The sequence below is a fragment of the Prinia subflava genome, chromosome 10, assembly GCF_021018805.1.
Source record: "Prinia subflava isolate CZ2003 ecotype Zambia chromosome 10, Cam_Psub_1.2, whole genome shotgun sequence".
Classification (NCBI taxonomy): domain Eukaryota; kingdom Metazoa; phylum Chordata; class Aves; order Passeriformes; family Cisticolidae; genus Prinia; species Prinia subflava.
This window is the reverse complement of record NC_086256.1, coordinates 21,348,455-21,492,633: the sequence shown is the minus strand read 5'-3', so window position 1 is coordinate 21,492,633 and position 144,179 is coordinate 21,348,455. Positions and strand designations below refer to the sequence as shown.

At 39.7% G+C, this 144,179-nt stretch overlaps 1 long non-coding RNA gene across 1 annotated transcript; it reads right to left on the bottom strand.

Moving 5' to 3' along the window:
• Positions 1-77,831: 77,831 nt before the first annotated feature.
• Positions 77,832-141,778, bottom strand: LOC134555311 (uncharacterized). Its single transcript, XR_010081400.1, has 4 exons — positions 141,629-141,778; positions 124,106-124,249; positions 101,048-101,131; positions 77,832-77,959 (listed from the first exon to the last, which is right to left on the bottom strand). It is a non-coding gene; the product is annotated as an uncharacterized LOC134555311 (long non-coding RNA).
• Between the last annotated feature and the right edge of the window lie 2,401 nt (positions 141,779-144,179).

Here is a 144,179-nt window from a genome sequence, read left to right as displayed (position 1 = left end):
CCTTAATTTAAAATTGTAAGTGTCCCAGAAAGGAAAATCTAAAGCAGGGCTGTTTCCAGCAAGCCTGGATCCCCTTACACTATTCCTTAGATAGGTCTTTTACTTCAAAATGAATGTTAACTTCTCCACCAAATCTTGATCAAAGAATTTTTACATCCTCCCTGAGTGATAAATAAGGGAGCAAACATGTGTCAATCAGGAATTTAGTTTTTATGGTGAGCTTTAGGGGATATTGGGCAGGGGTTTCACAGTAATACCTGCCATAAGCCAAGGGTGAGGTTGAAGGACAGACATGTTCAGTTTCCCCCAAGGCTCGGACTGTCACCGACAGTGGCTGGCCCACAGCATGGCAAGCAAGAGGAGCAGCAGCAATCACACACTTCAAACTCCTCCTGCAGGCCTTGATAACTGAGTCTCTCCTGCAGGAACACACACCAGCAGCAGTCTTTGTGTACATGACCATGCCTTATGTGAAATTATGGGATGCATGGCTGAAATCTTGCACGTGCATAAGAACCTGTGGCTGGCTGTCCTTTGCCTCTCCTGCCAGTCTCATCTCTGTGTAAGAAGTGGGTGAGGATCTCTAGAGACTGGCACAAGAGGGCATAGGAATTTACTGATTTCAGTGGCAAATGAAGTCAGTTACATGAACTCCTTTATGGAAGCTGTTATGTACATATCCATTGCTGTGTTTTAGTTCTTCCACTTGTGCTTCTAAACATAAGTCTGAAAAATATGAAGTGTATTATTGAGAACAAGATGCTGGAAATCACAGTAGTTTATGCCAGTATTAGTACACTAGAGATGTATTGCAGAAAGTGTATAAAAACATTCAAAGAAGTGACAGACTTTGATATTAAGTAATTCATCTTCTTCCCTTGGAGCCACAGACAATTGACACATTCATTTCAGACATTTTAATAAGAGCATTAGTGAAACTGGTTTCTCAGCAAACCAACTTGCTGTGATCTCTCCTTTTCCATTAAATATACTGTATTTCTTCACTTAACCATCTTTATACAGAGAAATACCTTGTAGTATAACAATTACGTTATGGTAACAAATACCTCTGAGCACAGTGGCCTTTAGGAGCTAGAACTAAAAAAACCCCACTAATTTAACAACCTAATCTATCTCCTGTTGCTTTGCCGTGAGCAGTAGGGGTGCAGATCTATGATATGGTTTAGCAATGCTCCCAGAACTCCTGTGAGCCCCCAGTTTTGCCTCTGGAGTCCCCAGCTGTGTGACAGTCCTCTCTTCACATCCCACTGGACTTTGATATATATTTGCATTTTATCCTCTATAAAGAGAGAAACCTGCAGGAGTTCTAATAGATACCTTGAGAAGTGTGGAGCGGGGTTGTGAGCACTGATAAATTCGTGGTCTGAAGGGCACACTGTCCCCAAACCTGGGGGCACCCACGACTGTGTTGCTCAAGAGACTGTCACCCATTCAAGCAAGAAGTATTATGGCAGTGAGCAGAGCAAAAGAATAAGAGGATGGAGAGCATATTCCAGTGTAATTATAATAATTTATAAGTCGGGGTTGTTCTCCTGTTAAAATCTCAAAAGCAGAATATTTTTACTTTCTTATAAATTATTCACAGTCATTTGCTTTGCTTCATGACAAGCAACTTCTTTTCTTCAGACAAGATTTTCAACCTGAAAGAATGAAAGTGTTGACCCAGTTATGCCTAACAAACAAAACGTGAAAAGAACTAAAATTAGAAATGGATAAAATAATCTTAGTAGGAGCAAGAAATAATGTTGTTTTTTGCCCTTCCTGTTCCATCTGAATTTAAAATTGGTAATGTTATTTCACCAGGGGAAAAAAAAAAAAAAAGGAAACTAGACTTCAAATTAAACTGCTCAGAAAGGATGACGTTACACTTATGGAAATGCTGTACATTATTTAAAAAAATGTTTCAGAAATGGCCTAAAACACAATTTAGTCCCTTTCCAGATCTGCAAAAAGTTCCTGATGCCTTTCCAGACTCTCATGTCCCATCTCAGCCTCTCTCCTGCAGACTGAGACCCTTGTAATACATGGTGTGAATTCCTGATATGGGATTGAGGGCAATGTGCTGGAATTGAAAAGGTGTATACCATGTGATATTTAAGGGGTTACAAATGCTTTCATGACATCATTCTCCAGACTGGAGTAGTAGATCTAGGACTGGATCTACTGACTCCCAGATTCAGGAAAATCCTGAAAAGGAAAAATTAAGAGGGCTTCATGGAAAACCTGTGCCCCTTTTAACCTGGTATACTCAGTGCTAATGCATGGGATGTTATTAATATATTGATTGCATATTCCATTAAAAGAGTCTGAAACAGTTAAAGTAGGTCAAAAAATTACTTACCTTTTAAGACGTAGAGATCAAGACATTAAAAATTATGAGACTTTCTTAAAATTCCTAAAGCCACAGTTAAAATGTTTAATGGGTAACAGTATTTTGTAAAAAAACCTGACACTTAAAATTCCCACTAGGGTCAAGGATTTTGGTTTTATTATCTGAAGTGCTTCAGAAACTGGCAGTAAATAACACTCAATTAAACAGATTAAATAGGAAAATGTTTGTTTACATTATTCTATAAAGGAAAGAATCCCACAAGTTTTGTAACGTGAACTATGCTTGCTCTTCGAAGGAGTTAACAGAAGCAGAGTGCCAAGCAGTTTCTTGTCTACTCACTGGCGACAGCTATGATCATGTTCAAGATAAGAGAGGGGTTGTATATATTTAAATGACTTGCAGCCCTAGCTTGTACATTTTAAAGTGGTCAAATGCATCTATGTTTCATTTTTCCTCATCCACTCTTCACAGCATTTGAAATCTGTATTAGATTAGAACTCAGGTCCCAGCATGTTTGGACCACTGTGGAAAGACAACTTAAGATGGGAGTTTATTCTTCTCACTGTGAGATAGAGAAATGAAGCATATCTCCTTATGCATGTACATTTCCTTCTTGGCTAAATATTTTGCTGATTTTGTCCTATTTATAGTAATTTTCAGGGTTTCAGTAACATCCAGTTAAAATATCCAGGAAAATCTTTTCTGAATTGGGAACTGTGGATTATTAGAGGTCTTGCTGCTTGCAATTTAAAAGAATACATTGGAAAAACTATGAAGTGATCAGTACTTTGTGTGTACCTTATTTACTTTGGATATCAGACCTAAACTTGGCTCTATTTATGAATACTTTCTTAGGTGTTTAGAAAAGTAGTTGCTGGACAGCAGGGAACCATTTCACTTGCAGCTGTTTATTTAGTATTTATCATTTTAACAGTTCAGGAAAAAGAACATTTTCCAACCTCATTTTTTACAAGAATTTCCACTCGCTACAAGCTATCAACACCTTCACCGAGTCAGAAATATAAATCTGGCCTCATTCTCCTTACCTTATAATTTATAATGATGTTTTGGTAGCTGGTAATTTCAGCATGTGCAGTGGAGTCAGTCAAGGGACTCATGTACACCATTAGTAATGTACATAGTGGCTCTGAAAACGATTATAACATCAGGATTCTCAACTGTATTTTGAAAACATAATTTTCTGTGTAAAGAACCTCAAACTTTCAAAGAGAGAAAGAAAACCAGCTGCATGGCAGGCAGTGATAAGCTCTACTGAAAATCAGGCTGTGCTAATATAGGCTTGTAAGCCTTTTTATCTGCATTTTAAACCTTAGGAAATTTCCTCCAAAAGAGGAAGGCATAAATATTTCTTAATTTAAATGGCTGCTACTTGATATCCTGATGAAGAAGAAATTAAAAGGTTTTGGTTTGGACTTTTGTTTAAGTTGGGTTTTAATTTCTTTTATTTCTTCCAGTCCTTGACTGCTGTGTCTACACTTGCTCAGATGTTGTGCTTTTCCTGTGAGAAACCTACACAGGTCTCCTGACTGTAGGAGATTACTACTGCTTACAGAACAACATCACAGATGCAGTGAAGATAAGTGGATTTGTGATGGAATGATCCTCCTTCTTCCATATTCTCCTTCTAGCAAATGAAGGAGAGGCTTTCTGGATAAAATTAAAGTGGGAGGAGGGAGAGATGAAACAATTTTCAAAAAACTGATCCAAGCTAGGGCAAAGTGTCCCATCAATGTCACCAAATAATATGTAAATTCCCGAATTATTACATCCTTGCCAAAGAATGTAATTTTTTCACCTTCTTCGGTTGCCTTACTTAGATTTACAGTGAATATTTGTATAATTCATGCCCTGTTGATAAGGGAAAAGGTTGCCATTGATTGCAGTCATAGGAGATTGGAACTTTTGATCCCTTTTAAAGAAAAACTACTGCTGTGGTGTAATGCAGTATCTGAACAGATCAGATGGGTAAAAAAGGCACTGCCATGGTAGGTAAGACTCAATCCAAGTGACTATCAGGGTGGCACAAGTAGCTGACCAAAGCTTTGGAAACTCACCACTAGTTCATATTTGGGAGACTTCTACATTTACTGCTGCATTTTACTTGTTAGGGCCACAAGTGTCCTTTCAGGGGTCTGTGACTCCAGCATATCAAAAATTCTTCACAGACATGGGCATGGATTTAAACAACTTGCTGATTCAAGGTTATGATCAAAGTTTTCTAACTGAAAAAAAATATTGCTTCTTCTATGGCATGTAGTCAGAGATGCATTTAATCTCACCTTGACTGATGTGTGCCATCCCTGGCACGTAAAGGAAATGCTTACATACTTATAGCTACCTTTATTTTAGAGACATGGCTGTGGCACTTGCTGCACTAATCCCCCAGGATATTTATTTATAAAAAAATTACTTCCAGAGCCTTTTAGTGCATTGACCTTGTTTCAGGGTTTAGCTGTGAGGAGGGAGAGCTGAGTTTTTTTCTTAAGCACTGCAGGGGATTTCTGTCAGCTTGCTTTAACACTTCCCTTCAGAATCTTGCCAGGCTTTCAGGCTAAAGAATTTTCAGATGTAGCTAGCCATCATCACAAAGGTCTTTGCATATTCCCTGTTATTTTATGAATCTAAAATTCAATTGTTTTTCAAGCAAAGACCAAACAACAGCATGCAAATATAAAGCTATCAGATCAGAATCCTAAATGCATGTAAAAAAGTAACCTGTAATGTATCAGATCTGTATGATACAGTGACCACTGCATGGCTTCATGCATTTTATCCATCATCTGTCCAAAGATTTGGAAAGGAGTTGTACCTCTACAGACTAGGACAAGGAAGAAAGTGAGATGTTACACTGTTGAATTTGCTTTCAAAAACTAGAGTTTTCTTAAGTAGCACAACATAAATTTTAGAAATTATGAAAATATTTTTCTGCTCTGCAGCTGTGATAGTCTTAGCCATGTTCACCCTACCCAACCATGACCCAAGTGGGTTAGCACTACAACTGCTCTGAGCTACACCTTTTGCTGTTTCTTTGAGTGTTTCCATGTACAAACTGACAGATCTATGGGAAATGCATACAGGCAATCCCTGAACCTCGTTCTCTGACTATAGAGAATGTATCTACCAATGTATCTATGGCATGGGTAGGGGGTATTTCAGTGGGGATTACCAAATTTGAGGCTCTTTCATTCCCCCAAAATAATTGCTTACATCGAGGCCATGAGGAAGTCCCTCACATATTCCCAGATAATAACCATGCTACAGCAGTGATTCGGGATTAATGTTAAGGAAAGCCTACTGATACAGCAACATCCTGCCTCACCTTATGGTGTAACAGGTACAACTGTGTCAGCTGTGCTGTTCCTGCCTGACCCTTGAACTCCATCTCTCCCCTCCCTGTCACTGCTCCTCAGTTTCACACAGGGCTGCCACATCCAGAGAGGGGATATACAGCCCTGGCCACAGATGGGGCTTAGGCAGGGCTCAGCTTCGTGGCATTTCTGTGCTAATCCCTGAAGCCTCTGCATGTACCCCTGCAGCAATGCACTTACACAGACCAGTGCCACTGCTAACCCTGCCTGGCCAGACAGAGGCTTAGATGTCCAGGGTTAAATACCAAGAAGATTTCAGTGGCAGCTAACTAGATGTAGGCAGGTGAAAATGTACAGCACTGCAAAATCCAATTCCATTTCCTCTTGCTTTTATTAGTGCCTCAAAGAAGGGCTGGGTTATTCTAACTGCAGTGTAAGGTCTAACTAAAAAAAGAGACATTTGGAGAAAGCCTCCCTTACCTATATTTTTCAGGAAAAGTAAGCAATTACATCATTCTTAGCAGAGAATGGAAAGAAAGCAATAAAAATCACAGCTGTTCAGTGGTAACTAGAAAAGAACAGTCAGACTCAGCTTGCTATCTCTATTCACAGAGAATAACTTAGGAGAGAAAAGATCATGACCCTGCTATGTGCATATTCTAAGGACAATATTGCTGGTAAAGTTCTAGGCTTGTCTCTTAAAATGGATGATTGCTAACTGTGTTAACAAGACTCAATTTTATCACTCTGTGTCTAGATGCAATGTGGTGTTATGTGCCATTTCAGGCACTCATTCCATCTCAAAGTGGACTTTATCAGGATTGCTATCGTACCCCAAACTGTGCTTTCGTTAAAAGAATTACTGTTCTTGTCATCAGCTTGGTGAGAACAGCACCAGGAAACAAACTACCTTTAAATGAAGAGATGAATTCTATTGGTCACAAAGCTGGTGAAAGATTAGTCAAACCTATGGCAGATAGGCTGTTTGGAAATGGGAGTTAGTGCCCTTGCTGGAGCTCCACAATGCTGCCTGGCATCTCTGATGATGCACTGGCATCGTGTTTGCTGTGAGATCGTATGAACATCATTCAACCTCTCTACACCTCAGTTTCTTCATCAGTAAAATTATGACAGTTGTTTTCTACTGAAGTTTCTAAGTGATAGACTTAATTGTCAACACACTGCAAAACACGTAGAGATCTCAAATTAAAACGTAGTTCAAAAGTGCAAAGTGTTATTGTTATTAGAAGTCCATTACAGCTCTGTTTTTTTTGTCCAAACTGGTACTTTGGTACGTGCAGCTAGACAGCTTCTAATGTTATCTTGATTCACAAAGCACTTTTTGTGTGAGGGTTGACTCACAGTAAAATGCCAGTTAGAATTTTTTCCTCAGGAACTCACTGGAGCTTGGCTTACAAAATCTGAAAATTAAATCAACCAAAATAGGTCAAACACAAAACTATATGTCCTTATGTGTCCTCTTGTCCTCTTTTAGCAGTAGAGAAGATAGTTGTTGGTTTTTTCTGTAAAATTTGGGCTTGTTGTGTTTCTTAGTTGGCTACATTAACTGTATCACAGTTACATTTTGAATACCTGCTCATGCAAGTTTTCATTCCCTATTAAATATAGTTTAAAATGATAGGTTCATCTGTTTGTCATCCAGAAAAAACGTGCTGGCTACACAAGCAGCTGATGCTACTGAGCATGACAAAAGAGTGGATCATTTTGTTGCAGCTTGTTGGTAGCCATCACTACAGAGATATTTTCAAACCTTAAAAAAGGAACAAAGCATCTGAAATATAATCAAATGTTAATATAAACCACAGTTTTGCATTTACTTTCCCCCTGTAGCTAATTCTTTAGGAATTTATTCCTATTCACATAATCCTTTAAGTTAATATGTTTATTCTGTACCTAGTTTACAGTTTCTGTTCACTCCTGTGTCAAGTACGTGAAGGTGCTGCTTAAATTAGTATTTCAATATTATACATTCCTGAATTGGTTGTTCAGGGCAGTTAAAATGCAGCAAATAAATTTGTTAATATTTGAGGTGAGAAAGGAGGTGAAAAGGGAAAACATCTATACCAGTCCAGCTTTCTTGTTATAACATATTATAATTTATTTAAACTCAATCAATACTTAATCTGGAGTTTAAATTCTGCTAAAGATCTGTGGCATTGCTAAAAGCAGCTGGTGCCAGGGAATAAAATTTTCTTCAGGCTGTGATTCTGATGAATTTATAATGCGCTCTAAGGGTGATGCATTGACCTAAATTCACAAAAGCTCTGCCATTGCTATTTATTATTATGAAAGGTATCCTACCCGCAGTTTTGTTCTTTCAAATGTTGTGTGGATACATAGAAAAGATGACAGGTTGCAGTGAGGATGGCTGGAGAGGAAGGAGCTGCATCCCTGGCACACACTGGCTGCCCAGGCTGGCAGCCCTGGGGTTTGGAGGGCACATCCCTGGCAAGGGGTGGGGAGGCACAGGGCAGCTGGAGCCCCCTGCCACCCTTGCTTCACCAGAGGAAGCACCCAGCACTCTCTCCAAGGCTTTGTCTGTGCAGCCTGTAACCACAGACAGGGTGGTGCCTCACTGTAATTCCAGGATTTGATGCAGGAATAATTTCAGCACTGTAAAAACCCAGCAAATGTTTGAAGCCAGCAGTGAGAGCAGACTTCCTGAGAGGTGTGTGTGTTTGTGGTGATCACTTGGATTTGTTTTGTTGGCAACATGAGTGATGTTGTTAAGGCAAGAAGAGGACAGTTTTGTTGAAAATTTCTTCTCCTGTTTTATTTTGATATGTTTTTCTCCTGTAGCCTTACAGGGGATATGGAGCTAGATCCAGGGTTGGTTTTCTGTTCACAGTTCTTTAGAATCCCTCAGGTCCAACCATCACAGGACAGTCCCTAAGAGCAACTCACATTGAAGTTCCTGGGAACTGCACACACTGATCTCTTGTAATGATCAGGCCCCTTAACTTTTTCCTTTGCATTTGGCAAGCTTTTCCTCTGCATCATCCAAGGGCTTTTCATAGTAAGCGGTGCCTTCCCAGTGACCAGCATCCTTATCCAAGCCCTCTTTGTTACCTTGGGAGTCTGCAGTCATGTTTGTCTATTTTTGTGAAATGCCATGTGTTTTAGCAGATTCATAAACATGGGAAACTTGTGGGTTTTTAAAAGCAGAGTGAATAAGGGAAATAAATCATAAATGTGGCTGACAGTCCTCCCCCCTTCTTTCATGATGTGATATGGATGCCTCTTTTGTAAAAACCATGAGAGCATAATTATATTTCTTTATTGGTACTTGACCACCTCTCAGTTGTTGCTTTTCCAGGCAGAATGTCCCAGGAGGACTCTCAGCTCTGCACTGTTTATCCCCTGTGCTCTCCTGCCTCCTTTCGGGGCACAATATCAGACACTGTCTTCAGCATGTCTGTTCTCATTGTATTTTGTGCCCACCTCTCCCCATATTGCTGCTGTAGTCAAATTCCTGCTGTGATTTATGCCAGAATAACTGTGGGATAGAATAAATCCACAGACTTTAAAGGCATTAGCCTGCTTTTACTGCAGCAGAACCGACAGCTGTACCTAGCACTGCGACCTTATCCCACCCCCGTGAGGCAGCATCCCAAGCCGTGCTGCTTGGGAAGAGCAGAGCTGTGTGCTCTCCGAGCTCTGCTCCTCGGGGCCAGCCCAGAGGATGGGAACAGCAGGCAAACACAGCCTCTCAGCTGGAGCAACTGCTTGTTTCAGCCCTAGCCTTTACTTAAAATGTGACGCTATTAAACAGAAGCACAAAGTCTTGGAGTTCAAACTCATACCTAAGTAGCTTGGAGAGCTGCGTTCATGGATCAAAATGTGCATTGCAGTCTAGCAGCAAGAAAGTCTGGATTTCCACTTCAGTTTGTTTTCTTCTCATGGTCAAAGAGGGTACTCCAAGACCCAAATGCAAGGGTGCAGAAATACTTACCTGCTGTAAAGATTATTTATAGCGGTCTCAGACCTCCCCTCTCCCCAGAATAACAGTCTGATCCACACCACAGCTTTGAACTCTGTCAAGCACAGCTCCAGATCACGGGGGATCATTGGCAAAGTGATACCCTCAAATTGTGTTCTGCCTGGCAGAGTAATAAATTGGGAACATCTGCACTTAAAAGTCTGGAAGAAATAATTTAAATAGAGAAAGGCAACTGGAACTTCCAACAAAGGACTAAAGTTGTATCCTACTCCTTTCATGATGGTTAGACCAACCAAATCTTCTGAATTTTAATGATTTCTTATGTAATTTTTTCTATAATTTTATTAAAATTTATGATCTATCTTGCTTTCTTGTATAAGGATAAAAAATTATAACCTTCACATTTATGGTTAATGTCCTTGGCATTTCTGTTGCAGCCAGGGGAAAAGTGGGCTGAAGCTAGTTCTTGTACATGTCTAGTGAAAAGCATATTCCTTGCACCACAGCATGCCAGCTGATGGCTATGACAGATGAGTAAGATAAAATTGGAGTATAGGTTGAGAGAGACAAAGTGCCAAAAAACAAGTGTGTTCATAGTTTTTAGCTAATCAAGAGTAGCAGTGGTGCTTTGCTTACTTGCCTAATCATGATTAGGTGCCAGTTTTCTGTTCTTGTAACAGAAGAGGTAAATTTCAAGCCTGTGATTTGAAGGAAGCTGAAGGGAGTGACAGTGTTTTCATAAATTCAGAAAGTTTTACCAGGCCGGCCTACAGACCAATTTCTGTCTGTAGTTCACCAGAGTGTACAGTAATGGTTTTTTTTCTTCCCACAGTGCCATGAAAAAACCTTTGGCTTCAGTTCATGTGTGAAACCTTTTGCACAACAAAAGTGGTTTCTTGTGGCCAGTAAGACTAAATGTTCTAAGCATTCCAGGAAGCGTATAAATGGATTTTTACCCTTCCTAGGTTTATGGAGCCTTATTTCTCTCTTTTTTCTCTCATTCTTTTTTCCCCCATTTATGCTCTATTCATCTAAGCAAACTCCAGGCAGAGGACAGTGTTTGAAAATCCTGACTATCATTTTCCATTTTTCTTGGGTTTTCCTTAGTTATATTTTCTGAAAAGAAGTTGTTTCAGTAAATGCAACCTAGTAAATTATCTTAAATTACTTCTTACAGTCCAGGCTAGTATTATAACATGAAAATTGTTACTTGGAGTCTCCCACGCCCCCGGCTGCTGCAGACCTGTGTCTCCAGGCTGGGGAGAAGCTGAGCACAGTTCTTCCCCAGCAGAGTCTGCAGGCCAGCCCACAATGTGGAAAGCAGAGTTTACAAAAAGGAGATTTCTCATCCTTCTTTCACAATCCTGCCAGATTCTGTTGTAGTGATGGTCAAAACCAACTCAAATGGTGATTTTATACCGATGGGTAGGCATATGTCTATGTGGAAACCAGATGAGAAACTGTTCAAGCCAAAAACATTAAATTTCAGCCAATCTAAGGATACTAGAAAACAGCCATCCCACTTCTTTGATCTATGATATTGGACTCTCAGCGTGAGTTAATAAGACATACATGTTGGGCACTGGCATTTTCTCCTGTTGAACAAGGGTAAACATTGCATTTGTCTCTGTAAAAATATACTTCAATAGCTGGGAAAAAAAAAAAAGTGGAGATTCATTATTTTTCCAGTTGTAGAAGACATTTAGCAGCTGTGTTTATACTGGCAGACAATTTGGATATTAGGTGGCAGGACAGAGAACTGCAGATGCACAATATTGTGCAGACATTGTGCACTTACAGTCCATTTCCAGGGAAACATGTTATTTTATATTTCCCTTGGTGTCATTAATCACATTTCATGATGTATCTCACTATTTCAACTCATTCCCCTAGATTCATTCTTTTTTGGCTTGTTTGTTTGGTAGTTATTGATCTCTATTTCAAGAAATTCCATCTCAACTACAGACAATTAAGTTCCTTTTGCTCCAAGAAAGAAAATTAGCATGGCCTTATACTGATTACCAAGACTACCTGTAACAATTGGCATGTCTACCACATCAGAAAGATATCTAGATATCAGAAAGATATAAAGATATCTGCTTTTGATCAGAAAAAAATCATACTGTTCTTTGGTATTTAGAAACTAAACTCATTTCCTGAAAGAAAAAATTTCTCATCTTGACCTACAAAGGGAAACAGCTGCTCTTTTCTCTCCTCTTGAAGTTCTCTAATCCCTTAACAGGTTTTGTTTTGGTTTTACAGGTGAATCCCCTAAACTGTAGCAATGATGGCCCATCTGCTGGGAGGAATATGCTGATACAAACAGTGAGGAATCCCCTGTTAGAGGGCTGAGAGCCTAAGGAACCTCAGTGTATGGGATGTAACCCCAAGCTTTCTTTTGGCATTAGCTCTACATTTAAATAATGACATTAAGGCTTCCTGAATAAATTTGGCTTCTAAGTGCTGCTGTGGGTGCCCTTTGAGCCCCCTCACCCTGGAAGGGTCACCTGGTGTCATTGTGCTGCTCCTGCAGCTCCCTCACCCACAGGCATGTCCTGATGCACTGTCTGGGGACAGACCACGTATCTGCTTCCTGTATGGTTGTCTGGGTGTGCTGGAGAGAAGTTAAAAAGGAAAAAGAGCTTGTGCCAAACTTCTGATCTTCTTCGTCTGCAGAACTAGCTGTGCAGGGGCTCTGGCCTGGGAGGTGGGAACAAAAGACCTGCCAGGCACACTTTGTCCTGGCTGAGTCTGGGTGTCATGATAGGTAAGATTTTTCCTCTTGGGAAACAGAGAAAAGGAGTTCTACTGACCTCTAAAGAGAAACAAACCCAAAGAAATCACTAGACAGAGAATTAATGAATTATCCAAGATGGTATGATCAGCAGATTGCTTGAAGAAACCACAAGCCCTGCCCAGTGCTTCTTCTCGTGACTGGTTCAGAATGCTAAATATAACCTGGCACTATTTTTCTTAGGGATAAATGAAAAGCAGACAAAAAATGAGGTCTGTTTATGCTATATGGCTTAGCCACGCCTAGGGAAATGCAACTTGGTTTTAGCCTTTTTGTTTTAGAGGGTATCTGTGAGGAGGCTCTGCCCACCACAGCAAAAGTAGCAAACTAATATATAAGCACTGTCGTCATGTTGCGTGAGTTGTGTGGAAAGAGATGGCCCCAGGCACCAGAGGAAAAGACAGGGTGGATTTTAGGCTGTGCTCAGCAATCTTCAGAATACTGAAATCTCAAAAAGAGCTTTACTTCCAGGAAGGTCATGGAGTTTGGATTTGGGAGGAGAGGACTGGTGATCACATTTTTATTTCTAGAAACCAGTAACGTTTATTTTATATATTCTCAAAGAGTAAGTGGTTTGCAAAAGTACATTGGAAGCTGGTGGCAGAACTGGAAAATTAATACAGCTCTGGGGAACCTGATTCAAGTGCCTTAGTCAAAAAGTCTTTGTATGCAAAGAAAATAAAATGTCACTATCATTCATGCTCCTGTGGACCCTATGATTTTGCCTTCTCTAAAATGGTTGCCCTTTCCTGTGACCTTTTCCATGTCCCTCTCTCTCTCCAACATTCAGATGCAGTTTTTCTTAAGTGATAATGGTTATGCAATTGATGCTTAACACAACCAATTAGAAGCTGTCTCTGAGCAAACAACACAGGCAGAAGACTGGAACGATGATCATTTACCAACCTACTCCCCACATACACAGTATGAGGTTAGCTGTATACAGTATAATTTAGTGGTGTTAAATAACCTCTAAATGTCTGGTCCAAGCCTGCATAAAACAAATTAATGAAATATCCATTAAAAGATCTATCAATATGTATTGCAATTCCCACTCCTTTCAAATATGTTGATCCCATTTTTTTCCCTTAATTCCTGGTTTCTTTCCATGTGTTCATCTGGAAAGCACCTACATTTCTACCGCAAATAACTCAAGAGCCCAAATCAAGACCAGGTTTCTATCAATTCCACTCCCCTGGTATAAACAGGCTCCTCCAGTTTCTTGCTCCACTTTTACATTCTACCAAGTAGTTGCTGTTGCTGAGCCATCATTGTCACACAGCTGAGCACTACAGAGGAGGCTCAGGGAAAGGAAAGAGCTGTGGCTTGCCCTGATTGGCTCAATGTTCCTTTTAGCTCTTATCATAGCATTTTTTGCTCTCTTCATGTGCACTCCCCTGTCCTCCAAGGCTTTGCGGTGCTCTCCCCTCAACAGGATCTAGGCCTGAGTCCCTTGCTGGTGCCTCTGCTGACTCCAGTCCCTGCTCCTGTCCCCTGGATTGCCCTCCCTCGCAGAGCCAGACCTGCTCCTGATAACAGCAAGTCAAAAAGATGCAGCAGGCTGAACATGTGTTGTAGCAGTGCCATGTGAAGTCACCTTCTCAGCTGCCACTTGTGCAGGTCTCTTCCCTTTCAGAGCTGCACTCCTGCAGATAGTTCAGGCACCAATGCCTCACAGAAACAGAGTAAATTAAATCTCTTACAAAAGATTTAACAAGGGCCCAACTGACCGACCACTGAACACCACACCTGCAATCATTTAAATTTTAGCATTTCTAGGCGTGTGTTTTATTTTTCCTTTTAAAATAAACCTAGGAAGTGGCTAGGTTAATGCATACGACCTTAGCCTAAAGGATAAACAGCCAAGCCAATAAATATAATGTGCAGGCTCCTGCCTATTCCTGTCTATACAGGCAATCATCTATAGCACCTGTATCCTCTCTTGAAGAGGTTTTATGACCAACACATTAAAGTGCAGAGAAACAGAAATGCTTTTTGAGTAAAATGTATTCAAGTTAATTTTCCCCTAGGAAGTGAAGTATTTAATTGCTGATTGTCTGCTCATGACAATCACATTTTTCTTTTTAAATGTGGAATTGAAATATTGCATTTGTCTTGCAGTTTAAATTTTAATTAACATAAAGCTTAGCCTGAATACAAGGGACTTTCTGTGTTTCAGGTACTGAGGAGGAGGGAAGGTGCAAGGAAAGCTGTTTCAGTATCCCTGTCCAGACCAGCTACTCACATCTTCTGGTTGCCAAGAGTCTCCAAGAGGATGCTGTGGCAGTGGTGCCAAGAGGAGTTAAGGCTCGTGAAACAGGTTGGTACCCTTTACACTGCAGCAACTGCATGGACCTAGCCAGCCTACAGAGAGCATCTGAGCAGAGCAAAGAGTCAGAGCAAGTGTCTAGTCTGGCCCCTCAGCTATTGATTTCTATTTACTGTCATTTAGTCAGATAGAAAAGAACCTCAAATTCCAGCTCTGAGCCACTTCAGGGTCTATGTAAGCAGCAGAAAGATCAGAAACATTTGCATTTCCATCCCTGTTTCAAGCAAATACAGCTTATTAAGAGAGGGCAAGGAAGACACAAGGATATAGCTCTGGTCTATTTTACTTGAAGTGATCAGACCTGGAATGGTGAGAAGGAAATCCAAACCCCATTCCAACCCCCACAGCCTCCAAGACACAAATATTTTCTTTTTGCATGATTCTCTTAGAACAACATAGCTCCCAGTGGACTCTGTGCTATGGCTTGGTATGCCTAAAAGGCATACAAGGAAAAATGTGGATTTTGCACTTAATCCAAGTGCATCTTCTGACAGGCACTATTCTAGCTGTGAGATGTGAAATGAATTCTATGTGTTCATTACTTCATAATAGAGTGTAAATATGCTCTTTGATATTTTTCATTCATAGTTCAAAAAATGACAGTGGTGCTATATTTTGGAATTGCAGTGTTTATCACTCAGATCTGTTATTGTTACAGCCATGAGTATACACTTCTGTATATGTGTATTGATGTATATTTAACCCCACTAAAGCAAGATGGCAGAACCAGACCCTCTTTATATACAAAAGGCATTGCCAAGTGTGGTATTTGCTCTAATTGGCTTCTGAGGATGTGCCTCAATAGTCTCCAATTGCAGGTTACATACAATATCTGTATTATTTTAGTGAAACATACAGAAACTGATAGGAAATGTCATTCTGTAGTTTAGAGGAAGTCTGCTCAGTTTAACAGAGGATGATTGAATCTGATAAAAGCAGAATTCTGAACACTCCAGTGATCCAAAAGTAAGGAAAACAGGGAGCTGCACAGTGTGGTCTTTTAACTAAGTACACTTTGCCTTGCTCTTGTGGGAATCGCCTCTGACAGCACGGCCATGGAGGGAGAGAGGCAGCAGGAGGTGGCAGAGCTGGGCAATGGAAAGGGAGCTGTGGTTAAGGCAGTGGCTTTGGAGACCATCTGACTGGATTTCTTTTCTGTCCCTACCTAAGACAGTCATTTAGGAGATGTCTGTGGCACAGTGTCAGTCTGCATTTAGTTTGGCTGCTAAAAGCGGCCCACTTCTGCACTCACGAGGAGCAGAAGTGGGCAGTTCCTCCCACTGGCCCTGCACTGTCTGTGAGTGGCAGGAATGAGGAGGAATGGTGTCTCTGCACTGCACTGTCTGTGAGTGGCAGAAATGGTGTCTCTGCACTGCACTGTCTGTCTGTGAGTGGCAGGAATGATGAGGAATGGTGTCTCTGCACTATCTGTCTGTGAGTGGCAGGAATGGTGTCTCTGCACTGCACTGTCTGTCTGTGAGTGGCAGGAATGAGGAGGAATGGTGTCTCTGCACTGCACTGTCTGTCTGTGAGTGGCAGGAATGAGGAGGAATGGTGTCTCTGCACTGCACTGTCTGTCTGTGAATGGCAGGAATGAGGAGGAATGGTGTCTCTGCACTGCACTGTCTGTCTGTGAATGGCAGGAATGAGGAGGAATGGTGTCTCTGCACTGCACTGTCTGTCTGTGAGTGGCAGGAATGATGAGGAATGGTGTCTCTGCACTGTCTGTCTGTGAGTGGCAGGAATGAGGAGGAATGGTGTCTCTGCACTGCACTGTCTGTGAGTGGCAGGAATGATGAGGAATGGTGTCTCTGCACTGCACTGTCTGTCTGTGAGTGGCAGGAATGATGAGGAATGGTGTCTCTGCACTGCACTGTCTGTCTGTGAGTGGCAGGAATGATGAGGAATGGTGTCTCTGCACTGCACTGTCTGTCTGTGAGTGGCAGGAATGATGAGGAATGGTGTCTCTGCACTGCACTGTCTGTGAGTGGCAGGAATGATGAGGAATGGTGTCTCTGCACTGCACTGTCTGTCTGTGAGTGGCAGGAATGATGAGGAATGGTGTCTCTGCACTGCACTGTCTGTGAGTGGCAGGAATGGTGTCCCTGCACTGCACTGTCTGTCTGTGAGTGGCAGGAATGATGAGGAATGGTGTCTCTCTCCCTGACCCTGCTCAGTGTGTGCCACCCCAGTCTCAGTGTGTTGATACCAGCAGCAGGCCAGGCTTGCAGGTCCTGTGCTTCTTTGGCTGCTCTCAGCAGCAATTGCTTTTCCTCCAGAAACTGCTTTGGAATCACCAGGATTTCGTTCCCAGAGGAAGTGGGTTTTTGTTTTGCTGTGAGGTTGACTTCTGCTCTCCTATGGAGTCAGTGTGTAGCTGATCTACCAATTAATTTCATGCCTGACTGCAAAGTTTCTTGTAACTTTTACAATCCCTTTAATCACCGTGACCAGATCCTTGTTTATGCTGTAACCCTGTAAGAGGAAACAGCACCCAGCCTCAGCTTTCCTGCTATCTAGTCAGAAGGGATAGAGACAGAGACTTGTCTTGAATAATACATAAAAACCAATTTAATATTAATTCTGTTATAATATTGAATTCCAGAAGCATATATGGAAGCAAATATTAATCCATTAGATTCTTTGTAATTATTTGAACTATTTTTATTAGGCATATTAAAACTATAAAGTATTCAGCTTTAAATTTACAACAGCTATTCTTAAAAATTAATGTTACTGTATTATTAAAGTTACAATCATGCATTCAAAACTGAATTATTTTCACCTACTTCCCCTACAAATTTCTTTAGCAGCATGTAGGAAACTAGGTGGAAAAGAGTTAAATATTTTTGTATCAGGTCAGCTACCCCAACTAAAAGTATCTAATCACGTGAGGAAATGGGTCTTTTCAGACTTCAGTTATCTTTTCACCTAGTCTTGAAGTGATGCAACATCTGAATGTGGTTGCTCTGAAAACTGAGGAAACTAAAAAAAAAAAAAAAGGACATGTCTAAACATGCCCAACGCAAATATTGTCAATGGAATGCAAACGCTAGTAAAATATGTGTTGGGCTTTTTTCCCTTTTCTTTCTACTTTTGCTCATGTAGTGAGAGGAAAAAATGTCTTCAGATGTAGGAAAACCTGTGAAAGAAAAAAAAATCACCACATTTTCCCTTTAAGATTTTGGCAGATAAATTTACAATTTACACTTAAAGACGTAAGAAAGGACTTTTCATCTTTTCAAGCTGTGAAGTCCTGTCCTCAGTGTTGGTGCTTATGACATTTATTTCTCTAAGTACTGAATGGTGTTTGCAGAAAGGAAACTAAGACAGATAGCAGGAAGCAAGAAGAACCATGGCTCTAGGGTTTACTGTTCAAAGCCCTCACCTACACAGGGGAAAGAGAGGAGAAAAATGTTGTATACTGGTCTCTCTTTCAGAGAATATCTATGCCTTCCACCACAAATATCACTAGATTAAAACTAGGGGTTAACTACGTGGTGTGATTATTTGGTTCTTATTTTGTTTTGATGCAGTGGGTTTATTTCATTGTTTGCTGCATCACAATGACATTCATGTGACAGTATTCAGATTGCAAAATATTTTGTTGTTTTAAAGTGACTTTATAAACTGCTTTGCACATGCCTCAGCCAGTTTTACCTTTCTTTCCTACACCAGATGTACTTGGATCAGAATCAGATACTGCTGCTGTTCAATGTTGGTGTTCAGCTAATCATTTGTCTTTGGGGTTTGGGGTTGGCTTTTTTTTTTTTTTTTTTTCTTTTGTGTTTGGTCAAGAATCAAGGCCATTAGCATTTCACACTAGCACTCTGGTATTATTTCTTCCATGTTGATGATACACAGGCATAAATGAGAATGACTGTATTTTCTAGTTTGAATTTTGGCCCATTCTTTTTGATTTAGAAGCTTTTTTTCATTACATTAAAACCTTTAGTTTGGAAAACATTAATGGTATTTCCCCATTAAGACATTGCTCAGTTGAAGTAACATGGTTTAATAACTTCTCTAGCCGGATCAAACAGGCAAGCCCCAGCTCTGCTGATGATGATTAAGGGTGGGAGTCATGCTGTGAAAGAGTGACTAAGTGCTGTTATTGAGATCTGACAATTTTCCTGGAAGATGGATTTGATAACTCTATAACAAGCATATTTCAGTGAAATGACCCAATTTTAGAAGATCAGTGTATTTTCCTAAATTCAGTAAGCCTTTATAAAAATCTCACATCTACAAATCTGTAGGAGTTCTCTGAAAGGAATTCTAAAAAGGGAAACTGTAATACCTACCTGGCAGTCTCAGGGAACTGTGGTACAGAGGGGCATCCTGGAGGAGCTCTGTCATTTTATGTTCTGGGTCTGTGAAGGTGGGTAAGATTAGTTGATGCTGAATGCAGTAGGAAATCACAGTAAAAAAAGGATCCTGGGAGTTCAGCACTTGACAACATTCCTCTTTGAAAAGGGAATGCCTAACAAATCCTCAAGCTGGTCTTACTCTTGTAAGTAATTAATATGGCCATTATAATAATGGTTTCTATGAGCTGGGAGAACTAGCTCACCTGAACAAACTAATTACACAATACTTTGCAATTCTTATGCTGATACAGATTAATAGTTAGTCATAACAAGGATACAGGTTGTAACAATAATATAAATGAGAGTAGCAATACAACTGAATGGTGGATATCCATAGGCCTTTTGAATATGGAAGAAAACAGAAGTCTTTTTAATAGCTCTGAGGTATCTTAAATAGTTTTAAATGCTTGTAGTTTCAGGCATAAGAATGCTTTGCCTGAAACAAGTAGTTTGGAATTCCCTCTTTTGTAGCTAACCAAGAGGAGGCTCAGTTTCAGTCTTGTGTACCAAGAGGATTCAGCTCCTCCTTTATCCCTTTCCTCCCACTCTGGGATCCTTTCCACATTTGTAATGGGACTTTTATCAATAAATCAGGTTTCTCTTCAATATGACAAACTCTGGCAGGGCTAGCTGGTGGCCCAAATCTTGAATCCAGTATGTAAGATGCTTCCACTGACTCTGCATTTGTTCTAGGAGGAAGGCAGGAACAGTTGTTCAGGGACTGAAGGATCCCAGGCTATGTCTTAGGAAGGAGGAGGGGAGGCTTCATGCCCATCCCTGGCCCTGCAGAACCCTGAGCTGCTGCTGCTGATGTGTCTGTGTCAGTCAGGAGGGGAAGGCATGAACAGGGACACAATTACACCAGATCTGTGGCTGTCACTCTCAGGAGAGCAGTCAGGAAATTGCCCTCAGTCCCAGCTGGCTCCTGAGTGGAGTTCTTTCTTGTGGCTGCTGAGTGAAGACCACCCAAACTCACTGCTAATGAGTGTCCCAATCAAATCCCTATTTTTTTTATCTTTTAAATCAACCAACCAACCAACAACAATAAAAAACAGCCAAACAAACAAAGAACAAACAGATCCCCTCCCCCCCCAACAAAAACCCCAACCCCTAAGTAAATAAAAGATATATCCTGAGGTTGCTCCAACAGCATTTTCATCTTTTTTTCTGGCTAATAAAGTCATCACCTAATTGATTATTCCAGCAGTGGGCCAAATTCTGTGCTGGTATAAATGGGTGCAGCCCTGTTAGGAGTAGCTCCTACTTAACTAAGTCCTACTGGCCTTTAAAAAATGATTCAGAAGTTGAAAGGAAAAAACTTGTTTATTGCCTTGGCCTCAGGTTAACAGAGCAACCAAAAATTCATAATGGAACCTAATAAACAAAGAATGTCATGTTTTTCCTCCGAGCTAACACAGGTGAATTAATGCTTTCCGTCCTTTTTAATCCCCCCACAATTTTTCCCAACCAATATAATTTTTATATATTTTCATTTCACTTTTCATAATGTTTCATTTATCTAAGAATGTTCTTTCCAGTGGCATTTGTATTATTCTCGCTCTAGACAGTCATATATTTGAAGATTTGTTCTGTAGCAGGACAGGGTTTTTTTCAGTCTGACATTTGAAAATGTGGTGCTAGAAAGTTGTGATTTCTGAACTTTTTCATTTTGCTGCTAAGAACTGCATACAGTTCCAGAGATGTCTGTGGTGCTTAGGTACTGGAATTTCATCATCCTAGGTTCTGCCTGCTAGTCCACATTTCCAAGTGGCAAAATAACTCCCTGAATGAAACACAGCATTCAGTGGAATCCAAGTTTCTCCTCATCAGGCTTTCAGGAAATCCTCATATGGCCATTTCAGTTTCTCCCTGTGATTTGTTTCATTACGCATGTGTGGTTGACTCATCAGTCCTTCTGATCTGAACCATGCTCTTTAATGTGTGCTTTTGTACCTGTGTGCTGGGTTTGGCTGGGATAGAGTTAATTTTCCTCCCAGAGGACAAGCGGCTGTGTGGTGCTTTGCTGCCTTCTGGGGTTAAACCACCACACGCAGAAATATTTTTACAGCTCTAAATATGTCTGGAAAATGCAGAAGACAGTAGCTGTGGAAAAATAATTTTAGGAGATCCAAGAAAATTTTCAAGAATCTAGACAGCTGCCTTTGCATTTTATTTTTCTGAAATTCTTAGTCTTTGGATTAGGAATTTTATGCTGTTTTCAGAGTATCTCTTTGGGTTAAACAGTGTGTGTAATGGTGACAGAATCATTGCCAGATTTAAAAATAACCCTAGCAGCAACAGCAAAATGCTGTCCCTTGCAATTTGTCTCCCTGCACCAACATTCCTTCTATATTTTCAGTTTCTATCATTCACAATTAAATAGCTATAAATTGAATTTTATGAGAACTTAAAGTGCTTCAGAATTCACCAAAACCCATGTGTTGTATATCACATACACAGCTTGCTGGAGTAAGGAGAGAAATTACCCAGAAGTAAGTTATGTGGAAGCTTTCCACAGTCTCCTTATGTGACCTTGTACAAGGGCACGAATGTTTGAGGTCAGAGGGAACATAAATACTCATTTCTACATGACTCATTCCAAATACACTGCTAGACAAATTTTAAAATAATTCTAGCTAACCAGCACTGAAAACATTTTGGACATCGATCATTAATGTGCTACATGTTGGTTTGGCAAAACAGTGTTTCCCATCTTTTCACACTAGAAAACAAAATAAAAGCTTTGCTCAGACTACCCTCTGCAGAGCACACAGCAGTGGAGTTTAATGCCTCAGTTATTGTCAGTGATAAGAGAATCCAGAGGCAGCATCACTACAGTGTGCTTGTCCACAGCTTACAGAAATAAAACAAAGATAGACTGATAGTTATTTTTCAACATATTTCAAGACCCTGTTGATGAAGGAGTGGATATGCATTTCAGGAAATGTCCCTAATCTGCTGCTACTGTACTGCTTCTAGAGTCAGCACAGTGTGTGGAAGCACAGGTCCTGCGAGATACACTACTGTGATTCCATATGCTCCTTGTAATTCCCTTTTTCCTGGTCACAGTCAGTGCCCTGGACAGGGATTTACCAGCCCACCCATGGCTTTGTTCTCAGCTGCTACCAAGAGAGTTCCGCTGACACTTCACCAGGACTCTGTCCCTGACTGGACATAAATACATATTCATTAAATGACAAATACTTTGAAAAACTAAATTGTAACATCTTGTGACTCATGTCTTAGGTTTTCCTCCTATTAAAAAGTTAAAAAAAAAAAAAAGTGCTGTCAATAACATATATCATAAGCATTTGCTCTATTTTCTCTGTCCCTAATAGGTCTGTGTACAGCAGCAGCAGGTTTCTCATGAAATTTCATGTAAATAAAAAGGAAGGGTTTAAATCACCCTTCAACAAACATATTTTCAGGAAAAAAAGGAGAATATTCAGACACTTCCAGACACCGGTCAGATTTAGGGTAAAATGCAACTCTAGGTTTGGGATGTAAAGAGAAAGATATAGAACAAACATTACAGGTTCTGATTCCTGATAAAGGTTTTTTCTTCCAAGCAGGGACTTATGTTTTACGAATTTATTCAAATATCAACTCTGATAAAGCCATTAAGACTTGGATGTTGGCTCCAAAATCTTTCCCTATCAGATACTCAGTCCTCAGACTGCATTGGGGCAAAAGTTTTCCATTTGGGAAACAGCGCCAATCCCAAGGATGCTGCTGATTTTCCTGATGGATACACATCAGGTGGGAAACACTGTTTTCTAATAATGAATTGTTTCAAATATAATAGGCCCAAGTAATAATTAAAAATGGTAACTTTTTTTTTGAAGAAAATGTCAAAAACATAAACCTGTTTTCTCCACCACACAGTGCTTTCCTCGGAGACTACCTGATCCTGGGGGATTCTAAGTCCCACCACGTGAAAAGGAGTAGGAAGTTTCTCGGATATTTCTGCCTTTCCTGTTTTCTTTGGCTCTTGAGCTGTACAGTTTTTAGGGCATGCCAGACTGCCTTCACAGGAGATACTTGTGCAAAAAGGATCAGAGAAAACATTTAATATTTTCATTAAAGATTTGACACCCTTGACTATTTCAAGGAACTGGATTGTTCAGCTAGGTTCTTTATGTACTGGGGAAGTGGAAGGCTGTTTCTTTCCCACCAAAATTAATTACTCCATGGTTAATTCTCAGATCCCACAGTAAGATGACCTTTTTCCAGAGAGACCATAAATCAAACACTGACTTACTCCCTTTCTGCTTTGTGAGATTCCTGTCCTCTGTTTGGACCAAGAAAGAAACACCACGGAAGTATAAGTGTTAATTCTTGCTTCAGGATCGTGCTTAGCACCAATTACCAGAGTAGCATCACAGCTTCTCCAACCAAGTAAATGCAGTTTTCATATCGAGGAAAAACATCGCAATAAATATCCACTGACTTTAATCTTCCATTGGAAGATCCTGCAAGGCTTTCCACCCTGCAGAAACTCACACCAAGGAAAGTTCCAGTGTCTTTTTATTGATGATCACAGTCATTTCCAGAGTTTTGGAATAAAGATGACTGTCATTAGGAAATTGGGTCAAACTGCAGAAAAGCCTGTTTGGATGTTTGCAGCACTGGTTTTTTAGTCCTGGTTAAGGACTAATTTCAGTGCAGGGTTCAGTGCCCTTTCAAAGAAGTTGGAGCTGAGAGTATTTTGCAACTGAAATGAAGATTCCCGTGACTGGCGTGATTTCTTCCCTACTTGCACTTTGCTTATGAGAATGGGCCACCTTAATGTTTATTGTGATAGCATTTTAAGTGAGGTTTTGGACTACATTTATAGTCACATATATTTTTTAGCCTAAATATTAAAACTACAGCTTGCTCCAAAATCTGGTTGATCATGTGATTTTCTTGCGATATAAGCTAAAAAAACTCCAAAATTTTAGAGGCCGAGTCTGGCTGCCTAATTTTTATTTTCTTTGAAACATTACTTAATTTTCTGAGGTTCACTCTCTTTGTTTCCAGAGATTCATATTGTATTTCTAGGCATGGGAAAACTACTCCACCTGTGTTCTTCTAGAGGCAGAGAAAAGATTTGTTTTAGAATCAGTACCACAAGTATGCAGTAAAAAGAAGGAAGGTTGAATTTTTACATAATGCATAGAAGGTATTATTCCTCCAAACAATTAAAGACATTACATCAGTTGAAATGGGGTCAAGTAGAATCCTCACTGTTATCCTCTACCTCTACCTAAATTTGCTGCAGGTTTCGTAGCTGTGTTCCTGCACTGTGTCCCTTTTGTAAAGGTTCTGTTTTAGCAGTTTTACTGAGGGAGGAACAGATTTTGCAGAAGTGGATTCTTTCCATTTTCAGCTCAAAAATGATTCTTGGAAATCTTATAGAGGCCTCCATTGCTTTAGAGACTCTTTATACAAAAGTCTGAATTCTTGCTTTTCTTTGAGATGAGAACTGTACCTATAATGGGACAACATAAAACTAATGTGGGGTTTTTTTAATGTTTGCAAACATTTTTTCCCTTATTTCCTGTGAGAAACTTGCCCAAGTCATTTTTGAAACAAGTAATAATTTGTTGGTTACATTTTGTAATGGGGTATCCCTGTGTAATTTCTCTTTTATAATTAAACAAGTACGCATATCTTTCAGCTGGACATTAGAAAATTATTTTGATATATTCAAAATTTGCTCATAATTATTGGGACAGTAAGAGTTCCTGCAGAAAAGATCCTAAACAACTTGGCTCATAACATCAACCCTTTTACTATCATGAAGAGTTGTAAGAGATGTTATAATAAATAATTGGGGCAATTAACACTTTTCTCAGGACAATACTTTTATTTTGACATCCTATGGTCCAAGTTATATCCAAAATCTATTGTTGAAGAAGGGCTACAGGGAGGTCTCCTTCCTCATTTTCAAGGGTACATTTTTTGGTATGTTTAATTATTTAGAGATTGAAACACCTAAGTTGTAGACCTAAGCATTTTAGATCTCTGCCTATATCTCTGTAATAAGAAATGACATTACAAAGGAATGAAAAATGTACTGAGTTAAAAATATATTCAATGTAAATGGAAACTTCTTTCTGACTGGGTCTATTTTCTGTTGACAGCAAAATGACCTTTGCTTCATATGTTTATCTGCCTCATTTTCCCTTCTCTTAATACTCAAAGATTTCAAAACACAATCAATTTAATTTTCTGTAATTTAATTTTAAATAATATATAAATAGATTTATGTTTAACTTGTAAAATGGACTTATAATATTGGCAGCGAAAATCAAGAAGCTGACTGATGGAAAGAAAAAAACTTCTTCCCTTCCTTGTTTTGTCCTAGTTCCTTCCTTCCTCTGCCAACAATCACAATTCTTTCTTCAAAGGGAACACAGTTAGCCAAAGCCTGATTTTCAGTTTTTCTTTTGCACTGAGTATATTCAGCAGGGCAACTCCAGAGCCTTGTTTGCTAGGCTCCAATGACACGTGCCAGTATGGTTCCTTAAATTACACCTCCAATAGTCTAAGTAAAAGAGAAAACATTAAACAAAAAAGTCTTTTTCCTGACATTTTAAAGTACAAATATCAAAATATTTACCTCCTCTTAGGCCAAACACAAGGACAGTGTGGCCCAAATGTACAGGAACCATGGCACAGGGTGAGGTGAACAAACTCATACATGCCTGGGAAGGGTCAGACTTCTGGCCCTGAGCTCTGCCTTGGGATACAGAGTGGATCTCCCTTCTGGTGGCTGCCAAACAGCCAAATGGCCACAAATTCCCAGGTAACAGGGTGATGTATTCCACTGAAATACGGCAGGACTGAGATGTCTAAATGGCAATCAAGGGTCACGTTCCGAATTTTCCTCTTCCCCTTAGAGATGGGTTCCCACAGGCACGGATGTGGTCCCTGTGGACACCTCCCACAGGCACAAAGCACCAAGGGGTTTTTAGGAGTGGGGCAGTGGAATGTTTTCTCTGGGGCAGTGTTGCTACATCACAGCCCTTTGTATTGCATGGCTTTTGCTGTTGATTAAAATCAGCCCTGCTCCCTATTCCCAGAGCTGCTGGGCTCTTAATTCCAGACATCACCTTTGACTCCGTGTTGCCAACTACATTAAGTCAAAAAGAAAGGTGAGGAGTATCTGTAGTATTTGCAAATGTGAATAAGTTATTGTAACAATATTTTTCTCCCTGCACATGACTTTTATTTGTTACATTTTATTAATTTCTGCTTTTTGATTACAGATTCATAAGGCAGTCAAATAATCACTGTTAAAATACGTGCACAAAGTTCTCCTCAGTCAAAATATTTTTTTCTCTCCAAACTTTTTTCTTTTTCATTTCATAGAGTAAATCTTTTATTCTGCTGCTTTTTTCCACAAGGAGTATAAGAAGAAAACAACTAAATTGTGAGTTATGTTAGCTAAGAAATGTCTTCCTTTTTTGTTTTTCATACCAACAGAAACCTGTGACTGCCAATTTGGATCATAGGGGGAAAGGAAGTTGGAATTCTACTGGAAGTATGGAATGGCACATCCTAAAAATAGAAGTGAAACAGGTATGCCTGTCAGCTGGTCATGGTTTTACCCATTCCCTTGCCTGAATGAAATGATCTGGCAATGCTACTGTTCAAGAGATATTTAGAGAAAGACAAAGCAGAGAAGGAAAAAACCCAGGAGAAATGTATGGGATGAGCAGGAGGAAGTAAATGGAAATGCTGATTTTTACATTTTCTAGTTCTGACTCTGTTTGCACCCAAAAGTGGACAACTTGCCAGGAAAATATGATTGCTAGCTCTAATCATTCAAATATTTGTGAGGAATGCTGATTATATAACCACCCTAAGAGTCTGAAAGAGCACATTTCTTTGAACTGTGCAGCTGAGATGGGCTGGTTAAACAATAATAGTAATTAATATAATTTGCTAAAAAAAAAAGGACATTCATCCACCAGTGTATTTTACATTAGCAAAGGAAAATTTGCAATATCCTACAATCACAGGACACTAAATAAACAGTAAACAACTGTATTCCAGTTTTTACAAGCTGGAAAGTCAAAGCAGAAAAATGTGAAGCTGGCCACACTTTGAAGGCAGTTCCAGGAAAAAAAAATCAGGATCACTATGTTATTTTTGTCTTGTGGTAACACTCAGAAGTTCTTTTTCTGAGGGAGCACCCCTATCAAGAATACATCAGAAATATGTGTAACTTCACATGATGCACAGAATAAGTAAATAGTTCTGAGCCCACTTAAATAAACATCTTTGAAAATTTTAGTCTGAGGTCAGCTAATGGTAGGAAGCTATTTTTCCTCTCAATCTTTCTTTATTTTATTCCCATCTAACAGGATACTATAGCTTATGACATATGGTCCCTTAAATTAGGCACTCCAAACCTCGTTCGTTCATCCCAGTGTGTGGAGCCAAATTGTCTATTAATAGGAAAAGCCTTGCCCTGGAAAAATGTGTATGCACCAGTCTCTGCATGGGGGAAATGAAAGAGATGCTACAACAGGGAATAAAATTAATCTAATATGTATTATGGAAAGAACCACTCTAATGTAATACTGCCAAACAGAGTGGAGAAGTGCTGTTAAATCTTTATGTCTCAGAGGTGTGGTGCATTCAGCAACTTGATGTCTGTGTTATCCAGCATCCTGAGTTTCCAGAGTCGTCTCCAAGGTGTAATGGACATCCTCTCCTCTGCTACCAGAGAGGAATAAAGAGAGACCACCAGCTAAGATGTTATGTAATTGCCATGGATATGAGCACTGAATGACCTCAGGTGCTGTGCTTAAATGAAAAGGTTTAGTCAAATCCAAAAAGAGTTGCATGTGAAAGGATTTGTTACTATGTTTTTTTTCTCTTATAAAATAGAAATTCAAAGGAATGCTACAATGAAAATGCTGACACAAAACAATGTTATTAGAAATATCCAGTAAAATTCCTACCTTCTCATGCAACATGCTGAGTGTAAGTTTAAAAAAATCATTAAAAATAATTGTCTTATGGAAGTGAGTTATAGAACTTAGTGATTATTACTATGTAAGAATTAATATATATGTTTGTAATCACCGAGCTCTCTTGATGATTTCAATAGCCATTCCTCTGCTTTTGAAAAATGCATTTTTGCAGCGTGCTTCTATACATGATAGCACTGCAGAGATCATGCCTAGCCCATCACTTTGGCTGTCAAATGTAACACTCCTTTTCTATCAGATATAAGCAGCTTGTCTTCACCTTCAAAGCCTGCACCTCATCCTACCTCTCATCTCTCATGCAGGATCAAGAAATCACTTCCTTCACTGATTAGCCCATGGTGCCAGCCTCCTTCATTGACTTCTTAGATTTTCAGTCACTCAGTTTGAAGCTTTATCCCATGCCATTCCTTACATTTGGAAAGTGCTCCTTCAGACATCTGTAAAGCTACCTCCTTATCTTCCTTCTAATCCTGTCTGTGAGGTTCCCCTGCCATTATGCCTTCAAAAGAAGTTTCAGACTTTGGACTGAATTTGCCTAGTTATAATGAGCTGTTGCCAAAAAAAAAAAAAGGATTTCTGGATCAACTTCAAATGGAGCACTCCCAAAGATCTGAGGGTTGGTATTTCCTACTCAGATGCTGCCCTGTCAATTCTGCATGGTTACTGGTACCTCATTTTTCAGAGGATGTTGCCTTGTTGTTGTTGGGCAGAAATATATTTCCATTTGAAAACATAGGATGAACATAAGTGATCTGTCTGGGTTGTAGGAGCAACACGTCTGAAACAAGGGGATAATCTAGAGGGTGCCTTGGCCTTTTCCTTCAAATGGCAAGTGTTTAAGATACTATTTCTACTGAGTAAATGAAGTCTTCCTGCCCCTAGACACAGACATAGAAAATTGTGCTGTACTTACGTGGAAAGACTGATGGGACATTCTTAGTTTTGGTGACCAGTTTGGGGGAAGTTGGGGGCAGATTATTGCCTCTGGCTTGTTCAAATTTCTGTTGTGGAAAGAAAGAGTGGCCACAGGAAGCAGTGTATTGCACTGGGTTGCCATCTCAGGTGAGAGGATTTTGCTTTGAAGCAATTACATTGCAGCCTGTGGCCTTGAACACACATTTGCACAGTGTGTTGTGTTTGTATTCCCATCTCTGGCAGCAGTGACTCAGGACCAAATCACCCCTTTACAGGAATTACCTACTAAGGACACTCCACAACATATCTCTGTCATCCCTCACTCCAGATGGTGCCTCCAAATCCCTTCTAAAGGCTGTTGTGCAAACCAGCATGGAAGTAAGCTCTGTTGGTTTTGATCTAAGCATCTCTAATTACCGTGGAGATTTTGTTTCAGGATGCTGGAAAGGTGTCTGCCTCCTCCTCTCCCTCTCCTGTCCCTCCTGGCACTCAGCCACTGGAGCACCCCCATGGCTCCTGAAGAAGCAGGAGGCAGCAGTTTCCCCAAAATCAGCAATTCAGGTTTTCTTGATCCTCCTTTCCCCAAGGTTTTCATCCATCAGCGTTTCCAACTGCTGCAGGACCAGCAGGCTCCTCCTCTACTCTGCAGACACCCAGAGACACCTGGAGAGCCTTCCCTCACTGCAGAGCAGTTGGGCTCCCACTTCAGCCTGGCTAAAACCCTCTGAAAAATACTGTGATGTTCAAGTGATTAGACTGTCTTCCAGAGAAGCAGGGACTAGATCCAATTTGAAAATCTTTAACATATGGGATAACCATTTTAAAATCACCCTTTTCGATTGCCTTTCCGTAATTTTTCAGGAGTGGATCTGCACTTCTAGAAAGTCAGGCACCAATGGCCTGTAGATAGCAAGTCACAGTCTTGGTCAGAATTTCAGTCTGAAAACACCCACAGAGTTGTGCAAATTTCTCAGAAACTGAAATCACTTCCAGACTGAGCTTTTTAAACTAAGTTTCAGCATAAAACTGTATTTTTGTAGCCAAACTATAAACCTCTGAAAATAAGAGTTTATGTGGAAAGGCTGAAGCTTTACTTATAGCACTGCTAATGTCCATGGCACTCCATGATTTGATGCTGAAGGCTATTAATCCCAAAGAAAACTTCCTTGGAAGAAGTTGAACTTTAGAGGTCAATGAGATCTCAGAGGAAGCTGGACTGAAAACTAAGAAAAGCTGATTTTGCCATGTAAATCAATTGTTACTGTTTCCTGTGTGAGAAAAAATTTAATGCAAAGATTAAGGATTTATGAACAGGAAAAGGGAGAACCTCTAAAGGTCTTGTAAGAAGTGATTAATAACATTGGGGTTTTTTAGATAATGCTATTTTAAAACCATGTTCAAAAGCCATGCTGATAGTTTCAGCGAAGGATAAACTGTGTTCACTCATGTGCCCTGGTTTAATACTTGTGGTCAGTGTTAAGTTGTCATACTGTAATTGCAAACAGTGTTTTGTAAGAATTGACCCTCACCTTTCAGCAGAATTAAGACACTTAACAGACAATACACAAGAAGCCTAGAAGATCTGAAGAATTTTTTGAACTGTATTTTGAAGTAAAAATACTTCTGGCAGATCTATTTTGAGGGGAGCAGCAAAAGCATGAGGCTGCATTAGGCAGAAGTCTTCCAGTGCAGCGTGAGAAGCTCACTCCTGAGTTACTACCAGAGACAGCCAGAACCCCAAATGCCATTAAACCCATGTGACTTAATTCCCTAGGAAGCCATCACATTACGGTTCCCCAAGTGGTCAGGACTGACACAGGGCTTGAGTGGCTTCCTGTCACTGGGACTGAAGAATGCTTGAAAACAAAGCAATAAATCCTCTCCTTTGCTACAGACAAGTAAATGAGAGAAACTCTTTTGGGAAGCTGAAAGCAAAACATAGCAAGGAAGACTATTTTGTGTGTTGGCTAAAGGTTTTTGGGTAGGCTTCAGGTTCCTTATCAATCTAGGTAACAGGATCCTACTTTGTCTCTTATCAACTGAAGAAATGTTAAGTTTTTTTGAGCAGTTACAACAGACAAATTTATCCATCAATTAAAGTAATAGTGATTGAGTTATTTTGAAATTTGTCTGCTTCTATTGAATTCATGCAAGTAAATTACTAGCAATTGAAGCTATGTGTGTGGGTGGGCTTTCAATCACTAATTAATCACAGCCAGCAATTAGTATGTCTTATTTAATGTATTTTCTTAATTGAATTTTCTTATTGTTGTTCTGATTATTCCAGAAAAATCAAAAGTTGAAAAAAAATACAAACTGTTTCTATGTGGAAAACAACAAATCCTCCTTAAATGGAAGCATGAACAAATCAGCATTTCTGCAAGGTTGTACAGGGGCACTGTTCAGTCTCATGGGATGTTCTACTCAGCATTCCCAAAGGCACATGTTGCAAAGGTTGTCCCACACCAAGTGGTACCCAGGGCAGAGGAAGCAGATCTGGTCCTTCTCTCCTCCATGAAACGTGGATGGGGCAATAACCGAGTAAAATGAACTGTGACTACTGAGCAGGAAGATGTCATATCATCCCCAAGATATTAATCCTGAAAGGGATTGGTAAATATTCTGGAGATGTCTCAGTAACAGTATGTTGACTGCTATAGAGCTTTTCAAAGATCTCTTTTGTTTTGCTAACTCTGTTGTACACCCAGGGCTAGTATGAATTTAGTGTTTGGATGCCATAGTGTGCTCAGTGACTCAGACTGGCTTCTGTACTAATTCTTCCCAAGCAACAATTTCATAGCTTTCTTTTTCTGTGCCACAAAACTGTCCATTTTCTGACATTCCTTTGTATTTTAGTACATAACATCACTGAGGGTACATATTTTTCAGCAGCCTATGATGACAGTGCTCAGGCAACTCAGCAAAAAACAGAAAGCAAAATCAGAAATAAGGACTTGAAAACATAGCTGGACATACCCAGAGATGGGTGTATCTAAGAGCCAGAGAAGAAATGTGACACATGCAGATGAAAAACAGTTTAATCTGTTCCTCTGAAAGTGTTTGACTTGTACTTTGTGACTTGCTAGTATTTTCTACAAAACATTCCTTTAAAAGAGTTTTAGAAAAAAATATTGATGCTTAATAAGCGAGTTCACAATAATCATGTGACTAAAATTTCATATAGAAGGTGCAGGAAACATCCAACCCCATAAAGACAGAGGTGATTTACTGATCCAAATTAGTGCTTGAGTAGTCATGTCATGAAGAGATGAAGATTTCTGAGACTACATTTAATCTTTTATTCATCAGGAATGTTTTGGGTCAGCTGATTTGTTTTTACTTAAACAGGAGACTTTCTGGGAAGATAATAAATGAATTTGAATTAAAATTTTAAAAATTAACTCTTGTTTTACAGAAGAAATACAACAGATTCTGTCAGCAGCCTTCTCTACAGAAAGATGGACTTCTGTCTCATAGCTGTTAAAAAGAGAAAAATTATGATTAATCTCATCAGTTCTCAACACTAAAATAATACTAATGTCTAATACTCTTTTCCAGTGATAATTTTTTTAATGGCAAAAGCAGGATCTTTTGGCATTTTCTGTTTGCAATCAAAATCTCAGTGGTAGTCTTTATGGAGACCTTTGCACTAGAGAAGAAATACTAAAAATAATTAAAACTGATATTGCCACATAAGAGAATACAAATGTTTAATAAGAACCCATTTGAAAATGTTTATTGTGATTTTTTTCTCCCCTCAGAGTAAATCAATAGCATAATACCCAGCTGCATTATAATATTGGCAAGCAGGGCCATGAATTTCAACTGCAAACCCTAAACACTGAATGTGCTGTGCTTTTTAAAGAAACCCCCTTTTGTATGAGATATGTAATACCCTTTTGTCCTGGAGCAGTTTGCATAATAATAGTTTTCTTTACTTATTCATTGTCATGTGATGGAGCTGCAAAGTGAGCTACACAGCAACAGCATAAAAGACAATTTTCCATTTTTCTCTAATTTTCCAGAGATTTTCTTGTCTTTTAAATGTAAATACTTTTAACTATCTTTGGAAAAGATATCTAATTATTAGCATTTCAGACCTAATTGTTACTTTTCTTAATATCTACCAAACTATTTGTGCTTTTCTTTTTCATAAGAAACAGAAACATTATTTCCTTTGCACTCACTCCTGAAGAGCCTCATGCATACAGGGAAAATTTGGCATGTGATCAACTGGTGTAAATCAGCATAACTCTATTCAAAAATACCTCACTCAAGACTTCAACAGTAGAACTACTTGATCAGAAAAGTCAAGAAAAATTTATGTTATTAACTGCATAATTTCCATCAGAGTTGTGCATGTGTTAGACTGTGCCACTGAGATGAAAGGTAATACCTGGCTGAAGAGTCATCTTAAAAAATTAGATATCTAGGATACAGCTGAGACTAAGCATAAAATAAAATTTTAGGCATTTTCTGATGAGATTTCCTATGTAAATTTTTTTTAAGGTTCCTCTTGGGCTCTTCAATGTGTTCTAGTCTGAGTAGTAAATAAGGAGTACAAAGAAGATACAATTACATTGAAGTGAAGCTCAGTCTTGGTCACAGTGAAATCTAGGAGGAGGACTAAAGGCAGGGGAAATTCCTCAGCTAATCTACAACAAACTAACCATTATTCTAACTGCTGCTGTCAGAAAACTTTTCCTTTGAAATCAGCAGAATTACATCCAAGTTACTCTAGCTGTGATTTTGGCCATAAAATTCCACGTAGGTTTGAGACTCTGGCCTGTAACCACTGCAAAGGGACCATTTCCAGGCAATCCCTCCAAAGCAACAAAAGAAGCAATGCTCTTACCCATTATCTCAAATTCAGAGTGCAGTGAGGGTTCATAATCTTACTAGAAAACATTTAGAGATTTGCAAATTGAAAAAGGTCAAAACCAACTGGGTTAGATTATTTTGGAGACATTCACAAGGTGAATAAACATATAACAACACTTCTGATGGGCAGATCTGGTCACTGCAAAGAATACCCAGGTAGAAAATAAAGGCTCTAGAGCTCCAGTAGATCTTTTTATAGCTCTACAGGTTAAAATAAGAGATTATTAGACACAGACATCCTTCAAAACTTAGATGAATAAATCAGCATATCCCCTGTGAAGAAACCATATATTCCTGTTTTATAAAATATCTGTCTTTGCCAAACAGCACAAGAAGAAATGTTCCCCGCTCCAACCAGTAGAAATTAATACCAGAGACAGAAATCCTATCAGTGGAGCCATGGAGGAAGACACACACTCCAGGTAAGACAGTATTATAATGATTTTATGTACTGTAAATCTTTTAATCTGGACTCTCACAATTGAGCCACGGGGTTCTGTCCTCTGAGCAATAAGAGTTGCTTTATATCAGTTGGATACCACCTACTCTTAATGCACTGCAGGCTGAACAACGTGCCTCACACCCTGTCTTAGTGAAAGTGAAATATATTAGCTTAGATCATTCTCTTTGCCTAGGGAACCTGAAAAAAAGCATTTCAGGAGGAAAAAGTTCAGTGGAGCTTTCTGAAATATTTTACTGGAAAGGTACAGCCCATCCTTTACTTATTATGTCATTACAAGGCACTCTGAGTTTTTTTGGGAGTAAGTTCTTGTGACTCATAGTCATCATATACCTGTCCTTGGGATCCAGCTCTTTTATCCAATTTTCTTGTTCCACTCCCCACATTTCTGGGGTTCTGTGATTTTTTTCTGCTTCCTAACAGATGCAGCAAGAACCTTATGTGCTCACCACTTTCTTTTTAAATTTCTTACAAGTGTTGAAGTTTTTGTTCACAGAACACTGAATGAGAATTAAATTTTTCTGTTAAAAAAATACCACAACTTTTCAAATATGTCACTTTTATGTGACTATTTTAAAGTGATGCAGATGGCAAAAAATTGGAGGAATCAGCCATGGGATTTGTTTGATTTTCTGAAACAATTGTTGCTTAGTTTATGAGGTAATGAAGTCTCTACTAAAAGCAGTACATTCACCTTTTTTCTATTAATAATCCTCCTTCAGATGATTTGGCAAATCCATCCAGGTGTGCATGCCTTTTTCTGATACTTTGATACAAGTAATTTTTATTATGTGGGAAGTATAAGTCCATTCCTGGCAAGCATAATTCAGTTAGATCCTGCTACTGTGCACTTGGACTTGGAAAAACAAATCTTCCTAGTGCTGGTTGCAGTGGGTAGTGTTGCAAGGAAATGGCAGACCAGGACAAATTTACTTCTCTTCTTTTTCTGTGACAACTCAATAAGAATGCACTTTCAAACAAACTAAGCTTTTTCGATATTTTGTAGCATCTGTGTATGAACAATCACCCCAAATAGTCTTCTGGTGATCCAGTCACTGAGAAAATCTCCCAAACAACCAAGAGCAAAGTCTAAATTAATTTAAAAGCTTACGCTATGTTCTTTGGTTGCATGTGCTTTAAAACAAAAGGTTTATTCTCACATATTGGCATGTCTTTATTGGCACCATTTATTTACTTTTTACAGGAGTGAGAGCATGACTACTTTTATGCCAGCACATTTGATTGTGTGTGACAGATTTTACACTTACAGGGATCTATTGTTGCTTATGAGGAAAAGTAAAATTCCTGTAGAGTGTTTAGTTAACTCTCTGTTGAAGTTAAACAAGACATATCTTTGGAAATCTCTTAAAGGATTATTTCTAATGGCACTATCGGGACCCTTCCTTTGCTTATAAAAATATATGTGAATTTATAAAGGACAAAGATACAATTATCCTAAGATAGCTTCAGGAAAAACCATCATACCTCTTTCAGAGGAGGGGCACAGATTTGGACAGCAGTGTATGTCACTGTTCCATGGGCAGGCTGGCTTTTATTTTCAGTGTGAGACTATTCTCCTGCCTCTTTTGATGGTCAAAATTAATTCCCTTTAAATCAAGATATTGTATTTCCTAAGTGGAATTAGTCCTTATTCCTATGAGTATCAGACAAAGAGTATTCTTAGCCAGGATTTTAATATTGCCAGTGATGAAAATCTGAATGTTTGAAGTCTTTCAGAATTCTTAGATCTTTGAGAGACAGACTTGCAAAGTCTGTCCCAATTTATTCCAAGAAATTGCAAACTCAGTCTCATTGTAACAAAAGAAATTATATTCATGGGCCTTTTTTTCTTTCCTAGACCAAGAGTTCTGTCCTCTACATTCCCACTAAAACTTTTCAGCAAAGTCCTTATAGAGCTGAATAAACCTTGTTAAAACTTAATTACATGTTGTATTAAAAACACATCTGGAAATTACATTTCTCACGTGTTTAATTATTAACAGTCATTTCTCTTGACTCCCCAATGAGCTGCTTGTGAAGATGGAAGGACTCTCAGACAGGCAGAACTGAAGGTTGTGCTGAAGAGGATCTTGAAAAGATCCTTAGTTCTCCCAGCATCTTTATGTGTTAAGCCTGGGGTCTGGCTGTCCTTCCTTACACGTGGTCTCATGAATTACTGTACCAGCACCTCCCCTGACAGTGAAGCACTCCCTCAGCAGACGTGAGCTTATTGTCTGGGTCCTGTTGCTAGGAAAAGCAGCTGATCAGGGGCCAGCGTGGCAGCCGGATGATGTAATACACGCTTGATAAAGCTCTTATCAGAGCCTCGCACACTCTCAGGAATGCTCACGATTCAGCTGGATTTATCAACACGAAAAAAGCCCCATTCTTTCTTCATTTCACTCACCTGTTGGAAGCTGGCCCCACAGAGCTGAGTATTAAAGCTTGAAACCATCAGTGTCACCTCCTGCTGCTCCTGCCCATCACAGTGGCCGAGGATGCAGCGAAGGAAGCGCCGTGTCAGGAGTGTTTTCCCTCTGTGGCTGCTGTGCTGATGTGAGCAGGGCAGAGCGCTCTGAGCTGCTCCTCTGCAGCCCTGCACTCCTCTGCAGCCCTGCACCCCTCTGCAGGCCTGCACCCCTCTGCAGCCCTGCACCCCTCTGCAGGCCTCTGGTGCTCCCTGCAGTGAACCATCTCCCCCAGGCACAAACAGAGGGGAAAGGCCAGCAGAACTGAACCGGGGACAAGTCTCGGGCATAATATTCAACTGCAATCTTCCCTCCCCAAGCTTTCAGTAGGGGACCACATTCAGGGTTTAGGAGGGTGATTTTATTTAGTCACCACATACTTTTGATTAATGTTACTCAAGAATATGAAATTAAATGCAATCCCTTACTTTTTATAAAGATTCCCATGTTAATTATTATTAAGCAAATCATGTAATTTCCTTGAATTTCTTATGCAGCAAACAGTCAAAAGGGACTACTTCCTTAACAAAAAACACTCTTTAACAAAAATGACATTCTTTTCTCTGTATTGCCAAGAAAGATGACCAGAGGAAAGCCTTTAATCTTGGAGAAATATTCTAAGAAAAGTGTTTGCTAGATACATTAGTGGCTTGCTGATCTGTGATTTAGCATCGCTGCTCCTTTTTGCAGCTGCTGTGTAAAATGCAGATTAGCTCTCAGATACCTTTCAGGAAGGATTTGATGGATGGCCCCGGGTTGCCCCAGCAGCCCCTACACCCTTAAATTGAGTGATTACTGAAGCAAAGGGGTGGCACCACCTTAGCCAACACCTTGGCACGTTCTATATACCCTGGCATTTTCTGGCCTTTCAAGTGGTTTTTCAAAGCCTTGGCCACTGGGGTGCAACTCAAAACACCCTGTTATGTGCATCCCTCTGAGGTGGAGGGAGCACTGAGGGATAGCGCTGTACAGCATAGGAGTGATTACATGCTTTCAAAATTTGGCTAGAATGATACTGTGATAAGTCATTTTGTAAGGATGTAAATGATGTGAAAAGGAGAAGGTGATGTGCTGATTACCCTCAAGTAAGTGAAGCTTTCCTGTATGCAAGAAGTTCTTCAAAGGCATTCTGGTCAGCTTTCCAAAATCGACTCTTAAATAGATTGTAACAACTGCCAGTGTAAGGTTTATAACTTCAAAGGCTCTGGGCATATTTGCCATTCAAAGTTTTGTGTCCTCATCATTGGTTTACTGAATCACCAGTCTGCTGCTAATAGAATAATTATAGGCCTGATGCTTTTTTTTTTTTTTTTTTTTTTTTTTTTTTTTTTTTTTTTTTTTGGTGGAGGGCTGAGGCAGGGAAGGGAGAGAGGGAGAGGAGGGTTGTTTGGTTTTATTGTTTTATCAAATTCATCTGTCTCTGTTGTGAAGAGTTGGCTGGAACAACCAAGAACTGTGGAATATTTGGGTTTACTAATAGCTTCATCAAAAAGTACCACCGTGGTATCGATTTTATCAGGGACAATTTTGTAACTTGGAAGATCCTTTGTAACCTTAGGAAGGTTCACAGAGCACAGCAGGGGACAGGGCAGAGGAAATCAAGTAGAAAGTGCAGATGCACACAGTACACTCAGGGAGGCTATAGCAGCTGGGCATTGCATTCTGCTGATTTGCAAAGAAACCAGTTTATGTATCAGCTTAAAGATAACTTGGTCATCTGTCACAGGACATCTGCTTCCTGCAAACTGCCTCTGTCCTTTCTTTTCACTTACAGTTGTGACCATTGAACTACTGTGGTTTAATTATGCAAAACTGGGGTCCAAGATTCAAGATATTGCTCAGGTTGTTCTGCAATAAATTCTTCTGATTCAGCAGTGGCAGCAGGAGGGAGCCCATGGATGCCAAACTAACCCCATCTCTGGAGCCAGTTGGGTCATCACATGAAAACAGGATTCTTGCTTCTGGATCACTCAGACAGCTCTATTGTCCAGGTGATTTTTTGGATATGTGACTGTTCTAGTTGTCTTTGATTTCCCATTTATACTTCTTGCTAATTTCTTCATGGCTTGCAGAAGGCATTAATGTCTTCTCTAGCCCTGCAGTCCCCACTCACATAAAAGCTTCACCACAGTATGCCCTTTTATACCTTAGTCATTCTTGCTTACTGCTCTACAAAGGGCATAGCTGATCCTGGGAAATCTTTTTCTCGGGCATGCTGATGTATTGTGCTTAATGTATTATCAACAATGACAGAGCTGCCTCGGGCAACTCCAGCAACACATAAAGCATAGAGGGTTTTATACAACAGTTCTTTTGAAAACAAGTGTATATCCCACACACAAAACTTTCTCCCTTTGGCTTCCTGCAGGTCGAAGCAGCAGTGGATGCTACATGGAAAGACAAGCCAAGGAGACCTTGCTCAGGTAAATCAAACCTGAAAGTTGTGGTAACTCTGCTGGAGTTTATCTGTGCTGTCCATTCGTGTAACACTGCCGGAGCTTCACGCAGCACGTACAGAAAGCAAGTTCTAGAAAGGGCAGCCCTGCCCTCATTCCCAGGGCGGTGCTGCACGGTGCACTCCTGATACTGCATTTGCATGAGAAAGCAAGAGAGCCCTGTTGAAAGGCTGCACGTGCTAATTAGTTTGGGGAAATAGAAGGAGGCATTTCAGAAAAACTTCACATTCCTTGCACACAGTGCGGGTCATCTTGCATTTGCATGTGTGCTCCTCTTGCAAGATGTCTCAAGTCTGAGAGACAGGGATGCTGTCCCAAACAGATTTTAAAATTGTTTTTCTTTCCAAAAAGTCCAGAGTGAGTGTTTTTCTTGACAAACTGTTGACAGTTCTGTAATTCTGGACATTAGGAGTGCTAGCATAAATCCCATACATGTGTTTCTAAATTAAGAGTCCAAAATAACCTCATTTAGACTCATAACCTGTTCACAATGTAAAGAATTATTCAGGATTCAGAAAGAAACCAATCTTTCAGTGAGTTTCACTTAATTTAGAAGCTTGTAATTAATAGGAATTTTTAATCTGTTTGAAATCTCTTTTCAAATGAGTTCTAGCTATAACTGATCCTTCTGACTAGCTGGGTATAGTTGGAGTGCCAACAGCTAGAAATACAAATGCACAGTGCTCTTCTGTCCTCACAAGAAACTTGAAATCTGTACTCTGGAACTCAGCCAGAAATGTTCTTGCATGCCTTCTCTCCTGACCTCAGCTGTCACAGTGGCCCCCAGCACCACACAGGGAAGCATCCTGGTTTTCCATCAGACTCCATTTTGATATATCAGGAAGATGAAGAATACAGTTTTTGAAACATATGCAGTGTTGCATGTGTTTTGTCAGTATTTCTGCTACACAATGTGTACACATCACCATCTAGGAAACTGGTACAGACATTTTTTGGAGATAAGGGAAAGGGTAAGGTTTATGAATTACATATTTTTCAAAAAGTGACCATGCAGAATGCTGCTCAAATTGCTCACAGGGCTGAGAGAGATATTTGGTAGGCCACTGTTGCATGGCAGAAGCGTTCCTCCCACATCCTGGACAAAGTTTATATTTAGAAAATTGTCCAGTGAAAATGAATCTGCAGCTGACAATTTAATCCATTTATTTTTTTTCTACAACGCCTGTCCTTCCTTTTCCCACTACCATGGTGAACAGAGGCAAACTCAGGCACTGCAGTGGGAGAGAGCAGAGTTTAATAGGACAGAAAATATGCCACCAGTCACATATTTTCTCCTCCTTGTTTCATCAGTGAGGGCTGTCCCTCTTTTTCTATTTCTTTTACCCCTGAGCTCAGAAGTCAGTACGAGCAGCAGCAGGCCTTCACAAATGTGCTAAGGAGGAACCTCTTGGGTCAGCTTCTCAACATGCTGCATCTTTTGCTGACAAATCAGTGTCAGGGCCAGAACTTAATGAAGTCTTTAGAGAAAAATTTTCAGCAAACCTGGGCATCTCAAAGATGTGGACCTGCAGTAAAACCAGAGTAACACAATTTATCTACCTTTTTTACTTGTCATTTGAAAGGCTGGACATTCAGCTTTGCAGCAAACTGTAAAATCACCTTTCTAGGTGCACCTGCTTTATTATTTTTCAGGTTTCCTTACATTCCAAGAAAAGAGCCCAAGACACTAGCTTGGAGTAATTTGAAGTTTATCTCCTACTGATACCCTCAAGCTTGAAAGCTTCTTGAGCATCTCTGTTACACCCCTCAAGAAAATTACCTGAACAGAGCTCTTCAAACATGGTATGTCTGTGATTCCATTTCTCTCTGCACTGTGGAGCTGGACTCATGTCACAGGTCGGTGCCACACTTTTTCCAGAAGGACAGTAACAAAGTTTGCTCCTGTCTGTTGAAGAAACTGAGGAGACACCATGTCTTCCCAAAGAACTTCATTTCCAGTGCTGGACTGATGTTTCTGTCACCACAGAGGGCTTCCAATGCTTGGTGGGACCTTTTATGGGATTGGCTCATGTACTACAGAACAGTTTTGCTTCCCTCATTCAGATGTAGGCAGGACAAGCAAATGGGCAGCACCTTACCAGGCTGTGGAAGATGGGGACAATAGCTGCAGAAATAGGGCTGTCTAAGTAAGTTCCTTTTCCTGAGCATTATGAATTTGGAGGGAAAATATCAACAATGTCCTGATTCTGGAAATATCAACATAACTTGCTAAATTTGTTTGGTTTTTTTTCCACTGAAAAATACATGGGCAGAAACAGTTTTCTTAATTCTAGGAGCCAAGGGACTTTTCTCCATTGAAAACAGATAAGGTTTTCAAATGAATTGGTAGCACTCATCTCTTAGCAGAAAAACACCCACTTACTAAAAACCACAGGCCCATTGGCCATCTCAGTCCACTGACCAGGAACTGAATGCACAACTAAAATCAGTAATGTGCTGTCTGATAGAATAATAGATAGATAGATAGATAGATAGATAGATAGATAGATAGATAGATAGATAGATAGATAGATAGATAGATAGATAGATAGATAGAAGGAAACAGAAGTTCCATATGCTGCTGCTGCTGAGCCAGGAGCTGGGGAGCACTGCCCTTACTGCACCCCAGAAATTAGGCTGGATGCTCTGGCTCTGAAGGACAGACTCAGCTGGCCAGAACCAGCAGGAAGTGCAGATTCACTTGCATAAATACAGGCACTGATCTTGAAAACTGCTGCTCTGAACTGCCTCATTTGCCCCAGCAGTAAAACAAGGCAACAGAGTTAGTTGTGGCTGGTGAGGAGACACAAGTCCTATGTGTAAGTCCAGCTTTGTTACTGAAAAAGCGTTACTTGCTCAGATGGGAAGGGAAGAGGGCTTAATTCCCACTCCTACCTTTTGTTTAACTTGCATAAATGCACAGTGGGTCTAGGCACCTTTACTAAATGCATTTTCTGTCTTAAAATTTCATGTTGTAATGAACAGTCAAGAAATCCAGATGTGCTGTTACAGAGAGCATTTTAAAGGGGCAGATGTTCTGGTACACTCTCAGGTCAGAACATTTCTGTCTCTCAGTACTGTATCGTTGTTTAATGTCAAGGAACTTGATTTTCTCAACATTATTGGGTAATTTTTATGAAACAGATAGTTGGCTACAAGTAAATACTAATGTGCAGCACCAATTCCTTTCTTCTGATTCCTGTTCTGGTTTTATACATAGGACCTGTGCAATTAGATTTTTACATTAAACAGATTCCTTCCTTGAAAGCTTACTTAGCTTTCAAATTTAGATTTGAAAAAACATAGAAGGAATGAAATTAAATATTTCTTTTGGATAGCACACCGACAAACAAAAGGAAATCCCTTGCTGCAGGATATTGCAGTCACGGGTCACGAATGTTTAAGCAGGAGTTACTGCCATCCAGAGGAGAAAAGCCATAAGCTGCTGTACTTCATTATTTTTTAAGCACAGGAAGGTAAACCTACATGGTTGTTTCTGTTTATTTCATATTAAGGAATCAAAGAATAAAGGAACATTATAAATATACCCAGAAGTATCTGTGGGTTTTCTTGACGTAGATTATTTATGAAACAAAGTTCAGAGCAACACTGGGAAAGCACAGTGAAAAACACATCCTCAGATGAAAAAGCACCAGGTCAGAGCCAAATTTATTTTCCTCCCTTCACTTGAGATATTTAAGGAGGAGGTTTCGTTTTCAAAATCCGAGCTAGGTTTCAGACTTTGTACACAGTCCAAGAAGCGGGAGGGAGATGTGTGTGCTGTGCCACTCGTACCCCAGCCCTCTGGCGACACAGGGGCAGAGGGTGGCCCTTGTCCCGGGGAGCTCGGAGAGACGGGCGGGATGGAAGGGCTGGGCTGGGCATCCTTCCCGCGGGGCACGGCTGCCCCGGGAGGCGACACACAGCACCGGGACCCAGAGCTGCCGAGCCGGGGACTGGGAGAGGCTGTGGGCTGAAGGGATCCTTCACAACTCTTAAAAACCAAACTAGCGAAAATCCCTCCTGTCCAGCTCCGGAAAAAAGGTCCCTCCCTCTTCATTCCCCCTTCCCCCCCAGAACCGACCAAAGCACAGTAAGAAACAACTCATGTAGGGAATACGAAAGGGGAGAGTGGGAAGTTCAGCATGTCCCTGAAAGTGAACCAAAAATAAAAGTTCTGAGCTGAAGGAGAAAAGAAAATCTGAGGGGAAAAATATATTTGAACTTAGTGTCTTCTTTGGACAACCCATGGTCAATCATGAACGGTAGAAAATCCAAGAATGGCAGTTTATTGTGCACAAAAATCAGTAATGAAAATCTTCCCAGGACAGGTCTTTTTGAATATCCTATAGATATTGTAGGATCCTTCTGAACTTTATTGCTTCCACACCTCTTCCTTCATGGGTTATTAAGGCCCAGGTGCTGGTGTCCTTCGGCCACGCCGGACGGCAGAGGCGGATGCGGCCATTCCCCATTCCCTGTTCCCCGTTCCCCGTTCCCCGTTCCGTTCCCCGTTCCCCGTTTCCCGTTCCCCGTTCCCCGTTCCCCGTTCCCCATTATCCGTTCCCCATTCCCCGTTCCCCGTTCCGTTTTCCGTTCCCCGTTCCCCGTTCCCCGTTCCCCGTTCCCCGTTCCCCGTTCCCCGTTCCCCATTATCCGTTCCCCGTTCCCCGTTCCCCATTATCCGTTCCCCGTTCCCCGTTCCCCGTTCCCCGTTCCCGCCTGTTCCCGGCCGCCTCCTGAGGGGCCGCGCGGGCCGGCAGCGCCCCCTGCCGGCCGCGCCGCTCCCGAGACGGGGCGGGAAGGGACGGGATGGGATCGGCACGGCACGGCACGGCACCGGCACGGCACCGGCACGGCACCGGCACGGCACCGGCACGGCACGGCACGGCACGGCGGGAAGGAGCGGGATGGGATCGGCACCGGCACGGCACGGCGCGGCACGGCACGGCGGGAAGGGACGGGATGGGATCGGATCGGCACGGCACGGCACGGCGGGAAGGGGCGGGATGGGATCGGCACGGCACGGCACGGCACGGCACGGCACGGCGGGAAGGGGCGGGATGGGATCGGATCGGCACGGCACGGCGCGGCACGGCGGGAAGGGGCGGGACGGGACGGGCAGGGCTGGTCTCGGCGGGAGCCGCGCCCGCCGCCGGTACGGGGCAGCGGTGCGGCGGGTTTGTGCCCGGAGCGGAGCAGGAGGAAGGCGCCGCTGGTATCAGGCCAGCGGTGCGGCGGGTTTGTGCCCTGCGAGGAGCCGGGGGAGCGCGGCTGTGGCCGATGAGCAGGGGTCGCAGCGGAGGCGGCTGAGTTCCCGGAGTACAGCTGCAGCACCTGTGGCCACTTGGCCAGTGTGCTGCTGAGCAGCGGAGTGTGCTCGCCCTCCCAAAGAAGGGCGCTTCAGGACGGGAAATTTCGCCGCCGGAGGTTAATTCTCTGGAATTTTAGTCCGTGTATTAAGACACCTACTTAGCTTTCCCAGTCTGATTTTGCCCACAAGGGTAGCAGACATCTAGCCCAGGCAGCAGAGCAGAGTCCAGATCTTCTGTGAATGCAACAATCTATTATCAGACGCATCCTCATGCTTCGTATGCAAACACTGGATTAAACAAATCAATTCTTTCCTCAAAGGCTCTGCTTAATGGAGAGATTTTCAGAAGACCCCAAGTCTAAGATCAGTAATATGCTTGCCCTACCCCAGATTTATTTGTTGAGGTAGGAGGGAGTTCAAAAGTACCGAGCCTTCAATTTCAGTAAGTTATGTGCCCGATGACCTGCTGTAGGAAGAACTATTGATCTCTGCTTATAACTCCTGTTAAGAGTCCTGTATATATCGACAGTCAAGGAACACCCCACATTTAAGTACTAGGAGTGCCAAAGACAACCAAGCAAATATTTTAGCTCGCTGTCTGCAAACTTGCCTTCTGACAAGATATTTCTGGTTTGATGATTTCAAATCATATGTAAGAAAGCTGAAGTTTTATTACTTCACAGCCACTCAAAATAATAAAATATTCCAAGATGATGGTTTAGGGTTTCAAAGCAGGTTGTGTTACCTTCTCCTCCTGTATAATGCTGAACCTTGAGGGGAAGGATGAGCCTCTCCATTACTAAATAGTTTGTTGTGAATAAAATTCACAGTCCATTAAAAAGTCCATCAGAATACCCTGTTATTTCACTCAACTACCCAGCCCACAGAAATTTACCAAAGTTGGTAGTGAGACAGGACAAGCCCCATGGTCTTTGTCACTGTACCAGTTACCTTCAGTATAGCATAATGTCATCTCCAGCTTCATCACAAGATGATTTTTTTCAATAGCATGTGAGGAGCAATTGCCCATAGAGGCAACAGAAAACCCTAGAACAGCAGCATCCAAGAAAAGCAAAGCACAAATCACAAATTAGGAAAAAAAAAAAAAAGAAAGCATCAGGAAGAGCCATATTTCACAGAGCTAAAATGATGGAATGATGGTCTATTTCATGTGGTCTAGTTTTTAAACATTATAATCCAAATAAAACAAAACAGTGTAGAAATCCATTTTAAAAGCTGAAAGAGGCACTGCTGAGATGTAAGGAGGTGTACCCAAAACATTGGATATACCTCTCCACCACATTCATCGAACCAAATCCATGTACACTTTGAACAAGTTGGGCAAGAGCCGAAGTGGTTTTGTTCTTACTGTCATATAATGGAAGAAGTCCCTTGTGCATTGGCTATCCCTTTGTAATGGGCAATATCACTGTGGTAAAATGTGTTTATATGTCTTAATGAGGAATCGAGGCAATTCTTTGAAGACAATTTATAGTAATCTCATGAGTGTTTGTTAAGCTGCTTGGTCTGCATAGCTGCCTGCATGGGGAGGTGCCAGTGAGAGCAGGCACTATTAGGTGCTGCCAAATGAAATCATCACCTGCTTTCGTGCCCCTTCCCAAAGCCTGCTCCTCACAGCAGCCTTCAGCAGTGAACAGAGGGATGAATCATCTTGCCAGCTCAGAGGGTGACAGTGAAATTAGAGTCCTTTCTGCTCAATGGAACAGTTTAGTCATTTGAGACAGGAAATCACTTTGTGTTAGAAAGCAGGACTGGGTAAATCTCTACCAGTTTCCAGAGCAGTCAAGGGCTCAGGTTGCAGCAGAAATGATGTGACTGTGATGGGCAGGAAGCTGAACAGGACAAGTTCCAGCAAGAACTCCACAGAATGTAATAGCAAATGTTGCTCTTGGTGTAGATCTTCACTAGGTCATTCAAAAAAGTATAACAAGATTCATTCTACAAATACAGTAAACTCCTAGAACTGTTTCTATAGAATTCTATTCAGTGTGGTAGAATTTTCCTATACAAATACTTATCTGTGCCCTGCATCAATCACCCTGAGCACAGTTCTATAGAAGTATCTGCACAAATAATGATGTCAAGGCTGAGATACAGAGAAGCAGAAGTTCTTTTTCTCTCCCACCTTCATCAGCTGCAGTATCTCACGATCAGTAAAAACTGGCAGAGGGATCAGAGACAAAAGACAAGGAAAACACAGCCTGCTGAGGAGAACTTTGAGAAGTATCTCCTGTGAAGGATCTGCACCAGAGCTGACTTAGATTCCTCTCTGTCAAGGCAGAGGCTAAACTGTGGAGTGGTGTCAAGTCTATTTTTATGATACTAAGATCTCCCTGGGAATTTACGAGACTCTTTGGATTTAAATAATCTCTTCAGGAAGTGTGGGTTATAGATCAGTCATTTTAAGCCAGCTGACCTTGGTCACCTTCAGTGACAGGTAAACTCAACTTAAAGTGAAAGGATCCCTAGGGTCAGTGGTTTCTGAAGGATGTGTGTGTGTGCACTATCAGAATACTCAAATAAGAGAAACGATGCAAAGTGAGGGCATTCTCTTGCAGCACTGCTGTGGACACAAAACACTAAACTAATGAAACAACTATTGACATTTCATTCCAAATGGTCCAGAATTAAGTGGAATTAAATTCAATAGTGAATCCCACTTTATATGAGGATTACAAGGTAATAGAATTTACCTGTTGAGTGAAAAAGGAGCTAAGCAGTATTTGAGGCATTTGGGTTACTCATAGTAGACTTTAACAATTGCCTGAAAAGATGCTGCCTTTTGTACAGCTCGTTACAATCTACCTGTAGAGCTTCATAATTTTCATATCTGTTTTGCATGCAAGAACTTCCATGTCAAACTGAAATGCTTCCCTCAAATACTCAGGGTGGGATCATTTAATTTGCAACAGCAGTCAAGGGTGAAAAAGCCACTTGTCCTGCTCAGCCTGCTCATCAATCCACCTGCAGCTCTCCTGTGGAGCTGCTGGGCAAGGAAGTGTTCCAGTGTTTCCAGTGGCTCTGTGAGGCAGCAAAGTGCCGGGAATGTTAGAGAGATTGTGGAAGGCAGAAAACCACACAGTGCATTTCTGGAGTGAGTTTTCTAAGTAGTTTATTATTTTAAAACTCGGAGCTTTATGATTTTAAAACTCGGAGCTCCATCCACATTGCAATTTAAGTATTTGTAGCTGAACAAGGGAGAAATTAGGAGATGCTGGATTCTATTACAGGAGAGTTCTTTGATGCCCTTTTCAAACGCTATCCAGATACTCTGTCTGAAGCTTTCATTTGGAGTAAATACTACAAAGGATCAGCTATTTGAAAGAAATTAAAAGGATGGAACATTTTCTTGGCTGTTAGACATCTGAGAAATCCAGAAGTGGGTGATGCCAAACTATCTGTCATATGTGTACTTCCTGTAGCCTAACTCTGCTGAATGAAATGTGGTTACCACAAAGGATATTTGCAATTGAGAAGGAGAGATCAACTAGATTTGGCTTTCCTAAATATGGCTTGTCTCTTAGAAAGTGTTTTACAGTTTCTATTACAAATACGAAGGAAAGGTTTTCTCATTAAAAATTGTCAGGTTACATTTTCAGCACAGAAAAAATAAGGCTATTGGGGTAAGTTTCAAGCCACCATTTTAGATTTTTAAGCAAGCACTTTCATCAAGTGATTGGAATGACACCACGGGCACCCAATATACTTACAGGAGCATTTATAAATGTGCATCTATTTAATCTATCCCTGGAGTAAAAATAAATAAATAATCAAAGTACATTTACATACCCAATTACAAAATATATGTTTTAGAAGCTATTATAGATAGTAAACATGAAATTCTAATCTTTAAAAAAAAATAAGACAGAAGTTGCATTTCTTTCAAATTTAATAACAGTAAAGAAAACCTTTCTGATTTCTTTAGGTCAGTTTTCAACTCACAGATAATTTAGGCTGAAAGAAACTTCTGCAGATCATCCAATCCCTTTCTCAGTGCAGGTCTCATTACTTCAGGTTGCTCCTGCTGTGTCCAGTCCAGTTGAACCCTCCAAAGATGGAGATTATGCCAGTTCTGCTGAGTGGTGATTGCTGCAATGCATTGGTAAGAAAGCAATCCATGCAAATCCATGCAAAACTTTCTCCACTTTCCTGAGCACAATAGCAAATGTTCCACTTTCTATCAGAGGATGTTCTCACTGAACTTTCTAGGTTGCATTTAATGCCTTTCAGGAATCAGATAACAGAACTTTGTGTCTGGGGGGTCTAACAGGTGTCAAGAGGTGCCTCCTCCATTTAGGCTTGCATGACCCCACTGTGGAAGGGATTGCTTAAGTAGCTCAGGATTCAAAGGTTAGCACAGTAAGTAAAATCTTTCCATAACTTTGTGATTCACAGCTGGTTTCTTCCGTTGTTTAAAAAATTAGTTGGTTTGTATACCAGTTAAATCTCTTGTAGGCTTATTGGGGAGGTGACAAAAATCTGAGAATTGTCATTATCACCAGTATTATTAAATGGTCCCTTAAAAAGTGTGCAGTGATTTCACCCATATCTTTTAACAAATTCTGGAAGCTCTAACATCACTGCTAGAACCACTGGTAGCCTTTCCCAGTGTGCAGATCCCCTGTGAGTTCACAGCCCCTGTGCAGAACTGGGGAGCAGAGCTTTTGCCTCATCCCTCCTGACCTGTCCTACCTCCTTCAGCTTCCTTCCCTCTTCTGTGCAGAGCTCAGGCCAGGAGAGCCAAGGAAGCACTGAATATCTTTGTGGCAAAGCTCAGCTTTCAGAAACATGCATCAAAGCCACAGCTGATCCCTTCTATTCTGGTCCCAGTGACTTGCAGAAGAGAGGTCTGGATGCAGACAAGTGCTGGGAGCCTGTTCTTCCACCTTCCTGGGATACCAGGGCTGCACCAGGTCAGATCTCCTGCCAGAAGTGAACATGGGGCATTTTGTTTAGGTTGGGAAGCTGAGAGTGTTGAACCCATCTATTTGATTAAACCAGCTGGCTGTCCTCTTGCCGTCTCTTATGTAAATCTATATGGTATTGTGAAACTTTATTTATTTTAAGCTTGCAATATTTACCAAAGCCAAACCAAAAGGGTTCTTTCTAACTTCCATAGCATTTTTTCTACTGAGTTATTTGGTGGAAAGATATGTTCATGTATAATTAAATGTGGCTTGCTTAAACCTTTGCAGTTGGTAGCTTAATATATGTTTTGTTGTGCTTTGAGTACAAAGGCTATATTATGCTTTTGTTGGCATCCTTGCTGGTTAGAATGCCAACTGCATAATTTTGTTCTCTGCTATATGTCAGAATTCAAGTGCCGAGGGCTCAACAGGTGGTGCTGGGATAAAGTTCTGGCAAATCAAATAGGTAATGTGGTTATTTCTTTTGTCAAATTATAATTGAAAACAGAGACAAGTAAAATGAAACTCACATTTTCCTGGTGCAAAAGAGAGACTAGAATTAAACTCAAATCAGTTTCCATGACAAATATACATTACTACTGGAGCTTGGTCTGTAAATAAACATGCAACACCTTCATTTTGATGTAGAATGATTTGTTCTCTGTAAATTTAAACCTTGAGCATCAGTGTTTAAACAGGAACAGAAGGCCAGAGTCCTCCATGAATCTTCTGTCTTTCTTGTACATATTTAGGAGAAAATGTGCCAAAAACGTCAGAAAAACTTTGAAAAGATTTAAATCTGACAAGTCAGAGAATTTGAGACAATCTGTAATACATAACTCAAATATTTAACATCAAGAGTTTCCTGCCATATTGTTTTCTAATCATTGCTATATCCATGCTCCCAGAAGAAAATGATAAATACACTGGAAATTCTAGTGAATTGGAATTCTAGTGCTGAATGAGGTGCTGCTCATTTTATGCTTGACTTGGATAATGTTTATTAATCCTAAAATCATAAAAATGGGATAAAACCTTCTATAACAAAAATGTAACAAATCATATATGCATAGCTTGGTTTTCCAAAATTGCACATAAACAGGCCCATGCACTTCCAGGACTATCCCCTTTGCTATTGTGGCTGATCTTTTTTACACCAAGATGTTTTTATTTTCCTCTGAGGGCCTATCCAAATCTAAGTAATTTTATGTACAGTTCCAATGATCATCATGGTTTTATTTAGTTTTCCGTTCCTCCTCATTTAAAGACATTTCTCCTAAACTATACATTTCTCAACCCAAAGTTTGGTTTTGTCAGCTCTGAACCCATGATCCACTGGAGCAGCTTGCTGCAGTGGCCTCCAGTTCCTTAGGCTGTCACAAACATCTTTATGTCCCTTTCAAGCTCTTATTTAACTCAAGGTGCTGCCTTTGTCTGGGATGGTGCATCCTCTTCTTTCAGTGAGTCATTCCATAAGTGATCGGGAACTAAGCAGCATGGGAAAGGGGTATCCCACCAAGCCAGAAACATTGGTATTTTCACCTTTTGCGTACCAGGGTGACTCTGGTTTGATCCTAGCAGAATGCACACATTTCTCTCCCAGGCTGTGCTGCTGAGTGCCAGGGCTGTGGTCAGGGGGTGGGACACACGTCACAGAGCACGGCCTGAGAAACTCCTGAATAAGGCATCAGAAACTGCTGGATGTGACCGATCACAGGGTAAGACACTGACAAATACACACATGGTGCTGTGAGGAATCCCCAGGCGGTTAAGGAGGAGTTATGTGAGAAACAGCTGAATTACAGAGAAAGGTGGGGCCGTGTGCTGGGGTTGTTTTGGGATTTGGGGTAGTGCAAGGCCAACAGTACTGGGTAACTTAAGCTTACAAGCTTAAAACCCATACAAGGCTGAGATAACCTTGAAATGGTATCAACAACACCAAAATTCAAATTCAATATCTACAGAAGTTGAAAACGGAAAAAAGAGTAACTGGATTCATAAAGAGATAATAAATCCATGAACCTTTTACCTGTTGTCTTTTGGCTAGTCATCAGTTTAATTTCTTCACACTTTTCAGTATGAAGCTACTTGGGAACAAGAAGATATTTACTGAGAATAAAGATCCCAGTTCAACGTAACCCTCTGTACATCCCACACTTGGACTGACCCTGTTCCAGCTTGGTTAACCCAGGAAAGCTGCACTCAGTTGTCTCAGGAGTTAATCTGTAGCTTCACTGCAAGGGACTGGCTCAGAAGGTACAAATTATATTACAGCCAAAGTATTATTAAATTATTTACCCCTTTAAAAATCCTTTTCCTGCACTACTGCATTTCTAGACTGACCTGAGACATGCCACAAAGACAGATCCCCAGTCTCTATGATTTCACATAAATGTTCAATACATAAGAAGTGTTCTAGCTTTACTTTTTTCTCTTTCAAATAACCATCTTGAATATTTATCTTATAGGTCAGGTAGCTTTTTAGAAAAGAAACAGCTGAGAAGCAGATAATGTGCCCCTTTCATTGACAAAAGATTGATGTCTTGCCTGGAAGGACTGGATGCTTTGAGGGCTCACAGCTGACGTAGTCAAACACAAGTAGCACGTAGTCCAGTGTTTACCTAGGGGAACCAAGGCTGCTGCTCCCACACTTCTTTTGTGTGAAATTAAATCAGCCACTTTGAAATTGGCAAAGATTTAAAAACATGATAAAATTTCTATTAGGAAGGGGGGAGAGAGGTTCAGAAGCATTTTGAATCAATGAATACTGTAAATGAAATACAGTAGGGTATGCGTGAACACTTCTGGAGAAATTCTGAGGGAGCCAGGCACCCTCTCCCCATGGGAATGGGTGAGGAGTTCAGCCACAGTGCCAACCACCCTTCCCCTGTCACAACCACTGCACGTTGGCTCTAGCACCTGTATCGCTGAATTCCGTGCTGAGCCACACTGAGAAGGGAATGAGAAGGAAACGTGCCCTTAGGTGCCTCTTTGCCATGGACTGTGTGTAGCTCGGGGTCACTGAGTGCTCAGAGAAAAGCCTTATCTGCATTTCTGCTTTTTAGTCAATGTATTAAAAAAACAAAATGAACCACTACCGGTTTTTTTTTTCCTTTGAGCAGGGGTTGAGAAGAGGAGGAGTTTCCACCAGCTTTGCCACAGCTCAAATGAAGCAGAAGGAATAGATATCTTTTAGTGTATGGTGCATTTACTCAGAGGAAGTGAGTGCATGTACTCCCTTTCAAGGGAGGCCAGAAGAAGGGGCAAGGGATTTGGTGCACCTTCATCTCCTGAAGTGAGAGGTAAACCTGTGGGTTTTCCCATTCCCTGCCCCTCATCCCCCTGCCAGTCCAGACAGGTCTACCCATGGAAATGCTACTGATGGCAGCATAAACTGACTGTTGGAAAGCACAGGCAGAATTTGCCCCAGAGAAAATTAACCATGAACTGGCTTAAAAAAACACCTTCCCTCTAATATAAATCATGTTCATATCTTCCGAAGTATTACTATTATCCTGGAACGGAGAAAAGAAAAAAAAATGAATAGTCAGGAAATTCATTTTCATATGTGCTGGAAAGCCTAGAGGTTAATGCACACAACGAGATGGCCACAGACCTGGAGGCCATTTCCTCTTTAGACAGTATTCTGCATTGCACCAGGCAAGTCACCATGGGTTTTTTTTTTCAATAATTTCATCCACAAAATGAGAATGAACCTACATAACTCCCATTCCAGTGAGGATGGTAGAGCTCACCTAACTTGGTTGTTAAATGAGACTGCTCAGATAGAAACAAGCTCCTAAAATCCAAATTATTCATATTACTCCTTGCTGTTCCATTATAGAAAAAATGGCAGGTTCTTCTGTGGTACTTAGGAACAGATAAACAGCAAATTTTTCAGTTTTTTCTTTTACATTGTTATACATTTGAATAGGATCTACCTTTTGCCCTTTCACAGACAGCATTTGATTAATTGTTATGTAATATCTGCTTTATATTCATCTCTTACAAAGAGCCTCCATTATGTTTAATTTTTTTGAAAAGAACAAAAAATATTTTTCCTGTGTAGTTGTTTGCTGTTGTTTTCTGTGAAAGCACATAATGAAACACAGATATTTGGAGAAATATGGGCCTCAGTATGGATATGTGTGTGTGAGCAGCGTTTGAACCTGCAACTAGATTTTAATTTTTTCTTGAGTGTGCATACAAAAAATTGTAAATATTTAGACTGAAAATAACATCTCTCTGTGTTATTAAAAAATAGGAGGGTAAAAAACAAATCCTCCAGAACAGGAGTAAGGTGGGCATTATTCCTCCTCTCTCCCAGCACTCTTGGAGCCTAGAAATAAAGACTTAGCGTTATATTTTCATCTCAGTTTGATGTAGCAGGCTTTAGCGACTCAAATCCCTTTTCCCATTAGTGTGAGTTAAGCTGCTCAGGCTTTGTCCATGGATGCTGCCCTACTTTTGTCTGTCTCTGAGCCTTCAGTTCAGTTTCCCTGCTCTGGATTGCCAGGTGGGGGAACCTCACTGGGCTCTGGCTGGCCGGAGCATCACTGCCCAGCCAAAGCTGCTGTGCCTCTCCAGCCTGGAGCACATTTAACACTCCCTGTTCCTCCAGGTCAGGACAACCTCTGGGATCCCAGCCCTGGCAAGGCTGCTGAGTGCAGCCAGCCCAGGCCAGCAGGGCCCCATTGCTGGTGCTGGGAGGGCTCCCAGCACATCTGCCCCTGTTACTGAGGCCCAGAAATCAGCAGGGGAAGAGGCTGGGAACCACTCTGGGCTCAGACCTGTCTGTGTGCATTCTGCCAGCCCAGCCCTGCACAGAGCTTCCCCTATACTTCTTCTTGGATACCTGCACATGATGCGTTTTGAATACCTCTTCACTTGTCCTTCTAAACCATCCTCTCTATTGTCCTTTCAATTATTTCATCTTCGTTTCTTTTTACTACAAGTAGTCCAAGGACAGAGCATCTTAGGACTTGATCCTTAGCATCAGGCAACCTAGAATGGCAATGCCTACCCTGAAGTCTCTGGTTTCCAGTAACAGTCACAGTGACAGGCATTGCCTTGTACCACATGCCTAAATCTCAAAACATTGCAAGAGAAGGGCTTGATACCTTACTGAAATCTATTTCAGCCTTTTTTATGCTTTTATTATGATTAATGGATGAAACAAAACCATTTGTAGTGCATTTATTATCACAAACAATATTGAAAGTAATTTGACCCTTACAGTACTTTCTTTTTTTAATAATACTATACAGTGGCAAAAAGGCTATGAAATCCTGTGCAGAGATCTTTATCTTAGTTGAACTGGTTGAAATATAGACAATGGAAATTCTCTGGGTTGACACTGGTATAATAGGAAGCAGCATATGACCTGCTCTTCTGAGCAATGTGCTGTCACCACAAACTACATCCCCATACATACCCAACATATAAAAAGTTTATTTGCCAGCCTGCTCCTGTGAGCTCTTTATTTATGGCTACTTTATCATCTGAAATAAGCCTTGTTTTTCATGATTAGAAACATAACACTCTGGCAAAACCTGAAGTTGTATAGGAGAATGTGAATGCTTTTATTATGAAGTCATTTTGCTGTAAGCACTGGAGAAACCAGATGATGCCCCACTCTGTTACTCAACTAGCAGGTCAAGTGTGATATAAAAGCGTAGAGTTCAGAAAATCTCTCCTGGCATGGTGTGGTTCACCAAAGCACTAAATCACTGTTTCTCCCAGGACTTGAAAAGCTGGGAACTCAAGGTGATATTTTTGTCTGCAGCTTCTTCCGCCTGAGACTGTGCACTGGTGCACAGCCCTTCCCTGGCCATTGCTGTTCCTCCGAGGTCTCTCACAGCTGCCAGAGGAGAGGACAGCATTGTGTGCCATTAACTACAGTGTGTACCAACCCTGTAGCTCTGCAGAGGTGCTCTAAGAGCTCCCCTGAGGAGCGAGAGCTGAGGAAAGGCACTGACTGACACCTGAATGCCAGTACTTCTTACTGCTCACATACTTCAGCAGAGCTGAGCTGCCAGCTTTCCAAGTGTAAGGAAAAGAATTATGTCCTGACATTGTCCTTCTCAAATTCAAATCCTCACAGGTAGATAAAGTAAAAAAATGTCAGGCTTGGCAGCAATTTACCTTAAAATGGCAAAGTTAAGTTAAAAAAAGCGCAGCGAGCACAATCCATGTGGAGTCTGCTTAAAGGCACAATAAAGGTCCAGTTTAAATGTATACCATTAAATAGTCTCTTCAAATATCAAAAGTAGATATGTCCATGTCTTAGTACCGTGTCTAAAGGGCAGAGAACATGGTTATCAGGAGAAAAAAGCCATCCTTCAAAAGGTCCTGGTCTGTGGAGAAAAGTAGATAAAAGGCTTGACTTGGAGAAGCTAACTGAAACTGTAAATAGGCCCACAACATTTTGAAGAGTGACCTGCTAAACATACAAAGCTAATAACTGCATTCACTTACCTCAGTCTAGAAGGTAAGTGGTGAACTGATGGTGCTAACATGACAGAGGTGCAAAAGGAGCAGTTCTGGAAGAGAAAGCCATTGCAGGAAACCTGGATATGTTATTGGCATCAATAAGGGAGGACAGTGAGGTTCCTATATGAGACCAAAAGTGTCTCCAGGACTGCAGCAGTGTCAAAAAAATATTACACTTGGAAGAGAAGGGATTCCCTCAAATACGAAACTCCCAGTAACAGCTCAGTGTAATAATCAATTATGTGCACTGACTTCAGTACCACAGGCAAGGAAAAAAGAAGATGAAAATATGTGAGAAAGGCTCAGAGGTGACACTGGGACCTAGGGACCAGTAAACCAAAATTGCTGCAGCAAAAAAACAGGTAGGAAAAAACAGTTATAAAAAGGAATCAAATTATTGTGGGAAAAATACATTCCTCAGAGAGGTGTTGACCTGACTGTTGGAGAAGAAATCATGCCCCCAAACCTGCTAGAGTCCCATGGAGGGATCAGCATGTTTATTTTTAGGAGGAAACCCCAGAAGCCCAGTTCAGTGTGCACCCTCCAAGGCACAACTGTCCTGCCTGCCTTATTGAGTGACCCAGCTGTGTTAGAGCCACCAAAGACTACTGCACCTATAACTAATATTACAGAGCTTTGCTTTTCTTGGTGAACGGTACAGAATTCTCTGTACTTCTGACTCCTTTTGAAAGCTACAAGCCAAACCTCTTATGTATCAATGAGACTGTGAAAATGTACTGCTGGAGTTGCCTATGGATTCTAACTTAATGAAAAATTGCTTGCATGCTGTAGAGAGACATAACAGAATGTTACTGCCATTGTTCATCCTTTGGAATTTGGTCTGAGAGTCTGAGCTTGTTAATCAGCAGTTTGTCCTGCTTGTGCTTGGGAGCACACCGAGCCAAGAGTGAATTTCCTCTCTATGCTTTTGCACTGGAAGCTTTGCCAAAGGTCTTTTGTTCACTGTGTCAGTCAGCTGTGCTCTTGCCTTAATTGTGCCAGTAACTCATGTCTGGAGATTATTCATTCTGCTCTGGTGCAACAAGCAGCGTGTCAGCCTGGAGCTGGTGCAGACACTGGGGCTTGTGCACACCCAGGCCAGGTCTGGGGACAGCAAAGGTGATTCTGGACCTTTTTTCAAGTGCCCTGCAGCCCTGAACAAGGAGATTTTGAAGGTATACTAAGACTGTAAAAATGCTGATTTCTAGATATAAAGTACAAGGTATATAACCACTCATGTTGTCTGAGTACTCCTGTTGTGCAAGATTTGATCTCATTATGAGATTTGTTCAAAGAGGTTTGTTTGAGATCATTACCAGGAAACTATAAAATTACTGTCAGGGAAATTATTTTGAATAATATCTACTACAATACAGTAGCTATGGCAAAACTAATGCAACTTCTAACATGAGTATTTTTTTCTTGGTGTGTCTGGAGGTGTTAGATTATAGTTGTACATGACTTTGCAAAACCAATTTCGTATCGTGGGCTAATTCTTTTTAAAAAAAGATCAGCTGAAAGTGATAAGAGTTACCAAAATACTCTTGGTTAGATTGACTATCTTGTTTTACTCCCTTTCTCAGAAGAATAATAGAAAAAGGCATGAAAGAAAACTCAGTTAAGGCAAAATTCCCAGAATTTAAGAGAAAAAAAAATAAACCATAACATCACAGAATGGTCTGGGTTGGAAAGTACCCTAAAGGGACATCTTCAATTATATCAGGCTGCTCAGAGTCCTGTCCATCCTGGCCTTGAATGGATCCAGATCTCCAGGTGTGTGTTTGAAATACTGCTCACCCTTCCCATGTTTGCCCAGCTCAATGCAAAGTCCTGCAAATGAAAAAAATAGAGATCCCAAAAAAATGTAGACACAGGCTGATGCTTTCATCTCCTGAAGGATTTTGATGTCCTGTCCCAATAAAGGTTTAAAGCAAAGATAAGGTTGTTTTCATTAGCTGTTGAAAGTTTGGATGAAAACATTGTGGTACTTCATTTTTCTTGGGGCTATTTTGCCTTTCCTTTTTTTTCCTGTTTCGTTGTTTTTGGTTTGTTTGGTTTTTTTTTCACAAAGCTACTTCTGAAATAATCTCTTGTTGGCGTACACACTCTTCCAACTTTTATCCTTGGTAGAAACTACAATAACTAAGGGGCAAACCTTACAAAGTAGCTCATGAGTAAATGGAATTTAATGGGGTCAATTATCCCCACATGCTTGTGTGCAAGTTTCATTAATATTAATAAGTCGTAGACATGCTATTGAGCTGAAGAATAGGCTGTCACTGGCCTCTACACACTGTTTTGTGTGTGCTGATTTAGGATTGTTCAAGAGAACACTTTCATTTCCAAATATCTAACATGTCAGTGGCAGAAAATCCCACATTTGCCCATTATACCTGCAAGATACAGAAAGATTGAAAAAAATAGGTTAAACAACTGAGCACAGATTCTGTTTGTGCTTTTTCCATAATGCAGAATCACATTACATGCATATCTCACCATAAATATTTAATGATGTGGAAATGAATATGTAGCAGGCTGGGTTCTTCCCTCTAAGGGTTAAGTTCCATTTCTGCAAATTGGTTTGTGCCCTATTTCTGTTCCTGTGTCTCTGTGCATCTAGACATTTTCTTGGCATCTCTAACTCTTTTGAGGTTTCAGGAGATCTTTGGAGATTTGCTAGTAATTGACCTGTTTGGATTGCCCATGACTGGCATTTGCTAAAAGATAATACAGTCCTGCATTTTGTTGTTAAGTGCTGGTTGTGTTATTAACTTGTGGCCAAACCAGAAGAAAGGCTCAGGAGACATCATTTTCCCTCAGACAACTTCATTTGGTTCTTACCGTAATCTCCATTATAAATGAAGCACTTTGGTCTCAGCTGAGGGGTGTCACATACTCCTTAACTCGTCAGCCGTGTTTGGCCAGTAATGAATACACCCACTTTGCTTTGGTTTTTAAAGATATTACTGTTCACTAAGGGTAAACAATCAGCATAACATCAAAGTCAGATTATTTCACCTTCTGCCACTTCTCTAACCACTAAAGAGTTCCTGCCAGGGCTAGCTGGGTATTGGGACACGTGTAAATGTTTTCTGAGAAAACAGAATTATGAAGTGGAAGAAACCTGATGTTTTCTCCTTAGAAAACAGGAATAATTTACAAGATTAGATCTACCATATCCCAAAGAAGTCTGAATGAGCCCTATTTGTTTTGTTTTTATCATGTAACAGGAACAAATCTTGCCCCTACTTATAATAGCATGGTTCTGGAGGTACTTTCCAGTTTAGTTCTGCCATAATTTACACTGGTACTCTCTCAGTGTAACACATCTGCTTTCAGCAAAGTTCCTCATCTCCAGCACCATCTTTAATAGCCAAGAAGCAAATGAAGAATAGAGTCTGGAAACAATGAATTAACACTAGCCAGAGCAGCATGGGGAATCTACTTTGTGCAACACAAGAATGAAATACTGCTGATCTGTGCAAGTAGCAATGACAACTCAAATGCAATGCCCTCGGGCCTGCAATAACCTGGAGGCTAATTAGCTGCAGAAAGGGATTTTTATATTACACTTCGTATTAAATAAATTCAGCACAAATCTATAGAGACCAATAAGCATTTTTAGGCAGTCTAGCTAAATTTTACCCCAAAAGTGATCAAGTTACATAGAATTCTGGCTTGTGAGATGTCTGATTAATGTATCATCCTCCAATAATTCAGGTGCTTAAGATGAAAACAAGAGCAAAGAGATTGAGATAGAGGAAGTCTTCTGTTAATATGATGTTCGTGATTTGGTATCTCTTTAAACACATTATTAAATAGAAATACATAGAAAATTTACTTTAGGGTTTTTAAATACTGTCCTAAAATGTGTCATCATTTTAAAACCAGAAGCTGATGTGATCAAGAGAGTAAAAAAGGAAAGGAGAGGAGGCACAGTTAAATTTCAAGGCTCATCCAAGTTCCCAGCTCTCTCACCATCTCCCAGTGAGCCCCAGAGAAGGATTCCAGCAGGATACAAGCTCAGTGCTGCAAGGCCAAGGGCTGGGCACTGCAGGGATTTCAGCAGGGAACCTCTGGGGGGAAAATAAAGTCCCGCTTTGTTCATAAAACATCTGATCACAGTCAACCACTGGGGTGCCTCCAGATTAGTGTGCAGTAAATATGGCATCACCTAAGCCACTTAAAAATACACACCAGGAATAAATGATTTCTGTTTTGATCTCAAGGAAATATTGCACTTCTCTTTGTAGATGTCTCTTGTTCTCATCCTCTCCCACACATACTCAAGAAGACTAGAAGCAGAAACAAGGCAGAAACCATATCTAATTTCCACATAAGGCTTAAAAATAAGACATTGCTCATTTTTTATTTCCAAGCTCGCAGGTATGTGAATCAGAACTGGTGGGCTAAGTTTGAAGTTATTATAGTGAGCTAGGCATTCTTTTTGAACATTTCTCATGCAGTTACAATACACTGAACACAGCAAGAAGGGGAAGGAAGTAGAATCTGGCTGGAATCTTTTTAGAACCTTCGGGTTAAAGAAGTTTCCCAGTACTTCTCTCATTAAAAATTCCCTAAAAGAATGTCTGTCTCCTTCCAGAGGAGGTGAGGTATGTTCAGGTATGTTCACCACTATATCGAGAGATCTGAAATATCAATAGGAGCACCTCAAGCACAGCAGCATAATCTTTGCAAGACAGAGCAGGACAAAGCAAAAAGAAAACCAGATTATCTGATATCACAAATTTGAAAGAAAAGGAGTAGGCACTGGTGGAATTCACAAAATTATAAAGAATTAAATAAGCCTGTCCTTCATATAGACTCTTTTACAGAGACACTGGCACTCCCTTTCGGAAAAATGAAACTTAGCCACCAATACAAGTTTGCATTTAGGACCTTCATGGAATAACTGCAGAAATTTTTGCTGGGAGTAGTTCAGAGAAACCTTATCTCTCCTCAAGTTACAGCCCCACTAATAAACAACTTGTCAGTCTGCATCAGGAGGGCTTTACCCACGAATTAACACATGAGCTGTTTGCCATCAGCCAGCCTCAGCTGCTCACAAATGGAGGCAGGCTGCTTTCACCCTTCATTCTCCTAGGATTTCTTAGCTATTATTGCTGAGGCAAAGTTGTCATGTTTTAATTCCCATACAGGACCAGAAAAGTAACAAGGATTAATATGTAGCTCCCCTCTTTAAGGTTAGGGGTTTTTTTTAAGGTTTGTAGAAGTTTCTCAGAGTCAGGGTTAAGATAAATGCACTGGTCCCTGCTGACAGCATCCTGCATGTCACCTCTGGCAAGGTTTTGGCTGTGGCTGCTGGACAAAAACCAACAGATAAAACCATGATTCGAAAGTCTGGTGGTTATTGTTTGGTTGGTTGGTTCTTTTAAAGAAGAACTGAATCTCACCAATAAATCTATGGCTTTCAAAAAAAAAAAAAAAAAGGGGGAGGAGGGGAGGAGAGTTCCTCCTGTAGTCAAGAACCTTCTTTAATGAGATCCAGACAGATTTACATTTTTAAAAGCACAAGACTTTGGTTTTTTCCATTTAAATCATCAGCTCCTGCATAAATTACATTTGTAAGACCCATTGGCTCCAATCAAAGGGTATTTAAGGGTCTGGCTGGCTGAGCTCTGAAAGGACCAGGTAAGAGGAAGTGGAAAAAAGGACAACCTATAGGCTATCCATTATTAAGATGACTAATATTACTACAAACCTGATTTCCCATTTCTTTGGTTTCTTTCATGGAGATTTAAAGATAATTGTAGCAAGCTGTCAGGAAAAAAAACTAAAAGAGGGACAAACCCTGCAAAGAGAAGTCATATTTACAAATGCTCAATATTCTGGCTATTGTAAATTATTTATGAGGTGCTTTTCAATATTAAAGTTCTTCATTAGTTCATTGGAGACATGGTCAAGATTAGTAATGAACTAATTGTCATAGAAAATAATTTATGGCTTACAGTCTCTAAAAAATCAGCAGTTTGGCTTCTGTGGGTAAAAATGAGGTAATGTAGCAAAGTCCTGACTATGAAGAAATACTTTTTTAAACAGCAGACAAATAAGATAAATGCTGTAGCCCATGCTATGCTGAAAGTGATATCTTGAATAGTTAAAAAATATATTTAAAAACCATCTAATTGCCATGGGTTTTCCTGTTTTACCTTTTTTTTTACATAAATGTTTCCCGTTCCAATAACTTTTTTCCTTGTCATATAGCTTGCATTTTCCTCAGCTTCAGTAATGAAAATAAATTAAATTCACTTTTCTAAAAGCCAGCTTCTCATTCAGATTTCCACTTAGCTGGCAGTAACACTAAACTCAGGGCTAGAAATCAGGACATTGAGGACAAGATTGTATAGGTTGTTTCTTCTAATTGATGGAAATATTTCTAGTGCTTTTTTGTTTCCCAAAATCTTGGTAAATTTTGTCCTTTAACTGATCTGGCAAATTGGTTCAAAATGAACTTGTAGAAAAGCAGGAGCTCTATCAGGTTAATGTTTCATTTCAATGCATTTTCACAAAGTTTTGCTTGTTTGGACAAATAATCATCATTTAAGGTAGTTAATAAAAGATCTGTAGGCAAGGCAGATAGATCTGTGTAAAGCAAGAACTTTGCTCACTCATTGTTGTACCTTTCCTTTTGCTTTAGAAAAAACCTTTACAACAAATTTCAGCCCAAACTCCAATTCCAAGGCAAATACCAAAATGCTTAATTAATCACTTTGGTTTGCCTTGTATGCGTGTTCTGCTTTAAGCTGGTTTTTTTCCATCTGGTCACAAACACCAGGGTATTTTTCAAGTTGTGAACATCAGGAAATCCTCCAAAATTAAAACTGTATATCCAATTTGATTTTTTCCTGTTTTTCATCTGTAATTTCAGGCCCAGAAGGTTTAAATAGCCTCATGAAAGCATGAGGGCACCAGCGTTCTTCTGTGGTTCACCCAGTTTGGACATCAGAGAGCATCCAAGTCAAGAGATTCAGATAGAAAATACTGCTGGATAAGCTGTTATAAATGAGACTTCACAGGGACACATTGGAAAATCATACATTGTAAACTGGAAAGAGTAGGAGGGGATTCAGCACATGGCAGAAAAATGCATGTTTATGCAAAGAGAAACTCAAAAGCTTTTCAAGTTAGTTTTGCTTTATCTGTACATGCCAAGAAACACCAGGCCAGGCAATCTACACTTACTAATTTTCACTCTATTCAGAAAAAGAGAAGGAAAGGAAAAAGGGCTGTACAGTTTTCTCTGGCAGGCTACAACACTGTAGGAAACATTTTTATACAGAAGTAAGATGCTATTCATGAATAGCTATTTCAATTTGAACAGGAGTTACTTCCCATAAGAAAATATTGTGTTGGTAACCTCCTGCTAGAGCGTTTCTGTTTCACCTCAGACATGAAGCAGCCGTGCTGTGCCACCGCCAGGCTGCGCCCGGGGTGACACTGGCTCACAAATACACTGCTCTTCTGCTCCTTTCCTGCTTGCTTCCAGAGCAGTTCTGCCTAATGTCACCAGTTCTTTGTAATCAGAGCCATCTTTTTTAGTTACCCAAAGGAGATTTCATTCCCAAAGCCGCACACTGATGTTCTCTGTACCTCTGCAGCTGTCATGCCACCAGCTCCACCTCAGGGCAGTGACTACTGATGCAACAAGCAGGCAATTCCTAGAGCCCCACAGAGTGACCAGGAGAACCAGAAAGTCTCTTGACTATATTACCTCATGGCAAATTCACAGACTCTGACCCTCTCTCATGTTCACAAGACTTATTTCCCCATAGCTGTCACAACCTCTTTAGCATTTAGGGGGAAATAAAACTAAATGCAACATGCCAACATCAAATACTCAAAAGACAACTTTTAATTTAATTACTGTAGACATAGAAAAAGGAGTTCTTTAAGGAAGTCTGTCAACTAAGAGCTATATATAACTCTTAGGGAATTCCTTAGTGGTTTTCCTAATTAAACAGATTTCCTTTAAAATACACTTGTTTGCTGCACAGGGTAGAATTATTGTAAGATCAAAGAGTTATTTTTCAAAAGTCTGATCTGACGTGTGATGATAACAGAGCAGACAGCAAATACACATCCCTTAGTTTGTCATATTGATCTGAGAAACATGACTGGGCATTACAGAGCCAATGTTTGTATCTGCTGAGAAAAGGGCCAGGATGAAGTGTTAACTGCTGGAGTTAAAGCTCTTTCTCTCATTGATTTCAGTAAGCATTTTTCCAGATCCAAAGCCTTTCTATTAAGTTCAGTGCTCCTTCAGTCGGGGCTGTGATATCCATTGAAGCCAAAGAACAGCAAAGCTTGTCTGATCTTTTTGAGACTCTGGTTTCAGTTAAATAACCCAGTGGACCCTTCTCTGAGTTAGCATTGCAGAATATGTGCCAGCAGAAAGGGAACTACTCAGCTGAGAGTTATCTGAGACTGTTCCAGAACAAGAAACCCAACAGACCCTGCAAGCTGCATGCAGCCCTAATTTTGAGATATTACAAAGTAAAGCAACTTTCCAACCTTTCATTTCTTTCCAGACTTGGATCCATTTATTTCTTCTTACATTTAAATTCCCATGATTTATTTCTGTGTTTCTATATTAAAATGAACAAAACGTTACCTGATTTAGTGCCTAATTTTTTAAAGAGTGGCATTACTTCTGTTGAATGACAAGTCCAATCTGCACTTTTGTGAGCATTAGCAGAGGACCTGGGAAGAGACATTCAGAGGGATGAATTCATAGATGATAGAGTAACATAAGCTGAGGGAAAGGACCCGGACAGATTCTGTGTTAAGGTAAACCATAAAAAGGAGCAGAAAGTAGTTAAGTGAATGTTAAGTAGCACCTAATGTAAAATACATTTATCTTTCCTTCAGCACACACAAAACTCTTGCTAGTTTCTTTTTGCAGTTACTGAATACCCACATTATCTGAAGTTAGAATTTACTGTGCAGGGCTTTAAAACCTTGCTAAGATCTTAAAAATAGGCTTCAAAATAAAAATATTTAATAATTTGCAACTTACACCAACTCTTAGTCTCCTACTACATTCATCACATTTCTGTCGTGAAGAATATCCTGAATGTATGTCAGCCACAGAAATACATTTGGTGTACTTACACGAGAATAACAGTGCTTAATTACCTTCTTAATTACCTACTGCTTTGGCTCTATTTCACATACATGGGTATGTTTGTTCAGCAAGTCAGCTTCTGAAACACAGAAATAAATTTACTTATTCTACAGCTGTGAAAAGATTTCTGAAATATGGAAAATTTCAGTAGCTCCTTCATTCAATCACTTAGTTTAAAAAAAAAAATATATCTCTGGATTAAAGAAGTCCAGGGGAAGAGATAAGATTAACCTAGAAAAAGCAAACAAGCAAGTAAATAAATCTGAGCTTCATTGTCACTCCCCACTTCAACAGAGGGTCCTACAAGGGCCTGGCCGCAGCGCTGGGGCTCTCACAGGTAGCACAGGGTGGGCATGGGCCCAGTGTGCACGGCAGCCCCTGTGCCATCGGTCAGGGCCATGGGCCACTGGTTCCAGGGTGGAGGAACACGCAGTCGGGCACAGAACCGCATTATTCTCTCCTCTTTCGTGCAGTTACCGCCCGGAGCGCAGCAGCCAGAGCTGCCACGGCACCGTAATGGGAATGAAGGGCCCTGCAGAGCCGGCGGCGGGAGGTGCGAGCGGGAGCATCCTCATCCTCATCCCAGCCCGTAAATCTGTCCCTGTCACAGCGCCCCGGGCGGCGCTGGCACCGCCGCTCCCCAGGAGTCAGTGAGAGTTCAGGTGCTTGCCTTGCCATCAGGCCTGACCTTCAGAGGCGACACGGCCACTACGTTTGTTTTCCCACAGCGGTGATTGCTTCAGTCAATTATTATTGCCCATCCTGGAGTGCAAACACATAAGGGCTTGATTTACAGTGCGAAATATACATCCTGAATTTACCTCCTCTTTTGTTTTTGGTCTGCCGCAGCATCTCCAGCTTAAAGGGATGACAGCAAATTACTTCATAGGTAAATATATCTGCATATGGGGAAGGATAAACATCAGTCATTCAGGGCATCCTGAGATGAGCGCTCCATTATAGCGTTGGATGTGTTGTGTCAGATGTGACAATATATTTAAAGGGGTTTGAATTTTGTTTTAAAAGTGCTCTTTTTTTCTGCTTCTACCTGAAAAAATCATTAGCAAATTCGTTGATTTGGCAATCTAACCATTAAATCCAGTTTAGCCCAGATTTAAGATTGTACATTCAGTTCTTTAAGCAATGTTTAGGTATTACCAATATACTGAAAGATAGATGAGACAGCCTCATGGTAATACAGCTTTTAACCTTTCCTCTCCTCTACCATGACGGGGGAGAATTACAGTAAATGATGGTTACCTTGTCTGCAGTATGGACAATTGATTTGACCTCACTGCATCTGATGCTCTAATGGACTTCGTGGCTGAATCCCTGGAGATATAAAATATGTCCAAGTGAATTGGGGCTGGTTAAAGAACGGACCCGCTTTTCATGGCTGGCTCAAGCTGTAATAGATCTCCTGGTTGTTCTGAGAAGAAGATTAAAAATGATCAATATCCAAATCATTAAAAGAAAAGTGGTGGCTTCTGTAAATCTACCTTAGCTATATTTTTTTCCATGCTCAATGCTGGGGGAGGAGTCTATGTTGGTGACATGAGTTTCTATAACAAATGTTTGCATCTGTTCACTTTCTTGTAGCATGGTCCCTGTTACATTAAGAATCAGACACTCAGGTAGCCTGAATCAGCATTGCTTTCCTGAAGTTATGCTTGTTTACACCATGAGGAACCTGGTCTTATGTTTAGTTAATATAGATAAAATGCCAACATTATTATTTTTCTTGGAACAGCAAATAAAGCCAAGGACAGATTTCAGAAAATGATGGCAACTGTGATAACTGAATGTCCTCACAGTTCTGCTAGCCACAAATAAAAGGCTAAAAATAAAGGTCTAGTTTAGGAAGAGGAAAACAAAAAGATTTGCCTTGGCTGCCTTGAGCCCTCCATTTGGCAAAGTGTAATTCAACATCTTGTTTATCCCTGCCTACCCTCTCTCTTACCAAGTCTGTGCTCTGTGCTCTTTTCCCAGCAGCCTTACGAGAGCTTGTGACATCCCCCAACTCAGAGACCTCCCTCTCTGCACACAATGTGCCAGGCAGCTCCAGTGGGTTATATACACCTACATTTCCTTCGCTTCCTGGAAAAGCCAAGCCCTGAGAAGACAGCTGTACAACTGCTCCATAGCTGGCACACAGACATTAGATAATTATTTATGACACTTGAAATCCAAAAGAGTCCCAATCTTCAGCTAGCAAAGTCTGACACTGTTGGGATCTTATATTTCTATTTTTTTTAATGACAGAATTATGAAGAAATCCTAAAGTCTGTATTTGAATATGCAGTCTATTTTCCTAGTTTTGAATTTCCATTAAACTGAGTGAATGTGAAAAATATTCTATTATGAAGAAATAGGTTTCAACAAATTGAAAAAGCTTAATTTTTTATCCAGTTGTTTAACAATATTTACCTTTTGTTTTTCACACATTGTTTGTTTAAAATTATGGATGTGTAACACCAGCCTCTGTAAGGAATATTTGTTTATATATATTTGTTTATATATTCTGTAAGGAATATTTGTTTATCTACATGTATTATCCTGCATGAAGAAAAGCAAATGCACTTTACAAGCTCCTTGCTTCTCTCTGGGGTTGTCTGTGCGCTGTGCCTGGGCTGAGCTGAATGCCTCACATCCATGGGGGGAGGAGGGAACAACTGCTGACCCTTGGATCCAGCTATTCTTGTAGCTGGAAACATTGTCAGGGGCTGCAAGCACCAAGCTGTGTGAAAGGGCAAAGTTGAGCACTGTGTTATTAGAGTAGATGATACCTTATTCTTATTCTGCAACAATTCTAACAACTTCGAGTCCCTTGCTGTCCCTTTATGAACACAGATGTTATTTTGATGGGGGATAGCCAAAATGACAAGAGGGTGACCTGTCAGTGAACTCAGGAGCAGGTGAGGCCTGTCAGCTTCTAATTTGAAACTGGTGTCAGTCCTGAGGAATGGCTGGTATAATCACATTTGTAACTGATCCCCTATAAACTCTGCAAACATTCCCAGTGTGCCTGTTATGAGCAATATGAAATTAACAATTTGTGTTTATGACACCAGACACCGAGAGAGTCAAGGAGATTTCAGTAACAGGATCGGCTCCGTCTGTCCTCCAGAGCAGAACACCAAACTGCCCCAGTCACAGCCAAGTGACTCTGTGCTTATATTACAATGGGCATTGTATTTATTCTGAAGACCAAGTTTTGTAACTAGGTGTAAAGTGAGGACCTAAGAACTAACTTCCAGTTGAAATTATTCCTTTTGAAATTTCTCTCGGTCAAGTCCAGCCCTTAAGATGTCTATGATTTTTAAGTTAAAGCTTGGGACCTGACAAATCACGCACATACTTGAATCTCAAATTTTCTGAATAACTGAAGGGAAGGCTCTGTGTAAATCTTCTCTCTCAGACACATAAATTACCAGCTGCATGAATACTGCCATTAAGACATGCAGACAAGTGTAAGGGGTGGGGACAGGGCAGGATGCCCGAAAGAGGTGGAGTCACAGAGAAAACAAGACATTTGTTCACTGAGTAATTTATCCTAATCTATCCTCACTGTAGCTGAGCAAGAATGGACACCACACATTAGGCTGTCAGACTCCCTCGCTTCTCTGGCATCAGGAAACTTTTTTTTTCTGCAAACTAGACCTTTTCTTCCTGGTTCTCTGTTACATTATCTGTAATTTTTTAATAAAAAGTCAAAATTGCAGTATGTGAGGTTAGATTTGAATTAAAATCAAATTCAAGTACAAACTTGAACTCCAACCTTATTAACAAAGTTCAGGTATGTCTACATGTAGTCCTTCTCGGGACAAGGACAGCCCCAAACCCAAGAGGAATACTAGGGTGCAAAATCACATTAATTTTGAGCGTATGAGAAAATGTAGGAGCATTTTGTATTGCTGCTACCTGAATCTCAAGAGCTCATCCTGTGCAGCCTTAAAAGGCACTAGAAACAGCCCATAATACTTTGGAATCTTGAAACCTTACCAACAGTTCTCCACCACCCAAAAACTCACCTCAGAGCATCAGCCCTGAATCCTGAGGCAGGGACTACAAGCTATGCACACTGCCTTTGGTGCAGTCACCTCTGGACACGTAATAAAACAGCTCACTTTAAATCTGATGTACAGCACAATTTTGGGGGTTTGGATAGGGCACATAAAACCTTGATAAAAATGCCATCCATTCAGAGCTCTCCTAGAACCCAGTGAAATATGGTTTTGTTTTCCTCCTACTTAAATGGTTATAATTCAACATATGGTTTAAATAGAGGAAATGAGGACAGTTTGGGCTTTTTAGTGTTTAGGGGTTTTTTTAAACCGGTCAGAATTTCTGTACACTAACTTCACAGAGTTTTCCACAGAGAATAGAAAACCCAGTGGGGAGAGGGAAAAAGGAATAACAAACCAACTAGGTTCCCTTCTGAAAGGAAAGGTAGAAAGAAGAACAGGACAAAAACCTTGGCTGAGCTGTTCAGAGTAGACCCTGATCTTGAGCCTATTCCCCACACACAGCAAGGAGCTACAGAGCACATCTGTTTTCATGACATAGCTGATGGTATTTTGAGCTCTCAGGTCCTGTGCTTTCCCCTGTCCTCACAGCACCACTTTCTGTTAATACAATTACTTTCAGGGCATCCTTGGTTCCCACCAGCTTCAGTTTTGAAATTACGCAAAATTAATCCTTTCAAGGCAATTGTGGAATGCACAGGAGCATTTAAAAGCAGGCAAGATGGAGGTGGGGAAAAATGAGATTATAAAAAGATATCCCCATTTTTAAGTCTATTAATCTGTGTTACATTGGGGTAGAGAGAAACAAGGAAGGCTGCATCAAAAAAGGAGTTGAGGCCTTTGAGCTTGCCTCCATGTCCAGCTGAGCAGAGAGTAGCATCACTCCTTGGCTCATTGCAAGGGAGATGTGCACAGGTCATTCCTGTGGCTGGCTTGGAAGTTTGACTGGTCCTATCCCACCCAGCTGCTCTAAATGCTGGCCTAGGATGTTTTCTCCCTGATCCATTGAACTTACAATTAGCTGTACAAAATGGATTGGCAGAGAACTCTGCAAAGCAGGTCCAAACCCTTGCCCTGCTTGATTCCCTCTCAGGCTCAGTGACTGCTATTTCACAACTCACTGCACTTCGCTCGCTCCAGGACACCCACATGCAAACGCCCCAGTCATGGAAGAATTCCTTTTTTGCTATATACAGAAAGATCACCCCATCTGGAAAACTTTCCTCTCAAAATCAATCCATTTAAAAAGTAAGTTCAAGTTTTTGTGACTCAGTGTTTTCTTTAAAAAAAAAGAAAAAGCATGTTTCTGTCAAAAACCTGTAATCAATTCGACCTGAAATAGCAAGGTTTCCCCTGCCTTTGGCTGCACGAGTGCAGCCCCAGGGAATGCACCAGCACCAATGCAGTGACCCAGTGAAAATCCTGGAAGCAGGCAGACAGCATGAAAGTCATGCATTAAGGAATGTTTGTGTATACTGCTGAGGCAAATTACAGAACTCCCCAGAAATATTTGCAACATGATGGCCTAGGAAAGCCACGTGGGAATTGTACCTCGGACAGGGGGTATTACACCAGTACCAGAACTGGTGGCTGTATCCCACCCCCTGGAGCTCTTCTTAAATCACACCCTTCTCTTCCTAAATCCCCAGGAGCCAGAGCTGCAGAGCCAGATGCCCTTGGCACCCAGCCTTCTCCGTTTCCTCTCCGTGGCAAAAGTCTGCAGAATGTTGAGATGGATTTACTCGAAGGAGGCAGTGTGGAAGCAGATCTGCAGGCATGTGACAGAGCTGGAAGCATCTCACTGTAATTAATCAGTAGTGAAACAAGTAGTTATTTATGTTGCACAACTAATGAACAAGAATTAGTCACGGTTCTGATTCCTGAGCAGCTATTCGTGCAGCTTATCTAATATTTGAAAGGAAAGTGCACTGAATGTTTTCTAATTCAAAGAGGCTGGGTGAAACAAGAACTGACTTCTGCCTTTGACTAAACATTAGGAAACTGATTTCCATGTTCGAAAGTGTCTGGATGTATTTTTCCATATTCTTTCTTTCTTTGAGTTTTCCTGACTTCAGTCAGGAGGTGAAATGCCAGAAATACCCAGAGACACCCTACCAAACCAGACTGCTCCCCTGCGGGCATTGCAGCACGACGGGTGTTTTTCCAAACCACTCCTGAACTCTGAACCTTCAAATCATTTACAGATCCCTTGCACGCAGAGACGAAACCACATCCCTGCCTGACTTTAGCAAGCAGCAGTGTGGAGGAGAGCCTGGCTCAGCAGAGCTCCTCTGCACAATCCAGCTGCTTTGCAAATGCAGCTCAAGTGACTCGAGGCTGCTGTGGATTCTGTTGCCTTCTGGAGCTGGGAACAGAGGAGTTGTCAGACTCTGTTTGTGCTGGATGCTGTTAATGACTGTGGAGCTAAGCATAAACTGGGCACCCATTAGCTCTGCAATTGCCCAAAGAAAATCTTCTCCTTGTCTGTTCACGGTACAGCCTGAACGAAGCTTAACCAGCCAAAGAACTAGGAGAGACTAAAATTTCCAGTTACAAGCACTGTCTGGTCTGATGATATTTTTTGTAAGAAACTAAAGCCACCTGTCCATGGTGATAAGCTGATTTTTAGTATGAAATATAACAGTTGTATTATACATGACTGCTCTGTACAGCGCAATTTACAGAGCTGCTCTGGTGACTGCTGTCCCTGACAGGGTGCCCTTTATAACAGGACTTTGTAGCACATTTTCATGATTCTAAGAGAGTGGAGAAAGAAATATTTCCATAGTAGAAAATTCCTGTTAGATAGCTGTTATTGGAGTGTGTATTAGATTGGATGTCAGAACATTTTTATTGTTAGCTGGCAGGAATTACACTGACCGACAGCAGCAGTTTAACAACTGAGATGCAGCAGATATCATTTGTTATTTTACTTGTTTTTCTATTAACATTTCGGAGCAATAAATGCACACAGGGTCCCTGCCTCCCACTTTTAGTACCTTTCTCAGGTTAGTACAAGAGGAACGAGTGATAAAAGAGATTAAGAAATAACGCTTTAACTTTGTATATGGTGTCAAAGTATCGTGACATTAACAGCATGAGCACTGTGCCTAAATTGTTAAAATGAAATTAAATGGGATTTAACTCCCAGCTGGGCTGCAGATGAGCCCCAGTTCGGGTGTTTTCCACGGCTGGGGCTGCGGTTCTGGAATCCCGGGGGAGCGCTGCCGCCGCCCGCAGTTCCAGCGCTGGCCGCGAGGTGGCGGCCGAGGCGGCGCCATGGCCCGCGGGCCCCGCGGTTGGCGGCTGCGGGAGCGCTTCGAGAAACAATGAATGAATTCCCCGCTTCCCTCCCGCGATGAGCCCTGCTGATCCTTGTGTCCTCTGCTCCACAGGCGCAGGAAAACCACTGCCTCACAATTCACCACGGGTTCGTTAGCGTGAAATCATTACCTGCCATCACACAACCACCCTCAAAAATCCCCAAACCTTCTGGCTTGAACCTTTGCCACCCACGTGTGCGGCTGCTTACCAAAGTCTCTCAGATGCCCTCTGCCTTGGGCTGTGATGACATTCCAGTCACATTTAGGTTTTCCCCATTTATTTTACCTCTGTTCTTTATTTTAACCCCACTAAACTATTTCTTCAATGTTTTTGCAGCTTGCTTCAGCATCGAGACTGCAGCTGCAAACCAGCATGTTTGAAAGGTGCAGAAGCATTTAGGACAAGAACCTTCCCCTGAGCTGGATGTGTTTGTCAGATTGTCAGGGCTTTGCCAAGGAAGTGATGGGAACTATGCTGTTGACACAGCATCAATGTTTCTTGTTTCCTGTCTGTTCACATTATTAACCCACATAGCTGTGCAATACATGTGTGCCAAAGTCACAAAAAGTGGTTTAAATGCCTGTCAGAGATGCTGAGGTGGTTGAGCCATCTCAATTTGTGTTTCCACAGAAGCCTGCTGTGGTGGGACTTCCACTTTTCAGAACAAAAGCATGATTTTTACTCCAGCTCCACCATCCAACTGTTCTTAATGGTCTTTTAGATCAGGTCTGCGTTGCCATACTAAAGGAACAGTCTAAATTTGGACCTATTTGGGTCAAAATGGTTTGAGGATAACATCGTGGAGGTCACAAGCTTCTGCCTGTGGCTCCGGCACCACAAAAAGCAGTGACGGTGCTCAGTGTCAAGATGCACTGGCAGTGAAAGCAGCTCAGGACTGCAGGGAACCCTGGATTCAGAATATTGAGGCATTGAACAGCATTATAAAATACTAGCAGAGAGGGTGCGCAGAAAAAAAGGAAAGGAAATGGAAAAAGAAGAGGGGAAGATATGGAGAAACAAAAATAGTTGAGAATTTATAGTGGAGTTTAAAGGTACTGATCTGTATTTTTTGAGCCTGTTCATGTGTGTATGTACAAGGGCATGCATGTGCACATTACCCCAGCACACGACCATAGGAACTGCTGCTGGACAACAAATAAGAAAAGGAAATGTGGGAGGAGATGGGGAATAGAAGAGGAAAGTGGTCTAGAATAAGGAAGCCTGGTATTTTTTGTCTTTGAAGACTGGACTTGCATGGAGTCTTACACATGGAAGAATTGATTGTTTTGAAAATAAATATCAAGATTCACTCCTGGGTAGAACTATTTCAAAGCAGTAAAACAGCGGGTTCTAAAAATGCTTTTGAACAGTAACAGTGAAAAACTCTTAATGGTAGCACAAATAAGGTACTGTTAATGAATTCAGTCCTTGCTGGTAAAATACTGCCGTGCTTTTTAAGTCAAAATTTCAAACTGTTTTTGTTTGTTTGCTAGGAGTTCATCTCCCTTTTTTACTTGCTTTTAATTGAATGGGATTTTGGTTCTGCCTGTCATTTTCAAGTAGCCTGGAAAAGAGGGAAAGGCCCCTCTGAGAAATGAATTTAACAACCAAATGCTGTCCCTGAGAAACCAGAGCAGTTCCTTTGTGCCGGGGAGGACCAGAACAGAATGAGGAGAGTGAGAAGGGAGGGTCTATATGCTGCTCACAGGCTCAGCCAGCTCCCATTTGGTCTTTTTAGGACATTTGCAAATTTTTTTAAAATGTTCTGAAATTTTTGAGATGTGAAAGAGGCTTATGCACAAGTGTCATGAAGAGCTCTGAGTGGTGGAAGCTTTTAGCTGTCCCTTATTTCAAAGGAAAAAGCTACCACCTTGTATAAATCTGGTATCAGTGCCAAGCAGTCCGGTTCTGGTTTTTCTCCTAAGTTCTGTGCAGGTTTCCCCTTAGAAAAATGGAAATAAAATCTTGTACTTGGAGTACTGGAGTACTGTTCACACATAGGAAGTTTCAGTCTGAAGTGAATTAAAATCACTGGTGGATCTGTTCAACACCAGTAAGGCTCTGCTTCAGTTGCCAGGAAGCCTTATTTTATGTCAGGGGAAATTTGGAATAACTTTTATTGGTTTCTCTAGTAAAAAGATTGTGTCCTAGACCCAGTCTCCAGGAGTATAAAAATCACCCTGCTTGCTCCCAAGGACAAACCACAGAGAAATAGGCCACTCATTCAGATATCTGTCATATCCACATCCAGCAGATTATTTCCTAACCAGGAGATACCAGTTTTGGAAGAATTTGATTTCAGGATTCAAAGCAGTTCCTCAGACCACTTGGGCTTGACCTTCAAATGCCTTAGATAGACACCAGCCTTGAAAATGGCACCCTGGGAAATTTTGTGGGGAAAAAAAATAACCCAGGGGGTATAGCCTTAACTATGTTGCTGAGTCAATGAATTGCAGTGCTTTAAATCAGCTGAAGATTTAGTTAACCTTGAATAAGTTTCCTTAAGGTAGGAAAATATAGTAGCACTAAGGCTTATAGGTTGTGCAAGTTGATGTTAAATATATGCATGTGCCTGTAGGATAGGAAAGGAAAAGGGATGGAAGAGGAGATTTGTAATCCAGTGTCTGCTATCTGGGAAGAGCAAGGAGCTGAGGAGACATATCCAGGAGCAGAACCATGGATCCTGCAGTGTTGCTCACAGTCCCAGCCCTACCTTGCATCCAGTGCCACATGAACATCCCAGTGCACCTCATGAGGCTGCCAGGAACCTGACAGGGAAAACAGCTGGAGCACCTAGAAAGCTCATCCAGCTCTCATTAGCAGCATTTTCAGCATTGCAAACAATTGTTACCTCAACTTGCACCATTGATGCTTCAATGGAAAATGTCCAGAAACGAGGAGAGACTCTGCCAGACCTTCCTGGCAGCACTGGGGTAGAATATGGATCTGGGATAAGTGTGATTCTTGTCTTAGCTACAGCTGATCCCAACGTTATGCAGGCAAACACCCTTAATGAGAGATAGGGACAATAAATTCTGTTCCTTTGTGAAGGCAGTGGCATTTTGGTATTGGGGGCAAAATACTTCATAGAAGTCAAGGCACTCAGTTATCTTTTCATACATCTTCACATTTTCATTTCAAAATACAGCTTTTTGTGAGCTGTCTGTGATTCCCATCCCCAGCCTGAACAGTTACTGCGGCTTGTGTATCGTGTATATGTTTGCAGATCACAGCGTGCTCTGAGATCTGCCTTCACAGCATTCAGAATGTGCAGCTGCAAATGGAAATGTAGGAGGGGCCAGCGCTGAGGGGTTTGCATTTAGCATCAACTACTGGAATCCCAAACCAGAAATGAGCCAGAGGAAACCAGCAGTGCTCTGCTTTGCATATGCTTATGGCCCAGGAGCAATTCCAAGGACCCAGGTCTGATTTCCAAATTCTGCACATGTACTCCTGCAATTTTTTTCAATATCTGCTCCAAGAAATATGTAGGCATCTGAGGGCTGGATTCAGATCTGAAATTAATATTTACTTCTACCAGTTAGGAGTAGACAAGTGCTCTATGATCATTATCTTAACAAAACCAGAGCTTTATCTGTAGAGCTGAAAAATTTTGTTTGAACAGATCACAAGATCTGCAAGTATATTCAAGTATATTCTCCAAGTCTCACTCTTTTCAGTACAGGCACCAAAATTGATGTTAAATATGTAAATCTTATCCCTGTTGTTTTATGTCAGTGACATAATTTTACTCCTGTTAAGATTACTTCTACTGTGGCATGAAACTGTGTGACATAAAGTAGATGAATATAATAAGAAAGTCAAACTCTCCATACAAAATATGTTGGTATACCTGCTCTGTCTTCTTAGCCTTTTCTTTCTATCTTTACTTATTTGTCATGTTCCTTCCTGTGACCTGTTTTGGTTATTCTCAAATAAAAAACCTCATTTACAGTAGGGTTTTTTGGTTTTTTTTTCAAATTGATGCCAACTAATTTAATTTCAGGCAGAAATTGAACCTTGTCAGGACTGGCTACTTCTTGTAGCTTGTCTGATTTGAGTTCCAGACACTAATACAAGGAAAATACTTAACAGTATTTAGAAATTTGTTTTAGTAGTACATACATGAATTTGAGACCAACACAGTGAAGTTATATAAAGCCTACAGCAACTTCATGATGATGAGTATTTACACAAGCTCGTTAATCCAGAGAGCTTCCATCAGCCAGCCAGCCACAGAGACACCCAGCTGCTGAGGCTGCTTCATGCAGGGTTTGTCTTGTGAACTCAGAATCCTTGCCACACTCCTGTAGGCACCCTAGCAGTATATTGCACAAATCCCTCTTATTTGTGTGTGTGTATGTATAAATATAGACACGGATATATTCTCTATTGTTTAGTCAGAGAAAAGCAGAAATATTTATGTGATTATAACTGTGTGGTATCTGAATATCTCAGAGCTCTTTGGGATCATACTTAGGCCAGTTCATCAAAATCTGGGGGAGTCTCTCCCTCTACATCATTTCACCAGTTAAATGCCTCATCCTTGTATTTATTTTCTTTTGGGAGTGCAACATAAACTTGGGTGCAATTGAGCCTCTGTGAGGTCCTGCTTTACTCATGGAAACCAAATTAACTGGATCTATTAGCTGGCATCGATCCACTTGGGACAGGTTAGACTGCAGGGTAAGTGTGATGCCAGTTTCTGTACAGCCCAGATAATGTGTTCATCTGCACAGAAGTCTCCCAAATTGTTTAGAGCTGCTACACCAGCTATATTGTGAGATCCAGCTGAGAAGCCTCAATTTAGTGCCTATCAGGAACTGAATCCAAACTTGCATTTCAAACCAAAGCATGTCACCCTATAACACTTCTGTCATTCATGCATGTCTTGCAAATTTCTATTTCCCCAGATAAAAATAAATGTAACATTCTTGTACTTGTAAAGCTACACAAATACAAAAACAGATCCCACAAAAACACCCTAAACTCCTACTTTACCTTAATTGGAAAAACTGATCTTATGACTGGGCTTGTAAATGTTCTTGATCTTTTTGCAGGGTTGCATGGCAGTATACAGGGCTTAGAATTCCAGTCTCAGGGTCCATCAGTGCCTAACATTTAACAAGAAACTGGCATTTCACAGTCACATCTGTTGTAATACACAGTGTATTTCCCTCAGCCTTCTATGTGAAGAGGACACACACTGTATTAACAGCTCCACATATCTCCAGGTACTTTGAATCCCTTTCCTCCCACTCCATTCTTCTATCGGGCAACGAGCTCAGGTCATACTCACCTCAGTGGTCCAAGCACATCAGTCTGCTATTAGAGGCAGAAAATCTGAATCTTCACACTGCTGACACAGTTTCACAGACTATTGATTGCAAGTCACCAGATTTCAGCAGTTCAAAGCGATCAGCTTCTGGAAAAGAAAAGCAGAAAAAAAGAATGAACCCATACACAGGACCAGGGCTCAACTGCAACTGAACTGACAAACATGAGACTGATGTAATGTGGATATGTAGTAGTGGAAAGAGCTTCTCTAATCTCTTATGTGCAGCCAGAAGTTTGCAGCACTCCAGTGTGCACATGGCCTGCAGGGAAGGGAGTGCTGGCAATGACCGCAGCAAAGGCTGGGCGGGACAGCTGTCCACCTCCACGGGCTGCAAATGGAGCAGAAGTTCTGTGTTTCTCTCTGTGGACCCATGCCCACCTCATGCTTTAGTGCAGAGAGACCAAGACAGGCACACCCTGAAGCAGAGCCAGGGTGGAAAGCCACGTGAGAGTGTGTGAACACCTTCTCCACGTCCTCAGCCAGAGCCATCCCTTTTCTCATCTCAGCATCAGGTAAGTCCCATTAAAAGACATCCAGCAAAGAACACTTCACCTCACCAGCACCCCTCAGCTCTCCCTAGTAAACTTTTCATTTCCACAAAAGGGTCAGTGAAGCTAAACTTCAAAATTTATGTATAATTTATGAAGGTTTAGACTAACAGGCATCGTTTGGAGAAGTACACCTTGGTGGGTTTCACAGCTGCTTTTCTTCTACTAATCTTAACCATTTGTCTTATTGCATGCAGTAAGAAGAACTTTGAGACATCAGTTATGGTACTTGGATTCAAATCTAATATCATTTGATACTAGACTCATCAGGGCTTTAGAACTCGAGTGAGACTGTGAATTTCAAGTGTATTTTTTGATATACTATTTGCAAAAGAGATGTATTCCAAATGTTTGCTCATTTAATTAGAACATAAAAGATTTTTCTCTTTGACTGGAGCTTGCTTCTGACCCTTCTTGCCTGTGTGTGGTTTGTATTGTTCTTGGCTAATGAGATATAGGATATGTACTAAACATTTACACATTAAAGGCATCCTTCATTCAGCATGAAGGTGTTGATACATCAAGGATACCTCAAACATGCTGAGATTCCAGCAACTTGTCAGACAAATTAGCACCTTAGCAATCGGGGGTAAAATTGAGTTTCACATTTCTCCCTGGTGGGAAGAAAAAAATTAAAAATCACAGTAGTTTAATGCTTTCTTTGCAAATAGGAACACAAAAGGCTTTATCACCTCTGTAGTGTAAATTATAGCCCTCACCAACTATCTGATTTTTAATTCATTGGTTTTAAATGATCCCAGGCAACTCAGAGCAAATCCATTGTGTCATTCCTCTCTTAGAGCAGACATCTTCAGTCTTTTAAGTTCATATCTTTCACAATTATTTAAAATTTACACTTCTGTATTAAAATGGAAGAAAATGAAGGCCTCAAATCTGTGTGTTTCACTAACATATAACTGCCAGGGGGGGTTAATCCAAACTCTAAGGAGTGTGTGGAATTACAGGAATGTGTTTGGCAATAAAAAGGGCAAATTCCTAAATTTCTTTTTTCAGCTGACTAATGCTTAAAATTAGTGCTCAGTGCGTCAGATTGCTGGCACTCTCCATTAGACATTCAGAGCTCCAGAAAAACCCACAATCAGATAATCCAGCCTAACCAGGTATCCCAAAGGGATAACTGGGCTGGGAGTAGGTGCTGTAGACACTACAACAGGAACCAATTACTGTCCTTTACCTCTAAGCTGCAAATCATTTATATCCAGGGGAGATCATGGCATAAATTACTGCCTGCACAAGATTTGGGGAGAGGGGGTTACTATCATAAACCTCTAAAACAGGAATTATTTGTGCATCAAAGGGCTTGCTTTAACTTACGTACCTGACCATGACCCAATCACAAATATGTATTTTTTAAGATTATGAGGTCAGCCAAACAACATATAATCAAAGCAAGACAGAGCCTAAGGTTTCACAGAGATCAGCTATAAAACAGTTTCCTTTCAGCAACATCTTCATTCTCAAAAATTTCCAATTTAGCAGTTTTTTCTATGTATATATACAGGATAGACATTTGAGGAGGATTTGCCTGATTGAAGCTGCTTTTAACTCCTTTCAGAAGAAATTTGCATCACAAGAATTTTATTATCAGCCCTTCCAATTTGTCATTAAACCCTAATACCTAAACAAGAGATATATACATCTCTGTTCCTCACCTGGCTCTCTGCTCCATGGGGTTATTATCCTATGGCCACAGCTTCTCCTTTACTGGGACAGGACACATTAACTGGTGTTGTTCTATGTGCAATCATCATTGTTCAAAGATTCAGAATCATATTAAATTCATTATGGAATAGCTGCCTGGGAAAAGAGCATTACCAGAAGCATGTATTCTGTATTCTGTAATTCTGAGTTGCCCCTCCCTTCTTTGCAGGTATGTTTTTCAGAGTTCTCAGCACAAAAAGTGAGTAGAGCTGTTAGTGCTCAGCATCCATAACCAGGCAGACAAGGGCTGCTGAAGCACAGGTGTGGGATTGCATGCTGACAGTTTGGGCACTGCACAGGTATGTCCGATTTGTAAGCCAGATTCTCACACAAATAACTTCCTATAAATATCTGGAGAAAATTCATATAAATATCTGGAGAAAATCAAATAACTTCATATAAATATCTGGAGAAAATCAGAGTTCTATTTTTCATAGTTCATGTTGGTGTAGAACTTAGAGCAGTGCCCCTGCTCAGTAACATGGATCAGATACATTAAAATACTTGCACAGGTTTTTGCCTTGCAGGGGGAAAATATCCCAAACCAAAAGATGCAGAATCTTCAAATCCTTAAAAGAGACTTTTTTTCCATACATATAGTGACATGATTTATAAATATGTAATTAAAAGGATCATAAATCTGTAGATAAGTGTTGGTATTTAACTGAAACACTAATGGCAAGCATTAACTGCATGTGGTCTGTTGTGTGGCTACTGGAATCAAGTAGTGAAGAGGATCACAGTTCCTTATTAGTTAGGACCACCTAGAGTGATGGAAAGCTTGAATGATCAAAGAGAAGACAGTTTTATGCTGCAAATGTTGATATACTCCTGAGCTTTCTAACTCATTTTAAGGTCCAGTGTGAACACTTGACTTTCTAACTACTGAGCAGGGAAATGAGTGTAGTATTACACTACAACATTTTTGTTTGCTTCAAAGATAAGTGGATAACATTCGGTGTTATATTCCAGTCCCTTATTGGATCACAAAATAATTTTGTATTAGTACCAGGGCTCAACAAGTTATTTTTGCCTACCTTAAGCAATAATAAATTAGCCTTTCTTGCTAATAGCAACACATGAAAGAATCTATCCTGCTTTGTCTTAATATTCACAGTGATCACTGCTTAATTAGGGTGAAAAAATTCATTACTTAATTTCTTTGTAGAAACCAGTTTAATCCAGAGTGATTTGTTTACTTTCCATAACTTTGTCATGCAGTCCCAGGGAATTGTTTCTGTCTTGTCCAAATAGCTGGAATGTTTCAGAGAGGATGAATGTGTCTCTGCAGTATTGTTGGTCATGAAAAGTTGGTCATGAAGGTACAGTTCCTCCTTGAAACACGTGTGAATCAAAACGTGTCCCCATGAGTGCAAATGCTAACCAAGACATGACTGAAACAAGCTCTGCTTTGGAACTGATGCAACACTGACGAGTGAGAATTGTCTTGCAGAATTCAAGTGGCTCTAAATTCTGTAAGCACAGCTTCAATTTATTCACATATATCTGAAATTATTTTGTTTGTTGCTGTTCAGACTCAAGCCCTCAGGCTGTTCAGGTTATGGCTTTTGATTCTGGGATTGATCAAATAAAATCTACTCTGGATATAGAAAAGCCTTCTCATTCAAGTGACAGGTGCTGGAAAGTAGTCTCTGTTAAGAAACCTGAACACTGGCTTTTGTCTCAGAAAAAACCCTTAACTTCTGATTGAATAAGGGTAGTGATCTCCTCTGAGAGTTTTCACTTAGCATAACTGAAGGACATAAGCAGGAGACACACGCAGTAAAATAACAACCTGATGCTCCTACTGAGGGAGAGTTTTATTAAATAGTTTTACTCTCCTCACATATCAAAGCTCTTCACAACTCTTGACCTGATAACCTCTAAATTCTCTAAAATCACCAGAGTTTTAAGGTGTTAAGCGCCTTGGTATAGCAGGTACAATTTTCTTTATATTTATACAACATATAAATACTTACTATTCATTAACCATTCAATATATTTAATGTTTTCTCACTATATAAAAAACACACACCAGCTGGAAAAATATTCCCAGATATTTATATTTTGGTTCTTTAAAGCCTGCAACCAAGTAGATAGTTCTCCATATAAAATGGACAACTGCCTAATCAGAAAAGTTGTCCCTCCTTGCCATTATTTAAAATCCATTTTCTCACTCCTAAAATGTCAGCATGGCTTTGTTGCAACATCTTGACAGAAGCTGAAGAGAACAGAGCTGTGCTCATGGTGATGTGCTCCACTACAAAGTCAGCATCACTTCACTAAATCCTTGAGCTTGGTGTAAAGATGCCCCTGTCTCACTGGAGTTTGCTTTTTCAGACCACTTAATCTTATACAAAACTACTACAGAATCAGGAATAACACCCAAATTCTGCACTTTTAAAGGCACAATGATAAACTTAGTTTGGAGTTCAACTAGAAAACAAAATATCCATGTTCAGATTTGAGGAATTAATTCAACCTTTTTGAAGAGATTGGAGGCTGGGGCTGTCAACTTTGAACCATCCCCATGTTTAAGGTTCAGATCTCATTAGCTTTGGCTAGGAATACTCTCTAATTACTAAGAGAGTTTCCTCAAGTTGCACTTTAGAAATTCATCTTTTTTGTAAGCTGTAAAGTATTCATAAAAAGCTAAAAACTGTGGGAAAATTAGCATTGATGGATGTTTTCTTACCCTCCATCAGGAAATGATGTACTTGAAACTCATTACAGATCTTCACAGCAACTCTGCTGAATGTGCCTTGGGCTTTGTGCTGATCAGCACACACAGAATTTACTGCATAATTCATCTCTCTTGTGTCACATTTAATGTATAACATGTATTTCCTGTTAATTATGAAAATAAGAAGGCGTCCTTTCTTTTGGAAACATAATCATGAAATTACTACAGAAATTAAGAAACATGGAGTTCTATATTACCTCTTGCACAGAAACAGGAGGAAAGCACTGCAGTGAGAACCCACTGAACATGATTTTCTCCTTGATGCACCAGGCACAGCCTCTCCCTGTGGCCACACAAGGACAGGAGCACGGATGGGATGCCTGTTGTCCTGCCAGGGTCACCATGCTCACTGGAGCAGTAGTTTTCCATGTGGTCCCCTTAACTTTCTTCCACAAGAGAGGTTTGGATGTTTTCATGTCTCTTTTCATGGATGTCAATGAAACATTAGGCATCCTGTATCTCATTTTCCTCATTCAAGGCTGAAGATTATTCAGTAATATTCTACTTCACTTCACCCATCCATCTCCATGTGTCTGTTCAGCTTCCCTTACTAAAAGAATGAAGAAACAAAAATCCCATCTCAGCATCATATCCACACCAATACATCTTATGGATTATGTATTATCTGCCATCAGAGTCGGAGAGGGAAAGAGCAAAGTGATGGAGCAGAGAAGGAAAGGAGCAACACCATAAATCTGAAAACATACCATGATTATTTGGAATAAGAAGGGGGCTCATCTGTACTCAGTGGTATATTTGGCCTACACATTTTCATTGGTGCTCTGATTATTTCCCTTTGCAGAAACAATCTGGTGCTGAGATTATTTGCTCTGCAGCTGTTCCTCACGAAATTTTGATGGGGCCCCTGGAGACCACATATTATCTCTCATTTATGGGGCAAGTGGCATAATTCTCCCTTTTCAGAAACTTTCAGGTGGTATTCCCTATTGTCTCCTGCCCACATGAAAATCTTCATTCATAATTGTTAGGATCAGTAAAGCTGGCAAGCTGCCTGGAGCAATATAAAGTTGTGTTATCAGTAATAGTGCTGGTGATCTCTAGAGAGACAAATGAGTCTGGATAAAATGACATTTTATCAGTACTGGCTTTCAGGAACCAGGAAAAATTTCTACTTCCCCATCTGAAGAAATACCTGGGGCAGAACTCCACTGAAATAACCCTGCAGGACAAGAGCACAACTTTGGTAGCTTCTTCTCCAGAAGGTTTTAACTTCATCATTCCTTATACAGATATGAATAATTTTACTGCCAGAGTTGGTGCTTAAGGTGATCTGGCTGTTAAAAAAAATGGCCTGAGGGAAGATTTCATTCTGACACAGTTGACCTCTCTAAGAAACAAAAACAGCCTCAGCAGGAAGAATTTAGGTGTTTTTAACCTTCTCCTTCAGGGTGGCATTTAAAATCCTGTGAGCAAAGAGTACACTTAGCCCTAGTTATTGTAATATCTGAATTTCTTGTGGTATACTTAGACACCAATTCCTAGAGTCACATGGCTGTAAAATCATCCAGTGCTCACTTTTTAAAAATACTCTATTCGTGACTGTGGGAAAAATTTAGGAAGTGACTTCTAAACCAACAAAGTCAGGAAGGCCAGACATAACAAATATACCCACTAAACTGCAAAATCATGGCTTTGAAGTCAATCTCCTGATTTCTAGATACTTAAAATATATTTTATTGATGTGTGGGATGGCAATGCTGCAGGTTTTGGGACATAACTTTTACCATGCCAAAACCAAACATATCTCTTACAAATCAGTGGTATAGGCAGTCATTCCTGCCTTCACAGATGGCTGGGCAATGTCTCCTCAGCCAGTTTAGAAGGTGAAGATGCACAATGTTTTTGAATAATGTAAGCAAACCTGAAAGAACCTGTAAAGAGAAAATATCATGGAATATTCTTTTATAAAATGCAGGGCTATAATATCATCATCTTACAATAGAAACTTTTCCCATCACCTTAGCATTTCACCTCAGGGCAAATTCATAGATTTTTTTTTCCCAAGGTATTGATTCTTTTGTATATCCTAAATGAGATTTAAGTAATTTTTTTTCACTTTTAGCTCTCAGGTTAGGAGCCTTGCTTTAGAATAGCCTGTTTTATCATTACATGCTGCACTTATTTTACAGTTCTTGCATTCTTAAGAATATTTTGCCATTAAAGTTTATTTTGTCACTTTTTATCTGTTGAAAAGTTGGTTTAAAACATTAGGGGGGAAAAGCAATAGAGTTACTAAGACCCGTTCCATGCTATAGGTCCAACTGCTCAAAATGTTCATAATATTTCCTTCCAAGCCCACATATTTCACTAAACCTTGTCTTGTTCTATTTCTCACCCTTGGATTTCTTTCCCTCTTCACTGGCGTAAACAGTGACTGATACTCTTTGAAAATATATCTGCACAAATAATTTGTTCTTGAGGTACAATATCTTATTTGCAAGAATATTTTATATAAGAGCTGAATTATTCATAGCCTTAACGTAACATTTATGGCAAAATATTGTTGCTATGTTACACTGTATTTTATTACTTTCAGGTCAAGTGATGGAATAGTTTGATCTTTGTAGCTTTGATCACAGAGATTCAGAAAATTTGACAAATCAAGTTGAATCTGTCAGATCAAAATGCGCACCTTCTTAGTTTTGCCTAAGACTCCACCAAGTTCTAAATTTAGGAGGGAAAAAAAGTCTGTTCTCTCTGTAGAAATAATGCAGCTCTTCATGCTCCAGTCCTTTAAAGCTGAGATTTCCTGGCCAACAGAATCATATTGCTCTAAAAGAAAGCATATAACAAAGTTCCTACATATGAATGCACAAGGGAATTTTAAATACAATTAGTATGAAGGCTTCTCAAAAATAAATGTTTTCAACCTTGTCCAAAATTTCTGTCAATACGCTTAAGAGCCTTATTGTAGGCAGACACACTCAGAAGATACTCAGCCTCAAAGAATACCAAACACCATACATTTCTCAGATGTGTTATCTCAGGTCTCCCAAGCTCCCATGCTCTCTCCTGACTCTAATTTAAATTTTCCATTGATAATCACTGTTGAGAAGAAAAACCTCCATGGCCTGATTCTCTAGCCATGCAAGGTTTAGCTCTGGCCTTTTATCCTGAGCAAACGTCCATAGGTGTAACGGTGCTGGTCAGACCACAGAGCCATGTCCTGGATCCAGCTGTGATTAACAGTGGAACACCATGGAAATACCTATGGAAGGGCCCTTTTTAGGTCAGTTCAGGATGAGTTAAAACTACCCCTAGCATCCAGTGTTGTAATTTGCCTTAGCCCTCCATAAAGCATTGCTAAGATTATTCACACGATGTTCTCCTCAAATTATTTGATATACTATTAAAAGCAATAGACCACTATAAAGAATAGAATTTTGCCAGATTTTCTCAACTCATCAAAGGGCACTTCTCCTGAATGTGTAGCTAGGCTTTTATATGATGGAGATTTGGCACAATTGTTTCAAAGAATTCATAGTAAAGCAAATCTCCCAGATCCTCAACATCTCACCTTGAATCTAGAGACACCTCAAACCAAAGTTCCTCCCAAATCAATTTAGTTGTTTTCACTCCATATTAAACTTTATTTCCTCTATGCTTCTCTCAAGAATGACAAAATGATGTGGAGGGAGCTGACTGCTGCTACCTGAAAGGGCTGCCTCATTAGGGGTGGGATTTATTTCCATAACAAACAGTCAGAGGACCACTGAGCAGCCATTTCAGCATCCTTTACTCAAAGGAGGAGTACTACCAGATGGTTAGATAGGAGGGAAACCCAATTTCAGTATCAAAATAACCATAAACTAATGTGCCTCTGTCCTGTGCCAGCCTTGTTCTTCCTCTCAGAACCGCACGTCACTGTGCATCATGGAAATGAAACAGCAGATGTTTCCAAATATAGAGGCAGAGCCATTGTGCTTTCAGCTGTCTTCCTGGACTGCAGACATACATTATAACTGTAGGCAGAAAGCCTCCTAAAATACCTGACAAAACTGGAGAGGAGGTCTAAAATTTTAAATAATGAGCATATTCAAAATATTTACAGCTGATATTTGAAAGATGCAGAGCAGATAAGGTAGAACTGTTAGTAACATCATTCCTGCAGCAAGCCCTTTCAGATAAATCCCTGTAGAGAGTCCAGCTGGATGTCTGCAGAGGAATTTGACACTGACATCCCTGGTAGTCATTCAGTGGGTGCTGGCTGATGAAAGATACTGAGTGCTTAGAGTAAGAATCCTGTTGAAAACCCATGGCAGCTTTAAAAACAAAACCAGGTAGTGGTTTCCAAAAAGGAACCAAGTATATTGTGAACTCGATACTCCTCTCAATTTATAGTTGATCTTTAATCTGTGAACCGACCCACAAAACAATTGCTAGCTGATTTTCATTCTGTGTCTTGCTGAAAGAGAAAAGACAATTGGTGATATGATGCACTTTCACTGTTAGAAATACCTGTGTCATTTGGAAGGGGTGGACGGATGGTATGAGCTCATTGTTTAGGACCATCAGTCTTCAATATACACCATATTAAGATTAATTTTTAGTTGGAAGAATTTGTTATAAGAGGTAGGTGTACGTTATGTTTATCCATTCTGTTTGGAATGTACATGACAAAGAATAAGTTCTCTAAGATCCATGATGACAGCAACTAAAAAAATATTAGAATTGAAAATGAATCCAACCTTGGAATTTGCATGCATACAAAACTCAATATTCCCAGGATTTCCAAAATATATGTCTCTGTGGCTCCCTGAGCTGCTATTTCCACTGGGTTTTGAAGTCAGATGAAAATCTCATTATTCCAATCCAATGAGTGTAATCTCCTCACTTCCCCGTAGGACGACACTAAGGGATACCTTTTAGCGTATCCCAGAGCATGTTGAGAAACACTCAGTATTAAATAAACTCCAGGGTGGTCTTATACAGGGACTGAAAAGACAAGTTCAGAGTAATTGTAACTGCAAAATGTAAATATCTTATTGATGTTATGGAATTTGGCAGACATAGTATACTTAAAAAAAAAATCTGTTGAATGCTCAGGATTATTTTCACTTAGGTGAGAAGACAATACCAACATAGTGTGGTATAATCTCTTGCCATTTATGAATACATCTGCTTATTTATCAAAATTAGATCTATTTCCTCTCATATGTAACTGGTTTTGTTCATCTTATTTGGAATTTCAGAAACAGGAAAGCCTTTTGCTCTTCTTGTGTTTGATGTGCTCATTTCACAATGAAGATTTAGTTTTTATTTAAACTGGATGGCTCAATATATTCAGTTCAGCTGCTAGATTGACTGTCACTGAGTTGTCAAATGCCTGTTATGAATAGTATACAGAAGGAGAACAAGTTGACCTTGAACTTGCTAAATGTTTTATGAATACTACCCATTTCCAGAAAAATATGAATCTGTTTTCCAGATTTGCTCTTTTTGCTTTCCTTAAGGCTGTTCTCAGTAACAAATGCCTTTCATCTTACTGAGCTGCTTGTTACATGGAACGTTTGGGAAGGAGAAAACAACATTCTGATGATGAATTTAATACTTGTGGATCATAGAGGATTGATTATATTGCAAACTGAATTCCTGGACTTAACCAAAGTCTATTAAGAATACTGTGGCTATAATGCCAGCCTTGCTTCCTAAAACCCATCGAGTTTTGTTCGATAGTTGTCCATTGCTGGGGCTGATTTGGTCTTGGTGACTTTTCCTCTTAATTGTTAATTTCATTGCTAAGCAAAGTCAGAGTGGATGATGCTATTTGAATAGAATGAATTAAAACAATCATGTTTTTGATCTGTCCACGAACTCATGCCTTGTTTCCAAAGATTACAACATGACCTTAGGGCCTCCAGCCGGCATTGGGAACAAGGAATCCTCGTGCACACACCAAAGAACACAACAGGAAAGGAGGCAGTTGATACTCCAGGATCCAGGTTGTAACCAGCAGAGAAGCACTCTAAATAGAATTCATTTAAGACACTATATTCAGCACTGGATTTTGATCGAATACTTCAAAAGTAAAAAATAGCAACTAATTTACTGTGCTATGAAATACATTGGTTCCTTTTCAAAAGCTACTTTCACCTCTTTCAGAAATTGTGGGCAAAGTGGTTTCTAGCTAATACATAGTTTTAAATGCTGTTTTGAAAGCCTCTTGCATGATAGAGTTCATAGCAACAGCTTCTGCTACTGCTTTAAGAGCACAATAAGGTTTAATAAGAAGGATGCACTTCAGTTCATAGATTGCTTGTTTTCTGCTTTACTTTATTCATCATAATCTTTACCTGTGCTTAGCCAAAAAAAAAAAAACTGAAATAAAAAAGGCAGTGACCAGTATTGATCTTCTCTACTCCACAGCAGGTTGCCTTGATCTGGATCGAACCTGTCTCTGTCAGTAACGGCTTTTTCAGGAGACAGTTCTATTTAAAATGTTTCACAGGGCATCTAGTTATCTGTTCATTTGTCAGGAATGGTGGAAGAGACTATAATAGACAAGCAGCCTCAGCTGGCTGCTGGATGTAAGACTAGATCCGGTCATACCACAAAGACAGAATAAGTATATATTTTCTGTGCTCTGGGGAAAATAGATTTATGATACATCTTGACCTAAGACTTATTAAAAAACCCATTATCAATATTAATTGAAATTTAAAATTTCTTAGGAATTTCAATGCAAGCATTTTTACTCTAATATTGGGTTTGATGTTAAGAATGAGAGGTGAGTGGCATGGGCTGCAGTATGGTCCACATGGCAGCTATCAATTCCATGCTGCAAGATCTACTTGAATGAAACAGAAAAGTTTTCCTGCAGAGCATGTGCCCCATCACCTGTACCACCCCCGCATGCAAAGCTGCTCTTCTGATAATCTTGTTTATCGAATGAAAGCTATCTTGGTCTTCATGGTTTTCAGAGAGCTTCACCTGAAGGAGAGCGTCGATGAACACTGAAACACACAGTATGTATTTAATGTCACTAAATGTGAATTACAAGTGTAGTCCAGACCCTCCAGTGTCACTTGCAGTATCAAAGACCACTGGTGTCACTTAGAGAAGCAGTTGGAGTGCCCATCCTACATTAGACATGGTGAGAAGAAACCTGAGACTTGTTCCTTTTCTTCTGACACACTTACAAGACAAACACATGCTCCATTAAAAATAACACAGCTCTGCTCTGATATGTTTCCCTCCCATGTGTCTGACTTAAAAATATGCCTCAGTTCAGAGTGTTATGCTTATTAAGATATAGTATTACTGCTCTGCAATGAGCCACTTCAGAGAACACAGCAGGGAAGCTGGCTCCCATTGAGCTAAAGAGGGCAGCCCCTTCAAACTCAGCACTGGAGCAAAACATTCTCTGCTTGCAGCCCTCTCTCTTCTTGCATCCAGAGTTTATTTTTGTTTACTTTTTTCTTTTCTTTTTCTTGTTTTGTTGTTTTCTTGAGTCATGTTGGTTCCTCCTCTGAAAAGCTGTAGTGACATAATTGACACTACAGCAGCTGAGGCTGAGAGCACTAGAAAGCAGCATATTACATTTTCTTTGCACAGGTCACTGAGCATCCAGTATGATTTTAGCACATCTTGTTGTGGAGAGCTTTTAATGCTAATTTGTTGCTATTATTTAAGAATAGTCTGCTGACGGGGACACTACCAGCATGCTGTCTAAACATTAGATATTATTTTGACCTTGCTTTATTCCTGCAGTAAAACCTGATTGCAGGTGGCAAATGCAGGCTGTTATTCATACATTAACCAACAATAGGGGCAACCCAGATCATAACTGTACATGGAGGGTGAGTGTATGGAAATGATGGAGCATTTTTTTCCTCCTTTTTTTGGTCTATATAAAGGGACTTCTGTAGCACTAATTTTTTGCATTAAAAATGATACATCAAATATTAGGTATAAATAGTGCAGAACCCCACTGCACCGGTGAGGTACATACAATGCTCCCAGATTAAACGATGAAAATGTTGAAGCAATTAGAAAGATTATTCCAAAAGAATTAATTCATAAAATTATTCAGCTCTGTATCTGAGTAGTGAAAACAGTTTAGCTGGATTTGTTGCACAGATTTTTGAATGAACAAGTATGGGAGCATGGCATATCCTGGTTTAGGAGTGGCAGGTCACCAGTTTTCCCCTGTTCAGCAGTTCACCATCCCAGAGATTCCTCACACTGAAATTACCAGTGACCAGCCTGACCCCAGGGAAAGGATTGCTGTCATGTGGCAGTGGCTGGGAATGTTCCACGTATTTAGCATGCATGCATACACCAGCTCTTCTTAATTGTTTTTCCTTCAAAAATTCTGCAGAAGAGCAATTTAATGAGGTTGGGTAAAGTGTTACAGGATTCAGTGATTCTTTGGGGTTCTTTAAAGACTTTATGTTTTTGCGAATTTAAGTATCAGTATAAACTTTTTCCAGAGCAGAAAGTTCGTCACAAATTGATAATCTTTATAAACTTCCTTCTTTAGTATAGTTTGATCAACATAATTGTTCTTGGTCCCAGCCTAAATTACTACTGCCACTGAGAGCCTCTCTTTGGGGTAATGATTATTTATGAATGATCTTCCATTATGGGAATGAACTTCCATTATGAATTAGAGCAGCTGAAGATTTGTCATGGGTATTTATTCAATTCTTCCCCAATACAATTTCCCATCTCAGCTGAGCACAGGCTTCAGTTTCAACCTCTGCTTGAGCCACATTTTTGAGCTGAAGTTATTTCAAAAAATGTTGCCCATGTTAACACTGGTAACATGATGCACATCTCACACGTTTCTCTCAAAAAACCTGCAGCCCTCTAGCCTAACACCAATATATTGATTCTTCATCAATATATTGCAAACCTACTGCAAATTTGCATGCCTCCATCTAGTCCTTTAGTCTTGGACATACAAATAAGGGGTATTTGTATGTCCAACCTTTGAGCTGCTGCTTAAGAATCCACACAAGAAATCTGCAGATGACCTCATGCTGGGGCAAAGCACTTCATACTGGCCTGGTTCACCTCATGTATATCAAAAGACCTCATTCTCTGAATAAAAATAACAATTTGCTGAAGAGAAGTTGAGAATGGTTCAACTCTGCTAAGGCAACATTCAGTCTGGAGACTAGACCAAAATACACGAGCAATAAGGGAAGTCTTTCCCCAGGATCAGAGAGTCCAAAAAGAGAGACATGCTTCATCCTCACATAGCTGAGACCCACAGAACTACTTCATAGCACTGCTCTAGTCTCTCCCAGCATGTCACTGGATTTACAAAATAAAGTGGTGGTGTTTTCTAGTCTATCTGACAGAATATTCCAAAATATTGCCTGGTAAGCCAAGAGGGAAAGGAACGTTTCCGGGCAAGATTTAAGAGCACAAACGACAAGGAGAAAGTGCCTTCTTGGAATACCAAGAAAAGAGGCTTTGACTTGGACAGTACAGACTGTGCAAGCAGATGGGAGATCTAGAAAACTGTGATGAAAGTGAAAAGGTGTTTCAGTGCATTTAAAAAGGAAAAAAAAGGTTGAAATCTTTATTTAAAATACAATAAAAGAGAGAGGATGCATAATAATAATAACACGAGACTGAGAAAATACGAAACCTCTGCAGGCTGATGTAGATAGATATATTTAGGAAGTCCAAAGGGGTATAATTTTGTCTGCCATGAAAGGAAGCAGAGAATATGACTGAAAATTTGAAGAAAGGCAAGGGTTAAGCATAAGCAAAACCCCCAGTAATACCTGGGAGATAATCCTGGGCCGATGTTTGACAAGACCATTTCAGGTCATCTTTATGAAGCTCTCAATGGCTAAATGAGACTCAAAGAATAAGGAGCACCTAAGTATCCTTGTCTCTTTTATCACAAGGACCAAATGCTTTATAACCACTTTAAAATTAATTTCAAATTAATTTACTAAAGGAACGGTTCAATCATTTATACTGAATATTTTACAACTAGGCAACCCTTTTCCTTGGAAAGGCTGAAAGTGCTACACAAGGCCTTAAACATTTTTTGTCTGTAAATCATCTCAGATATTCAGTTAATAGGCTTGATCTGTAAGTAACTTTTCCAAAGCTCTCAAAATTCTGGCAGAGTCTTTGTTTTAAGCTCAATTTCCTTTTGTCTAGAAATATATGTATAATTAAATATAGCTGATTATTTATATCATAAATAGATATCTGATTTTTCTATTGAAATATAAATAATCAGGTTTTAAAATCTGTTTTTACAAAGACTAAAAATATCCCCAAGATGTATGCAGATACGGTAGCATAGGCACATTCCTTTATTTTATTACAGAGTGAAAAAGTAGCTGTATACCAGATATGCATTATACGAGTGTGTACAGACCTGAGAGTGTGGAACCACTCCTCCTGTTTAAAAGAATCTTTCCAAGAGTTTGTAATTGTACTTCATTTGCCTGTGTCTAGAGAAGCTGAAAATTAGAAACTGCAAAAGACTGAGCAAAGTCTAGAGAATTGGAGGGATAAGGGAGGGCAGAGGGTAGGAAAAAAAATGTTATTTTCTATTTCTCAGTGGTAGAAGTCCTGATAAAGTACATGTTTGTTTACATTCCTGAGACATGCCCTCTGTCCAACATTGTGAGTCTTCAGCAAACATGAGCACTGATACAACAGGCATCTATTCAGCTTTCTAATTATGTAAGTACAAATATCTGCCATTTGGATTTTGGTGATTTCAAAGAGTAGAAATTAATTTGATAAGAAAGAGAAAAGGTGAATTTTTATGGTGCAATTCTGCCAGGAGACAGGGAAGGAGAATTAAGCAGAAGTGTTGGTGATCTTAAAGGCAATTTGGATGACATTTTGAAAGATATCTATAAAACCAAGGTAGTGATTGATAGAGATGGCAGTGAATTTTTTCTCAGAGTAAGTGAAGCTTCAGGATTTTTTCTTTTTTCTCTCATTTATTTATCTAGCATTCAAATCTTTAACAGACACTAAGAAAAACTTCACCTGAAAGATTCTGTTTTCATATCACTGAAAGGCGTGCCTGAGACAGCTCCTAGATCATATCCAGCAATAAAGAGAATTTTCCAGTCAAAATTAAAGCAAAAGAAAATCAGGATTGATGGAAGTGTGTCCTTTTCCCCATCATGCTGATGGTTACTTGGCACACTGATATATGTTTACCCACGGCTGCCTATCCCAGTTTGCCCACAGTGGCTGCCTTGACACGAAGATTCACTTGGCAGATGTTTACTTGCATCACCTTCAGGACCCCAGTGAGTTACCTTGACTGAAAGTCAAGCCAAAAAGATTCAGTGTTTGCCCCTTTCGGGTCCCATTCTGTCTCCTCAGCAGCAAACTACTCCACTCTGCTCAAAAATCAATTTAGTTGCAAGGTCATATGGAAATAGCTCACGGTATGAAAAGCTTGACTCTGTCTTAGCAGAGGCCTTTGGATTAAGCAGGCAATTGACCACCTAAAAGCTTTGCCCATACGTCACATGCAAAGAACTTCGCGTCCATCTCCTGCACAGCCAGAGCATAAAACTTGGAAAACTCCGTGTCGTAATCAATCAGGCTCAGAGGACACGGCCGCTCTTGGCATCCAGCTGGTTGTGCTCCCACTGCATTTGCTGCATACTGGCAAAGTATGACAATTCCCACAGGAAAAGTGCTGAGTAAAAATTCTGTGCATATGCACAGAACAATTTCTATAATGCTATGAGGAGGGGAAAAGAGAGTTTGAGTTTTTCGAGGTTTTTTCATTTGCATTTCTTACAGCGCTTCAAAACTTGGTTTGGAGGTCAGGTGTCCTCCCCTAAATTGGCCAATTGTTTCACTTTGTGTTTATTCCTTGTATTTGCAAATAACTTATGAATAATTGTGAAGCTGATCTAAAGTGATGATTTGTCAAAACACAATCACATAACACAACACAGGCCGGGTTTTAATTGTGCTTTAACTGGAGCCTTTGCAGCCTTAAAAAAATAAAGCAGAGATTTTTTTCACTTGCAACCATGAGCTACAGACATAAGTGGCCCTGTGATGAGCTATCAGTGGGGAAGGCCCACCAGATGGGAGGAATAGAACAGAAATTTTGTTTATTTCTGCAATCAAGCCAAAGTGAGCTGAAAATCCTGAATGAAAAACTTTCCACAGGACTTTTACACAAAGATCAGAGACTTTTTCTTGGGATGTACCACTTGGGAATTTGTGATTCTTGTTCCTACTACAGTTGTATAATTTTAACATCCCACAGAGCTGACAGACTTTGACACTAACAACTGTGCAGGGAGTAAAACAGATTTACAAGTGGCAGTGACCTTTTCATCAAGGGAAGTAAAGTAGACTCAAATCCACCATACCCCCCGACTCACAGTCCTGACAACATCATTCACCATACAGTAGGAAAAGCACTTCAGCAAAAGTTTATGAAAGTGACATTGACACAGCACAGGACATTAAATTGATCCCACCAACATGCTGGGAGTTTTAAGTAGCACCTCTTTCCTTTTTTTTTTCACTGAGATTTGAAATATTTTCTGCTTTAATAGTTCAGTGTCATCTGTTACTTGGCCAATAAAAATACACCAGCACCTTTTTAATTACAAACATATACATATTTTGACCATCCTTGTAGTAAAAAAAAAACCCTGATAAATGAAAATTAAACTAATCCATCATTTAATGTTCCTACCAGCCTTTCTTTGCGTTCATGTTAGACACCCATAACGCTGTGCTGCCTGGACAGGACTTATTCACTGTCTTGGATCTTGTTACCCTAGCAACTAATAGCCAAGCTGGCTTCAAAAAACGTAATAGAGGTGGCCTCTCTGATTTTTAAAGAAAATTGGCTACTTTAAACCCAGTGGATGCATGTTTTAATTGCAGTCTTTATGGTTGAGAATCTCTCCCTCAGTATTTCTTCACAGTTAATAACAGTTTTATTCATCTATGTGGTTCAATGTGTAGATACAGTAAAGCAAAACTCCTCCTGACAGACAGCTGAAGCATAGTTGATTCATTTTTAGGCACCTAAAAGCCAAAAATTACATCTGCATTTGTTTATGCAGAATCTCTGCAATTTCATTATGATTTTAAATAAGGCTATTATTTTAAATTTCTCTGAGAGTAAGAATAGTTTACTAAGGAGCATTTTACAAATCCAGTTAAGAAAAGTACTTCATCTTCAGAAGAAAGAAAATTGTTGGACAAATTTATGGTAAAGCAAATTTTTCCTATCGATCAAGCCCTCGAGGGGCATTAACAACACTTAAGGGACCAAAGTGCAGAAGATGGCAAAGCTGACACAGAGAGAGGAATCAGCAAGAGAGCTGAGCAGAGCTGGAAGGAAATGGAACACTTTAACATTACATCCCGGTCATACCAAGGTCCATTGACCCTCCACGCATTCCAGATAATTAATTTACAACACATTAAACCTCTGTGTGAAGAAGGATGTTATGCATCAATTGCATAGGAATAAGAAGTGTTATTGATTTAAGATTTCTATTGTATCATGCACTGACAGAAAGAAACAATCTAGTGGTGTTTTAAAGACTAAAAAACCCTTTTCTGAAGGACAAGTTTGCTAAATAAGTGCACTTTACACTACATTTAACTGAAGTATTGTTGACACCCGAAAATAAATGCTGTTAGGAAAGAAACCCTCAGCATAATTAGGAGAATATGGCGTGACTGGATAATATTGGCATTCACTCTAGGAAACAAATACTTTGAGGTGATAATGCTCTCTTTTACAGTAAGAGTTTAAAATAGAAAAACGCATTGACAAATATTATTTAATGAATAAAATATGAGTGAACATGTTCCCTTAATACAGGATGATGTCTAATGAGATTCAAGCTCATTTTCCTCATAGAATCATTTTGCACTTTACATGTAAAAGAAGGAGGCTTGCAGAATAGCAAAGTTAGATTCATGAACATCAGAACCAATTTCATTTACAGGGGTTTTATTTTCTTTAAGTTACAATTTTCAGATGACAGTTCAGAAAATTCAGAAGTTCTGATGAAATTTCTGCACTGCTTAGCATTTCTTACTTACTCAGTTTAACTTCCCAGGAACACAGGATGCTAAGAAAATCTGCCCTGTGTCACTCACAACTTTCAGCAACTATTTAATGTTCATTTAAGATTTGCAGTGCTTAGGAGATATGAATCAGGCTACATGTAAAATACTCCTGTGCAAAAAAAACCCCAAGAAACTCAATTGCAACCAAGCAATAGAAGAGAGAAAACACAGAAGCCTTTAACTGATCTGAACTACAACAAACCTCACAATACAGAGGGAAGGGTTAGCTTCCTGGTAGAAAGCTGGATGGGGCTTTGGATTTGGTATAAAACACTCAGAGAGTGTATCAAAACACTTGGAAAGAGGGGACCAAAGATCTAAAATAAAGCCTGGGATTTTGCAAGCAAGCAAAGCTACTCCAGCCAAGTTGAAAACAATATGGGAGCATCCCAAACATAGCAGAGAAGTCAAAGCAGCACAGGACTCAAATAGAAAAGTGTTTAGAATCTGAGCTATAAAAGCAGAAGAGTGCCCAAATAACTCCAGATGAACTTGGGCACAGTGGCCAACAGTATGAACTATGAAAATCTGTGTTTAGGTTTAAGAACAGAGATTTACATTTCTCTGCAAGAGTTTCTGGACAGCTGCAAGTACGCAGTGGTGACAAAGGGGATGGCAGTGGCAATATTAGATGCAGGCCCCCTTTGTAAAACCAAAACACACGCAAGACACAAAGAAATGATAGCTTGAAAGCCAGCCATGAACACACAAACAATATGATGGCAGCAACACAGAGACTGTTGATGCAAGAAAGGCTGCAGCTGTCAGGAGGTAGCAAACTGAGCAAAGAAGTAATTCATTTAAAAGAAAGATAAACTCTTCTTCAGCATTAAAGTTGGCTATTTAGGTACTTCTGCAAGAAACATGCAGTGGTTTCTCTCAATAGTACTGTCAAAACTGAAGTCAAGTGCATTATTCATCATGGGTACTAATAAAAAATTTAATGTCAGTGCTCTCAAAGACTGAAGAGAACCTTTGGCCTTAGTCTACATGCGTAAAAAGTTATGTATCTGATTTATGGAAAGTTTATGTTAACTGAAACTAGCTATAAAATACTTACTGCCATTCCCAAAAGGAAGTTGATAAGCACCATTATATCACCCTCTCTTGAAACTGCATACATTATTTCTCAAATAAAAATAGTTGGTTAAAAAAGAAAAATAAAAAAAATAAAATTTGTTGCCTGCAGATGCACATACTGGATCCTTTGATACAAGCCCAGTGGAGCAATGTACTTGTCCCTTAAATGACACTTGTAGCCATCTGATGTTCCCTCTTCAGCCATTTCTAGTCACAGAAAAGGGTCTCAAATGTCAGAGAAAAATCAGGGTATGACCTTAGGTTGCAGTGCTCCTCACTTTCTTGGGGTGCCCCATATGAACACCGTTCAGCTGGGCTGCAGACACCTGTTAGTGCCTTTTTGTTGGTGCCAGCTCTGCAATACCTCACGTGTGACTGTTGGCAGAGACCTTCCACAACAAACTTTGCTCTTCCCCAGGCTTAGGATCACACCATCAACTGAAAAACCAGCAACCAAAATCAGCCTTGGCAGGTCCCTGATGAAAATAACTATTTCCTAATACCTGTGCCAAGATCGGCTGTACACATACTAATAAAATGTAAATTGTCAATTACAGGAATAAAGGAAATATTATAGGCATGACTCCTCGATAATCTACCTGAATTTTTTAAAACATATTTTGTTTCCAGGAGTGGTACATGCTAAAGGGGAGAAAGCTCCAGTTTTACAGCTCCAATAGGTCCAGTCTCAACTCTAAGCAACACAGCAACCCCCTCTCCCAAAAGACTTGCTGATCCATCATAGAAATTTCTCAAGTAGGTGCATCACATTTTCCTTTCTGCACACACTGAGACATCCCCAGGATTTATATGATATAACAACCAAACTATTATTCAGCCAGAGCAATTAAATATTCTCAGTGCAGAAGATAAAAATTTATTTTTATAATTAATTTGTTTGGCTAGATAGTTTGCTGACATTTTACTGAAATCACTTATTTTTCATTTTAAAAATAAATTCTTTTACATTAGAATTTGAAATATAACAATCAATGATAATTATCATCTGGAAAAGTAATTCAAATGAAATTTAAAATGTCTCCTGTCTATCCTTAAAAAATGAAATGAAGGGCAGGTCTATCACCATCAGAGAATTTAAAGGGAAAAAATGTCTCTTATCATCTGGGAACTCATCAGACCATATAAATATGCTAAAATATTACAGACTTCAGCATCTAAAGTGATATTTCACTATTTTCCTGGAGCCAATGACAGCATTGTTTTTTATTGGGGAAGGAAGGAGAGGGAACATGACCAAAATAAAACAAAGCATAAACCGAAACAAAACTCCAACACTCTTCATTTTACAGTGAAAAATTCAGTTTGAATGTACCGACCTTAACTGCCTGCAGCTCAAACAGACAAAATAATGAAGGACTGTAAAGAAAAGCAAAATAGACTGACTTGCTAGGGATATGTGATGCACCCTCTGATGGGTAACAGCAAGAGAAGAGTACAGATTCTCTCATACTTTCCATATTCAATGACATTGTTTCCCCAATCACTATCAGAGCTATTCTGTTATTACTAGCCTTGTCAATGATGAGATGGCATTAATAAATACACCTGGGTGTGTTCACTCCTCACTAATTATAATCAACAGTTGATTCCACATTTCATTTGTTTTTCTCTCCTTGTCTGGCAAAGATGAAGATCTTAGATTTCATACATTGTATGGATAATCACACTACTGCTAACTCCTATTGCCACAACCAGGGAAATGTTCTTTTTCTCCTCGACCTACAAGGCATGAACCAGTCTCCTGAAACATTATTGCAACATTTTAAAACTTCTTTTTCAAATAAGCTGGTTCTGTCAGTCTGATGAGAATTCTGAGGTTTCCCTTGGCAAACAGGACAGTGTGTTGAGGAAGGCTGGTACACCAAGGCACAGACTGCCCACCCACTGCTACGTCCTGCTGGTGCTCCTTTGCCCCCCGTAATCCCCCCATAAACCCTCCCACCCCACCCAGCTGCCCACGGTTACATGGCTGCACATGCCTCGTAGGAAATGGAAATCAGCCAAGGAGCTCGGTCCAGAGGAGCAAACAGAGAGGCCCAGGCTCTTAATCAGGTGAGACAAGGCAACCATGGGAAAATGTGCATATGACATTTAATGATGGCCAAATATACTCTGGAAAAAAGCTGTAAGTTCAGTTAAATATAAGTATATTTTTGCTTATTTCATGAGTTAGTATTTTTTCACTCAGAAAAAACCAAAAAATCTATATTACAATATTAGGATTTTTATGGGATTGAATTTCAGCTTCCCTGTCCTGTACTGAGTGTTTGATGCCATGCACATTGCCATGGATCCTGAGCACCTGACTGATCAGACTTGCACCCTGCATGTCAGTGTGTACAGCTGATGCACAGATGGTCACATTTGTTATAATGGACTCAAATGAACACCCACTTGTGAATCCATCATATACTACTCACTGACTCCTTGAGATCTAGCTGGTGGCAAAATTCCATTTAAAGTGTGGCGGCGCAGTGCTTATCCTGGAATTGCTCAGATAGCTCAGAGGTTTGGGCTGGTTTTTGGTTCCAGTGATTATTATGAGCAAATGATTTACTGCACAACAGAGGGTTTCTCTACTCAGATTTTATTAAATGATTGCAAAGTGATTGTTTGCAATTGCAAAGAGATGAGCCAGATCCCCATTAGGTGCACACTGCTAGAGTTCTATGATGTTTATTTATTCTATGGATATATATATTTATATGTGAACTGGGTATATTTGAAATACTGTCTGCTCTATGAATCAGGGCATCATACACATGCATCTAAGTGTGGGGTTATTTTTAAAAGCTGTTGATTTCATGGAAATCCATATCTTGCAGTCCCTTCTAAACACTTTCCTAATGGAGTATTATGTATGTAATAACTGCAGCAGCAGGCTCAAATAGTAACTCAGACTTTCAAAGTAGATGAAAGAATGCAAAGTGCAGGCAAATAATAGGGAGGTTTTTTTAGATATTCACCCATACTTACTGCGTTCCTCTCCAGAATTCATGGGTCATTATTCTTTGTAGCTCTTTTTCCTTCAGAGTATGACTGTGGAATGAAGTCCACATTCTGAAATTACATACAAATATGTTAGAAAAATGGAGTGTTTGAAATCAATTCTAATGTTAAATGCAAAGGACATTCTGGGCTCATTAAGTAAAAATATCTCATTTAATGAGCAGGAAAGCACTGGAGCACACTGAACCCTGACACAAAGCAAATTATTTAAGTGATAAATTATATTTTATGGGGAATGTAAAAGTTAATAATACTCAGGGGTAGGGTAATAAATGCAGAGGTGTAACTAACTTCATTGACTGCTTTACTTACAAACATGCCATATGTACCTGGTTACTTGAAAGAGTAATAAAAGGAATTGGCAGAAACTCCAGGAACCGAAGATTCACACAGAGACCTTTGTAGCATTCTTTTCCACTCACCAGCCTGTGTTTTATTCTTTTCAAACTCATTATTCTCCTCCCTCTTTCACTTTAGAATATATACCTCCGGTCTTTGCTTTTTCACTTTTTGTCAAATATTTGATCTTGCAATCATTAAAACTGAAACCTTCTTATCTACCAAAGAGACTAATAAACACACTGCTCATTTACCTGCAGTGATGCCCCAGAAGTGACCTGAAACCTTACTTGAAGAGACTCAATCTCTGCTGAAGGAAACCTGGATCAGCTTTTAATCCACTGCCCTTCTAGTGCATGCAAGTTCAGTGGCACTGACTCTCCTGATGTTTTTGTCCTCAGAGATCCATGCAACAGACCAGGCCACGAGGATACAGCTCCCAAGTAAACCCCTAACTAACATAAGGGCTTTACCATGAATTTAACTGTCTGCATTAAAACCCTTCCTCTACATTTCAATGGTGTAAAGGAAAGAATTCATACACTTCTAACAGAAATCAACAGAGGATGAGTCTGCTCAACCACATTTCCAGTGACTACTTCCTTAATCCTAAAATGGAATGTGCGTTGCCAACATGGTCCTTTTTTTCCCAATTTTGTTTTCCCTTTATGTTTACAGGTCAGTAGGTAGTGCTTTACTCCTACTGGTTGTTACCCTGAATTGGTACAGTTTGCACATGAATTAGAATTAGTATTTGTCAGAGTCCTGCAGCAGGGTACAGAAACATTGAATTATGAAAAGGTATAAAGTTTATCCACTGCATTGAAAATTACCCACATATGTGCAATTGTTTTTTTAGGAATAACAGCTTACATTCAATTCTGAGTTAAATCAACTTAACATTAGCCATCTTTTTAGTTTGCAGACTTGTGATGGTGAGCAATGACCTTACAACACCATACAAGTGAGCTCAAGCCATCACTTTGAACCTGGAAAGTAAAAAAAAAAAAAAAAGAAAAAAGAAAAGAAAAGAAAAGAAAAGAAAAACAATCAGAAAAACAAAGTGTTACATCAAAAACACCCACCAAACTCATCCAAATTCTTCATTTATGATTGAACTCAATGATCTAAAAGGTTTTTCTAACCTAAATCATTCTATGATTCTAGTAAGTAACAATAAAGATGACATACAAGATATTTTCCAGCAAAAGAAACATGCCTTTCACAGGCAACATGACTAGAAATATAGGCTGTGGGAACCCATGATTACACTGCATGATTGTAAAATGGCAAGTCTGTAAGCCTGCAAAAGAAAATAGAAGTCTCATGCAGATGCATGATAAACTTTCAAATACTGTTTATCCAAATTATTCTCTCCTTCTAAATATACAGATAACTTAATACTGTTATATTTTAGCATTTTAAGTCAATCATGAAAGGTCTAGATTTACCAGGTGGTTTTGAGGTTCCAGAAAGCCTCTGTTTCAAACAGAAGTTGAAATTTTGAACTAATCCAGTGCCCTCAGGAACAGAGATTTTGAGGAAAAAACTTTGATTATTGTACTCACTGTGAGTTGGAAGGACCAAGAATTTCAGCAGACTTTTGTATGTCTGCATGTGGGTGCATGTGTGTGTATATTCTGTGTACAAAATATACCCTGTATATATATCAGAGACAAAAACTTACAGATCCGTGGCATGAGAACACTAATAAAAGCAATATGCTCAACCACTTAAAAATATTTATAACTTTAATTTAGTGTTTTATTGCTTTTAGGTACGAGCTGAAGTTTTAGGTAGTTAAGGCACGAAAAATCTTCTCACCAATTTGTATATCTATCTTCTGATTCGTATCTATCCAAAAGACAGAATCAGAATTTTTACTCAGAACTAAGTCCCTAATACCTTGCATGAGCAGCAAGTACTTTTATAAAGAGATAAAGAGTAATTCCCCTTTTCAAAGCATGACTGTGCCGCCTACAGAAGTATTTTTGCAGGGTTCCTAGCCTAGGTTCTGCTGGGAGACAGATGACCACTTAGTCTTCCTTACAAAGTAATACTATTTTCTCTGAAATAGCTTAAAAAAAGAAAGAAGCATTGCACTTCCCTTTGGAGAGCTTGAAATGGTGCAGGGAGTAAGAGGCTCCATAAAGTTGGGAAGCTGAGGGACAGAAGGGCCCAGCGTGTTACCCATTGAACTTCCCCATGAACTTGCAGCACACTGATAACCAAAACCATGTTGTCTGCATCTGCTAAGCCAGTAGATGCTGCTATCTCTATTTCTCCAAATACTGAATTTATGTTTTCAGTTACTTGTAGAATAACTAATGCACTGGTGCCAGCAAGATACTTTATATCACCAAACCCCCACAAGCAAATTTGTTTTACACAGCAGCTGAATGAAAAACATCCTGTAGAGAGTGCGAACGCAAGGGAATGAGAACAGAAAACAGCACTAGCAACATGATTTCAATTAAGTGAACATTAATACCTCTAAGACATTGCATTATTGCTTATTATAGTTAGTGGAAAAAGCTGTAATTTACATGTATAATATTTTTAACATCATCTATTAATAGGATTTGTATAGTTATTCTGTTCAATTGATACTGGAAAGAAAAGACGTATTTGAAAACATATGCTACAATAATTAAAATACTATTATGCTGACTGTGCCTTTCTTTGAGGAACCCGTAACATCTGTATTGGCTGTGATAAGCATTGATTATCTGGAGTGATATAAATATTTGGGGAGCTAATAACAACCAGGTAGGATTTCAGTGCATGCTATAGGCAGCTGAGATAAATCACAGGAAGCCTAGATCAAAGCTAGTTTGTGAATAAGTTTGTTTTCGTACATAACGACTCAATATAAAGCACACACACAGAAAACTCTTCAGAGATTTAAAGCACACGGAAATGCCATAAAGACACATCCTATCCTGTGCAGGATTTCTGTGGATCTGTAGAATCTCCCTATGCAGTGAGAAGGATATCAGCACACAAAGAGGGGAATTAATTCAATCCATCAAATACTTACCATGAACATTTACCAACAGTGGACTTTTCTTTGAATTAGTAAAACTTTTTTAAAAGCAGAAAAAAAAATCCAACATGGAATTTTTATTCCTTGCCCTGGAGGAGGGTAATTTAGTGATGCAATAGGGTCAACTGCAATTTAGTTCCCATTCAGGCTGGGTCAGCTGCCTCTCGGTTCCACATCAGCTATTTATTTATTCTGACTTACTTTCATTAAATTGCTATAGACTGTAATAAAGGTTTACATCACCTGCTGTGGTCCTTTCTGGGTGCATTTTCTCTTCCCCCCTCTGATGTCCCACTATATAAACTCTGCTTTCTTGGTCCTGGCCCTTAACATCCCAAAGGCTGTCTAGATTTCTGGAGGTGATGCAGGCTTGAAGGAGTCCTAAAAAGAATCAAGACAGCCTCAACTTCAGTGAGGTTGAAAGGGCAAGACCGAGAGCAGGATCTGCTCTGTATATTCACTAATGAGGACGTTTAGTGCTAACATTTCCTCCTTAGCACACCAGACAGAAGCTGGCTGCTGTCAGAGAGCCGCAGAAGCGCTCGGGGAGCGCAGGCCGGCGCTGCCGTGCGGGAGCGGGGCCGAGCGCGGCCGCGGGTCCTGGCCGCCGGCACTGCCGCTCCTTTGGCAGCCAGCGCTGGCAACCCCGCCGGAGCCGCTGCATCAGCGGGGCTTGGCCCAGTGATAAAATGGGAGCCTTTTGCTGACAATGATGCAACCGAATTTGTGCCCTGAGTGACTGAATCCAAACATCCGTCTGATTTCCAGTGAGTGGGAAGCCCTGTTGACGACCCATCCCCACAGAACTTCCCACATACCTGTGATCAGGAGAGAAGCTCAGTTTATGTAAACCTTTGCCCATGAGTCAGGGTTGAGTAAACAAAGATTTTTCCATATTTTCTGCAAGCATTCCACTGTTAATACACAGCATGCTACATTTGTTTCTTATTAAGCTGTATTTTCATTTCTTTGCTTTAGTAATTTAGCTCTTTCTAACACTCTTTGTTCCCTTTTTTAAAGCATTGCATTAACTTGTCTTCCTGCAACCTCTGTACAGCTTTCTCTGTGATTGTTGTAACAATTTGTCCTATTCCAAAGCACAGGGATTAATTGTGTCTCTAGTTATTATCTTGTCCTTGCTTCTTTCAGACTTGTGGCCTCTGAATTTTATTTTTTTTTCAAAACAGATGGAAGACTAAAAAGACATCATCTACACAGTAGCATAAAGCAATGTTCTGTAGACACAACAATGGCTGTTTATTGCACCTTGCATAAACTGCTTTCATTACCTTCAGATTACTGGTGTTATTCAAAAACATTCATTTACAGCAAAGACTGTCCATGGACAGTTACTGAAACTTTTATACACAACATTTTGTCCTAGATTGCAGGAAAGTGTATTCAACTCTTTGTCTATTCAAAAATTGATTTATTCAAAAGAAGCTTCAGTTATTTATACAGTTTTGATTATCCTAATACTATGATGGCTTTTGTTAATCTACATTAAATAAACTTACAGCAACGTAAGTGAAATGAATCTTGCAACATAGTAGTGCAATAGCAGTGTCACCACAAACATTGGCACATCTAAGTGTGCATTTTTGCTCAAAATGTATGAAAATTCCCACTCTATTTGCCACACGGTGTAGTTTGCATGAAAGCCAAGAGGGTTAATGTAATTTTCCACAGGGAAAATAACTGCAGTAGGCCCATGGCACCATGATAGTAACATTACGTGGGGGGTTAGGTAACCCAGGAGAATATTTTAAATGTCTGGTTTCTGTTGGTTTGGGATTTTTTTATCCCCTCTATGTGTTTCTCAAATGCTTCTGCAACAATAATGTTACTGGACTTGCAGAGGGCCCAAGACAAACTAAAGAGATGATTATTGGCTATTTGTTGCAGAGTATCACACGGAGATGCAGCCGAGCTGGGGCCTTACTGGAAGTGATGCTGGGAGAGGGAAAGGTCCCAGTGAGAACTGTCTGGCCCCTTAAAAGACACCAGCTAGAAAACAGGAGTAAAATGTAGAAACCCAGTATGTCCTGATTTTTTGCATACTTGACAAGAGAACTATGAAATACATTCTTAGAATGATACTAGTGCCACTATTTACTGTTAGCTTCTAAATTAGTTTCTCTGTACATTGTATTTTTCAGTTTGTTTATTGTTCCATTAGCATAAATAGTATAAGTTTGGTTCATTCTGCATTTCAATTCTGATAATCATATTTTAAATACATAGGTGTTGCTACATCTTATACAGCTTCCCACTACAAGACAAGAAGGTTCCCTCTTCGGGTTCTACATCTACGTAATGAATTTTCTCCACCATGCGGAAAGTAATTCCATTTGCATGTTATAGGGGCATGGAAATTCACATTTGGGTAGATACCTCTAATTTCCATCTCATAGAGTTACAGAGTGCACTGAAGCCTTCCCAGGTTTTTTCCATATGCTGGATAACTCCTATGGTGTTCCTGATATGTTAATGATTGCTATAATTTGAGACTGCTTTTCTAAGTACCAAAGATGTCTGAATGCATTTGTCTCTAAACAAGAGAGAGTGTGACAAACACATACTGAATAGCAAAAGGAGGCAGAGAGGCTAGGGGATTGGAAATTAAAAAAGGAAGAAAAAGAAACAAAACATAGCAGAACAGCCTATCTGAATGACCTTGATACAGAATCTGCTATTTAACTATATACAGGGCGTCAGCTATTCATTCTATTTTACTTCTTTTGGATGATGCCACCTCTGTTAAAGAAAGAAAGAAATTTGGGTGGAAATAATTAGAATTTGCCTGAAAGAAAAAAGTGACTTAACAGTGGCAGTATAAAATCTCATGTGTCTTCTCTGCTGAAGAATAAATTTGTATACAACCATAAATTTTTTATGTTTCTATCAAACATTGATAATATAGGTTTTAATATTTATAGTTACCCTTGGCCAAACTCTGAGAGTTCCCTCTCCAGTAGGGTACACTCACAGAGGTACACATTGCCTTTGGGTACCACTGATTGGGACAGTAAGTACATGGTGGATTTCCCTTTGGAATACAGCACTGATATCCAGCTCTTCTTAATCTTCTTAATATTCAGTTTTACGCATTCCTCTGTAATCAGCTCTATCCTGAATTCTAATGAGTTCTGGTTTTACACTGGGAGCTGTGTCTTTTAACAATCAATGTTATTAAAATGACCCTTGATAGCGCATGATTCCACAGCGGGGATTTTCAAAGCTATGTACAAAAATACATTTCATTACCACTTTAATAGAGAAGTTTAAAATCAGAACTTCTCTCTTCCTTGTTCAAAGCAATTTTTCTAGCTTTGAACAGCTGCTTGGCACATCACAGTGACTACAGCAAGATTTCAGCTCTCCTTCCATGGCGGCCCAGGACCTCAGAGCAAAAGGGGAAACGCAGTGCTGGAGATTGGATAGCTGAAAGATTTATGGTCACTGGTCTGAACACAGCCCAGGAAAAGACTGATTAAAGGGCTCCATGATGCAAGGTGCTCTGTGTTGGTTAGGTTTTTTATTGCATTGTTATAACTTCATGGGAGTTATTTAATGATCTTTTAACTAGTTTTATTGCTTACTGTATATAAGAACTACCAAACTGCTGGCATAGATAAAATATGTTAGGAAATGAGTTTCATCTCACTTGCCTTTTTATTGAACAAGTGAATCTCTCTCAAGTTTCTATCACACAGCAAATATACCAAATAGGGAAGCAAGGAGATTGCACATCCCCTTGTCACAAGGATCTGAACCAAGTACTGGTTTCTAGAAGGAGCCTTGCTGGGACTCTGGGAAGGCACCAGTTTGCAGTGCCAGCACTGCATGTGTCCCACTGAACAGAACTGCGACACGCAGGTCTCTGATTCACCGGCTGCTTACCAAGGAAGGGAAACACATTGCTTTAAGGTTTTACTTTTCTCCAAGCTGAAATCAAGCTACAAAAACTGTGCTTTGAGATAGGCAGAGAGAATAAACAAAAATGAAACAGGGCATAAAGGAAGTTTTCATCTGTCACATAGCAGAACACATAGCAGAAAAAATCTGCTATTTTTGTTGGGGTTTTGTTGTTTGGTTGGTTTTCTTTAAACATAGTAGTAGAGAAGATTGGCAGCTGCCGTGCAGGTAACTATGAGTTTAGAAGCCTGCTACCAATAAAAAGACTGTTTAGAGTGAGCAGAAAGGGTACTTCACAGTGTAAAATGGAGTAGGGTAAATATAGACCCCTGAAAATCAAATAAGGAAACCTTGAAACTCCTTACCCGCCCTGCGGTTTCAGCTCTAATTTGTTCCGTCACAAAGCAGAGTTCAAATATTTTAAAAAGTCTAATGTAAAACAGAAATCCCAGGCATTCCTATGCAACAGCAGTTTCCTTTTCTCCTAAATGTCATGAAAGGAAAACCAAAGAAATCAAAAGGTTGTTTCAAAAACAAAGGAAAAGAATGCTCATTCCAGAAGAATATGGTGCCTGCTAAGTGTGAAAAGCATTTCCCCTCTGACTTATTTCCATTATTAACAGTAAATAACCAAACTAATCCCAACAGTGGATTTAAAGTAAGCAAGGCAAAAACAGCAACACTTCACTTGAAAAGATTTTCTAAACAGAACTAAACAAATCCTAAGTGGAATCTGTGAGCTTGCAGTAGAATTTAGGTAGAAACATGTTTATCTGGGTGCCAGCAGAAGATCCTTAACACGGAATTGTATCACAAAGGCACGCTTTGAGAAAAGAATGAACCCCACAAATAAAACTTGCAGCACAAAGTAGTAAGAGAACTTCGCCCATGCAATTTTATTATTGCTGTCCTTGTGTGCTTATGTCATTTTATTCTACCCCACCTCTCAAGCAGGTTGCTACTCTGTAATGAGCCAACTCCTTCACCCAAAGACACAGGTTTGATTGGCATGGGCCCCCACCTTTGCCTGTATTTCTCAATGCTCCAGGGTCTGAACTGAAAAGAGCCACAATGTACACTCCCAAGTGTGAGCTAAAAGTGCTCTGGACACGAATTGAGACCTGGGAGGCCTAGAGCCAGCCTAGGACAGCTACAGCCCCAAGCTTCTTGGGTTCTCCCAGCCCCTATGGTGAGGGCTCAAAAGATGGGTAATTTTTAGGACATTTGCTTTCAGCAGACATTCAACACACAGAGAACTGAACCTCTTGGTCTCATCCCTTAACAGCCTATCTCTTAAAAGACAGGTTTGAGTTCAGGTCCTGAGTAAGGAGGAAGGCCTGTAAGACATTTGGAACTTAAATTCACCAGAGGGGCTTAACAATCTGTAAAACAAGTCTGGAGGACACTACTGCTTTCCCCCTAACACTGAAATCGGTGTAACTTTGTGGCTTTAAACCTCCTTTATACCAGTTACAGACATGAACCAAACTCTGTGTCCTTGCCTGAACTAAACTGGCATTATTCAATCACTCAGCCCTTCAGCCAATACCTGTAGTTTAAGTACTCCCTAGAAACTTTCTCTCATTATAAATACACCTAAACATGTATGATGAGTTTTCTTCAGATATGTGTTCTAGAAAAAAATATGACAAGCTGAAGTGTCATTGCTGAAGAAAACCCTGTATTACTGATTGTTTGGAAATCTCTGTAGAGAAAGAACACTACACATTTGAGAAGATAGTGTTCTGTAGGCTTATCTATAACAAATCTTCTCCTTTCCCTTTGCAATTCCTCTCTGAAAAGGAAAAAATGACTGGCAAGTATCTTAAATACTATGATGCTCACCAGTCCAGCACTATTACTGAAATTCAAGCTCCAATATATCCTCTTGACATTAACTTCCTAGTTGAAGTAATAGATATAATTTTTATGTTCAGGAAATTATAAAGAGGTGGTATTTACTACCACTTCAGATGACTGCAGAATGGTTGATTTACAACCAGTATAAAAATTGAAAAATATGTCATTGCTTCATTGATAAGTATTGAAATTCATGGAAACAAGAAAGAGTGTGGATATCAGCATTTATTATCCTGTAATATCTTTCTAAATATCTCTAAAATAATGATGGTTAATCCTTTTGTTTATTCTTAGGGAACAAATCAGGACATGGGAGAATTTGCTACAGTAGTGACTACTTCAGAAATATATTCTATAATCTGTAATGATTTGTGAAGTGAAAAACCCCTGAGTAAACTTCACATCTGTAAAGCTGTAAAAAGGAACTGGTCATATACATTGATTGTCCTTTTAAAAAGCCCAACCTGTTTTATTCAGTTTATTCTAGGAGATAAATAGAAAATATTTTTTTTAAATGAAAAATCTATGATCTTGGAAGTCTGGATACAAAACCACTGAATTAAGCAGTTAATAAAGTTGATGAAATTATTTATTTTGTATAAAGACTGACAAAGATCATGAAAAAAAAACCTAATCTCTGATTCCTTAAATGTTTACTTGAGGTCGTGTTGTATTTCTTGTTTTCCTGATTAAGAAATCATCACTGCACAAAGCAACACAGGTGGTCAGTCCCCTTGGACTCACATCAAAGGGGCCACCACGAAGCTTCAGATGTTATTCAAAAGCAATCTGAAACTTGTCTCTCACTGTTTGTCCCATCTATTGTACTCCACAGGGTCATCTTTAAAGGACTGTCAAGTTTGCAAAAAAAAAAAAAAAACAACAAAACAACCCCACCTTGTAAATGATGTTTCTAAAAACTGTTTCATAACTGTCGACTGGTTCAAAAATGCTCTGTTTTCAGAATACTTGTGTCATCAATTATGTCATTTTTAAATTCTGTTTATACGTACAGCACTGTTTGCCAGCATTAGACACAAGAAGAAAGTAGACTTTGCTAAAGGGTAATTATATTACCATGTATATAACCATATATATATATATAACCATCTCTCTAACTGATGTCAGCCATTGTGTATATAGGATTTTTTTTAAAAAAAAGGAGAAGAAAACAAATAAAAATAATTTTTAAAGTTTGGATTTCAGAATGGCCCATCCTTCTCCTAGCTCTTGCAACAAATTCCTGAATATATTCTTATAAAATAGAAGAAAGTATTCAAATCAGGTTTTGTATTCCTTGGATCCAAATATGTTAGGGGGTTGAAGATATATTCTTAGAAACACTGCACATGAAATAACATTCCAGTGTACATCCTACACTCATGGAGGATTTTTTTCCTGTGTAAGGTTTTTTGGGGTTGTTTTTACGTTAACACTTTGAAGAATACCGACACTGTGTCTTCTATGTGAGTAACTTGCAAAGATCAAAGTCTTATTAAGTCCCCAGTTATTCCATCAATACCAACAGGATGTTTATAAACCATGATTCATGTTGGCTATACCAAGAAGAAAACACAGACTCACAGTTCTCTGTAATAAACAAAGCCAACAACACTTTTCAGCTATGGAAAACTGATTAAAGAGTTATGGGCAAGCTGTCATAGGAAGGAAAACCTAACAGGACTTACCACTTTTAATAGGCATGCAGGAAGCTGACTGCAGAACACTTTCTGGGTTTCTAACTTTATACACTCTAAAATGATCTGGTATACTCTCTAGAGAGAATTCACTTAAATTCATAATTATTCACACGGAATTGAGGGATTTTTGAGAAAATAAAGCATTCATCAAATGTGGGTTTTGGCAAAAATATATTCAGTTATTACCGAAGTTACAGTTTTAACTCAAAATAATCAAGGACTAAAATAATTTTATTTTTAAGTGCAAGCAGTCCCTCCCTGGCGAGCAGGATCCCAGAGGTGAGAGCACTTTCCCCACAGAAAACAGTGTTAGAATTGCTCTTCTGCTCAAGGGCCCTTGATCCATGTTCCTGTCTGCTCAGAATGGGTCCAAAACAGTAAGCTAAAGGACAGTCTCACTTGCTCCTGAGACACACAAAACATTGAACTATTTGCTGAAACAAAGGGTTCAGGGGTCCTACAGTTCACATTATCTCTTGGGAAGTAAACTCCAACTGAGCTAGGACATTTTAGATAAGGGGAGAATTTCACTACTGGTTTGATTTCCTGATGACATGCTAACATTATAAACTGGAGACCTTAAGAGCAATGGTTAAAAGCCAGTGCAAGGCAGCCCAACAAACATCCTTTCATTTTCAGGCCACTTAAGCTTGCTGGGATTTTTGTTTGTGGGGTTTGCTGGGTATTTTCTAGGAAAATGTTCAGTGATGAAAAATGGAAAATGAAATAAATAAAATAAAACCATTTCATTAGGAAATACCAAAATGAAATTTCCCAGTTTCTAAATTTTTTACAAATTGAGAACAAGGGGTGGGAGGTCTGCAGCTCTGGAAGCATTGCAACACTCATCCAAAGTCCACAATGAAATCATCAATTTCTCATAAAAATCTGCCCCATGTAAGCATAGAGAGCTTAAATATACATTTCATGTAGTTTTACAAATGCACATCTCTACATTACATGGTGAAGGCAGCACATTCCTGCAGAAATACCTAACATAAAAATGTGAATGGCAGCTCTGACTCCGGGACAAGTATTGCACCACTCCTACACTGCAAAATACTACAAATATGTAAGTACTGTTGTGGAGACATATGCAAATTATATTAATGAGCTTTTGTTTTGTAGTCAAAAATTATTTTCTAAAGCACATTATAGGATTTCATAATTTCAGTATTTAAATGTCTTATTTAATCATAAAGCTTTCTTTTGATAAAATCTGTCTGCTTCCCTTGAAATAAAGATTTATATATATATATATATATATATACACACTGTTGTTGGGGAAGTGACCATCACTAACAAGAAAATTACTAATTAAAGAATCATATTAGAATCAAGGATAGGTATTCATAAAAATAGGTAGTGAAACAATAGCCTGAAACAATTTTACTCCACCAAGAGTCTGTGTGTGGTCAACGCTTATAAACCAAACAGCAAAAAAGTGTGTAGTGTACATTTACTGTAGTGCCTGGAGCAGTTAAATTGACCTCTTAGGAGGGTAAACATTGTGTCTATCCAGTTGACTGTGTAGTCAATACCAACAGGAGCAAAGGGGGCTTTTTCCAAACTAGGAAAGCAACTCCTCAGTGAGACTAATTAATTTCTCTGGAAACATCCAGGATATTGATTTGAGATTTGAAAACATTGCTGATGTAGAGTAGTCAGCTACACATGAACGAGAGTGATCTTTCATGGAACTTTAAAGAAATGGAGCAAACAGTATTTTACAGTCTGGCTTCCTCTGTTACACAGTGGACGGCTCAACTAAGCAGTAGAGAACCTGAAAATTATTATAAACTTCAGCTTAATTACTGCTCAGAAAGCCCCATCATTTTCTGCAATTTTAATCAATATTAAGAGATTTTTGAGACAGCCACTGAAGATTTTTTGATCTATTAGAAAACATGAGAGCATCTGAACAATCTTGTTTCCCACCCTGACAAGCCCAGTTTAACCGTGATCAGTGCAGAACCTGGGTTTGTCTGATATCCAGGAGGTGTGATGCCCCTACACTGACTGTGCTTAAAGCATGAAAATGTGGTAGTTTCAACAGCCAAAGTTTACTTTGCTAACAAACTCTGTCTGAACACTCCTGAGCTGTATTCTGCCTTAGACACGCGTACAAGCATCTGTTTAAATCATTAGCAATAGAACATTTTTGCTATATCAAAATATACTGGTCTTATGACACAAAATCCAGCTTTTTGCAGAGGCTGTGATTATTCATTTTTAAGCTGCTTGAGGAAGGGATTGTGAAGATATCCCTCCACATCAGTGCAGGTGCTGAGTTTAGTGCAGGGTTTAAGATGGGGTTCAGCCCCTGGACCCCTGCAATGGGGACAATGGGGGACACCAGGCTGGCCAGCCCAGCACCCCTTTGGGATTCAAGCCCAGCAGTCTGTGCATCACATCCCTGACCTGGGGCAGAGCTAGGTCCTCATCCACAACCAGTGCAGCTGCCCTAGAAGCCTGGAGTTCAGTCCAGACAACACAGGATCTTCGCATATAGAATCTGTCCCATGCCCTGGACAGTGCCAAAGTTCCATGGAAGAATTTTCAAGAGAAAAATCACCCAGCCCAACAAAGGTTAACAATGCAGAGAAGTCAAACATGGCACAGTGACTGGAAGCAGGACAGGAGGTATGGATTTCCTTGTGCAGCAGTAGATGGACAGTGGGGGTCAGCCAGGAAAGGGGAGATAAAGAGCACTGGGTTTGGCAGCTGCTGACATTGGTGGCACTTCGCCCAAGTATGAGATTGTATGTACCTCTAAGAACATGACTCACTTCTTTCCAAGCTATAAAACATCTAAATAGAATTAATTTTGAGAATCTGGTTAGAGCAGGCCTTTTGTCAAATGCAGTCTGAACATATTTTTATGTGTGTTGGAGTTTCCTGTTAAATTACAAGGGTTTTTAATGGAAATGCTGACAGGACCTTAACCATTGCAGTGTGAACAAATGAATAACAATATACATATTCTTCTTGCTAATAAAGTTTTATAGCCTTGAAATTCAGTGTAGAAATAGTCGATCGATTCTAGAGAGAATTTTTGAAAGAAAGGCTTCATGGTGCTTTCCTCCTTCCATGATGCGAAAAACAAATCATTCCAGTGTTTCAATTTATTATCAGGCTTTTACAGATACCTTTACATTCTTCCCCTAATGTATTTTGTGGTCTGTTTATGACAGTATTAAAGACATAAGCACAGTTTCAAAAGGATGTGATGTCTTTTTCTGACTTGAGGAACAAAATATCCAATCTTTTATTCATTTAACTAGAATCATTGCTTACATCTCAAGTTCATCTTTTTCTTTGATTTTAGACTACATTTCCCAAAAGGTTTCCCCATTAATATTAACATATTTATGAATCTCATTATTCTGATTTATGTATTTTCAATATATTTAAGGCTATGTCAATATTAAGCTATTTGTCCCTTGTGAGCACCTTCTACAGAGTTAGGATTAGAAATATTTTTAAACTTAACATACTGAGAAAGACCACTTTGGGCTCAGAGGTAAAATACTTATATAACCAAACTGGTTCTCAATTTGTTTAGTTTAGTTACTGAGTCTGCTTTAAAGAAGGAATAACTCCAGCAATGAGACAAATCACTTTTAACCAAAGCTGACAATCAAAACAGTTACATTTCATTACACCAATGACATTCAAGGGCATACATGATGCTGTAAAGGTGTCATACCACGGGACATACTGTGTACATTACCCTCACTCTGCAGCTTTCAGAGGGCACAGTGGCCTTGCCTGGACCCTGGCACTGTGCTCATGAGCCGGACTCCCCCTGCCCACACAGCTACTGCCAGCTGCATTCCCAGTCCTGAAGTGACAGTAACCGTACGGGATGCAGGGAGCAGCTCCACCACTGCCAGGAGCAGGAGCTGTAGCCTGCAAAGGCACTTGGCATAACACATGACTTACATGGGAAACCTAAACCTGCACCACAATGCTGCCCCCTCTCTCTGGAGAGGCATGAGAATACCATTTCTTATTTTTTTTAAATGGGGTACATTCTCATCATGAATTTCAGACACAGATTCCAGCAGAGAAAGCTAGAACTTGACCTATCCCTATCGATCTATTGGGTCATAGCTTGCTTGCATATAACAAATGTTGTTTATTGATATATTACTGATTTCATGTAGTCATATTGTAAACCCAGTACGAGTTCCCTTCTTAAATGAACGAGACCTTCTTAAATGAATCCTAATGACCAGGCTACATGAAGAAATAAGGCAGCAAAAAGCTTATTTTTCAAGCAAAGAATTCATGGTGAACAGAAGTCTCTTTTTCCTTGCAGAAAATCTGCATAACACTGGAATTGATTGCTTTGTTAATTACTGTGCTTGCCTCTCTTCTGTTACTGTGTCAATAACAAAGAGTCGGTGTTGAAACACTTTGCTGTAATAGTCATTTTTATTAAAATCTGGTTTACAATATTCCTCTTGCAAACCCTTCTTTATGCATAATGATTATGATCAGAAGTTGAAAGTAACTCAAATGTACAATGGCAATCAATGCTTGGGAGAGAACATCCCTCCATGGACACACACTGGTGAGGCTACCAGAAAGTGATTAATGCAAATTGCTTATTAGAGAAACACATGGACATAATTTCATCTCTTGTTAGATGAGTTGCAGCTTTGCACTTCTGCTTTCCTCTCTGACCTCCCACTCACCGGCCTCTATTTCCCAGGGATTAGCTCTGCTGACTTTTTAAAAAAATAAACAAAAATCATAGTGAAGACAATTTCTTCCAGGAGTACCTGCTTGTTATGGGATGATGAAACAAAGATAGTACAAAGATTTGGGCCAGTGGAGTTTTCTCCTAACATTTTCTTCTTCAGATTTTTGTCATAAAAATATGAATTCATCTGTTCCTCTGACTCCATTATTATATTGCTATTAAGCAGAGCTAGAAAAGACCTTACCATCCTGTGAGTGACAGAATTTATTGTAAAAGGAACAAAACATATCTCTTACTACAGTTAAAAAAAAAATGCCAACAGTCAGGAAAAGTGCCTGCTAAATTAAAAGTTCAAATAGGAACAAATTGCATCAGGTTCCTAGGGAAGATTGCAAGCAAACTTTTTAACTCCATAAAACCCGGACTTGTATTGCTTTAACAGAACTGAAGGTGTGTTAGTCTGTGCTGGTTTTCCTGTGTCTTTCTAGGCTGCATGTTTCTAAGACAGACATGAACAGGGCACAGAGCTCCCTTTTAAAGATAATATTTCCAAGTCATAATCAAATATATGTATCCTCTGTAGGAGGAAAGTTGGCAATAATGTCTTGAGAATATATTTTTCTTAAAGGTTAGTTTAAATTCTGTGTTGGAAGCAATAAGCATTGAGCTCATTTAAGAGGAAGAATCTTTTTCACAATAAAAACTCGATTGTGAAATAACTTGGCCACAGCTAGCATTTCCCATTGTTCTGTGGTTATGGTGACATTTTTTATTAAAAGGAAATCCACCTTCAACACAGCAAGATCTACAAAAAGAACCAATTGTGCTTCAATTTATACATACCCCATGCTAGCAGAAGTAAGCCTTGAGTCCAGATATCTTAATATGGGCTTTAAACAGTGGTACACATTTCAGTGCACGTGTATAAAATAAGCAATACCAATTATAGCACATCTACCACTGCTCTGTGTGTGACATAAATCGAATGTGGGGCCTAAGCTTTCAAATGTCCCCTTGTGCACAGATCCTGGGACATCAGAGATGTTTGGCTGTGGGGGTAATCATAAGAATGAAGGGATAAAGTGTAGGTTAGCCTTGCCTTTTTTTTTCTTCTTAATTTTTTTGGGCTATAATCCAAATTCCAGTTCACATCCTGTCTCATTAAGAGACATCATCTTTCTAGGGGGATCCTTACACCATTTCTCAGAGCAAAACCCATTTTACCTTTGCTCTGGAAGTTCCTACTGGGTAGAACTCTCTCACCCCTCCTGAATTTAACTCCTTTCTTTTCTTATGACATTAGAAAATGGCTCACATTACTCAAAAGGATGATCCCTGACAGCCTCTCTATAGCCATCCTCCTTCATTGCTTATCTTTTGAATGCACAGCTTCCAAAACATTAAAGCTAGAGCAAAGCATGAACACCCAAGGCAGCCTTTCCACACACAGAGCCCTTCAGATAATATCCAACAGCTCCCACACCTTGTTGAACTACAGCACTCATTCTCTTCCTGCATTAATGTAAAGGTTTTCTGAAGTTCCAACAGAGAAAAATTCCTCTGTGCATTAATTCTATTGTATTATTAATGTCAGTTTGAAACTGGCACTTTCTAAATAAATATATAATATTTATTATCTACTGCTAGCTCTGTAGCAAGTTGAAATGCATTTGTCTCAGAATGAGGACAACTATAACCTGGTGGCCAGCATCAGTTGAGTTGCTCCTGAAGGCAGTGTGGGAGCCTCTAAACCAAGACCTTGGTGCAGAGTGGAGGGGGAGCAGCACAAGTGGGAATCCTCAACTTTACAGCACGTTGGGGAGGTGCAGGAAAAAGAGAAGCCCTGAGAGCAGGCTCTGACAGGGCTAAGCCCATGCACAGGCTGCCACTACAGAGGAAGGAAGTGGCAGTGGGGGATTGAGCTTCCTGAAGGAAAAGCTGCTCCCAAGACATCCTCTGGCAGTGCCCAGGTTTTGCTGCACTCTGCAGGGCAAGAAAGAGAACGAGCAAAGGGCCCCCAGCCCCAATAAATAGCCCAAAGTGCTGTATCTCCACCTGAAATGCTTTGGATTCAGTTGCTCTGCTTCGCGCTCCTGCTGCCAGCCAAGAAGGCTTCAAGGAGAGAGGCAGCACTGAGGCAGCCCTCAAAAGCTGCAGAACTGCCTGTCCCTGCCAAAGCCTACCCTGGGCTGCAGGAGGGAAGGTGAAAGCCTAGAACCACGGCCAGAGGGCTGAGAGAGGCACTGGCACTGAGGACAGCAGGAGCACAAGCACTGCCCTGCATCTCCAGCTCCTGGAGGGCCATGCCAGGGAGTCAAAACCAGAATGTATGTGGGATAGCTCTGGGAAAAAGAAAATGTCAGTAACAATGCAGGGAGCATAGACTTCCAAAGTCCACTTGATCTGTAGAAAACTAATGATATCTAACAAAAGAACTTTTCAAATTCCTTCAGAAAGGTAATGGTGGTTGAAATTCTGCTTTCTGGCAACGTAGAAAATTGTTCTATACAGTTTCAAACAGTGCTCTGGATAAACATCATCTAACTCTGCCTTGAATAATTCCTCATCAAAAGCTTTTTTTCAACTGCAAGCAGGACAGACTCAGGCTCTGAAACTCAGCTGGTCTTAACCTAGTCCTTATCCGAGCATGGGCACTGCTATGGGCAACAAGAGGGGTTTTAGGCACACTTCTGCTCCAGAAATGTAAGGCTGGATTTTGTGTAACACAGGCTGAGCTCAGGCTACAAAAAACGCCAGATATGTAGTTATATACATTACCCCTGAAGAACAATTATAAAAAGACAAACTGGGTGAGTTTGTCACTCATATTTGGAGTTTCAACATGGATCAAATTATTTGTACCAGGAAATGATGGCATGGGATACCAACAAATGGAAATTATTTTTGAGAAACAGGAAAATATTCTGTAATTATACAAAAACAGACTGCTAACATCCAGATTCAAACATTTCACCCAAGCTATCGGCCATATTCTTTTGACTGTTGCTAAAGAGACAGAAATCCTGTGTCTCAATGATTCATCCTACCTATCTTAGTGAATGACTGAATTACTGTAATTCATTTACTGAAGGTGCCTCTTTCTCCATTGACTAGAGAGGGAGTGTAGGTGCTGAGGACACACCACATGCCTGACTTTAGACCTGCTCAAGTTACACAAAAGAAATCTCTGTGTCCTTTAACCTACTAAATTATCTATAGAGAAGGCAACAAAAGTTTTTCCAGAGCTTACATTCCCTGCTATGGAGAAAACCAACATATGATCAAAATGGGAATTAAGTTCATCCATAAAGTATTAGAAGTGAAAAGTAATTGTACTTAGCCTGATGAGCATTAAAAACCAGTGTAGATGCTTTAGAACATGAAAAACTTAGCATTAGCAGTGAATGCTAAACAAGTACTTCATAACACTTGCAATTGCAGCCATAGTGGTGAATATTCAGTAAGAAAAAATTAACCCCATCAAAAAGTTTGCCTCATTATCAGCCAGGGAAAATCATACTAGTGTTTCTATCACATCTTCTCCCTTGCTGTGCTGGAGATTAATATTTTCCTTTTCACCACTCCAGCAGAGAAAAAAAAAAAAAAAAGGAAAGGAAAGAAAAGAAAAAGAAGAAAAAGTTTGTTTTCAACTTTCTGGTATCAGCAGGGAAACAAAGCCACGATAAAAAGGACAAACAGGAACCCCACACCTGACAACAATGAAGAATCTTGCTTTCAAACATCACACAATTGGCTGACACTATTTTTTTTATGGGCTAGCAGCTGCGTGACTCATTTATGTATGTTTTGCCTGCCTTAGCACTAAGTGGACTGATGTAAATAGGAAGTGATGAGGAAAATCAATTCAGGGCAAACACATTTTTTTCAAGGCTGTAACAGGAAGAGATAGGAAGCCCAGGAAGATACTTGATAGATATTCAACTCTGTAGAAAAGAGGAAGCAGCATGTTGAAGCACTAAGCTGGTTATTTTGAGTTGTTGAACGGAAATGGGATACAGTGCAGAAAGGATGCAGATAGGATGCATTTTGTTGCATAGCAACACAGGGAACAGAAGCTCCTGCATATAACTGGAAACCATCTGCCAGTATGAGAGGGAGAGAAAAAACACGTGTTTAAAAGGGAAAAGAGAAAAAAAAAAGTGCAATACCAAAGAAGGAAGTTTAACTACACTACATGAAACCTGGCCAAATCACCCCTGGTAAAAGTTTAAGGGATAGAAGAACTTAAGGAGAAGTCATTGTTTGCAGCTTCCTACTACAGTATCTTTGTGTCAAGATTGCTCTTATAGAACCAGATTGGGCTTTGGTGTAAAACTGACAAACTGCCCATGAAGATGATGCCAGTTAATTCACTTCCACCAAAGGCAGATTGCAGATTCTTTTATTTTCTCAACAATGTTTACAGGAAAACTTTTAACATCAGTATTTTCCACAGTGTTATATAATACTGCCTATCCCCAGAGCACCACTCAGTCAGCAGGTTGCATGGGAATAATACTCAGTATAACTCCAGCTCTTGACACACCAAAAAAAAGGTTTTGTTCATGTTATTAAAGGTGATATATAAATAAAATATTTATATATTCAAATTAGAAACACAACTGATTTCACAAGATTCCTGGGTCAAAATTGATTCAGGGTTTTGTCTGATGCATTGAATTGATGAAAAATGCAGATAAAACAATTTGCTAAGAATAGGAAAGAAGAAAGAGAAATGCATTCTGAAGTAGAGATTTCCATTAAAAAGTGAGATAAGGAGAGAACAAGGAAAAGAACAGGAACTTGAGTCCTGCCAGGTGCTGCTGAAGCTACTGGCTTTACCTAGGAGAGATGGTTCTGATCCTGGAGCAGCTGGTACCCAGAACCTTCGAATGCTGAAGGAGACCCTGGAGGGTCTCCTACCCTACTACCCTTGAGGGTAGGGGACAGAAAGCAGAACAGAAAAGTGAGACTCCATAGCAGGAACATGCCAGCTGTTGAAATGCCCTGGCACAGACTGTGCAGGAAGAAAGGCACTCTAGAATACCCAGGTAATGGAGAGTATTAGTCTCCAGATTTTAGTGCTGTGTTCTGCCTCTCTTGGCACAGACCTTAGACAGAAGTGCCAGCCTCTGCCTTTTTGTGTGTGGCCATGAGAAACACAATCCTCACTTCTTCCCCTCATTGTTCTCCATGACATCATAGAGCATCCTTACATACAGCTCTCTAATACTCCACAAGACGGCAAAATACAAACACTCTCCTTATTTTTCTCATTCCAATCTTCCCCCTTTTTAAAATATTTTATTATAAAGACATGTCAGATGAGCCCACTATCATTTTCAGAGACATTCAGTATGTAATTTTTGAGGACAAAACTGTTATAACCTTCATATGAAATTTATGGCCATGTACTGTGCTGCACTGAATAGCTTCTAGTAACATTATGGTGCTCCCTGGACTGTTTTTCCTTACCTAGCAATCATTCACACAGGAGAAGGCTTTCATTAAACATAGGTTCTCTTCTGCTCATACACACCAACCCTAAACCGTTAGTATGTTCTCTGACCTGCTGGAAGCTTCCTATTCTGCAGCTGAGGCAGATTTCTCTGTCCTAAAGGAACACCTCTGCTTTTTGCTGCCAGGTGTAAAGTGCACCCAGCCCAGCACAAGGAGGCAGCAGAAGACGTAAGTGGCACCAAGCTGGTGTCACACAGCCAGTGCTGCTCTACTGCTGCATTAGAAATTCAAAGCTTTTGACTCTATTTCCCACCTCACTCTTGGCCTAACTTTGTAATTCATGAGTCCTCCCAAGTAGGGGTGATTTCCCATCAACTTTTGGCCGTGCTTTGTTCATCTCTCAATGCCCATGATGCCTCAGAGCTACTCTTATCAAGGCATAGGAGATTATGTATCACATATGTCCTGGTTGGAGCACTTCTGCTTATGCCACCAGCAGAGTTCATCCCTGAGGTTGCACAAGCTGATTATTGTATGCAGGTGGCAGCATAAGCATCTACTTTTGAACACATCAGCACATATAAATAAAAAAGAAAATTATCAAGTAATAGCAACTATAAGGGGTTGGAATGAAAGCAAGTACTCATTAAATTTAACACCAAAGCGCACAGTGATTTTCCTTTTAAAATTCTCTTTTCAATACATATGCCTCAGAATACACAAAATGGTATAAAATGGGTTTAGTGGTTTATTTCAGGAAAAAAATTGTCAGTGTCCTATAGCTGCTTGAAAGGAAGGACACAGAGGCTTTCAGTAGTTTATTGGATTCCCCTTCAAGTCTGTAACTTGAGTTGGTTTACCTCACAAAGGGCTTCACCGTACAGATAAAACAGCAGAAGTCATATGGTGCTTACAGAGGCAGGACAACTTTCCATCTCTGACCATCCTCTGAAATGCCACGTGCCTCCCTAGTAAACTCAACCAAGGCTGCAGTAAGGCTCCCCACAGCTTTACAGCCTGATGTGTGCAAGCTGATCCCCAAACAGGTAGCTGCCAGCAGAGAAAAATACAAAACCTGTGACATGTTTCTATACTAATCCCACATTTAATCTCATATTTCCAGGAAAAAAACTCTCCCAAGCTCACTCTTTCACTCATTTTTTTTTTTTAATTGCTTTTGCATTATTGGTCAATTTATAAAATGCCTGCACACTGCACAGCTTGGCTGCCAAGCCACATGGATGTGAAGCTGAGCTAGCAGAGAACAAAGTTATAGAAAAATTCTTGCACTGAATAAACCAGAGTAATAGATAAATTTATGAGCTTGTCCAAAGACATGCAGAAAAGAGCTGGCAATACTTTAAGGTTTAAAATAACTGGGACTTGTTCATCAACAAGTGGTTTTGTCCAGAAGTGTTACATGAGAGCACTTGAAGAACCAGCAGGCAGGTCTGCAAGAAACACACCCAGCAAGCCTGAGCACTGTTTCACCATATGCATTCCCCTCTCCTCTCCCCCACCAAAAAGCATTGCACAACTTTAGAAAATCATTATAATCCTGATGATGCTCCCAGGGTTCCTATTCAGTTGAGAAAATATTGGTACAGCTCAGCAATGACTCTTTGCAATGCTCAGCTGCCCTCAGGCAGTAAAATAATTTCTAGCTTCTCCTGCTTACACTAATTCTGTAATATCAGTATATATTTTTCATCTCTAGCACACCAGAGTGCAGATTATTCTAACGTGACTGATGGTAGGAGTCACTCTCTTGGCCAGCAGTACACGCAAATCTCCAGTGGCCCTCAGAAAAACCTTGACCTTAAGGAGCAGAAACCAGTAACTAGCCAAGGTAGAGTTCCCTGCATTCCTTTGGGAGCAGCAGGTACTGACCACAGCCTGAGAGAGAGGGGCACTGCTCCAGACTGAAGATTGACCCAACAGCTCCTGTATCAGCTCCTCATTCCCATGGAGAGGGGGAAATCACAACCCACCTGCAGCACTGAAGTGAAGCATGCCGGTGTGCTTGGCATTTGAAAAACGCGGGAGGTAGAGCAAGGGCTTGACCAAGCAATGACACATCAGTCTGTGATGTGCAGTCTCCCTGGCACCTGATGAGAGGTGTTAAGGAAGCTGATCTGAAACAGAAGTAAAGAAAGCCATCAGTCCTTTGGCAGCTTACTGGCCCAACAGGAAAAATAAATTCTGTCTTGTAAGGAAAATGGTTTTGTTTCTTCAGAGCTCACATGGGATACACAGAATATGCAGACAAGTTTTTTCAGCATGCACCACTGTCAGGTAGTCCCCATGCCATCAACACACATGTATTTTCATTCACCAGTGGAGGCATTCAGCTCTTTCATGGAGGACTGGAAAACCCTGCTCTATGAGCTGTCAGAAAAAATTAATCTTTTACCTAAATAAAGACCATAGGGCATGTAAACATGCTGAAGCTGAAGTCGTGCCAAAACATTACATCGCCACAATGTTTTGATTGATTTTAATTGTTTTGAATTTAAAACATGACCTCCCTGCACTTAGGACTTCTTTTAAGGGTCAGCACAAACTTAGGCATTTTGCTGTATCAGTCACTACAGAGACATGGATAAAGGTAACCTTTCCTATCAGAAACCATGTCACATGGCTGAAGTAGCCACAGCAAAAACATCACCTAAAGCTAGAATTCCTTGCTAGGTAAGTATTACCCCAAATTGGTGCCAGGACAGTCCAAATAGAACATATTTCTAAACAGAAGAGATGGGTGTTTCAGGGATGAAAAGCCATAGGTTTTAGTGAAGTTGAACTGAAAAAAAATCTCCAAGAACTTCATTAAAATGAGACATGGCATGCTCATGTAGACAGTACGTAAGCACATTTTGAAGGGTTGTCAGAGTTTAAGGCTGAATTCAAATCTTCGGTAATCTCAAGGCAAATCAGGGAAACCATGTGTAATTGCTTTTGTAGTATACACTAAATATTTATGTTTCCATAATGGGAATGACTTGGAAATTTTGTGATCATAAGCAAACTCTTTTACAGTAGCAGCAGAACAGAACCTTAGCAGAATCCAAGTTATGCTATCAGCTCTTGTCTCTCTTCTGTCAGGTCAAGTTAAACGCTAATAATTTCTAAGACTGATGGAGACAGTTCAATTTTGTAAGAGTGTCTGTAGTTCATTTTGCCCTGAGTGGGCAATGATTGACATTTAACCTGTTTAGGGCAAGTGTCCTAATCCTCCAAAACATATATCTACCTAAAGAACATGCCTTTATATGCTACAGATGTGCATTACACTTTTCAAAACATGGGAGAATATTCCATATGTTGAGGGAATACAGCTGCAAAATTATTGCTACTTTTGGCTTAATGAGCAAACGCATTAAACACTATTATCTCCCTAAAGTGCAGTTGCATGGAAAAATCTAAGAGAGGTAGGATTCACAGAAGGAACAGGGTATATTGAATGATTGATGCTCCACAGATGATATTACTTTTCCGTGTGTGTAGAATACATAGGAAAAAATGTAACCAGCAATATGATAGTTTGAAATATTTTCTTGCAAGTATAAATCAATCTTAACTGCACTAAAAGTATTTGAATTTCCAGTCAGTTTTTGCTAACAGTTTTCTTGTAAGGAATTGCTGTGAAGAGTTGGATGAGTTGCTCCATGTAGGAGCACCAAGTCACAGAGAATAATGTATTTAGTGCAAGTTTAGGTTGTTTTTAACTGAAAACTGAAGCTCTGCTAATAAAAAGGAATTTATTTCATCATAGGATAGGAACTTTGGCATCCTGTTCTGTTCTTCTCTAAGGCAAAGCCTGAGCTAATTGTCATGTACATACATTTGATATTTGAGAACTACATTGGTGGATGCCAGTGGGAATGTTCCAGGATTATTTTTTTCTTTAGTTTAATATTTTTCCATAATATTGCACTTCATCTGAGAAGGAAAAATCTACATTGCACATTTCTCCAACATAATTAAAAATGTAACAGGAGGGAACACTTAAAATGTATGACTATTAATCAAAATGAAAAAAAAAAAAAAGAAAAAAAACCCGAAAAATATTCTCTCACATTTTCCTATGTATCTTAATGAATAGGTTTTGTGAAACATTGAACTTCAGTTTTCTGATACTATTTTCTATTGTCAGGTATCTGTTCTCCTATTTCTTGTAAAAATCTCCACCTAAATAAATAAAGTAATTAAATTTTATTGGATCGATCTTTTGCTTCCAAACCTCTTTTCTCTAAAAAAGCAACTACCAAGAGCAAGTAGCTGCAGCATTTTTACATTTTTGTACATATATTTTCATATCCATACACGTATGTTTACATATATCAGTACTGAGCTTTATATATATTAAAAGCATTTTCATATCTATACAAACATGTACAGAGCAATTAATGTTAGGCATTTGGATCCAGTGTCTGTATTTAGCACAAAATTTTGTTAATACAATTCTCCTTGCAAAGTTCTATAGCTATAAGACAATTAGCAAAAGTAAAACAAGTAAACAGCTAAACAAGTAAAAACAAATTGCCAAATGTTAAGACTTGACCTAAAGCACATTTCAAAGACTTTTTGAATGAGTTAGAGGGATTAGGAACATGTCCTAAGCTTCTTCATAGACTGCTTTGTATAGCTAAAGTTATTGCATATTTACTCACTACAGTACACCTTATTAAAATATATGTGAAGAGATATGTTTCTCTCAGTTTGGGGAGATAAATCACATACCTTCATTTTATTAAAGCTTATCAAATTACTAACAACAAGTCTAGCTCCTTCATTAAAAGTGCCAACACTGGCCATATCTCTTTAAGAAAACAGGTGGCAGAGAGCTTGTTTGCAGCAATCATTTCTCTTATATAAGTTTACTTGCATGGCTGGGGTTTGGATTTGGTCTTGAAAATAAGTTTGTGTTTATGGTTCTCTTTGGGATTGTCCAGCTTCCTTCCACTTCCTTCTCAATGGCCCCTCCTGCAGCAGGACATCCTGCATTTTAGGAATTTCAGTTTCTTATCTCGACAGCTTTAAAAGCATTGTCTGAGTCAGGAGTTTTCTTTTATGTCTTAAGTGTCTGGTATGCAGCTGGCATCTAACCTCACACATGTGTGTGCTCTCAGATCTGTCTTTTTCAAGTTGGTATTCAATGCAAGGAGTATGCACAGAAAAGCCAAACAGGACAGCGCCCCATGACAAGCAGACTGTCTAGGATACTCTGACTTATTCTTCCTCCTTGCAGTTCCTCTAGAGTGTCTTTTCTTTTCCTTCTCAAAATTTTCTAATTCTCACATTGCCAAAAAAAACCCCACAAACAACCACCATCACCAACCCCCGCAAAAGTGTTCCAAATATTCCGTGCATTAATACAGACAAATAGAGATGAACAAATGTATTTACACAGATGAATTTAATGTCACACTTTTCTTCTTCCTCGACAGTTTGTTACTCACAGTTATCTTTGTAAGCCAACACTACAGGCTTCACTGCCTCGATATGGTCTGTTATCTTAAGTGCTGGAGATCTCCCTTAAATGTGGTCTTAAAGGCTGGTTCCAGATCTGTGGCAGAGTTTAGGCACCACACTCAGTCAATCCCACACTGTTCTGTTCAGTTTGGTCCAGAAGTTTGCACTGCAGGCTGTGTGCCAGGGGGTCACATCACTTTTGGGTCAGTCAGCATTCCCTCTCAGTAAATTGCTCTGGATACAGAAGACAGTTCCTCTCCAAAAGCTTATCCGCAAATATCCAAAGTGAGCTAACTGCTCAGTAAAGGCTAACAGACTTGTGCCAAAATGAACTTGGAATTGAGGCTAAAAATGGATATAAGAGAGACACTGCCTGGAAATGTCACTTTTTTGTCTTTATATATGTTATCAAAAGCCTGCATATCTTCCATGTTAATTAAAGGCATTTTATTTCCTTATCGAGACTACAGCAGAAGTGTTTCTGGGGATAGGTCACAGGACCAAGAACCAGTACTTGAGGGGGGTTTTGGCTGTGTCATAGGGTCACTTTACCATCCTAAACAAGTCATTGGAGCACTGCACACCCTGTTACACTAGAGTTTGTGACATGACAGTAACATGGGGGCTCTGTACGATAGCTGTTCCTGTTATACTTGGCTTAACATAAACATCAATGAAACAAAGTTATTTTTCTGACTTAATTCAGCCATAACAAATATTTCCTCCTCATTTTGAATAAGTGGTAATTCCTAACCATGTAGGCTTACAAGTTAAAATCTTCAGCTATTCATTAATGAGTCTTAAACCTACCTTAAATCTTGCCTTATATATTTATAGGACTTGACATGAAAATTTTAATTTCCTAATGCTGCAAGTTGCAAGGGTTCAGGTTTTTATTGATAATTTTTATTTTAGCTTTTATAGTCACACCCAGAGTAGCAAGCAAGCATTCAAGTGTAATATGGGCTTCACCGATGCTAGAAGAGTTGAATATATTTCCTTTAAAAAAGTTATAGTAAATGCTTTAAATTAACATCTTTTCATATTACTTATTATTGTCTGTACCACTGCTGTCGTCTACAACAATCAGAGGGAGCTCTCACAGAAAGATGAAATGCCTAGTTCACTTTTACATGCCTGTCTAGAGTTAATTCTTAATTTTTTATTGATACAAATCCAGGCTTCTGCTTTTTGCACCTACTTTGGTTGTAACTCACCACATAAAAGCCTGGCAGACAGTTCTATGAATCAAGCATTTGGTGCAACAAACTATGGCTCCTGAAGATGCTCAACATCATATCACTCCAATAATGAGATATTTAGCACTTAAATGCTACCAAAAAAGAAAAAAAAAAAAAAAAAAAAAAAAAAAAAAAAAAAAAAAAAAAGAACAATATTTGTACTCCACTCCAATGATTTGATATAAACTCAATGTCATCACTTTAATGCCAGTGTCATGGCACCAGTAACAATGACATTGCAAGTTTGGTAGTAAGGTTTAATATCCTTTCCCCTCAGGAATAGTTGTTCCTTAGTATATGGAATGGTGTTAATCTGTGAATTATCTTAGGTAGTGTCTTGGTTTGGGAAGACAGGTGTCTCCAGGGAAAGCTGGAGCTTCCCTTGGAATGGAGAAACCCCCTCCCTCCGAATTATTACAATTTTGAAATTAAGGGGCTTTCAGGCAAAGATATGGGAATAGGATTAACAGTCCTTTACTAGGAATATTAAAAATAAAAATGTAGTAGTACAAAAAAAGCAAACAAACAAAAAGAACAACACTGACAGAGTCAGAACAGAACCTGACACAACCCTGTTGGTCAGGGTGTTGGTAGCAGTCCAGTTAAGTCCTCCTGGAGCAATAGATGTGGTTCTGTTGGAGCAGAGATAATCCTGTAGAAGGGTGCAGTGCTGGCGAGATGGGTGCAGTCTTCCTCTAGGAATACAGTGGAAAATAGGCTGTCCTGGTGTTCTGAATCTCTGGTTTTATCCAGGGAGGAATGCTTGTCTCCTCCCACTGGGTGGAGCATCTCACAATGGGATGATGCAATTTTATCAGTCTTGTGGTGAGCCTTGATGGCCCATGAACAGCAGATATCCCCTGGAGGGAGGATGGGTCATGGAAGAGATAAAGAAACCCTGCCCCACCTGGTTTGAACAGTTAGCCCATTAACAGAAAGACACCCACCCCCTCCTCCCTGGAGTTGTGTGTAGTGGGTCATAGAAGAGATAAAGAAATAAAAACACCTCCCCAACCAGTTTCAACAGATGGGAACGGAATACATGCTTTTGGTTACATCTTGCATTGGAACCCAAGGCAGTAGGTAATTTAGTTAATAGTACATTAAGATGACTTAGACATGAAAAAGTTGGTTCTGATCTACTGAAAAGTGTTTTCTTGCAAAATAGAATAGCAGTATAGCAAAACTGTGAGTGGTGGAAATTTTTCTTCTTTTTGTTCATAAAGCTCTAGGATGGCTTAAGAACACAAATACAGCTTCAATTACTCTATTCAAACATACATTATATTGCACATCTGTCAACCAACGACTTGTGAATAGCTACTGCTGTCTAAGTTGGTACCTGACTGCTCATAAACCTTTCTGTTAAAGCAAAACCAAAAAAATGTTACAGGGATGTTATTTGCACACACACCCCAATAAAGAGGGAGATTACTTAAACACAAAAATCACACACTTGATAGTGGATCACATAAAGTAGATTTCACTAATAATTTTGCCAGGTCCTTTGACATTATATGGCTCACTATTAAACTAACCAAGTTGTTAAGGCAGGGCGGAAAAAAACTTGACTCAGAGTTCACAGTAATAACCACACAAAAAGTGTATTTTCAAAAGTGTATTGTCACAAGAAATTCCTGTTAATACTGTGTGTGAAAGTTGTAAGCCCTGCTTGGGTTCAGTGGATGCTTATGTGTTGAGACACATTTTCTGTTCATTTGGTTTGCCCTAGCCCACCAGTTACCTGTACATGCTCTGCAATGTGGTCCAAAATCAATGTGCAGCTGAAAAACACCAGATTATCACCAATCCACTTCTGCTTATGTCCTCTCAAACCAGAGATGCTACAAGGTGTGACAGCAAAAGTAATCCATAAACTACAGACTTCCTTTGAAGGAAAGTAAACCCCATTAAATAGCAGCATTCACAGCTAAAGAGATGCAAGATGGAACAGTGATTTGAATGGTGAAAGCCAAGCCTTCAGCAAGAGTGCCATGTGCTAGGAAGCAAGGTTGGAAATATATATGTTCTTGAAAAACTGATCTCTAAGCCAGATATTTGAGGTTTGCCATACTATTGTGTTTAAAATTTTGCAGCCATCCTGAACAGGCACATCTCATCATACCAATGAACCATACAGCAAATCTCTCCACACTCTTCTGGTGATCATTGTAGCTGTGTCACATCCAAGTGCAGAGCTCCTGAAATTCAGATAATAGAGGTAGTAGTGCAAGTATTGTTCCTTCCTTTATTTTGGAGTTATTATTGCACTTATTTACATAGCCCCAAAATAAGACTCCTCTAGTTATTTTCTGCCCAATCTTCCATTCATGTAGCATAACAAACAAATGAGGGGAAGATGGAAAATTAGAACAAGCATTTTTACAACACAGGGCAAACTTATATAGAAAACTCTATCCCAATATAGCTCTTGTACTGTGGAGTCCTAAGCCCAGGGATACAGAGTCTGAGACAGCAAGAGGAAATACTAGCTCATGTGTTAAAATACAAATGTTCTGAAGAGGAAGCATGTGGCATTTCTGATAGACTCGTCTTTGTGGAATTAGGATGCTGCTCTTCTCTGCTACCCTGACTGATCATACTCTGCTGCAAATGTATTTGATCTGAGCCAAGCACTGTAAAACTGCAATCTGTTCTGCTGAATATTATCAGCCTTTCTTAACAAAATATCAGAAATATGTTGTCTTCTACTAAGACTGTCTAGGTTAGGAAGGATGCTTTGGAGCTGAATCAAGCTGAGCACATGAGGATCAGAGTGACCATAGCGAACAACAGAAGGGCATCAGAACAGTTTTGTCCACTGTTAGATTAAAGACAAAACTAGTTTACAAACAGGGAGATAAGACTTGTTCATTCTGATGCCTCCTCTGCATAGCACTGAGGAACATGTAGTTCTCATCATTTTACATTGTAATTTCCCTCAAGGATACAGTTAAAACAGCATTTATTTTTGACTGTAAGCTACAGCCTAAGTCCACCGTTTCGCTTGTAACATCTTAGTTTTATCTGATCAGTGTAGCCAAGTCTCAGACAGTGATTTAAAAAGAACTTGATCACATCTCCCTAGTGTCCAAGTACATGTTTCTCTAATCACTTACCCAGCAGATTTTGACAGCTTTCCCTGCAAAGGCCTCACTGGTGACTTAATGTTCCACACTGCCATCACATGGCAGAGTACTTGCTCTGTGTATATTTCAATAAGTTCACAAGAATCACTAAAACCTTTCAGATAAATGAAGGTGGAAATAGGAACAGATTCCCAAGGGTGCAGCCCTCTATACACATTCACCTCTGGAAAGATAGCCCAGTTAGGCTCCAAACCCTTTTGCATTCATCTGACAAGTCCTCTGGAGGATTCAGATCCCTTGGACCACTCCAAAAGTCCCCATATCTAATCCTGTGAGGAAAAAAAAAACCACAGTAAATCACTCCAGCTGGAAGGAATCTCAGAGCATCTCTGTCCAGCCTCCCATTCAGAGCAGCTTCACCACTGAATCCAGAGCAGGTTTCTCAGGGCTTTTCCAATTCCAGAAAACCTCCAGGACTGATTGCACTTGTTCCACTGTTTCAGGTTTACACTCATAGTGAGTGACTTCTTTTTCCCCACACTAAACATCCAGATTCCATTTCTGACCAGTCTTTTGTTTTCTTGCCATGTACTTCAGTGAGAGCCTGGGTCCATCCTGTGTTGTTGGATTTCTCCCTGCTTCCATCCTGCCTTCTCTCCAGGCTGAGCAAGTCCTGGGTGTTCAGCCTTTCTTCATAGGGCCTCTGCTCCAGCACCCAGGAAACTTGGTGGCCTCCACTGAATTCAGCCCAGTTCAATTCCTTCTCTCCTGTACTGGGTGGGACCCAAAACTAGATGAGATAATGAGGTGCTCCTAAACATAGTCATAGCTGCTATTTCTTTACATTGAGTTATAGTAAACATTTTAAACCTTTCAAAATCAATGAAACAGGTCACAGTGTTTTAGCTGAATATTTCTTGATGCTTAATGGACAATGGCTCAAGACTCCGTTGTGCTTATGTTTCTTTAGAGCAACAAAAGGGGGGCACAGGCTGCCTGTTAAGTTCTGGCATTTTGACTTAGTTGTATTTTCACGTCCTCCTGTTGTAAATGATTCTACAAGGTGGTGGTCAATAGCAATTCAGGCCGAGCATCACTATTGCTTTAGAAGCATCTTCTGTTCATGGCATTTGATGGCATCCAGTCTGAATGTTCTCAAAATATGTACAGATTTAATCAAACTCTTGATCGACAGCTTTAAAAGAAATATTGGCTTTGTGTTTGTGGCTTGGTCATGAAAACATTATTCAGTGACAAATATTCTAAAAGTCCCATAAAAAACAATCCCCTAGTATAAATCAAAGAGGGTAAACCTTGCAAAGCAATATCACTGATGTCTATTATCCAGATATGATTGATTAGCTGCTTGCCCCAGCCTCATCTTAGTGCCAATCTATGCTACCCAATACAATCACATTCGTTCCTAAAAATAGCAAGAAAATTTGCCCAGATAAAAGGTGCCATCTTTGCCCTAATAACAGGTTCACATCTGAATCTGGACGTTCTTCAAAAATAATAGGGTAAAAAGAGCTCACTAGCTAGGACTCCCATCAGGAACAATGAAAAAGATGCAAGGAAAATGCATTGCAATTTAGAATTTGATTAATTCATAGGAGCAAAACAACAACGGGGGTGTTACAGACATCATTCGATGGTTTCTGGATGCTTAACACATCCTTATTTTACCTGCTGAAGTACAAGTCTCTGACTGGAAGATAGTTAACAGTGTCAGCCTCTACATATTGGAAAGAAAGGATTATCCACACATTTGATAATAATTTAGGGTCCCAGCAGTTCTGAACCTGCGTTGTGTATCAAAGTTGTGCACACTCTCATTCACCCTTGCTCTATCACTACATGACCTTGTAAATATAGGCTTAATGGAAGCAAAAAACCCAAACCAGAATATATAATATAGTAAATGAAAATAATAGGGCATGGCTTTTTTTGGAAGTCTGATCTCAGTCAATAACATACATATATGTATACTGGTAACATATGTATGTGTATGTATATATGTACATATACATACACACTGGTAAAATATATATATATACACACATGTATACTGGTAACAGTATATATACGTATACTGGTAACAGAACTTTCTCATTCTTTTAAAATTAGAAGTATGGGGGGTGGGGGGTGTGGGCAGGAATCATACTACCTGCATAAAAATCACTTTAACGTTCTCAGGGAAGAGTGAGATGAAAATGTTGCTATTTCATGACAAGTTTAGGGAACCTTTTTTCCAGAGTAGCTGTGTTGACTCCTCAAAGTAGAACTGTTTTTAAAAGAGCCTAATCTTTTTAGAGCATGAAAACCTCAGTTACGAAGAGGTGAGACTTCAGTTAAGTGCCTCTAGTCCAGCCTCATCCTCGACAGTGCTGAGATCTGACAGAGCACTTTGGTACAGAATTACACCAGAGTTTGGCACTGCCATGTAGTCAACAGTGAATCAATCAATGGAATTTATATTTTAAAAATAATTATGCTACAGCATTTTCCTTAGTGAAGCCACAATAAAAGTGGTATTATCAATGTGCATTATAAAAAAGTTCATACTTTAAATTCCTATTTTATCTTCTAATTTATTTTTATCTTAATGTCTTCATAATGCCTGTAGAGTACCAGCTTTGATACACTAACTTGCCCTCATAAATTGTATTAAAATGGGTTTGTTAATCATTCCTAATACAGTATAATGCTGGTAATGCCAAATGATAAGTGATAGCTTGAATCATAAATGCTTTCCTAAACATGTTAGAATTGGTGTTTAGCATTGGATGTTCTGGTCTGATAAGACACTCCTACACTGAGGCAATCAGTGGAAATTAGCAATTGGCATGAAAATTACTGTACAAGAAATTGCGCTGGGTTTTTCTCCCTGCACTCTCATTATGCCTTTGTGAACTCTATAAAAACAAATTAAAGTGAAAATTCTCAACTAGGACCAACGGAACAGTAGGAAAATATTTTCCAGAACTAACCAGAAGTATTTTAAATTTAGAGGGAGGTTTGATACCTAGGAATAATGGCATAAAAAGAATTCTTGTTGCCAATCTTGTATTTCAAAACATGTTCAGCTGTTATTCCATGCAAGTCACGCTTGAACTCATTGAACATACCCTTTGCAATGGATCCAATCTCTAACAACCTCAGCTGTGGCACTCAACTTGTCTTTTTTTATTAATAAGATACATGCAAATTTATTTACATATCAGGTAATGCAAAATAAGTGAGGGTGAGCTAAGAAAGTTTGGAGATTGTTTCTTTTTTTTAACCAAAACCACTTCGGTCCTGTTACTTTCAAACAATGAAACCACATATCCCAAGTGAGATCTGAGACGCTTAGTGTTGCCAACCCCACTCTGAATTTGTTATTTATTGCTTTCAACCTCCCTGGGAGTTAAGTTTCATACATATTTTCTGTATCACTTCAAGACATACAGGGTGCTAAAGGCATCTGTACTAAGATACAGTTGAGAATTGAACTATCGATGCCAAATCTAAAATGCAATTAATTTTTAATGGCCAAAATAAACTCTTTCTCCCTTGTTTCCTTTCTTAGAACAGATGCACAGTGAACTTACTCTGCATGCTGACAGGTTTTTGGCTGCTTGTAAATCCTGAAAATATTGATCAGTTAAAAATATTCGGATGCTTGCATCCCTCAATTCTGCTTACCACAGCCTTTCTTCCTGGTCAGCTAGGAGAGCACCAGCAATTTTGTTATAATGATAAATGACCCTCATAGACAGGTCACTCTTTTTTACCTAAAGCCACAATTTTCTCCTTCCTTTAGGTCACAACCTGATTTTTCAGGGTGACAGATTTATTACTTTCTTTGTGTGCTAAAAAACAAATCACCAACAATTGCTCAAAATACAGTCCTGTCACAATAACTTTGAGCACTTCCCAGCCAGAATGATGCAATACGAGGTTATTTTCCTGTTTTCAAAGCAGCAAAATCGCTTGTACATTTACCATAGCTATTCTGAAGAGCCATTTGGCTCATTTCATTATATGCAACATGACCAGGCTACTCACCAAAGAATAAAATATTAAAAACATTATTAAAAGCACCAGTAAGTCTTTGTAATAAGAGATGTCACTTTTTTTTTAAGTGAGGATCATGAAAGAGTAGCTGGCCTGACTGTGAATTAAAGACTTTCGGGTGGAAGTAGTGAAACAATATTTGCCAAAAAACAAGTGAGCTTAAAGGGCACTTCTATCACATCCCAAATATCTGGACCACAGGGGAAACTCAGGATTATTATCTAGTTAAATTTGTCTTTCTACTTCTCCTGTGTCTCCAGGAAGACTTTTTTCCAGTGGGTTTGGATAACACAAGGGTCTCAGGATGCCAGTCCCATGCAAGGCGAAAAAAACTAAGACCTCTCTTGGATATGAGAAAAGCCCAAATCCTCAGTCCCCCAAAGCTTGGCCTAGCTGCAGTCACCTGAATGGCAAACTCAATGTGACTAGAATAAGGAAAGAAAAGAGCACTAAAGCAGAACTGCACGAGGTTTGGTGCTTCCCACACCACATGCTGAGGAACACTGCACTGGAAGGCACTTACCACAGCTGGCAGCTGAGGGACAGAGTCACGAGCAGCCCTGACCAGAGATCCTGAACAGAGCCTATCAACAAATTTATATTTGCCAAGATATGAGAGACATTCAGCATCCAAACTACTCTAATGCAGAATCCACCAACGTCCTCTGTGTACAGTGCAGCCAACACACTGTTTAACTTTGTATCTTTATTCTCAAAGTATTAAGTCTTTCCATGTGAGTATTATGGGGTATATTTTTTATAGGAAGGGCCAGGAAGCAAGCCAATGTTTGGCCAAACCTAGGAGGTTTGGGTCATATATACCTGGTACCAGGTAGACCAGCTGTGAAAAAAACCCAGTGCTTGTGACAAAAATTATATTGTCTAGCAAGAATCTTATTTAAAAGGGGAAAAAAAAAATAATTAAAAAAAAATCTCAGCTACAAAGCAGTGTGTCTTTTTTCATAGAGATGAAAACATAGGACCATAACCAAAAGAACTGTCAGCTTCCCATCTCATATGGTCTTGGTAAATTACTTAATCACTTTGTACCTAGACCTCTCCAAAAATTACAGCAATATATAGCCCTTGCTTTTACCTCTGTGTCCTAGGATCACAAAAACTTCAGAGAAAATACTAATATTCACCTTAAATAGTAATAGCTATCACAACAGGGATAGATTGGCTTCCATGCCTGGATGCCAGTTCTGTGCAACCAAAACCAACAAAGAGGACACCAGAGGCAGACATACATCTCTATTTCCCGATGCAGCTGGCAAATAAATGGATTATTCTCCTATGAACATCTTCCTATGAGTCTGCCATCAAGAACAGTTTAATTGTATTTCTCAGAAGTTTGTAATATTCAGTCATATAGAAGTCATCATCTGCTTTCAGTACCCCTTTATTGTGATGCTGGTAGAGGTGGAGGTGCTTGCTCTAAAAAGCACCAAAATACTCTTCAAATAACAACAGTTATAAAAATAGTCAAATCATTCCAAAATACACAATTTGGCACAGGTAAAATTTTATAGTGCTGCAACCGAGCTCCAGCCCTACAATCCTTACACTGGTAAAGCTCCTGCTGAGCTCAAGGTGTTTCCCCACAGAGACAGGGGGAACAGTCTGCACTGAATACATTTTATAGTTTGTAAACTCCCAGAGCTGGTCTATCCAAACTTGTATTTCACACAGAGTTTCAAACCCTGATAGTTCTGGTTTCCACCTCATGACAATATACTTTTTACTAAGGTGCTGTCCTTATACTGTGCAGTATTTGTAGTAATATGCCATTAAACATGCACAGTGTAAACATATAGTGCTGGTTAATGCATAATTTAATAGAACAACTTTTGATAACCTGTGTGTATCACTGTAGAGTTCATAAGGTAAAAAATATGAGCACAAGTAAAGAAAAGAAGCAGAATTATTACTTTCAGAAACTGCTACATCCTTTGGAATAACTCCAAATAAGGTCACTGGAACGAATAGCATAGCTGAAACTTATATAAAAAGATACTCTGACAGAGTAAGTGATAAAAGGAGGAAAGCAAACACGGAGAAGTCCAGAGCTAAAGCAATTAAGTGAGACTAAGAAAGAAAATCTTCTTGGGCTAAAAGACCTGCTTCTGTGTGTCAATTCAAATAACATTAGAAGTCCAAACACACAAAGCTAGAGAAAGCCCCAATTTTTTGCTGGATAACTAATATCATACCCCAGTATTTTGGGCCCAAATTGAGACATTGTGGTCCTGTATGGCTTTTTTTTTCTAACTGTGCTTAACATGCACATGGGGGTCCCAAGGTGTCTCATAAGACATCAATATAATGCTCACTCTGTCCTACTATTTACTTTTAATGAAGCTGTTTGCAAACATGATTCTTTTTTGCCATTCCACAATGTATTTCCTGCTCCTGAGCTTTATCTTACACAATTTGCAATAAATGCAAGCACCATCCAGTTGTTTTTTAAGGAATTTTGACTGCACTCGCAGCTGCAATTTTGAACATATACATGGCTACCTCCAGCTGGCAATCCTCCATTTCAGAAGAGCCACATAATTAAACAAGTTATTTCCATTTCCCCCTGATGGTTCTAATGAGTTCATCTCTGAGATGTCTTCAATTAAAAACCAAAAACATATATATAACACAATAAAAAAAATCACACAGTCCTAAGACATGCAAAACTTCCACTAATTTCCAGCCTAAGTTCAGTGTAAGAGTATGGCTTGAGATACAAATTCTCAGGAGCAGGCGTAGCCATCAAGCGAGCGGCACACACCATACCTGTACGCTTTACAAGAAAATATAGCCTGAAAAAGGCTGCTTATCTTTACTGATATGTAAAGAAGACTATTTTCTCTATGAAGCTTTCTGCATTGTCAAAAGAAATTACTACCTTTTCAAGCCTATCCCCTGAAAGTGTTGGTGATCATTAGCCAGCTTTATTCTATTTACTGAGATAAGGTTTATAGCTCTGATACAAGACAAAATTCTCTCAAGCAGCTCACACTAAACTTTTAGCACAGAAATATCAAGACATTAAAAGATGCATGCAGTCTTACCGTGACAGCTGCTGAAGGACAGAGAACTGACTTACTGCAAGGTAGAAAGATTGACTAAATGAGCAAAAAGTAACTCAATTGTGTGACACTGTCATGTCAGTTTACTGTCACTGGGTCACAGAATACCCTTCTTGGCAGACATGTGTTTTGCAAGCTATAACAAGACACAAAGTTAACACTGCTGCTTTCATTTAACCTGTCATGTCCACATTTGTACAGGTCACATTCTATGATTAAATTGCTCTTTTTTCCCCTCATACCTGCGAGCTGGAAAAAAACAAGCAGTTTATTAAACTAGATTTTTCCCTTCCTTCCCATCAGGGTAACACATGAACCTATACAAGGTGCTTTAAACTGGTAAGTAAACAAACCTTCCCACCTGGAGTCATTAGGAGAAAAATCTGAAGACTTGCTAGCTAGTTTAAACACACCAAACTGGGGGGAGCTTCTCACCAGAGTTGTTCACAAGCATCTCAAAAGCTCATCTGCCAGGCCCTCTCATGATTATGAGCCGGAACATGCCCATTAGACTCAGAGCAAAATAAAAATCATACTGTTGTACCAATACAGTGGAAAATGCTAAATTTCCTTGCATGGGTGCCAGCCAGCACAGCTGCTAGAACAAAAGTTAATGTTCAGAACAAAATCACCCTGCTGACACCTAATTCTGAACATGGCCCTTTCTGAACTGAAGGGATAGAAAGACAAAAAAAAAGTCAAGAGTAGCCATGGGGGCCTGCCCTGCTCCTACCTTAGCTCTGGGTGAAGCAAAACTGTGCCTGCTAATCCAAATTAAAGAAATTAATACCATTAAACACTTGGGCAAACTTAAAAACAGATTTTCCTCAGCTAAACTTATTCCTGTAGAATTTTAGGAATAACTATTGCAAACAGAAATAACCCTCAGAAACAGCATATACACAGACTTCTACAGTTTAACTTACTTATACAGAAACCTTGCAAATACTGGCATGAGAGAAAAGTGGAACTACAGGAACTTAGGAGCAAGAAAAATTCTGTTGTCAGAGTTGCATTTTTGTTTGCTTGCAGCAAGTTTTCCCCAATATTTCTGGGTTTTTTTCCCCTTGGCTCAAATTGAGATCACTTCCTTGTAAGGGTGACTTTGTGCCTCTTTGTCTTTAGGAATCCAAAAAAGTCAAGGAAGTCCCTGGCCAGAGAAGTCTGGCAGCTAAAATCACGGGCTTCCTTCCCTCACTTGTCTTATACATCACTTAATGTTTGACAGTCTTGTTCACTGCTTCCCTTCCTATTATGAAGTTTTTAGTGATTTAATTAAGTGTCTACCAAGCTGTTTACAATCTTCAAATCAAGGCCCAAAGATGCCAGTTAACAACTCTTAATGGTCAGAGTTGACAAGGAATTTTCTCAGCTTGCCTGTTTCAATAAAAAACTACATCAGTGAGGAGTCAGGTACACTTCCACTCACCTTGCTTGGACCACATTGAAATAAGGATCATATATATAAATACCATAAATTTCCAGAGCATGTTTCTATGCAGGGTTTGGTGCACCTTAGGTAAAACGAGCAATTCTGGATTTCTGCAATAGCCTCAAATCAATGTGAGGGTCTCTCACTCAGACTGTGTTTTGACTGGATGCACAGGGTTACCTAATGCTTGTTCCACAGCTGTAACAACGCCCAACAACAGCTCTGGTGCAGACAGTGAGCTACAGACATTTGCACCTATGCATATCAGTTGCTGCTTTTAGCTAGAGCACACATTTCTGCCACTGTCAATCACCAGGAGCCAGCAGGACACACTCTTGGATTGCACAAGACACCTGCACAAGCCCTGCGGAGCCAGAGTGGTGAAATCCCAGCAGACAGAGAGATAACCACCGAATGGAAACAGTAGCACATTTAAATGCCTGCCTGCATAGGATGAGGCAGCTTTATCAGGGAAAGCTGAGCTTTTGGCAGGACAACCCAGAGCACAGTGCTTCCCACCCCCTCATTCCCCCAGTTTAACTTCTGCATGCCTGCCATTTAAGGACCTCAGTCAAAGCTCACTGATGTCAATAAACTTAGAAACACAGAATCACTTTTCCATAAAGGATCAAATCACATCAGATATTGACCCACCACAGGTTTGCCGTTGGCTTTGTGCACACATAAGGCACTTACCATAGATCAGCTGTTACAGTTTGCTTTTTCCTGATGTTATGGAGTCATATATATCAGAATTCAGAGTTCTGGCTTTCATTTAATGGTCTAAAATACAAGTTCTGCACAGTGAACTTAAGCTCCTGAGATGCAGCCCACGTAAATCAAGCCAAATTGCTCAGCTCTTTCCATACCTAAAGCATTATTCTGACACTGGCTCCTTTCACTTGGACTCTTTCTAGCTTTCACTGTCTCCTCACACATTACTTGAGAGCCAGCTTTCCTATTTCCAGGCAGCACAAGCAGGCAATATTTACCCCTCATCAGCGCAACCCTCTCAGCATTTTCTTGCTCCAGTGTGTATAGACAGAAAATACTGCAAGCAAACCTCATTGAAATAACCACACAGATAAATTCACAAGTTATTTAATAAACAAAATATTTAAGGAAGGCTTGTCCATACCTGTAATGGCACTAGTCTTTCAGAGGATAATAATGTGATGTTAGCCTTTACTCCTGGGCCTGTGAACTCCTTCCCACCCCGTACATCAGATCAGTAAGCACTAAAAAACATCACATTGGGTAGCCCTTTTTTTAATTTTTACCTCCTTAAATCTACAGTTCTCATCTCTTGGTAAAATCCATTGAAACAGGGCCCACAAGTTAATGGTTAAACTTGTTGTTTGTAGTACCATTAATATAGGTCAAGCAGCACAATAGTTACAACTGCTGAGGGGGAAGGTACATAAAGACACAGTAAGCAGTTCAGGACCTTATTACAACATGTCTATCAAACACACGGTTACAAACAATGTGCCTGATTCATCAAAAAGATAACTTCTGCTGACAGTACACACTGTTCCCTGGAGTCTCTTACACATGGCTCAAAAATTAAAATTGGAAATGTAAACTACACAGACACATTCTTGCAAATGTGAAGATCTTTCAGCACAGTGAGCACTTCTATGCAAAATAACAGATAGAGGCAGTGGAATGAATTCAGCTCTCATTTGCATCACCGAGTACCGGAGAAATCAGCAATAGCTATGACTTTACTCTGCATTTTCTCTCAGGTAACCAAAGGAAGAATTTGTCCCACCAGACCCAAGGACATACATTTTTCACCATGGGATGTACATGCATAATGCCTACAAGAGGGATTACCTTATGCTTTATTCAAGAATGTTCAAAAGGACAGACCTTTATGTCTCAAAAAGTTAGTACTTCAGCAATACTGACAGTAAGTACTGTTTCAAAACTAATGGCACCTTAAAGTTTCACAACACGGATTACTTATGCTCAGCATCAGTAGTTCACTCTCTGCCACTTTAAATAGACATCATTCCTGATTTGGGTCCCAAGATCCCGGGCCAAGGTTCCCAAATTAAATTCCCAGGTACTTTGCTGGAGCAAAAGCAAACAGATAGCCAAGTTTCAAGATGGACAGAACTCACCATATGTGGCACTGAGAGACCTCCCTCTTCTCAATGGTTAGTGTCATGAGAGCATGTAGACAGATAAATCCAACTTATAATGAGGTTTATTTTCCCCAGAAAAAGCAATCATGAAAAATACAGCTTTTCTGACCAAGCATTTGGAAAGTACAAATAGCATTTCAAACATTTTCTCTCTTTTCACCTGAAATACTTCTAATGATTAGACTGAAGCAAAAGGATTTTAAAAACCTCTATTCGTGCCCAAAATCTAGCAACTATAATTTCAAGATGACAAGTTTGTCTATTGTTAATGTGGGATGGAGGAATGTGATTAAATTTAAGCAGGATAATTTACTGTGTATAACAAATTACAAAACTGATACCAGACAAACAGAGTCATTGCATATTGATGATGTTCATAGTATTCTCTTTCAAACTTCTGTGTTTTCCACTGTTAAAAATTGAAGACAATTTTCTTCCATTTATCTCACTGATAGAATACCTTGCATTTTTGTGATACCTGCTATCCCTTATTTCAAAGTACTTTATGAACCTTGGACTAGATCTTCAGCAAGTGTGAATCACCATAGCTCAATACTGACTTTAATAAAACTCTTTTAAATCATGCTACCCGTAGAGTGATTAACTGATATTGCACCATCCTGTAGACAGAGAAGGGACATGTCACAATAGCGTGATATTAAAGCAGCAGATCTCAGGCATGAGGTTACGAATACTTTGAGATAAAAACATCCTGTTGAATTGTAATTTTAAAACTTAAAACTTTTAAACTTTTAAACTTTTTAACTTAAAACTTTTTGAACTTTAAAACTGATTAAAGTTCATCAGAAGTATTTAACAACTTTGTGGATTTTATAGACTGTTATGTATGCCTCACCTGGGGTGTTTTCCATTAAGTCACATCATGTCACACAGCTAAAATTTCACTTTTGGTACTTTTCAAATTGACTCCACCTCATTTTATATATACACTACATAATAAAGAAAGACCAACAAACTACTCTGTCTTCTCATTGTGCTCATGCTGGTAGGGCAGCCCAGGTTATAAAATGGTTTGCTTCAACACAAATTACAGGGATAAAGGGATTTTAATGCATTCATCTGGATATCTTTTCCATTTCATATTATAGGTCCTCGCTAATAGCTTCATATGTTGCACCCCCTCAGTGGGATGAGATGTGCTCCACTTTAGTCCAGATGTACAGGAAACCAAACCTTCTACCGAATAGTTTCTATTAACAGAGCTGAATCCTTTTTGTACAGAAATTGTTTATATAAATGAAAACACCACTGCCTCACACTATTGTCTTCCTTGAACATCAATAAAGACTTGATTGAATTCATTTAATCAAATTAATTCAATCAATTACAAAAAGGAGAAATAAAGTAATGCAAGGTTTAAAAAAGTCCACAGAAAGTTAAGAATAAGAAATATAAGAGCCCAGAAAATGTGATGCGATTGCTTGTAACAACACATGACATGGTAGGAATACCACTGCTTCCTGAGGTACTCAAGGGACCTCTGCCCAGTCAGCCAGGAAGCACAAAGCAGTTGTG